The 144,179-nt window shown below is 40.8% G+C and overlaps 1 protein-coding gene across 2 annotated transcripts; it reads right to left on the bottom strand.

Moving 5' to 3' along the window:
* Positions 1 to 62,977: 62,977 nt before the first annotated feature.
* Positions 62,978 to 119,961, bottom strand: LOC128663958 (uncharacterized). Of its 2 annotated transcripts, none has more exons than XM_053718569.1 (3): positions 119,894 to 119,961; positions 87,740 to 88,251; positions 62,978 to 64,106 (listed from the first exon to the last, which is right to left on the bottom strand). In XM_053718569.1, the coding sequence occupies exons 2-3, from the start codon at positions 88,115 to 88,117 to the stop codon at positions 63,855 to 63,857; spliced, it is 630 nt and encodes a 209-aa protein (XP_053574544.1). In that variant the 5' UTR covers positions 88,118 to 88,251; positions 119,894 to 119,961; the 3' UTR covers positions 62,978 to 63,854. The 2 variants fall into 2 exon arrangements, with proteins under 2 accessions (XP_053574544.1, XP_053574543.1); XM_053718568.1 differs by lacking the exon at positions 119,894 to 119,961 and adding an exon at positions 113,769 to 113,837.
* Positions 119,962 to 144,179: the final 24,218 nt, after the last annotated feature.

Here is a 144,179-nt window from a genome sequence, read left to right as displayed (position 1 = left end):
AATTTTAATAAAACATGACAAACTAGAGCTCACCAAACTAGACACTGAAATAGAGGAATACAACACTCAGTTGTCAAAATTTGAAGAAAAATTTGATTACAAAGCAAAATATGAAAAATATCAACATGAGCTAGACAAATTAGAAATGGAAGTAGTAGCGAATAAAAAACAGAAACTCCAAAGAGACATTGAAGATTTCCAAAATCAGAGAATATATCGTTGGCGCAGCAACCATACATCTAGACATAGATCCAACAGATATATAGTACAGCAATCTGACAGTAGTGCTGAGAGTGAATCTGATATATCTGACAATGAAGTAGAGATAGGTAATCCTAACCAACACACCAATCAGAGAGGCAATAGCACTGACAATGTCTCTCAATCCACCAGACCCAAGACACATAGTGCAGCACAGTCACTAAATACATCTTCCTCTTCTTTTTTAGCCCAAACCCCACACAATCCAACTCCTCCTACATCGCAGACCAATCACACAATACCCAATTCACGGGGGAACAAAAGGAAATTTACTGGTCCAACACGTCAATCCACCAGGAGGAGGGAACTGAGTCCCTTCTCCAAAATCAGGATGACAAACTAAGGGTCATCAATCTATCAGATCACACACTGAATCAAGATCATATAGATGTACTATCCAAGGGATTATCTTTTTGTCCAGTTAATTCTCTCAATAAGTTTGAATTAATAAAAGACATACATTTATTTTCACGCAAGCTGATGCTGAAAAAAATATATGCCTATAATCCCAATGTATTAGACGCAGGAGATCTAAGTACAGTTGAACTATTAGAACAACTCAGTGATGAGAATATGATTAACACCAATGATGTTACCCCACCTGATTCTAGTACATGGAAATCCACACTGAAACCTAAATCCAAATATGTTCCCTGTATGTCAAATTCGCCTGAAATTCAGGTATTCTGTAAAATGGTCTGTAATCAAATTGAACAATTGCCAGTTATTCGAAAGAATCACAATCTGACAACATCAGAATTTAAAGCTCTGAATGAGATTGAATCTTGGAAAGATATCACTATAAAACCGTCCGACAAGGGTGGGAATGTGGTATTGTGGCCATCTAAAATGTATATAGACGAAGCCTCTAGACAGCTATCTAATTCTACTTGCTACAAACAATTAATCTTTAATCCTCAAAGCTCATATTTGACACAATATAATAACTTAGTCAAACAAGCCTGGACAGATAATATCATTACAAACACTGAGAAAAAGTACTTAACCATAGATCATCCTAAAGTCGCTACATTATATTTCTTACCAAAGGTGCACAAGAACTCCCAAATACCCCCTGGCAGACCTATCGTTTCTGGGAACGAAAACCTAACAGAAAATGCCAGCAGATATGTCGATCAAAGACTAAGAGAGTACCTAACTACATTACCTTCATACGTCCGTGATACTATGGAGGTACTACAAATACTACAAAATATACAGCTTTCTGATGACATGTGGCTTGTCACTGCAGATGTGGAGTCACTCTACACAAATATTAGACACACAGATGGAATAGCAGCCATCAAGTATTTTCTGTCATCTAATACAAATGACAATGAAGATCACAATAATTTTGTAATCCAACTACTGCATTTTGTTTTAACACACAATTTTTTTACCTTCAACGATAGGTACTACTTACAGACGGAGGGTACCGCAATGGGTACGGCCTGCGCTCCTACATATGCCAACCTGTTCTTGGGGCATTGGGAGCTCTTTAATGTTTTTTCGACTGAATTACAACATCATACTGATCATATCCCGCTATGGATAAGATATATAGATGATGTCTTATTCAAATGGCAAGGAACATCTCAGGAATTAGATCAATTTATGACCAAAATAAATATGAATAACAAAAACATCAAATTAACATACTCAGCCGATCAACACAAAATTTCCTTTCTGGATATAACTATATTCAAGAAAGAAGATGGTTACATTAACACCACTATTTACCGAAAAGAAACAGCGACTAACACTCTATTACATAGATCTAGCGCTCATCCACCATGCACCCTTAAGGCTATCCCCTTTGGGGAATTTCTGCGCCTAAGACGTAACTGTTCCAGTACTGATATATATCTTACAGAAAGTAAAACTCTAATGGACAGACTTATGGCACGAGGCTATAGCAAAAAAGCAGTCAAACGAGCCAAATATAAGGCCCTGAATATCTATAGAGAAAATTTACTCATTCCCAAGGTCAAAAATACTAGTGAGTCTAATCCAAGACTAATCACCACATACAACCCACAAATGCCAGAAATAACTAAAATAATCAACCAACACTGGAAAATTCTGCAAAATGATCCTTCTCTGAAAGAAAATATCGGTGACAGAATCTCAATTGGGTACAAAAGACCCACAAATCTCAGGGATAGACTCGTCTCTAGCCATTATGTAAGAGCTTTCAAGAAAAAGGACACTGACCCAGGGATGTATCCCTGTGGGACCTGCTCCGCATGCCCATACGTAATGAAGTCTAAAACCATTCAAGATAAAGATGGTCATTTATATAATCTAGCCTCCCATTTCTCCTGCAGAACTATTGCGGTTGTATATGCTCTCTTTTGCCAATGCAAAATGATCTATGTTGGCATGACAACCCGGGAGATCAGGGTACGTATCCTTGAACACGCTAACAACATAAAAAATGCCAATAAGGATGAAGCTCGTGGCAAAAAGCTAACATCAGTCGCAAAACACTTTCAAATACATCACAAGTGTTCCACTAGCAATCTGAAATATATGGTCATTCAAAAAGCCTCATTAGGAATACGAGGAGGCAATCTGGAGAAAACACTACTCAAACTTGAATGCAAATGGATCTACCGTCTAAATTCTGTAAAACCGAATGGCATGAATGATTTCAATAATTATTTTGTATATTTGTAAGTGAAATAATGTATCACTTATATCAATAATTGTCTTGTCCTATCACTTATTATAATTCATGGCTCACTCCACGACTCACTCTCATTGATCAAAAATTCATCACACTACCCAAATTCTAAGGTTATTATACTTTGACCTGTTTATTTAATTCACAACATTGTATACACGTCAACCTATACACTCTGTATAAGCAAAACCCATCTAGTCAATATATATACACTGAATTAGGTATGTCTCACATTTGTCCCCCTTTTTTGGTCACTCTCAATATGCAATATTATTTTTTAGCACGCAAGAGCACTCCGTACACACCTAACTTTTTATTTTTTATTTTCACTTTTATATTTATTTTTATCACAATACTTCACTTATTAATGATAAAGTGATCTGACCAGTAATTTTTATACAAAATTAGCATCCGCAGCAATGAGAACAATCATGCCTTAACAAAATCCAGCATATTATTCATTTTCAGCACATTGAAAAACAGAATTTATGTTTACCTGATAAATTACTTTCTCCAACGGTGTGTCCGGTCCACGGCGTCATCCTTACTTGTGGGATATTCTCTTCCCCAACAGGAAATGGCAAAGAGCCCAGCAAAGCTGGTCACATGATCCCTCCTAGGCTCCGCCTACCCCAGTCATTCGACCGACGTTAAGGAGGAATATTTGCATAGGAGAAACCATATGTTACCGTGGTGACTGTAGTTAAAGAAAATAAATTATCAGACCTGATTAAAAAAACCAGGGCGGGCCGTGGACCGGACACACCGTTGGAGAAAGTAATTTATCAGGTAAACATAAATTCTGTTTTCTCCAACATAGGTGTGTCCGGTCCACGGCGTCATCCTTACTTGTGGGAACCAATACCAAAGCTTTAGGACACGGATGAAGGGAGGGAGCAAATCAGGTCACCTAAATGGAAGGCACCACGGCTTGCAAAACCTTTCTCCCAAAAATAGCCTCAGAAGAAGCAAAAGTATCAAATTTGTAAAATTTAGAAAAAGTGTGCAGTGAAGACCAAGTCGCTGCCTTACATATCTGATCAACAGAAGCCTCGTTCTTGAAGGCCCATGTGGAAGCCACAGCCCTAGTGGAGTGAGCTGTGATTCTTTCAGGAGGCTGCCGTCCGGCAGTCTCATAAGCCAATCGGATAATGCTTTTAATCCAGAAGGAGAGAGAGGTAGAAGTTGCTTTTTGACCTCTCCGTTTACCAGAATAAACAACAAACAAAGACAAAGTTTGTCTGAAATCCTTAGTAGCTGCTAAGTAAAATTTGAGAGCACGAACTACATCCAAGTTGTGCAACAAACGTTCCTTCTTTGAAACTGGATTAGGACACAAAGAAGGCACAACTATCTCCTGGTTAATGTTTTTGTTAGAAACAACTTTTGGAAGAAAACCAGGTTTAGTACGCAAAACCACCTTATCTGCATGGAACACCAGATAAGGAGAAGAACACTGCAGAACAGATAATTCTGAAACTCTTCTAGCAGAAGAAATTGCAACCAAAAACAAAACTTTCCAAGATAATAACTTAATATCAACGGAATGTAAGGGTTCAAACGGAACCCCCTGAAGAACTGAAAGAACTAGGTTGAGACTCCAAGGAGGAGTCCAAATTTTGTAAACAGGCTTGATTCTAACCAGAGCCTGAACAAAGGCTAGAACATCTGGCACAGCTGCCAGCTTTTTGTGAAGTAACACAGACAAGGCAGAAATCTGTCCCATCAAGGAACTTGCAGATAATCCTTTTTCCAATCCTTCTCGAAGGAAGGATAGACTCTTAGGAATCTTAACCTTGTCCCAAGGGAATCCTGCAGATTCACACCAACAGATATACCAAATTATGTGGTAATTTTTCTGGTTACAGGCTTTCAGGCCTGAACAAGAGTATTAATAACAGAATCTGAGAACCCTCGCTTTGATAAGATCAAGCGTTCAATCTCCAAGCAGTCAGCTGGAGTGGGTCGAACGGACCTAGAACAAGAAGGTCTCGTCTCAAAGGTAGCTTCCATAGTGGAGCCGATGACATATTCACCAGATCTGCATACCAAGTCCTGCGTGGCCACGCAGGAGCTATCAAAATCACCGACGCCCTCTCCTGATTGATCCTGGCTACCAGCCTGGGGATGAGAGGAAACGGCGGGAACACATAAGCTAGTTTGAAGGTCCAAGGTGCTACTAGTGCATCCACTAGAGCCGCCTTGGGATCCCTGGATCTGTACCCGTAGTAAGGAACTCTGAAGTTCTGACGAGAGGCCATCAGATCCATGTCTGGAATGCCCCACGGTTGAGTGACTTGGGCAAAGATTTCCGGATGGAGTTCCCACTCCCCCGGATGCAATGTCTGACGACTCAGAAAATCCGCTTCCCAATTTTCCACTCCTGGGATGTGGATAGCAGACAGGTGGCAGGAGTGAGACTCCGCCCATAGAATGATTTTGGTCACTTCTTCCATCGCTAGGGAACTCCTTGTTCCCCCCTGATGGTTGATGTATGAACTTGGCCCTCGCTAGCTGAGGCCAAGCTTTGAGAGCATTGAATATCGCTCTCAGTTCCAGAATATTTATCGGTAGAAGAGATTCTACCCGAGACCAAAGACCCTGAGCTTTCAGGGATCCCCAGACCGCGCCCCAGCCCATCAGACTGGCGTCGGTCGTGACAATGACCCACTCTGGTCTGCGGAAGGTCATCCCTTGTGACAGGTTGTCCAGGGACAGCCACCAACGGAATGAGTCTCTGGTCCTCTGATTTTCTTGTATCTTCGGAGACAAGTCTGAATAGTCCCCATTCCACTGACTGAGCATGAACAGTTGTAATGGTCTTAGATGAATGCGCACAAAAGGAACTATGTCCATTGCCGCTACCATCAAACCTATCACTTCCATGCACTGCGCTATGGAAGGAAGAGGAACGGAATGAAGTATCCGACAAGAGTCTAGAAGTTTTGTTTTTCTGGTTTCTGTCAGAAAAATCCTCATTTCTAAGGAGTCTATTATAGTTCCCAAGAAGGGAACCCTCGTTGACGGAGATAGAGAACTCTTTTCCACGTTCACTTTCCATCCGTGAGATCTGAGAAAGGCCAGGACAATGTCCGTGTGAGCCTTTACTTGAGGAAGGGACGACGCTCGAATCAGAATGTCGTCCAAGTAAGGTACTACAGCAATGCCCCTTGGTCTTAGCACCGCCAGAAGGGACCCTAGTACCTATGAGAAAATCCTAGGAGCAGTGGCTAATCCGAAAGAAAACGCCACGAACTGGAAATGCTTGTCCAGGAATGCAAACCTTAGGAACCGATGATGTTCCTTGTGGATAGGAATATGTAGATACGCATCCTTGAAATCCACCTTGGTCATGAATTGACCTTCCTGGATGGAAGGAAGAAGTGTTCGAATGGTTTCCATCTTGAACGATGGAACCTTGAGAAACTTGTTCAAGATCTTGAGATCTAAGATTGGTCTGAACGTTCCCTCTTTTTTGGGAACTATGAACAGATTGGAGTAGAACCCCATCCCTTGTTCTCCTAATGGAACAGGATGAATCACTCCCATTTTTAGCAAGTCTTCTACCCAATGTAAGAATGCCTGTCTTCTTATGTGGTCTGAAGACAACTGAGACCTGTGGAACCTCCCCCTTGGAGGAAGCCCCTTGAACTCCAGAGAATAACCTTGGGAGACTATTTCTAGCGCCCAAGGATCCAGAACATCTCTTGCCCAAGCCTGAGCGAAGAGAGAGAGTCTGCCCCCCACCAGATCCGGTCCCGGATTGGGGGCCCGCATTTCATGCTGTCTTGGTAGCAGTGGCAGGTTTCCTGGCCTGCTTTCCTTTGTTCCAGCCTTGCATAGGTCTCCAGGCTGGATTGGCTTGAGAAGTATTACCTTCCTGCTTAGAGGACGTAGCCCTTGGGGCTGATCCGTTTCTGCGAAAGGGACGAAACTTAGGTTTATTTTTGGTCTTGAAAAGACCTATCCTGAGGAAGGGCGTGGCCCTTGCCCCCAGTGATATCAGAGATAATCTCTTTCAAGTCAGGGCCAAAGAGTGTTTTCCCCTTGAAAGGAATGTCAAGCAATTTGTTCTTGGAAGACGCATCCGCTGCCCAAGATTTTAACCAAAGCGCTCTGCGCCACAATAGCAAACCCAGAATTTTTTCGCCGCTAACCTAGCCAATTGCAAGGTGGCGTCTAGGGTGAAAGAATTAGCCAATTTAAGAGCACGAATTCTGTCCATAATCTCCTCATAAGAAGAAGAATTACTAATAATCGCCTTTCCTAGCTCATCAAACTAGAAACACGCGGCTGCAGTGACAGGGACAATGCATGCAATTGGTTGTAGAAGGGAACCTTGCTGAACAAACATCTTTAGCAGACCTTCTAATTTTTTATCCATAGGATCTTGGAAAGCACAACTATCTTCTATGGGTATAGTGGCGCGCTTGTGTAGAGTAGAAACCGCCCCCTCGACCTTGGGGACTGTCTGCCATCAGTCCTTTCTGGGGTCGACTATAAGAAAACAATTTTATAAATATGGGGGGAGGTACTAAAGGTATACCGGGCCTGTCCCATTCTTTACTAACAATGTACGCCACCCGCTTGGATATAGGAAAAGCTTCGGGGGGCCCCGGGGCCTCTAAGAACTTTTCCATTTTACATAGTGGTTCTGGAATGACCAGATAATCACAATCATCCAAATTGGATAACACCTCCTTAAGCAGAGCGCGGAGATGTTCCAACTTAAATTTAAAAGTAATCACATCAGGTTCAGCTTGTTGAGAAATGTTTCCTGAATCTGAAATTTCTCCCTCAGACAAAACCTCCCTGGCCCCCTCAGACTGGTGTAGGGGCCCTTCAGAAACCATATCATCAGCGTTCTCATGCTCTACAGAATTTTCTAAAACAGAGCAGTCGCGCTTTCGCTGATAAGTGGGCATATTGGCTAAAATGTTTTTGATAGAATTATCCATTACAGCCGTTAAATGTTGCATAGTAAGGAGTATTGGCGCACTAGATGTACTAGGGGCCTCCTGTATGGGCAAGACTGGTGTAGACGAAGGAGGGGATGATGCAGTACCATGCTTACTCCCCTCACTTGAGGAATCATCTTGGGCATCATTTTTACTAAATTTTTTTATGACATAAAATACATATAGTTAAATGAGAAGGAACCTTGGTTTCCCCACAGTCAGAACACAATCTATCTGGTAGTTCAGACATGTTAAACAGGCATAAACTTGATAACAAAGCACAAAAAACGTTTTAAAATAAAACCGTTACTGTCACTTTAAATTTTAAACTAAACACACTTTATTACTGCAATTGCGAAAAAGTATGAAGGAATTGTTCAAAATTCACCAAAATTTCACCACAGTGTCTTAAAGCCTTAAAAGTATTGCACACCAAATTTGGAAGCTTTAAACCTTAAAATAACGGAACCGGAGCCGTTTTTATATTTAACCCCTTTACAGTCCCTGGAATCTGCTTTGCTGAGACCCAACCAAGCCCAAAGGGGAATACGATACCAAATGATGCCTTCAGAAAGACTTTTCTATGTATCAGAGCTCCACACACATGCAGCTGCATGCCATGCTGTCCTCAAAAACAAGTGCGCCATACCGGCGCGAAAATGAGGCTCTGACTATGATTAGGGAAAGCCCCTAAAGAATAAGGTGTCTAAAACAGTGCCTGCCGATATAATCATATCAAAATACCCAGAATAAATGATTCCTCAAGGCTAAATATGTCTTAATAATGAATCGATTTAGCCCAGAAAAAGTCTACAGTCTTAATAAGCCCTTGTGAAGCCCTTATTTACTATCTTAATAAACATGGCTTACCGGATCCCATAGGGAAAATGACAGCTTCCAGCATTACATCGTCTTGTTAGAATGTGTCATACCTCAAGCAGTAAGAGACTGCACACTGTTCCCCCAACTGAAGTTAATTGCTCTCAACAGTCCTGTGTGGAACAGCCATGGATTTTAGTTACGGTGCTAAAATCATTTTCCTCATACAAACAGAAATCTTCATCTCTTTTCTGTTTCTGAGTAAATAGTACATACCAGCACTATTTTAAAATAACAAACTCTTGATTGAATAATAAAAACTACAGTTAAACACTAAAAAACTCTAAGCCATCTCCGTGGAGATGTTGCCTGTACAACGGCAAAGAGAATGACTGGGGTAGGCGGAGCCTAGGAGGGATCATGTGACCAGCTTTGCTGGGCTCTTTGCCATTTCCTGTTGGGGAAGAGAATATCCCACAAGTAAGGATGACGCCGTGGACCGGACACACCTATGTTGGAGAAATATACCTAAGTATGAAAGCAACATGGACTAAAGGCTATCTCTCACACATATGCTCTAAAAAGAGGTATCCTATCATATTTGTGCTTTAAATAATACTGACATCTCCAAAAATCATCCTTGGCATCTGTGTACTTTTCAATAAACAGTGTCACCTTTCACGTAACTCTTCCTTTTAGAATCTGACATAGGAAGAATTAAGTGTATAAGCAGTTTATCCATAAGATACTGAATGAATGGTTGTCGCGTAGATAAATCTTATCCTTTCACATTACCCACACAAGCAAACAGCTAAAATAAAATAAAATCTAACCGTTTATAATACACGATCAGACTTGCCAATGACTACCCCACGCTTTAGATCGATGTGTCAGATATTAAGCTAAGTCCAACAGCGTAACATATGTTAAATGTGAACATCCAATGAGACTGTTACCACATAAGCAAATATAAACAAACACGCCCACTCTAGACGTAACACTGATGTTAGCCTATAAGCAGCTCACTCATATAGACTGAATAAATGACACTGAGCAGATCTATCATACCCCTCAATATTAACGACTGCAGCAAGCTGCTGACTAATACTAAAAGGGGTAAGACGGAACACCGACTCACATTATTAAGCACTTATATGTACTAATCACTTTATCTGGGTGTGAATAAAACGGACAGCAACTTTGCTAAACAGCAGTCTCCAGGTACAACGTTTATGTGAAAGGGATACATTAACACGATCTATCTACCTACGATAACCGGTCATATCTGATAAGGGACTGCGTTATACTTCCCATCGATATGCCTGACATTTAGCTAAACATATTAGCGTAACATATGGTCGATGTAATCACCCAATGAGATCTGTCCAACAATTGTCAATATAAACAAAAACGCCCATTCCAGACGTAGCGTGACGTTTAGAATCACTACCTCTCATTGTATCCTATCAGCAGTCACTTTGGTGACTGACATTCATATGAGCCAATCAAAATGTAACTTTGGCAATTATGGAACATCCACTCAAACATCGGAGGAGAGTCTTAATGACTCATAAATATAGCATTTTGCAGCAGCTCCACACCCCTCTGAGGAAGCGTTTTTTGTGAAACGTACGTCAGGGGTCCTCTGGGATAAGCTTTGTCTTTCCCTTTTATTTTAACTTGCTCACCTTCGTTGGTCTGGTACAATGCAGCTTTAATAATTTGTAAAAACTTAAATTTAAACTAGCCCTCGGATTGTAAGGGCTTAGCTTATAACTACAATTTTTGCTGCTAGATACCTTTGATACTGATTTCAGATTAATTTAAAAATCTCAGCTCAACCTAGGTGGAGTGTTTTTAATTTTTAGCTTCTGCTAAATGTATGTGTGGTTAAATTTTGATTTAATAAACTTTAGTGTATGAATGGAGAAAAACATTTTTTCTAAATAAAAACTATTCAGCTCTGATTCTGCAAGGGCATTGGTGGAAATTTTCCTCACAGATTTAAGTTACCTACTCTTACTTGTAAGTCTATTTACAATTATTTATTAGTTGTATCTTGCCCTTAACTCCAAATCTGTGGCAGGAGGTATCAGTGGTTAGGAGATTATAAAACTCAAATTGGGCTATTTGCCCTTAACCACTGAATCTCTTGTATATAATATACTCTGCCCTACCCCCACCCTCTCTCACTTTAAATTGTTCCAAACAAGGAGAATATACCCAGACTCTTACTCTGGGTTTAGCCTTTTTCTAGGGGGTTTTACACTAATTATGAATATTCAAGGCGATATAGCTAATCGCCAGCAAAAAAGGTTACAGGAACTAAATTCATTGTTCAATACAACCAATAGTGATAACATACAAATTAATGAAGAAGAGTTGAATAATGTACTGTGCAAACTACATCAGACTTTACATAAGCAGTCTAAAAGGTGGTGGAACTGGCACTTTTTCGAAAAATATGCCGAAAAAAACCTAATACCTAGGGGTTTAAGAATGAAAGTGTTCCCTGCTTTCACTTTAAACAATGAAGATCTAGTAAAACAATGGGAAACTGCATTAACTGAATGTTCGCTTAAATTAATCCAAATTTTAATAAAACATGACAAACTAGAGCTCACCAAACTAGACACTGAAATAGAGGAATACAACACTCAGTTGTCAAAATTTGAAGAAAAATTTGATTACAAAGCAAAATATGAAAAATATCAACATGAGCTAGACAAATTAGAAATGGAAGTAGTAGCGAATAAAAAACAGAAACTCCAAAGAGACATTGAAGATTTCCAAAATCAGAGAATATATCGTTGGCGCAGCAACCATACATCTAGACATAGATCCAACAGATATATAGTACAGCAATCTGACAGTAGTGCTGAGAGTGAATCTGATATATCTGACAATGAAGTAGAGATAGGTAATCCTAACCAACACACCAATCAGAGAGGCAATAGCACTGACAATGTCTCTCAATCCACCAGACCCAAGACACATAGTGCAGCACAGTCACTAAATACATCTTCCTCTTCTTTTTTAGCCCAAACCCCACACAATCCAACTCCTCCTACATCGCAGACCAATCACACAATACCCAATTCACGGGGGAACAAAAGGAAATTTACTGGTCCAACACGTCAATCCACCAGGAGGAGGGAACTGAGTCCCTTCTCCAAAATCAGGATGACAAACTAAGGGTCATCAATCTATCAGATCACACACTGAATCAAGATCATATAGATGTACTATCCAAGGGATTATCTTTTTGTCCAGTTAATTCTCTCAATAAGTTTGAATTAATAAAAGACATACATTTATTTTCACGCAAGCTGATGCTGAAAAAAATATATGCCTATAATCCCAATGTATTAGACGCAGGAGATCTAAGTACAGTTGAACTATTAGAACAACTCAGTGATGAGAATATGATTAACACCAATGATGTTACCCCACCTGATTCTAGTACATGGAAATCCACACTGAAACCTAAATCCAAATATGTTCCCTGTATGTCAAATTCGCCTGAAATTCAGGTATTCTGTAAAATGGTCTGTAATCAAATTGAACAATTGCCAGTTATTCGAAAGAATCACAATCTGACAACATCAGAATTTAAAGCTCTGAATGAGATTGAATCTTGGAAAGATATCACTATAAAACCGTCCGACAAGGGTGGGAATGTGGTATTGTGGCCATCTAAAATGTATATAGACGAAGCCTCTAGACAGCTATCTAATTCTACTTGCTACAAACAATTAATCTTTAATCCTCAAAGCTCATATTTGACACAATATAATAACTTAGTCAAACAAGCCTGGACAGATAATATCATTACAAACACTGAGAAAAAGTACTTAACCATAGATCATCCTAAAGTCGCTACATTATATTTCTTACCAAAGGTGCACAAGAACTCCCAAATACCCCCTGGCAGACCTATCGTTTCTGGGAACGAAAACCTAACAGAAAATGCCAGCAGATATGTCGATCAAAGACTAAGAGAGTACCTAACTACATTACCTTCATACGTCCGTGATACTATGGAGGTACTACAAATACTACAAAATATACAGCTTTCTGATGACATGTGGCTTGTCACTGCAGATGTGGAGTCACTCTACACAAATATTAGACACACAGATGGAATAGCAGCCATCAAGTATTTTCTGTCATCTAATACAAATGACAATGAAGATCACAATAATTTTGTAATCCAACTACTGCATTTTGTTTTAACACACAATTTTTTTACCTTCAACGATAGGTACTACTTACAGACGCAGGGTACCGCAATGGGTACGGCCTGCGCTCCTACATATGCCAACCTGTTCTTGGGGCATTGGGAGCTCTTGAATGTTTTTTCGACTGAATTACAACATCATACTGATCATATCCCGCTATGGATAAGATATATAGATGATGTCTTATTCATATGGCAAGGAACATCTCAGGAATTAGATCAATTTATGACCAAAATAAATATGAATAACAAAAACATCAAATTAACATACTCAGCCGATCAACACAAAATTTCCTTTCTGGATATAACTATATTCAAGAAAGAAGATGGTTACATTAACACCACTATTTACCGAAAAGAAACAGCGACTAACACTCTATTACATAGATCTAGCGCTCATCCACCATGCACCCTTAAGGCTATCCCCTTTGGGGAATTTCTGCGCCTAAGACGTAACTGTTCCAGTACTGATATATATCTTACAGAAAGTAAAACTCTAATGGACAGACTTATGGCACGAGGCTATAGCAAAAAAGCAGTCAAACGAGCCAAATATAAGGCCCTGAATATCTATAGAGAAAATTTACTCATTCCCAAGGTCAAAAATACTAGTGAGTCTAATCCAAGACTAATCACCACATACAACCCACAAATGCCAGAAATAACTAAAATAATCAACCAACACTGGAAAATTCTGCAAAATGATCCTTCTCTGAAAGAAAATATCAGTGACAGAATCTCAATTGGGTACAAAAGACCCACAAATCTCAGGGATAGACTCGTCTCTAGCCATTATGTAAGAGCTTTCAAGAAAAAGGACACTGACCCAGGGATGTATCCCTGTGGGACCTGCTCCGCATGCCCATACGTAATGAAGTCTAAAACCATTCAAGATAAAGATGGTCATTTATATAATCTAGCCTCCCATTTCTCCTGCAGAACTATTGCGGTTGTATATGCTCTCTTTTGCCAATGCAAAATGATCTATGTTGGCATGACAACCCGGGAGATCAGGGTACGTATCCTTGAACACGCTAACAACATAAAAAATGCCAATAAGGATGAAGCTCGTGGCAAAAAGCTAACATCAGTCGCAAAACACTTTCAAATACATCACAAGTGTTCCACTAGCAATCTGAAATATATGGTCATTCAAAAAGCCTCATTAGGAATACGAGGAGGCAATCTGGAGAAAACACTACTCAAACTTGAATGCAAATGGATCTACCGTCTAAATTCTGTAAAACCGAATGGCATGAATGATTTCAATAATTATTTTGTATATTTGTAAGTGAAATAATGTATCACTTATATCAATAATTGTCTTGTCCTATCACTTATTATAATTCATGGCTCACTCCACGACTCACTCTCATTGATCAAAAATTCATCACACTACCCAAATTCTAAGGTTATTATACTTTGACCTGTTTATTTAATTCACAACATTGTATACACGTCAACCTATACACTCTGTATAAGCAAAACCCATCTAGTCAATATATATACACTGAATTAGGTATGTCTCACATTTGTCCCCCTTTTTTGGTCACTCTCAATATGCAATATTATTTTTTAGCACGCAAGAGCACTCCGTACACACCTAACTTTTTATTTTTTATTTTCACTTTTATATTTATTTTTATCACAATACTTCACTTATTAATGATAAAGTGATCTGACCAGTAATTTTTATACAAAATTAGCATCCGCAGCAATGAGAACAATCATGCCTTAACAAAATCCAGCATATTATTCATTTTCAGCACATTGAAAATATACCTAAGTATGAAAGCAACATGGACTAAAGGCTATCTCTCACACATATGCTCTAAAAAGAGGTATCCTATCATATTTGTGCTTTAAATAATACTGACATCTCCAAAAATCATCCTTGGCATCTGTGTACTTTTCAATAAACAGTGTCACCTTTCACGTAACTCTTCCTTTTAGAATCTGACATAGGAAGAATTAAGTGTATAAGCAGTTTATCCATAAGATACTGAATGAATGGTTGTCGCGTAGATAAATCTTATCCTTTCACATTACCCACACAAGCAAACAGCTAAAATAAAATAAAATCTAACCGTTTATAATACACGATCAGACTTGCCAATGACTACCCCACGCTTTAGATCGATGTGTCAGATATTAAGCTAAGTCCAACAGCGTAACATATGTTAAATGTGAACATCCAATGAGACTGTTACCACATAAGCAAATATAAACAAACACGCCCACTCTAGACGTAACACTGATGTTAGCCTATAAGCAGCTCACTCATATAGACTGAATAAATGACACTGAGCAGATCTATCATACCCCTCAATATTAACGACTGCAGCAAGCTGCTGACTAATACTAAAAGGGGTAAGACGGAACACCGACTCACATTATTAAGCACTTATATGTACTAATCACTTTATCTGGGTGTGAATAAAACGGACAGCAACTTTGCTAAACAGCAGTCTCCAGGTACAACGTTTATGTGAAAGGGATACATTAACACGATCTATCTACCTACGATAACCGGTCATATCTGATAAGGGACTGCGTTATACTTCCCATCGATATGCCTGACATTTAGCTAAACATATTAGCGTAACATATGGTCGATGTAATCACCCAATGAGATCTGTCCAACAATTGTCAATATAAACAAAAACGCCCATTCCAGACGTAGCGTGACGTTTAGAATCACTACCTCTCATTGTATCCTATCAGCAGTCACTTTGGTGACTGACATTCATATGAGCCAATCAAAATGTAACTTTGGCAATTATGGAACATCCACTCAAACATCGGAGGAGAGTCTTAATGACTCATAAATATAGCATTTTGCAGCAGCTCCACACCCCTCTGAGGAAGCGTTTTTTGTGAAACGTACGTCAGGGGTCCTCTGGGATAAGCTTTGTCTTTCCCTTTTATTTTAACTTGCTCACCTTCGTTGGTCTGGTACAATGCAGCTTTAATAATTTGTAAAAACTTAAATTTAAACTAGCCCTCGGATTGTAAGGGCTTAGCTTATAACTACAATTTTTGCTGCTAGATACCTTTGATACTGATTTCAGATTAATTTAAAAATCTCAGCTCAACCTAGGTGGAGTGTTTTTAATTTTTAGCTTCTGCTAAATGTATGTGTGGTTAAATTTTGATTTAATAAACTTTAGTGTATGAATGGAGAAAAACATTTTTTCTAAATAAAAACTATTCAGCTCTGATTCTGCAAGGGCATTGGTGGAAATTTTCCTCACAGATTTAAGTTACCTACTCTTACTTGTAAGTCTATTTACAATTATTTATTAGTTGTATCTTGCCCTTAACTCCAAATCTGTGGCAGGAGGTATCAGTGGTTAGGAGATTATAAAACTCAAATTGGGCTATTTGCCCTTAACCACTGAATCTCTTGTATATAATATACTCTGCCCTACCCCCACCCTCTCTCACTTTAAATATACAGATATACCTAGAATATAAACTCGGCCTTAAAACTGGGTTACCAAGTACTCTATATCAGTGATATCATACAAGCTAAGTATCATACAATCAACAGAGAGTGTGCTTTTAACTCTCTCCAGGGTAGCATACACACACAATTTATGCTGTCTTTTTTATAAATAAAACTAATAAAGGTTATATTTTAATTTGATGACACAAATTCTTTTTCAATCATAAGTTCCAGTAATCTACCGAATTAATTACTACAATTCATTGTTCACAGTGCAATAAAAGCATTTCTTTAAGACTATCAGGTTTATTTAGCCTGTATAGTCCAGTTTTGTTAATTGAAAAATAAATCTTATCTTTCTTTTCTCCCTTCTTTCCCTCTTTTCTTCCCTTTTTTTTTTGTGGAACTTCCCTAATCACAAAAGTAACCACACAAAAAAAAAAAAAAGTTATTACCCTCTCTCCCTCTCCCCACCCCCCCTCCCCCCTGAGCCCCCCCCCATCCACCCGCCCTCCACATATTTCCATGATTATTCTATTTAATTTAGCCAATGTATAGGTAATACTTCTGCTGCAATTAATTCAATAAATGGAGCTGTATCTCTAAGTGGCTCTGTAAATTGTATTTGTTGCTCTATTGGCCATGAACAGATATACTTCTTCCATTTCTTGAAAAATTTTATAAATGTATTTCGGGCATCTACTCTCAGGTTTTGTCTTTCAATAATCATCTGTAGCTTTATGTTGTTAACTAGTTCACTTAAACTGGGAGCTTGCTTATTTTTCCATTTCTTAAATATTACATTGCGTGCAAGTAGAATCACAATATTCAGTAATTGCCTGTCCCCCACTTTCTCCTTATGGCACAGAAAAAATATTGCTATGGAGTCTAATACCACCTTGTCACCAAGATATTTATTAACCCAGAATTGTACCTTTAACCAGTACTGTTGTACCTTGGGGCAACTCCAAAGGCAATGTAATATATTAGCCCTATCTTCACTGCATTTATGCCATACATTTTGTTGTGTCGTTACCCATTTACTCATTCTTTCCGGTGTTAAGTAATAGTTATTTATTAACTTGCGTTGTGATTCTCTCAGATTAACCCTGTCTGTGGTCTCTTCTGCTCTTTTAATACTACTTGTTATGTCCTCTTCTTGTATATTACCAAAATATTTCATAAATTGGTGTTTCAGTTTATTTATATGTTGTTGTCCTATATTTTTCAGTATCTGCTGGTACCAGTATGATATTGATCTAAAGCCTGCCTTATATATTTTTAGACCTGCATCCGTAAACTCTTGCCCCCAATCCGTACCATGTTCACTATTTTTTGTTTCTATGTAGTGGCGAGTTTGTAGGTATGCATAAAAATTCTTCGCCGGGAGTCTATGTTCTATTGCTAAATTTTCATATGTTTTAATCCCGGTGTTATCCGACATCTTAAGTTGCACAAATTCTTTAATACCTTTTTCCTGCCATTCCTGGAATACTATATTCTGAAGCCCTGGTTGAAAATCCACGCATCCGATTATTGGTAATATTTTAGAGACCTGATAATTTTGTCCTAAAATTTTACAATACTTCTGCCATGCCAACACTACATTTGAACATGTTAGTAAATTGCTGATATTACTTGGTAACTTCTTGTGTGGGCAGTGTAGTATGGCTTTTAAATTGAATGGTTTAACCATTTCTGCTTCAAGCTTATAATATGTGACATAGTTTGATTCTGTGAGCCAATCAAGGGCAAACTTTACTAGGGTAACAATGTTGTAATATTTAATACTTGGTAAGGCAAATCCCCCTACTTGCTTATTTTGTATTAATTTTTCCGTTGAGATACGCCCTTTCTTTTTCCCCCAAATAAACCTTCCACATGCCCTGTTATATTTATCCAGATCCTTTTTCAAAATAAAAAATGGGAAGATTTTGCATCAAAAACAATATTTTTGGAAAGATGATTGTTTTTAACAGCATGACCCTAGCGGATAGGGATAGATAGTACATGTTCCATTTGTCTAGATCTAGTTGTATATTATCAAAAATATCTCTGTAATTTAACTGGTACCATTCTCTGGGGTCCCTACTTATTCTAATTCCCAAATAATTAATATAATTAACTTCCTTGAAGATGCAATTTCGACTATATCTGTTTTTTTTCACCCACATAAGTTCTGATTTATTAGGATTAATTTTGTATCCTGTAAAGGAACTAAAATTGCCTATAATTCCCAGCACCAAAGGGATACTATTAACAGTATCTTTTAAAAACAATAATATGTAATCGGCATATAAAGATATCGTCATTTTTTGGTTACCTATTTCTACTGCTTGTACTTTCTGCCTGATGTAAATTGCTAGGGGCTCCAGCGCTAAGTCAAACAACAAGGGTGATAGTGGGCACCCCTGTCGTGTACCCTTTCCGAGCGTTATATACTGTGATAATTCCCCATTTACTAATAATTGTGATCTTGGTTTGTTGTATATTGACTCTATCAGCTGTATGATATTTCCTGAAAACCCAAAATTTTCCAGGGCTGAAAACAGATGGTCCCATACGATGGAGTCAAAGGCCTTTTCGGCATCAATTGTAATGACTGCAAGATCCCCAACTCCATCGCATGCGACCCGCTGTCCCCCCTCCTTACCAGTATAATTGTAGTAATCTAGCATTGTTAGGACTCTGCGCATATTTCGTATTGCGTTTCTCCCTGGTATGAAACCTGCCTGATCGGGGTGTATTAGTTCCCCTATAATTATTTTTAATCTCTCTGCAATAACCGCCGTTAAAATCTTGTAATCTTGGTTTAACAGTGAGATTGGATGATATGAGGCTAGGTCCTCTGGATCTTTACCTTTCTTGTGGATTAACGTAATAACTGAATCTGCAAAGTATTGCGAGTTCATCTCTTTGTTCATATAATATTCATTATATAGCTTGATAAGTGTCGGGGTCACTAATTCTATTGTTGACTTATAGAACTCTGCAGGAAGACCATCTGGCCCTGCCGCTTTCCCTACCTTGAGTTTTTTAATAATTTTTACAACTTCTGTCTCTGTAATTGGTGTATTTATTTTAAGCAGTGCTTCTCTTGTTATTTGGGGTAACTTAATCCCTTGCCAAAATTTCTCTTTCTCCTCCTGATTTATCTGCTGTTTGGAATAGAGATTTGAATAATATGTATAAAATGCCTGCCTTATTTCTGAAGAGGAGTTTAACACTCTGTCCCCTGTTCTGATTGTTGTTATTATATTCTTTTTACTGCGAAATTTGATTAACTTAGCAAGATGTTTAGCATTTATACCTTGTTGTCCTTGATAGACCGCCCTTGCTTTTAAGTCTTCTCTAACCCATTTTTCTTTAAGAAAGTTATCTCGCTCCGTTTTTTTAGATATATAACTGCCCCATGTATCTTCATTTGGGTTTCCTTTATACTGCTCAAATGCATTTCTGAGCTGGTTAGCCAGTTGCATCTCCCTAGCCTTATATTTGCGGGTCAACAACACCATATGCGCCTTGACCTCCCCTCTAAGGACAGCCTTGCCTGCCTCCCACAGAATTTCCGTTCTATTCATATATTCCTTATTATTCGTGAGATATTCTTGCCACGTTTTCTGCAGCCAATTTACAAAATGTGGGTTGTTATACATAAACCCTGGGTAATGGAATGTGTTTTTATTTTTGCCGGGTCTAGATGTGGTTGAAATCTTGAGTGAGATTATTGCATGATCTGACAATATTATATCTGCTATATTTGTTTCTAATTCTAATTTGAGTAATTGTTCTTCTACTAGGAACATGTCAATACGTGAGAAGTTTCTGTGTGCCTTGGATTCACATGTGAATGTTCGTTCGTCCGGATGTTGCAGCCGCCAAATGTCATTTATTTTTAGTGTCTTAACAAAATGTCTCAGATACTTTGCTTCCCTGTAATTTGCCTGTTTACTTCTGATTTTAAATTTATCAATATCAGGGTGTAATGTCATGTTCATATCCCCAGCAATTATCAGATTTTGTCCCAGATATGGTGTTACTTTTTGTTTTATCTTTTGCCAGAAACCCTTGTCTAGACCATTAGGGCCGTATATATTACATATGGTCCATATCTCATTCCCTGACTTAATTTGTGCAATCAAATATCTCCCATCCGGATCTACTTCTTGCTTTAATATACTGTAACTCAGATTTTTATTAAAGAGTATCGCTACCCCCCTTTTGCGTTTGTTACACGGTGTAGCAATTATCTCCGTAATCCAATTTGTCTTTAATTTCTCTATCTCTGGTCTTTTCAGGTGTAATTCCTGCAGGCATATGATGTCAGGTTTACCTTTTTTAAGCATTTCACAACGTCTACTGTTAACCATTTTGAAGTCTTGGACCATCGCAATTTATCGAGTACATTGAGAACATGCTTGGTGTCCCTCACATATGAATGCAATGAAATGAAGAGTGGCTGCAAAATATGGTCCAGCCACTCAGACAGGTTGCCCAAGAGGGAGTCCACTCCACTCACAATTGGGCGTCCCTGCACATTCTCAAGGGACTTATGTGTTTTAGGTAAATGGTGAAACAAGGGAGTTTTTGGATGTTCAACAAATAAAATATCGACCGTAGCCCTGTCTAAACTCCCTTGTTCCAAACCACCATCCAACAGATGTTTAAGTTCAGTCTGATATTGTGGTGTGGGGTCCCCCTTCAGCACCATATAATCCTCTGATTTCTGAAGCTGTCTTAAACCCTCTTTGACATATTGGATGTGATCCATAACAACCATTCCGCCTTTTCCATTACCAGATCAGTGTTGTCTCTCAGTGTAATTACTGCTTCCTTTCAGGGATTGAAAGATTATGTTTGTATTTAGTTTTATTATCTTTCAAAATAACCAAATCCTTCTCCACCCTGTTATAAAAAAAGTTGGCATCCGACTTCCGGAGGCGGAGACTGCAGAATCACTGCTGAATGCATGCTCCATGTCCAACGGAGCATGTAACAACAACCGCTGCGCACTAGTCCTTGCCGAGTGAGACACTGTCCCAGGCCGGACACAAGACCCAGGATCGGGCGATAGCGCAAGAAGTCATACAGCGGCAAAAGACCGGTTAGCCGCGGTCGCAGCCTAACACAAGGAGCCAGACACAGGAAGTGGGGCATCTTGCCACAACACTCGCAGACCGGAAAAGAGGTGTAAGGCCCAGACGGCGCGAATGTGTGTTGGGATACACCGAAGCAGTACCGGGGACCCCGGTAAGAGAAGTGAAGGATCTGAGGAGCGGTAACAAGCAAAAGGGTGGCTACACTTGAGCTAGCTAACCAAAAATTCTGCTTGGAGGAAACCTGTTGGAGTACAAAGATAAGCCGCACAGCAGCCGGAGGGAGTCAGCTGAACACAAGACAAGCTGCACAGTATCCAAGAGGGACAGCGGATATTGGTCAAGCCAAGCGCAAGTACTAAGGGGGCAAAGATAAAGATAAATGTATGTGAACTCTAGAGCGGGCAGCTATTTAGCAATAACCAAGACAAAGAAGAAAGAGGGTTGTATAAAGACTAAAGGGGTGCAAATAAAACATAACACAATACGGATTTAAGATAGTCCAAATAAGGCTATTGCACACCCGAATCAAGTGACACCACAAGAGCAATATACTTAAGAGTCCTGGGAAAAAAATTCTCTACGAGTGGTGACTATTAAGGGAAAACCCTTCTTTAAGATATAAGCTTAGCTGCCTTGAAAGTAATAACTACTGCATTCTCTTATTATTAAAGCCCCATCTTGGTATTAAAATCAGGACTACCTTGAGATCCATTTAAGGGGAGTGGAAAGGAACAACATATAACCCTTAAAACTTAAATAAGGATATAAGAAACAGTTTGTATTAAGAACTGGGATTCAACTGAGGAGGAGAGATTATCTCTGTCCCTACTGCAAAGGACATTTAAATAATAATATAAAAAGGGACAGTAGAGATAAAGTGGAACTATATCGAATTCCTTTAAAGATTATGTCATAAAAGACAAGGACTGAAAGAGTAACGAACTCTGTAATAATAACGGGATATTTAATGAACAGTATGTTATATTCAGTGTCATCATTCTAAAAGTTAACAGTTAAAAGGAGGAAGGGAATTATCCTTGTAGGGGTGGCTGAATATATAAACCCGACACTGGGCTGAAAGTTTTATGTGATAAGATAATTAAGTAGGCATATGTGATGTGAAGCTTTAAATTGTTTTGGTTTAGGATTGTTTTTTGTGTTGTTTTTTTTTGTTTTCTCTTTTTGCACGTTAGTGAGATCAAGCACACTTTAGTGATCAGATGTATCCACACTAATTTGAACACGAAAATTGTATTGTGACACAAAAGCTTAACTCAATTCAGAGTTGACTAAAATAAATAGAGCTCTTCATAGAAGAGCAGTAGGTGAAGGGTTTAATCACACCCCAATAGGGGACTTACACTAAGTCGGGGTTGAACACGTAGTAATATTTCTCCAACATAGGTGTGTCCGGTCCACGGCGTCATCCTTACTTGTGGGATATTCTCTTCCCCAACAGGAAATGGCAAAGAGCCCAGCAAAGCTGGTCACATGATCCCTCCTAGGCTCCGCCTACCCCAGTCATTCTCTTTGCCGTTGTACAGGCAACATCTCCACGGAGATGGCTTAGAGTTTTTTAGTGTTTAACTGTAGTTTTTATTATTCAATCAAGAGTTTGTTATTTTAAAATAGTGCTGGTATGTACTATTTACTCTGAAACAGAAAAGAGATGAAGATTTCTGTTTGTATGAGGAAAATGATTTTAGCAACCGTTACTAAAATCCATGGCTGTTCCACACAGGACTGTTGAGAGGAATTAACTTCAGTTGGGGGAACAGTGAGCAGTCTTTTGCTGCTTGAGGTATGACACATTCTAACAAGACGATGTAATGCTGGAAGCTGTCATTTTCCCTATGGGATCCGGTAAGCCATTTTTATTCAGACAGTAAATAAGGGCTTCACAAGGGCTTATTAAGACTGTAGACATTTTCTGGGCTAAATCGATCATATTTACACATATTTAGCCTTGAGGAATCATTTAATCTGGGTATTTTTTGTAAAATAATATCGGCAGGCACTGTTTTAGACACCTTATTCTATAGGGGCTTTCCCTAATCATAGTCAGAGCCTCATTTTCGCGCCGGTATGGCGCACTTGTTTTTGAGAACAGCATGACATGCAGCTGCATGTGTGTGGAGCTCTGATACATAGAAAAGTCTTTCTGAAGGCATCATTTGGTATCGTATTCCCCTTTGGGCTTGGTTGGGTCTCAGCAAAGCAGATTCCAGGGACTGTAAAGGGGTTAAATATAAAAACGGCTCCGGTTCCGTTATTTTAAGGGTTAAAGCTTCAATTTGGTGTGCAATACTTTTAAGGCTTTAAGACACTGTGGTGAAATTTTGGTGAATTTTGAACAATTCCTTCATACTTTTTCGCAATTGCAGTAATAAAGTGTGTTCAGTTTAAAATTTAAAGTGACAGTAACGGTTTTATTTTAAAACGTTTTTTTGTGCTTTGTTATCAAGTTTATGCCTGTTTAACATGTCTGAACTACCAGATAGATTGTGTTCTGACTGTGGGGAAGCCAAGGTTCCTTCTCATTTAAATAGATGTGATTTATGTCATAAAGAATTTAGTAAAATGATGCCCAAGATGATTCCTCAAGTGAGGGGAGTAAGCATGGTACTGCATCATCCCCTCCTTCGTCTACACCAGTCTTGCCCATACAGGAGGCCCCTAGTACATCTAGCGCGCCAATACTCCTTACTATGCAACAATTAACGGCTGTAATGGATAATTCTATCAAAAACATTTTAGCCAATATGCCCACTTATCAGCGAAAGCGCGACTGCTCTGTTTTAGAAAATACTGAAGAGCATGAGGACGCTGATGATATTGTTTCTGAAGGGCCCCTACACCAGTCTGAGGGGGCCAGGGAGGTTTTGTCTGAGGGAGAAATTTCAGATTCAGGAAAAATTTCTCAACAAGCTGAACCTGATGTGATTACTTTTAAATTTAAGTTGGAACATCTCCGCGCTCTGCTTAAGGAGGTGTTATCCAATTTGGATGATTGTGATTATCTGGTCATTCCAGAAACACTATGTAAAATGGACAAGTTCCTAGAGGCCCCGGGGCCCCCCGAAGCTTTCCTATACCCAAGCGGGTGGCGTACATTGTTAATAAAGAATGGGACAGGCCCGGTATACCTTTCGTACCTCCCCCCATATTTAAAAATTGTTTCCTATAGTCGACCCCAGTAAGGACTTATGGCAGACAGTCCCCAAGGTCGAGGGGGCGGTTTCTACTCTAAACAAGCGCACCACTATACCCATAGAAGATAGTTGTGCTTTCCAAGATCCTATGGATAAAAAATTAGAAGGTTTGCTAAAAAAGATGTTTGTTCAGCAAGGTTACCTTCTACAACCAATTGCATGCATTGTCCCTGTCACTACAGCCGCGTGTTTCTGGTTCGATGAGCTAGAAAAGGCGATTATTAGTAATTCTTCTTCTTATGAGGAGATTATGGACAGAATTCGTGCTCTTAAATTGGCTAATTCTTTCACCCTAGACGCCACCTTGCAATTGGCTAGGTTAGCGGCGAAAAATTCTGGGTTTGCTATTGTGGCGCGCAGAGCGCTTTGGTTAAAATCTTGGTCAGCGGATGCGTCTTCCAAGAACAAATTGCTTGACATTCCTTTCAAGGGGAAAACACTGTTTGGCCCTGACTTGAAAGAGATTATCTCTGATATCACTGGGGGCAAGGGCCACGCCCTTCCTCAGGATAGGTCTTTCAAGGCCAAAAATAAACCTAATTTTCGTCCCTTTCGCAGAAACGGACCAGCCCCAAGTGCTACGTCCTCTAAGCAGGAGGGTAATACTTCTCAAGCCAATCCAGCCTGGAGACCAATGCAAGGCTGGAACAAAGGAAAGCAGGCCAAGAAACCTGCCACTGCTCCCAAGACAGCATGAGATGCGGGCCCCCGATCCGGGACCGGATTTGGTGGGGGGCAGACTCTCTCTCTTCACTCAGGCTTGGGCAAGAGATGTTATGGATCCTTGGGCGCTAGAAATAGTCTCCCAAGGTTATCTTCTGGAAATGATTCATCCTGTTCCATTAAAAGAACGAGGGATGGGGTTCTACTCCAATCTGTTCGTAGTTCCCAAAAAAGAGGGAACGTTCAGACCAATCTTAGATCTCAAGATCCTAAACAAGTTTCTCAAGGTTCCATCGTCCAAAATGGAAACCATTCGAACAATCCTTCCATCCAGGAAGGTCAATTCTTGACCACGGTGGATTTAAAGGATGCGTATCTACATATTCCTGTCCACAAGGAACATCATCGGTTCCTAAGGTTCGCATTCCTGGACAAGCATTACCAGTTCGTGGCGCTTCCTTTCGGATTAGCCACTGCTCCAAGGATTTTCACAAAGGTACTAGGGTCCCTTCTGGCGGTGCTAAGACCAAGGGGCATTGCTGTAGTACCTTACTTGGACGACATTCTGATTCAAGCGTCGTCCCTTCCTCAAGCAAAGGCTCACACGGACATTGTCCTGGCCTTTCTCAGATCTCGCGGATGGAAAGTGAACGTGGAAAAGAGTTCTCTATCTCCGTCGACAAGAGTTCCCTTCTTGGGAACAATAATAGACTCCTTAGAAATGAGGATTTTTCTGACAGAGACCAGAAAAACAAAACTTCTAAACTCTTGTCGGATACTTCATTCCGTTCCTCTTCCTTCCATAGCGCAGTGCATGGAAGTGATAGGTTTGATGGTAGCGGCAATGGACATAGTTCCTTTTGCGCGCATTCATCTAAGACCATTACAACTGTGTATGCTCAGTCAGTGGAATGGGGACTATACAGACTTGTCTCCGAAGATACAAGTAAATCAGAGGACCAGAGACTCACTCCGTTGGTGGCTGTCCATGGACAACCTGTCACAAGGGGTGACCTCCCGCAGACCAGAGTGGGTCATTGTCACGACCGACGCCAGTCTGATGGGCTGGGGCGCGGTCTGGGGATCCCTGAAAGCTCAGGGTCTTTGGTCTCGGGAAGAATCTCTTCTACCGATAAATATTCTGGAACTGAGAGCGATATTCAATGCTCTCAAGGCTTGGCCTCAGCTAGCGAGGGCCAAGTTCATACGGTTTCAATCAGACAACATGACGACTGTTGCGTACATCAACCATCAGGGGGGAACAAGGAGTTCCCTGGCGATGGAAGAAGTGACCAAAATCATTCAATGGGCGGAGACTCGCTCCTGCCACCTGTCTGCAATCCACATCCCAGGAGTGGAAAATTGGGAAGCGGATTTTCTGAGTCGTCAGACATTGCATCCGGGGGAGTGGGAACTCCATCCGGAAATCTTTGCCCAAATCACTCAACTGTGGGGCATTCCAGACATGGATCTGATGGCCTCTCGTCAGAACTTCAAGGTTCCTTGCTATGGGTCCAGATCCAGGGATCCCAAGGCGACTCTAGTAGATGCACTAGTAGCACCTTGGACCTTCAAACTAGCTTATGTATTCCCGCCGTTTCCTCTCATCCCCAGGCTGGTAGCCAGGATCAATCAGGAGAGGGCGTCGGTGATCTTGATAGCTCCTGCGTGGCCACGCAGGACTTGGTATGCAGATCTGGTGAATATGTCATCGGCTCCACCATGGAAGCTACCTTTGAGACGAGACCTTCTTGTTCAAGGTCCGTTCGAACATCCGAATCTGGTCCCACTCCAGCTGACTGCTTGGAGATTGAACGCTTGATCTTATCAAAGCGAGGGTTCTCAGATTCTGTTATTGATAGAATCAAGCCTGTTTACAAACCTTTGACTCCTCCTTGGAGTCTCAACTTAGTTCTTTCAGTTCTTCAGGGGGTTCCGTTTGAACCCTTACATTCCGTTGATATTAAGTTATTATCTTGGAAAGTTTTGTTTTTGGTTGCAATTTCTTCTGCTAGAAGAGTTTCAGAATTATCTGCTCTGCAGTGTTCTCCTCCTTATCTGGTGTTCCATGCAGATAAGGTGGTTTTACGTACTAAACCTGGTTTTCTTCCAAAAGTTGTTTCTAACAAAAACATTAACCAGGAGATAGTCGTGCCTTCTCTGTGTCCGAAACCAGTTTCGAAGAAGGAACGTTTGTTGCACAATTTGGATGTTGTTCGCGCTCTAAAATTCTATTTAGATGCTACAAAGGATTTTAGACAAACATCTTCCTTGTTTGTTGTTTATTCTGGTAAAAGGAGAGGTCAAAAAGCAACTTCTACCTCTCTCTCTTTTTGGATTAAAAGCATCATCAGATTGGCTTACGAGACTGCCGGACGGCAGCCTCCTGAAAGGATCACAGCTCCTTCCACTAGGGCTGTGGCTTCCACATGGGCCTTCAAGAACGAGGCTTCTGTTGATCAGATATGTAGGGCAGCGACTTGGTCTTCACTGCACACTTTTACCAAATTTTACAAGTTTGATACTTTTGCTTCTTCTGAGGCTATTTTTGGGAGAAAGGTTTTGCAAGCCGTGGTGCCTTCCATTTAGGTGACCTGATTTGCTCCCTCCCTTCATCCGTGTCCTAAAGCTTTGGTATTGGTTCCCACAAGTAAGGATGACGCCGTGGACCGGACACACCTATGTTGGAGAAAACAGAATTTATGTTTACCTGATAAATTACTTTCTCCAACGGTGTGTCCGGTCCACGGCCCGCCCTGGTTTTTTAATCAGGTCTGATAATTTATTTTCTTTAACTACAGTCACCACGGTATCATATGGTTTCTCCTATGCAAATATTCCTCCTTAACGTCGGTCGAATGACTGGGGTAGGCGGAGCCTAGGAGGGATCATGTGACCAGCTTTGCTGGGCTCTTTGCCATTTCCTGTTGGGGAAGAGAATATCCCACAAGTAAGGATGACGCCGTGGACCGGACACACCGTTGGAGAAAGTAATTTATCAGGTAAACATAAATTCTGTTATTAAAAGACACTGCATTCCCAACTCTCTAACTTACCTGGGAATAGAACTAGCCACCTCCATGGAGCAAACCTTTAAATTAAATTACCTGCCAATCCAAAATACGATAATAAGAGATTTATCCTCATGGCTCTCCAAAAAACTTTCTTGGATGGGCAAAATAAATGTCCTAAAAATGAACATTTTTCCCAGAATCCTATACATAATGCAAACATTACCAATCCCTCTCCCTAAAAATTATATCCCTAATATCCAGAGAGCCTTCAGCAACTTTGTTTGGCGCAGACGACCCCCAAGGATAAATAGTAAAATTATGCAAACCCCAAGAACTCAGGGAGGATTGGGAATCCCCAATCTTACAAAGTACCGCCAGGCAATCTTTCTACAAAGAATCACAGACTGGTGCATCCATCATGAACATAAAAGGTGGGTCCAGCTAGAACACTCCATGTCCAGCGCAGACCACCTTGGCGGGCTGTGTTGGAGATTAGATCACCCAAAGCCTATACAGGTATCCACCTCACCAATCATAGTAGAAACACTCAGAACATGGGACACTATTATAGCCTCACATGCCTTCGTCTCATCTAGACCTTCTCCTCTTACTTCAATCGTGAACAATGGAGAACTGATCCTTGGGAAACAGCCCGCCAGGGAAAATCCCAATCCATACTATAAAGACATCCCGATCCACTTTCTAGTGTCCAACGAAAAAATCCTACCCCAAACAGACCTAATAGACAAGGGATATACCATCTTCCAAAACTGGTACATATACACCCGGGTACATCACTTCGTCATGACTCACAAACACTCCAACAACATGGTTAGGCCCCTGACCAACTTTGAACGCCTGTGCGTACAAACCCCCCCGCTATCGCATACTCTTTCCTCGATATACCATATATTAACATACAATCCCCCCGGCTATATACCCCCCTTCCTAGAAAGATGGGAAGAAGAATTGGGGATAGTAATATTGCCGCAAACAAGCGCCATGATCTTCCAAAATGTTACGAAGACGTCAATCTCACTCTCCATGCAAGAGATTAATTTAAAAATAATACATAGGTGGTACCTTTCCCCGATTAAGCTAAACCGTCTTTACCGCAAAAACTCTAAATGTTGCTGGAGATGTGGCCATGGTTCTGGAAACTTAGCCCATATGTGGTGGTGGTGTAATGTAGTTCAAATTTACTGGAGACAAATTATCGGGGAAATAGAAAACATACTCCAGACCCAATTTCCATTAGACCCCGTAATTTGGCTATTGAGTAAACCCCCAAAAATCAAACTTAAGCATGAACTCAAACTTTTTTACATAATGACCAATAGCGTGAGATACCTATTAGCCAGAAATTGGAGATCCAAGGAGATCCCCACTCTGCAACTCTGGATTAACAGAGTCACTGAATTTCTTGACCTGGAGGAATTTCATTACATTAAATTCGCCAAAATGGATGTTTATGCAGAAATGTCCTCCCTTTGGGAGCAATATCTAAAAAAGCAAAGTACAAGCCTTCCCGAGTAACACACAGCAGGCTCAACCAAGTAACTCCAATATATTAGGGTGAACACACTAATTTTACACTAAACCTTCAGGATCAAAAGACCACAAATATCACAAACAACATAGGTTGACAGGCGTCCCCCTACCTATTACCCCTTCTCCTTCCCCCTCCTTTTCCTCTTCTTTCTCTAACTAATTATCTTTCTATTCACGACAGTTAATTGTTTAAGGTAAACAGATGTATAACTGTTTAGGTAAAATCCAACTGAGTATGTATACTAATATAGGAAGCTGCGACTTCCACTATGTACAACTTCTTGAAATTAATAAATATCAGTTGAAAAAAAAAAAAAAAAAAAAAGACACTGCATTCGCTGGATAAGCACATAGAGTAAGAATTTGCAAAAAAGTGCACCTAGAGTAAGAGGTCAGAATAGAGGGCCCCATCTATAGATTTGATTTTTGAGCCTGTGTAGGTAGGCACAAGCTATTCACTTTATAGCACACTCACTTTTAGGAGTAGTTAATTCACATCACAGACAATACAATGGAAAATACAATGGAAAAATACATGAAATCTAGATCACCAATCATGCCCCCCAAAACAAAGGACAAAAAACAGACCAATAAAAGTGGTGAACCCACAGCAGAAACAACACTAGATGAGTCACATATAAACACTGCAGAATCCCAGCAATTAATACAACAAATCTCCGATATAATGCTGCCACAGTTCAATAACATTAAGCAAGAAATTACTAACCTCTCTAATGAGATCAGACAGTACGCCAATAGACTTACAGAGGCTGAAACCCGCATATCCACAATGGAAGACCAAGTGTATAATATGGATCAAACTGTAGCTACACAGAGTAAACAGATAGACTTCTTACAAAATAAGTTAGAAGATCTCGAGGATAGAACCCGTAGAAACAATATTAAGGTTATTGGTCTACCCGAGGTCAATGAATATAAGGATTTGTTGTTTTTTGCATCTAACACACTCCCTCAGTATTTAGGGTTTCCCCCCGAAAAGTTGCCTATTAAAATTGAAAGAGCCCACAGGATAGGGTCTAGAAGAACAGAGCAGGGACAACAAAGACCCAGACCAATTATGATAAAAGTGCTAGACTTTCAAGATAAAGTCAGTATGTTACGTCAATTCCGTAAGAAACAAGAATTAATTATAGAGCAAAGCAGAATCCTACTGTTTCAAGACTTCTCGGCAGAAACAAGCAGAAAGAGAAGGGAGATGGCCCCGTTCTGCACAAAACTAATCAAAGCAAAATGGGCAGCTAGGATGGTATACCCAGCTAAAATATGTATCGAAAGTAATGGTAAAATAAAGAATCTGCTTACGGTGAGAGAAGCTCAAGCCTTCTGTAAAGAACAAGGCATTGATTAAATAGCCGTGTCTGTAAAGTTTAGAAAGGTAAATATTAGATGATTAGACCAGAATTTATTTTTTATGTTGCGATGGGAGTTTTTAAGTTTGGTTGGGGGGTGGGGGTCTTCATATTCAGCTTATGAGAGCATTTTATATAGTACTAAAGAGAAAAATCCAGAAGCACGACAAATTAAAATCTAGAAAGAATGGCAAATAATATTAAATTTCTATCTTGGAATGTAGGTGGCATAATGTCACCAATAAAAAGGAAAATGACTTTAAAGCAACTAGGCCATATGAAAGCGAATATAGTATTTCTGCAAGAAACCCACCTCAATCAAAATGAAATAATAAAATTGAAAAGTAAATGGGTGGGGGAGGTACTAGCTACACCTTACTGTGGAAGGAAGAAAGGAGTAGCAATACTCTTTAATAAAAATGTGTCATACAAAGTCATAACTCAAGAAGCAGATGAGCAAGCTAGATACCTTATAACAGAGATACAAATAAATGGATTAAATTTGGTACTTTGTAACATCTATGGGCCAAATAAATTAGAAAATGAATTTTGGGATGATCTAAACAATAAACTCATCAAGTATATAGGCAAGAATATAATTGTAGGAGGCGACTTCAACTTAACACCATCGCCAATAATAGATAGAATGAGATGCAGTAATACTAGGGAAACCAAAAGAGAAGTCAAAATCTTTAACGGATTCTGTAGAGCTCTTAAATTACGAGATATATGGAGGATTCAGAATCCTGATTTACAATCATTTACCTGCGCCTCTAAGACACATAGTACTTTCTCGAGGATAGATATTTTTTTAATATCAGATAATCTAATGGGATTAGACTCTTGTACGGAGATTAAAGAGATTGTTATATCAGACCACGCAATTATATCCCTTGAACTGCAAAATGCAGTTGGGATAAAATCCAGTATTAATAGATTTATTTTTCCCAGATTCATGATGGAAAGTATACATTTTAGAAACCATGTCTGTGAGAAACTCAAAGAGTATCAACATTTCAATAAAACATACTTGGGCAAATGGGAGATATACTGGGAAGCAGCTAAGGCATTCCTAAGGGGCATTATTAAGGCATATATATGCAAAAAGAAAAAAAAGACCAAGAAAGAAACATACAGCTATCAAACCAACTTAAGAATAGCTATAGAGCATATATAAGGAACCCTAGCTCTAGATTATGGAAAAATTACGTAACTAGCAAACAGGAAAGGGATGCGTTTTTGAAACAGAGTGCAATCCAGCAAGACAAGAAAGTTAGGGCTCTATATGGAGGGTACTATGGAAGATCAGCCAAATTTTTGGCCAGACTTATCAAAACTAATAAACAAAAAAATTATATTCCCGCAATCAAGATAGGCTCAAAGAGAGTGACTACCAATAAAGAAATTAAACAAGTAATATATGAATATTTCCACCAACTATATACAAGTAGCGAGGTTGATATAGAAAATAAAAAAACATTTTGGGAGAAATTAGTTATAACCAAACTAACAGAGGAAGATAATGAATGTTTAAATCAAGCTATAACAGAAAAGAAAGTAGTGGACATTATAAATCCAAAACAAATAAAGCACCAGGTCCAGACATGCTACCGGCAGAGTTCTATCAAATGATGCCGAAAGAGTTAGCACCAATACTCACGAGCCTATATCATAGCTACTTTATGAAAGGAGAAATGAATTCTAAATATTTTGCGACATCCTCTATAACTCTAATCAGAAAGAAAGATAGGGACCCAGAAGACCCTGCATCATACCGTCCAATTTCATTATTAAATAATGACTATAAAATACTAACAAATATTATTGCGAATAGAATCAAAAGGGTTATGAAGAAATTAATACACCCGGACCAAGCAGGGTTCATGGAAGGACGAAATCCTGCAAAGAATACACGTAGAATATTTACAATGATTAATTATTGTAGACAGAGATGGGACCAAGATACAAGGGGAAGAGAAACAGATATCGCGGTTCTCTCAGTCGACGCCGAAAAGGCTTTTGACTGTATAACATGGGACCACCTTTTTACAGTACTAGATAAATTCGGGATAAATGGTAATTTAAGGACACTAATAAAATTAATATACAAGGATCCCATCTCCAATATCATAGTAGACGATGAATTAACCCCAAATATCCATCTAAAAAGGGGAACGAGGCAGGGTTGCCCGCTGTCACCACTGTTATTTAACCTTGCTATAGAGCCATTAGCTATTATGTTAAGGCAAGAATTAGAGGGTGTCAATATACAACAACACAAAGTGGTGCTATCATTGTTTGCAGACGACTTATTAATTTTCCTTAAAGATACGAAGCAGAGTATTAAGCAATTCCTAACGATAGTTAATAAATTCAGTTCCTTCTCGGGATATAAGATCAATATAAGCAAATCAGAAATCATGTGGATATCTGACTCAAAATATAAAAGAGGAGAATGCCCATTTAGGGAAGTGGAATGTATGAAATATCTGGGTATCTTCTTAACTAAGAACCCTAGACAATGGTACAGCAGAAACATCACGTCATGTTTAGATAAATGTACAACAGATTGTAAAAAATGGATAGCCCTTCCTATTTCAATGTCAGCTAGAATAATGTTGATAAAAACAATTATTTTTCCACGTATATGCTATGTAATGCAAAATACACCTTTAATCATTAAGCAAAAAGATATCGTAAAGTTTAATAGAATGTGTGCCTTACTGATATGGCAAGGGAAAAAAAGTAGATGCTCAAATGAAATATTGCCAAAGCGGGCAGGTGGATTAGCGCTCCCAAATTTAAGGATATACAATCTGGCAACTTTAGCCAAATATGCTATAGATTGGATAAAAGAAGATAATTATGTAACATACGGCCAATTAGATAGGGCTATATGTGAACCCTATTCCTTGAAAGCACTACTGCATTGTGAATATACGAAAATCCCAAAAGAAATAGTTAAACTTACGGTAATTAGTAATGTGATAAGTGCATGGCATAAATTTGGTAAAACACTGGGAAGGAATACAAGAGTTTCACGCTATCTACCAATCATGGGAAACCCTAATTTTAAACCAGGATGCATAAGAGAAAGTATATTTAAAAAATGGGGAGAACAAGGTTTGAGTTATGTGATACAACTCCAAGATAAAGTATTAAATACGTGTAAAACATTTGAAACACTATGTAGAGAATATAATCTATCGAAAAAAGGATTCTACGCATACCTACAAATTAGGCATCTATTTTTTGACTTACAAAATAAATATGGAGCTGACTGGAGCTTGGGAGAACTAGAGGAAGTAATCAACTCACTGGCTCAAAAAAATACACAGTTAGCAAGATATACAACTTATATATGACTTATAATACTGAGATACATGTGCAAAGAATACATGGGAAGTGGATTAGAACATTTAGGAATCTTACACTTCTAGAGGTCTCCTCTAGTCTAAAGAGGATCATTGAAGCCACTAATATAACTTCTTGGAGAGAAGCACATTTTAAAATAATAAACCAGCTATACATTACACCTAGTAGATTGGCATATTGGTTCAAAAATGACTCTATAGTATGTGCTAAATGTGGTTCAAGATTAGCAGATTTGGAGCACTGTTTATGGGCATGCCCAAAAATTAAACAGTTCTGGTTAAAAATACAATACTGGTTAAATACGATTCTTGAACCAAGGTGCCAACTTAGCAGTAAACAAATTATATTCCTGCATGGAACGCAGGGCCAGTTGAGTAATATGAAATTGATTAATACAGCAATTTTACAAGGACGTATATTGATATTAGCTAAGTGGAAATCTCCCCAGGGGCCAAGCATTGTAAAATTCAAAGCAGAAATGATAAATCAGGCGATAATGGAACAATACAATATAAAGATAAAATCACAGAGAACGTTTAAAATGTATCTATATAAATGGTTAAAGGTAATTGAAGCACAACCAGAGATAGTACAAGCACAGATTATCACTCCACTCTTAAAATCAAACTTAATACGACAATGGATAATTGACGGTAGATTGCCGGCTTCATGGAGAGTATTGCTATAGATTATTTAAAATATAAGGGGAAAATATGTGAAGACCCTAACCCTCTCAACACCTGGCCGATAAGGGACACACAGACGAGTCAACTATGTACCCTCTGGGCCAAATAAGATAGGTTAAAAATTCCTTATGTAAGGAGAATTTATTTTATATAAAAAAGCCAGGTTAAGGAACACAAGGTCAGAGATTCCAGGTCTGTGGGGATTGCCCTAGGTTTTTTTTATGTTGTTTTTTTTTTTTTGGTTTCTTTCTTTATAGTTTCTTGTTTTTCTTTTGTTTTCTGACGAATGTACATTATTATGTTGTATTCACGCAGGAAGATATCCTGCTTAAGCAACTATGTCTTGTTTATTTCTACATTGTACATATACAGGGAAAAAAAAAAAAAAAAAAAAAAAAAAGTTATATTGTGTCTCACTCAACTCTGTGATGAAGGTTTACCACATTACCCACTATTTTGGCTATGAAGCTCCATATATATAACTTTCTTGCATAAGAAAAAAGTGAGAGGAAGAATTATACTGCTACTAAGTACAGTATCGACATACTGTATCTTACAGTAGAAATAAGCAAGAAGAACCAATTTACATGCTATTAATATGCTATCAATATAACGTTCTACAGAGGTAGAAATAATTGATTAAGTCTTTGTAATGCTACTAATTGCCATACTGATATATCATTTACAGTAGAAATAAGCAAGAGGAAGCATCTTACATGTTATGTATATGCTATTAATATATAGTTCTGCAGCGTTGTAGAAATAAGTGATTAAGTCTTAATAATGCCTCTAATCACCATACTGATATATTCTTTTATAGCAGAAATGAGCAAGAGGAAGCATCTGACATGCTATTTATATGCTATTAACTTTCACCAAAACTCTTACTAATAGAATTACATGGCTACTAACAACTCCCATGCTCTTTCTTGAGGGAAACAATCCATTGAGAGAATTAAAATCCAGAAACTTCAGCAGAGCACCACTCTTTGCCTACCTCCTTGTAGACGAGGCAAAGAATTACTGGCAGGGTAGGGGAAGTGGGAGGGATATTTCAATGTTCTGTTTGGGGTGTCATTGCCTCCTTTTGGTGGTCAGGTGAAGTATTCTCCATAGTTTACGAATGTTTTTTTGGACCATCACTGCCATTAGAAGGAATTCTTTTTAAAGTTGTTTAATATCCATAAACAATAAAGAAAAATGTTTACAGCCTTCTTTGCTCATATTTACCAAGGGTGTCAATATTAGAGTAGGTCACTGTATATATCTATACCTATATATATATATATATATATATATATATCTAAACCTCTCTCTCTCTCTCTCTCTCTATATATATATATATATATATATATATACACATACACACACAAACACAACATGGGATCGGGTTTGCATGCAAATAAGGATGTTAGTTTTTCCCCCACTTTTCAGGCTCCATTGAAGTCTATGGGGGAATATGTTAACACAATCACAATATTCATACTTTGGCTTTTGGCGCTTGTCGGGTTAGCACTCTTGCAAAAAATGTTTACTTTCAACTTGTAAAACGTGTGCAAAAAGCCTCAGTCTAGCAAAGTTAATGCGTGAACAGGAGAGCAAACTACTGCTCCACTCGTAACATATCCCTAAGTTACTATCTTGGAATGTGTTATTTCTTCTGAACCTCTATTTTCCCTGATTTGTTCTTTCCTACCTTTCTTTGCTATTTATCTTTGATTTGACTATATGTAAGACTGGCATACCAGTGAGGTGGGAGGGTTGAAGTACTCTTGAAAGTTTTGGTAACCTTTGCCTCCTCCTTGTGGCCAGGAGTTAAATCTGATGCGTAATGGATTGTGGACTCTCATCACCTTGAAAGAAATGAATGAGGTAAGCATAAATTTTGTTTTTATTGCCTGATATATATCTGTCCCTAATTGTTCTCAGCAATAGACAGAAATAAATAGAAAACTGGTTGTATCAATTGCTTTATATAAACTAAACCTTTACACTTATACAGGTATCTTCATTATTTTAGCAACTAATATAATTGTAAAAATACATCTACATTACAATACATTATTCTAAGGCTAGATATACAAATGTTATACAACCTAATGCAACATTAACCCTTTCACTTCTAAGCCTTTTTTACACCCCAAGTGCTGAGCTCATTTTGAGCTTTTTTGGCTACCTACATTTAAAACCTATTGTCAAAATTCAACAAGTAACCCACACAAATTATGTATTGTTTTTTTCAGCAAGCCCAGCAGATTCAAAATATGCTATTATTATATTTATAATTCATGGCATATGAGATGGCTGTGGCAAAAACTGTAAAAAATATGTATAATTATTGCATAGATTTTAGCAACATGTGAAATAGAGACCCATACAGGCTTTTGGGGGTTATAATATAGATTAGAGAGGCCCAGAAATAAAACCATTTTTTTTGCAATGTGTTCATTGTTACTACAGTGATCACCTAAATATAGACAAAATCCATATATTTTTTAAGAGAGGGACTTTTTAATAGAAAGAAAAAAAAATGTATGCTTAACTGATAAATCATTTTCTTTCCTGGCATGGATAGTCCATGACTCAATTCTAATTACTAGTGGGAATTCAACTCCTGGCCACCAGGAGGAGGCAAAGCAGAGCTGTTAAGTATCACTCCTAATTTCCATAAACCCCCAGTCATTCAGCTGAAGGAATATGGAAAGAGAAGACGACACAAGGGTATAGATGTGCCTGAGGTTTATACAAAAAAATGCAGTTTTAACTTAAATTAAGGGCGGATTGTGGACTCTCCATGTCAGGAAAGAAAATAATTCATCAGGTAAGCATACATTTTGTTTTCTTTCCAATGTCATGGAGAGTCCACAAATATATTCTAATTACTAGTAAGAACCAATACCCAAGCTAGAGGACACAGAATGGAAGGGTGGGAGAACAAAACAGGCAGACCTTAACAGAAGGCACCACCGCTTGAAGAACTTTCCTTCCAAAAGAAGCCTCAGCCGAGGCAAAAGTATCAAACTTGTAGAATTTGGAAAAGGTATGCAAAGAGGACCAAGTGGTTGCCTTGGAGATTTGCTCCACAGAAGCTTCACTTTTGAAAGCCCAGGAAGAAGAGACAGTCCCTTGTGGAATGAGCCGTAATTCTCTCAGGAGGCTGTTGTCGGGCTGTCTCATCAGATAACCGGATAACACTTCTCAACCAGAGAGAAAGAGTCGAAGAAGTAGCCTTCTGACCCTTATGCTTACCAAGGAAAACAACTAACAGGGCTGTAGAGTGCCGAAAGTCTTTAGTTGCTTGTAAATAACATTTTAGCGCACGCATAACGTCGTTCCTTCTGAGAAGGTGGATTAAGACAGAATGAAGGAAAAACAATTTTCTGATTGATGTTGCGATCTGATACTACTTTGGGAAGAAATACCAACTTAGTACGAAGGACCGCCTTATCTGCATGAAAAATAAGGCAAAGGGAATCACACTGCAGAGTCGAAAGCTCGGAAACTCTGCGAGTAGAAGAAATAGCAAGGAGAAACAAAACTTTCCAAGATAACAACTTAATATCAACCAAATGCATAGGCTCAAACAAAGCCTGCTGCAGAACTTTAAGAACAAGGTTAAGGCTCCAAGGAGGAGCAACAGGTTTAAACACAGGCCTAATTCTGACCAAGGCCTGAACAAAAGATTGAAAATCTGGCAGATCTGCCAGATGTTTGTGCAAAAGAATAGACAAGTGCAAAAATCTGACCCTTCAGAGTACTGACTGACAAACCTTTCTCCAGGCCATCCTGAAGAAAAGACAAAATGCGGGGAACCCTCACCGACTCCAAGAGAAAGCCTTCGATTCATACCAATAAAGGTATTTATGCCATACCTTATGGTAAATCTTGTGAGTAACAGGTTCACAAGCCTGAAGCATGGTACCAATGACTTTCTCAGAAAAACCATGCCTAGCCAAGACTAGGAGTTCAATCTCCAAGCAGTCAGCTTCAGAAAATCTAGATTTGGGTGGAGAAAGGGACCCTGAAGTAAAAGGTCCTTCCTCAAAGGCAACCTCCAATGGGGAAGAGATGACATCTTCCCCAGATCCGCAAACCAGATCCTGCGAGGCCAGCCAGGGGCAATTAGAATCACCTACATCCTTTCCTGTTTGATATGAGCAAAAACTCGAGGAAGGAGAACAAACAGAGAAAACAGGTACGCTAGATCGAAGTCCCAATGAACCGCCAGAGCGTCTTGATCTTGACCCATACCTTGAAAGCTTGTCGTTTAGATGAGATGACATCAGATCCAACTCCGGAGCCCCCCGCCAGAGGGTTATCCTTGTGAATACTTCCGGATGGAGAGCCCACTCCCCAGGATGAAAGGTCTGCCTGCTCAGAAAATATGTTTCCCACTTGTCTACCCCTGGGATGTGGATGGCAGAGAGGAGATAATCGTGAGACTCTGCCCACTGGAGAATGCGAGTCACCTCCTTCATAGCTAAGGAACTCAGAGTTCTTCCCTGGTGGATGAGATACGCCACCGAGGTGATGTTGTGCGAATGGAACCTGATAAACCACACCAAACACAATTGAGGCCAAGCTGTTAGGGCATTTAAGATTGCTCTCAACTCTAGGCTATTTATTGGGAGAGAAGACTCCTCTTGAGTCCAAAGACCCTGAGCCTTTAAAGAACCCCAAGCTGCTCCCCAGCCCAACAGGCTGGCATCTGTGGTCACAATCACCCAGGATGGTCTCAGGAAGCATGTTCTGAGAGATCCACCAGGATAGAGAGTCTCTCGTTAAGGTGTCTAGAACTATCCTCTGAGAGAGATCCGAATGGTCTCCGTTCCATTGTTTGAGCATGCATAACTGTAGAGGTCTCAGATGGAAAGCAACCATTAGACCAATTATTTCCATACACTGAGCCACTAATGGACGGATAGAGAACTGAAGTGAAAGACAAGAAGCAAGAATTTGGGATTTTCTAGCATCTGTCAGGAAAATCTTCATGGACAGAGAGTCTATGGTCGCTCCCAAAAAGCATACCCTGGTGTCTGGCACCAGGTAACTCTTTTCCAGATTTATTTTCCACCCATGGGAAAGAAGAATAGACAACAGAGAGTCTTATGGGATTTTGCTAAATAAAAAGATGGCGCCTGAACCAGGATGTCGTCCAGGTATGGCACCACCGCTATCCCCTAAGATCTGACCACTGCCAAAGGGCCCTTAAGACCTTTGTAAAGATCAGAGGAGTCATGGCAAGGCCAAAGGGAAGGGCAACAAATTGGAAGTGTTTGTCTAGAAAGGCAAACCGCAAGAATTGGTGATGTTCCCTGTGAATAGGAACATGAAGATACGCGTCCTTCAGGTCTATGGTAGTCATAAACTGACCCTCCTGAACTAAGGGTAGAATGGAACATATAGTCACCATTTTGAAGGACTTAGAGGAAGGTTTCTTGGCTTGTTTTCCCTTATTCCAAGGTTGACGGGACCTCCATGAAGTCCTGGATTGCTCCAACTTGGAAGAAGAGGAGGAAGACTTTTGTCCTTTGAAGTTGCGAAAGGAACGAAAATTAGAATTCTGGCGACCCTTAGGTCTAGCCTTCTTGTCGTGAGGTAGGAAAGATCCCTTTCCACCAGTAACTTCAGAAATGATCTCGGCCAGACCAGGATCAAATAAAGTCTTGCCCTTAAAAGGTTAAGACAGAAGTTTGGACTTGGATGTTACATCCGCAGACCAAGATTTTAGCCACAGAGCTCTGCAAGCTAGAACCGCAAAGCTAGAAATTTTGGCTTGCATGCTGGTATCACAGATAAACATATTAGCCAGCTTTAGAGCCTTGATCTTCCCCTGGATCTCCTCTATGGTAGTCTCCTCTGAAATTAGGTTGGACAAGGAGTCGCACCAATAAGGGGCTGCACCCACAACCATAGCAATACTTGCAACTGGTTGCCATTGTAAACCCTGATGAATATACATCTTTCTTAAGTAAGCTTCCAGCTTCTTATCCATAGGGTCCTTGAAAGAGGAACTAGCCTCAAAAAGGATAGTTGTTCTTTTGGCTAGAGTGAATATAGCGCCCTCTACCTTATGCACGGTGCGCCACGAGTCATGCACAGAGTCAGCAACAGGAAAAATCTTCTTAAAAACAGGGGACGGGGAAAAAGGGATCCCCGGTTTCTCCCATTTCTGAGCTATAATGTCCGACATACAATCTGGAACCGGAAATACCTCTATAGATGTAGGTATGACATCAAACACTCTGTTACGTTTATTAGACTTCTTAGCAGTCTCAGCGACAGTAGAGTGGGTGTCCTCCAAAGTAGCTAGGACCTCTTTCAAGAGTAAACGGAGGTGCTCCAGCTTAAATAGAAAATTAACCTCCTCTAGATCTGCTGTACTAGCAACAGCAGTCTCAGAGTCTACGATCTCGCCCTCAGAAGCCACTGAGGAATAATCCTCTTCAGATAACTGAGAGAGGCTGACTAACGCCGACTTAGCGGAGTCAGAACTCTTTGTATGAGATTTGTTCTTAGATTTCCTCTCTTACCAGCTTTAGGAAAGACTGATAAGCTGTATTGATTCCCAGAAGCAATAATCTAATAAGGAAATTATTCAATAATAAAATGACATTTTTTTGAGGCAGAAATAAAAGCCCTTTAATATTTTAAACAAGCTTAAGTAACTCCTATTAGCACCACTATACCTCAGCCCTGCTGAGGACTTACCACTCCGTTGGAAAACCCACTCCGGAGAGAAACCCACTAGCTTAGACTAGTATTAGACTCTGCCACTATCAGTTCTAGACTCTTAGTAGATAGAGAGACTGAATCCTAGATCGGAAGAAACTACTCTCACATCCCCTCCGCTCTTTAAGCCGTCCAAAATAAAAGTCGATGCGGATGAGCGGAGTATGGTCACATGACTGCAACTGAAAGGAAAATGTCTTCTGCGCCACATGTAAAAGCGTGCAAACTATAATGCGCTGTGGCTAAAGTGAATCAAGCAGTACCTTTACACTGACTTATAAACAGGATCCCAATGATTAAATAAAAAATAAACATACCCCTATCGTATACATCCTATAATAGGGCAAAAATAAGAGCCCTAGAGCTCTCTAATACCTCTCAAAGCCAGCCTCATCAGAAGTAACTGAACTGCAGTTACTTTAACCCCCTAGCAGTCACAGTACCCTACATAAACGGTCCTTTGATTATCACCTCATCAAAGATAAACTTGTCCCATGAAAGTCCACTGAGGATTAACCCCCATAGTGATGAAACCTTCTGACCTAGAAGGGAAAGCACTTACCTGTGGATGCAGCTGTAGGACAGAAATAGCTTCTTAGGTGTGACAGAAAGAACCAACTTCTGACAGGGACCTGTAGACAAAGAAAAACAGAGTAACCAACCCTGGTTTTCTCTAAAAGGGTAGCATTGATGTTAGAAGTTAAGCAAAGACCACCTCACCGTCTTCTAACTGCTAAAAGCCACCATTACTCTTACTAAAGAGAATTACATGGACACATCATAGCCCCAATCCTTGCTTGCAGGGAAAACAGAATTTATGCTTACCTGATAAATTACTTTCTCCAACGGTGTGTCCGGTCCACGGCGTCATCCTTACTTGTGGGATATTCTCTTCCCCAACAGGAAATGGCAGAGAGTCCCAGCAAAGCTGGTCACATGATCCCTCCTAGGCTCCGCCCACCCCAGTCATTCGACCGACGGACAGGAGGAAATATATATAGGAGAAACCATATGATACCGTGGTGACTGTAGTTAGAGAAAATAATTCATCAGACCTGATTAAAAAACCAGGGCGGGCCGTGGACCGGACACACCGTTGGAGAAAGTAATTTATCAGGTAAGCATAAATTCTGTTTTCTCCAACATTGGTGTGTCCGGTCCACGGCGTCATCCTTACTTGTGGGAACCAATACCAAAGCTTTAGGACACGGATGAAGGGAGGGAGCAAATCAGGTCACCTAAATGGAAGGCACCACGGCTTGTAAAACCTTTCTCCCAAAAATAGCCTCCAAAGAAGCAAAAGTATCAAATTTGTAAAATTTGGCAAAAGTGTGCAGTGAAGACCAAGTCGCTGCCTTACATATCTGGTCAACAGAAGCCTCGTTCTTGAAGGCCCATGTGGAAGCCACAGCCCTAGTGGAGTGAGCTGTGATTCTTTCAGGAGGCTGCCGTCCGGCAGTCTCATAAGCCAATCGGATAATGCTTTTAAGCCAAAAGGAAAGAGAGGTAGAAGTCGCTTTTTGACCTCTCCTTTTACCAGAATAAACAACAAACAAGGAAGATGTTTGTCTGAAATCTTTAGTAGCCTCTAAATAGAATTTTAGAGCACGGACTACGTCCAAATTGTGTAACAAACGTTCCTTCTTTGAAACTGGATTCGGACACAAAGAAGGTACAACTATCTCCTGGTTAATATTTTTGTTGGAAACAACTTTCGGAAGAAAACCAGGCTTAGTACGCAAAACCACCTTATCTGCATGGAACACCAGATAGGGCGGAGAACACTGCAGAGCAGATAACTCTGAAACTCTTCTAGCAGAAGAAATTGCAACCAAAAACAAAACTTTCCAAGATAATAACTTAATATCTACGGAATGTAAGGGTTCAAACGGAACCCCTTGAAGAACTGAAAGAACTAGATTTAGACTCCAGGGAGGAGTCAAAGGTTTGTAAACAGGCTTGATCCTAACCAGAGCCTGAACAAATGCTTGAACATCTGGCACAGCTGCCAGTCTTTTGTGAAGTAAAACAGATAAAGCAGAGATCTGTCCCTTCAGAGAACTTGCAGATAATCCTTTCTCCAAACCTTCTTGTAGAAAGGATAGAATCTTAGGAATTTTTATCTTGTTCCATGGGAATCCTTTAGATTCACACCAACAGATATATTTTTTCCATATTTTATGGTACATTTTTCTAGTTACAGGCTTTCTAGCCTGAATCAGAGTATCTATTACAGAATCTGAAAACCCACGCTTTGATAAAATCAAGCGTTCAATCTCCAAGCCGTCAGTTGGAGGGAAACCAGATTCGGATGTTCGAATGGACCCTGAACAAGAAGGTCCTGTCTCAAAGGTAGCTTCCATGGTGGAGCCGATGACATATTCACCAGGTCTGCATACCAAGTCCTGCGTGGCCACGCAGGAGCTATCAAGATCACCGAGGCCCTCTCCTGATTGATCCTGGCTACCAGCCTGGGGATGAGAGGAAACGGTGGGAATACATAAGCTAGGTTGAAGGTCCAAGGTGCTACTAGTGCATCTACTAGGGTCGCCTTGGGATCCCTGGATCTGGACCCGTAGCAAGGAACCTTGAAGTTCTGACGAGACGCCATCAGATCCATGTCTGGAATGCCCCATAATTGAGTTATTTGGGCAAAGATTTCCGGATGGAGTTCCCACTCCCCCGGATGGAATGTCTGACGACTCAGAAAATCTGCTTCCCAATTTTCCACTCCTGGGATGTGGATCGCAGACAAGTGGCAGGAGTGATCCTCCGCCCATTGAATTATCTTGGTCACTTCTTTCATCGCCAGGGAAGTCCTTGTTCCCCCCTGATGATTGATATATGCAACGGTCGTCATGTTGTCTGACTGAAACCTTATGAATTTGGCCTTTGCTAGTTGAGGCCAAGCTCTGAGAGCATTGAATATCGCTCTCAGTTCCAGAATGTTTATCGGGAGAAGAGACTCTTCCCGAAACCATAGACCCTGAGCTTTCAGGGATTCCCAGACCGCGCCCCAGCCCACTAGGCTGGCGTCGGTCGTGACAATGACCCACTCTGGTCTGCGGAAGCTCATTCCCTGTGACAGATTGTCCAGGGTCAGCCACCAACGGAGTGAATCTCTGGTTTTTTGATCTACTTGAATCGTCGGAGACAAGTCTGTATAATCCCCATTCCACTGTCTGAGCATGCACAGTTGTAATGGTCTTAGATGAATTCGTGCAAAAGGAACTATGTCCATTGTTGCAACCATCAATCCTATTACTTCCATGCACTGCGCTATGGAAGGACGAGGAACAGAATGAAGTACTTGACAAGAGCTTAGAAGTTTTGATTTTCTGACCTCTGTCAGAAAAATCCTCATTTCTAAGGAATCTATTATTGTTCCCAAGAAGGGAACTCTTGTTGAAGGGGACAGAGAACTTTTTTCTTTGTTCACCTTCCATCTGTGAGATCTGAGAAAGGCTAGGACGATGTCCGTATGAGCCTTTGCTTTTGACAGGGACGACGCTTGAATCAGGATGTCGTCCAAGTAAGGTACTACTGCAATGCCCCTTGGTCTTAGAACCGCTAGAAGGGACCCTAGTACCTTTGTGAAAATCCTTGGAGCAGTGGCTAATCCAAATGGAAGTGCCACAAACTGGTAATGCTTGTCCAGAAAAGCGAACCTTAGGAACTGATGATGTTCCTTGTGGATAGGAATATGTAGGTACGCATCCTTTAAATCCACGGTAGTCATAAATTGATTTTCCTGGATAGTAGGTAGGATCGTTCGAATAGTTTCCATTTTGAACGATGGTACCCTGAGAAATTTGTTTAGGATCTTTAGATCCAAAATTGGTCTGAATGTTCCCTCTTTTTTGGGAACTATGAACAGATTGGAATAAAATCCCCCTCCTTGTTCTCTTATTGGAACTGGATGTATCACTCCCATCTTTAACAGGTCTTCTACACAATGTAAGAATGCCTGTCTCTTTATTTGGTTTGAAGATAATTGAGACCTGTGGAACCTTCCCTTGGGGGTAGTTCCTTGAATTCCAGGAGATAACCTTGAGAAACTATTTCTAGCTCCCAAGGATCCTGAACATCTCTTGCCCAAGCCTGAGCAAAGAGAGAAAGTCTGCCCCCCACTAGATCCGGTCCCGGATCGGGGGCTATCCCTTCATGCTGTTTTGGTAGCAGTGGTAGGCTTCTTGGCCTGCTTACCCTTGTTCCAGCCTTGCATTGGTTTCCAGGCTGGTTTGGGTTGTGAAGTATTACCCTCTTGCTTAGAGGATACAGAATTAGAGACTGGTCCGTTTCTGCGAAAGGGACGAAAAACATAATTTATGCTTACCTGATAAATTCCTTTCTTCTGTTGTGCGATCAGTCCACGGGTCATCATTACTTCTGGGATATAACTCCTCCCCAACAGGAAATGCAAGAGGATTCACCCAGCAGAGCTGATATAGCTCCTCCCCTCTACGTCAGTCCCAGTCATTCGACCAAGAATCAACGAGAAAGGAGTAACCAAGGGTGAAGTGGTGACTGGAGTATAATTTAAAAAATATTTACCTGCCTTAAAAAACAGGGCGGGCCGTGGACTGATCGCACAACAGAAGAAAGGAATTTATCAGGTAAGCATAAATTATGTTTTCTTCTGTTATGTGCGATCAGTCCACGGGTCATCATTACTTCTGGGATACCAATACCAAAGCAAAAGTACACGGATGACGGGAGGGATAGGCAGGCTCATTATATAGAAGGAACCACTGCCTGAAGAACCTTTCTCCCAAAAATAGCCTCCGAAGAAGCAAAAGTGTCAAATTTGTAAAATTTGGAAAAAGTATGAAGCGAAGACCAAGTTGCAGCCTTGCAAATCTGTTCAACAGAGGCCTCATTCTTAAAGGCCCAAGTGGAAGCCACAGCTCTAGTGGAGTGAGCTGTAATTCTTTCAGGAGGCTGCTGTCCAGCAGTCTCATAGGCTAAACGTATTATGCTACGAAGCCAGAAAGAGAGAGAGGTAGCAGAAGCTTTTTGACCTCTCCTCTGTCCAGAATAAACGACAAACAAGGAAGAAGTTTGGCGAAAATTTTTAGTTGCCTGCAAGTAGAACTTGAGGGCACGAACTACATCCAGATTGTGTAGAAGACGCTCCTTCTTTGAAGAAGGATTTGGACACAAGGATGGAACAACAATCTCTTGATTGATATTCCTGTTAGTAACTACCTTAGGTAAGAACCCAGGTTTAGTACGCAGAACTACCTTGTCTGAGTGAAAGATCAGATAAGGAGAATCACAATGTAGGGCTGATAACTCAGAGACTCTTCGAGCCGAGGAAATAGCCATTAAAAATAGAACTTTCCACGATAACAATTTTATATCAATGGAATGAAGGGGTTCAAATGGAACACCTTGTAAAACGTTAAGAACTAAGTTTAAACTCCATGGCGGAGCAACGGCTTTAAACACAGGCTTGATCCTAGCTAAAGCTTGACAAAAAGCCTGGACGTCTGGATTTTCTGACAGACGCCTGTGCAACAAGATGGACAGAGCTGAAATCTGTCCCTTTAATGAACTAGCCGATAAACCCTTTTCTAGACCTTCTTGTAGAAAGGACAATATCCTAGGGATCCTAACCTTACTCCAGGAGTAACGTTTGGATTCGCACCAGTATAGGTATTTGCGCCATATTTTATGGTAAATCTTTCTGGTAACAGGCTTCCTAGCCTGGATCAGGGTATCAATAACCGACTCAGAAAAACCACGCTTTGATAAAATCAAGCGTTCAATTTCCAAGCAGTCAGTTTCAGAGAAGTTAGATTTTGATGTTTGAATGGACCCTGTATCAGAAGGTCCTGTCTCAGAGGTAGAGACCAAGGCGGACAGGATGACATGTCCACTAGATCTGCATACCAAGTCCTGCGTGGCCATGCAGGCGCTATTAGAATCACAGATGCTCTCTCTTGTTTGATTTTCGCAATCAATCGAGGAAGCAGCGGGAAGGGTGGAAACACATAAGCCATCCCGAAGTTCCAAGGTGCTGTCAAAGCATCTATCAGAACCGCTTCCGGATCCCTGGATCTGGACCCGTAGTGAGGAAGTTTGGCGTTCTGGCGAGACGCCATGAGATCTATCTCTGGTTTGCCCCAACGTCGAAGTATTTGGGCAAAAATCTCCGGATGAAGTTCCCACTCTCCCGGATGAAAAGTCTGGCGACTCAAGAAATCCGCCTCCCAGTTTTCCACTCCCGGGATGTGGATTGCTGACAGGTGGCAAGAGTGAGACTCTGCCCAGCGAATTATCTTTGATACTTCCATCATTGCTAGGGAGCTTCTTGTCCCTCCCTGATGGTTGATGTAAGCTACAGTCGTGATATTGTCCGACTGAAACCTGATGAACCCCTGAGTTGTTAATTGGGGCCAAGCTAGAAGGGCATTGAGAACTGCCCTCAATTCCAGAATGTTTATTGGAAGGAGACTCTCCTCCTGATTCCATAATCCCTGAGTCTTCAGAGAATTCCAGACAGCGCCCCAACCTAGTAGGCTGGCGTCTGTTGTTACGATTGTCCAGTCTGGCCTGCTGAATGGCATCCCCCTGGACAGGTGTGGCCGATAAAGCCACCATAGAAGAGAATTTCTGGTCTCTTGATTCAGATTCAGGGTAGGGGACAAATCTGAGTAATCCCCATTCCACTGACTTAGCATGCACAATTGCAGCGGTCTGAGGTGTAGGCGTGCAAAAGGTACTATGTCCATTGCCGCTACCATTAAGCCGATCACCTCCATGCATTGAGCCACTGACGGGTGTTGAATGGAATGAAGGACACGGCATGCATCCTGAAGCCTTGTTAACCTGTCTTCTGTCAGGTAAATCTTCATTTCTACAGAATCTATAAGAGTCCCCAAGAATGGAACTCTTGTGAGAGGAAAAAGAGAACTTTTCTTTTCGTTCACTTTCCATCCATGCGACCTTAGAAATGCCAGAACTAACTCTGTATGAGACTTGGCAGTTTGAAAGCTTGAAGCTTGTATTAGAATGTCGTCTAGGTACGGAGCTACCGAAATCCCTCGCGGTCTTAGTACCGCCAGAAGGGCGCCCAGAACCTTTGTGAAGATTCTTGGGGCCGTAGCCAATCCGAATGGAAGAGCTACAAACTGGTAGTGCCTGTCTAGGAAGGCAAACCGTAGATACCGTTGATGATCTTTGTGAATCGGTATGTGAAGGTAAGCATCTTTTAAATCCACTGTGGTCATGTACTGACCCTTTTGGATCATAGGTAAGATTGTCCGAATAGTTTCCATTTTGAACGATGGAACTCTTAGGAATTTGTTTAGAATCTTTAAATCTAAGATTGGCCTGAAAGTTCCCTCTTTTTTGGGAACCACAAACAGGTTTGAGTAGAAACCTTGTCCTTGTTCCGACCGCGGAACTGGATGGATCACTCCCATTAATAACAGATCTTGTACACAGCGTAGAAACGCTTCTTTCTTTATCTGGTTTGTTGACAACCTTGACAGATGAAATCTCCCTTTTGGGGGAGATAATTTGAAGTCTAGAAGGTATCCCTGAGATATGATCTCCAGCGCCCAGGGATCCTGAACATCTCTTGCCCAGGCCTGAGCGAAGAGAGAAAGTCTGCCCCCCACTAGATCCGGTCCCGGATCGGGGGCTCTCGGTTCATGCTGTCTTTGGGGCAGCAGCAGGTTTCCTGGTCTGTTTGCCCTTATTCCAGGACTGGTTAGGTTTCCAGCCTTGTCTGTAACGAGCAACAGCTCCTTCCTGTTTTGGTGCAGTGGAGGTTGACGCTGCTCCAGGTTTGAAATTCCGAAAGGAACGAAAATTAGACTGTCTAGCCTTAGCTTTGGCTTTGTCTTGAGGTAGGGCGTGGCCCTTACCTCCTGTAATGTCAGCGATAATTTCTTTCAACCCGGGCCCAAATAAAGACTGCCCCTTGAAAGGTATATTAAGTAATTTAGACTTAGAAGTAACATCAGCTGACCAGGATTTTAGCCACAGTGCTCTACGTGCCTGTATGGCGAATCCAGAGTTCTTAGCCGTAAGTTTAGTTAAATGTACTACGGCCTCCGAAATGAATGAATTGGCTAGTTTAAGGACTCTAAGCCTGTCCATAATGTCGTCTAGCGTAGACGAACTAAGGTTCTCTTCCAGAGACTCAATCCAAAATGCTGCCGCAGCCGTAATCGGCGCGATACATGCAAGGGGTTGCAATATAAAACCTTGTTGAACAAACATTTTCTTAAGGTAACCCTCTAATTTTTTATCCATTGGATCTGAAAAAGCACAGCTATCCTCCACCGGGATAGTGGTACGCTTAGCTAAAGTAGAAACTGCTCCCTCCACCTTAGGGACCGTTTGCCATAAGTCCCGAGTAGTGGCGTCTATTGGAAACATCTTTCTAAATATTGGAGGGGGTGAGAACGGCACACCGGGTCTATCCCACTCCTTAGTAACAATTTCAGTTAATCTCTTAGGTATAGGAAAAACGTCAGTACTCGCCGGTACCGCAAAGTATTTATCCAACCTACACATTTTCTCTGGTATTGCAACGGTGTTACAATCATTGAGAGCTGCTAAGACCTCCCCTAGTAATGCACGGAGGTTCTCCAATTTAAATTTAAAATTTGAAATATCTGAATCCAATCTGTTTGGATCAGAACCGTCACCCACAGAATGAAGCTCTCCGTCCTCATGCTCTGCAAGCTGTGACGCAGTATCAGACATGGCCCTAGTATTGTCAGCGCACTCTGTTCTCACCCCAGAGTGATCACGCTTGCCTCTTAGTTCTGGTAATTTAGACAAAACTTCAGTCATAACAGTAGCCATATCATGTAATGTTATCTGTAATGGCCGCCCAGATGTATTAGGCGCCATAATATCACTCACCTCCCGGGCGGGAGATGCAGGTACTGCCGCGTGAGGCGAGTTAGTCGGCATAACTCTTCCCTCGCAGTTTGGTGAAATTTGTTCACATTGTACAAATTGACTTTTATTTAAAGTAGCATCAATACAGTTAGTACATAAATTTCTATTGGGCTCCACCTTGGCATTGGAACAAATGACACAGATATTCTCTGAGTCAGACATGTTTAACACACTAGCAATAACTTGCAACCTGGTTATAATCTTTTTTAGCAAAAACGTACTGTGCCTCAAAGAGGTACTTTAACGATTAAATGACAGTTGAGATAATGAACTGAAACAGTTATAGCATCAAGTTTAAAATAACACAACTTTTAGCAAAGGTTTGTTCCCATTAGTAAATAACTAAATTTGACATAAAAAATTATAGAGTAACGTTTTTATTCACAGTCAATAAAAATTCTCACAGCTCTGCTGAGAGAATGTACCTCCCTTCAAAGAAGTTTGAAGACCCCTGAGATCTGTCAGTGAACCGGATCATGCAGGAAATATAATAGTAGCTGACTGGAATTTTTTGATGCGTAGCAAAAGAGCGCCAAAACGGCCCCTCCCTCTCACACACAGCAGTGAGGAGAAACGAAACTGTCACAATTTAAAGCAGACAACTGCCAAGTGGAAAATAATGCCCAAACATTTATTTACTCAGTACCTCAGCAATGTAAACGATTCTACATTCCAGCAAAAACGTTTAACATGACAATATTTATTAAAAGGATTAGTGACCTTTAACAGAGTAGTTCCGGTGAAAAACCATTCCCAGAATACTGAAGTGTATACATACATGTCATTATAACGGTATAGCAGGATTTTTTCATCAATTCCATTCAGAAAATAAAAACTGCTACATACCTCAATGCAGATTCATCTGCCCGCTGTCCCCTGATCTGAAGTCTTTACCTCCCTCAGATGGCCGAGAACAGCAATATGATCTTAACTACTCCGGTTAAAATCATAGTAATAAACTCTGGTAGATTCTTCTTCAAACTCTGCCAGAGAAGTAATAACACGCTCCGGTGCTATTGTAAAATAACAAACTTTTGATTGAAGTCATAAAAACTAAGTATAATCACCATAGTCCTCTCACACATCCTATCTAGTCGTTGGGTGCAAGAGAATGACTGGGACTGACGTAGAGGGGAGGAGCTATATCAGCTCTGCTGGGTGAATCCTCTTGCATTTCCTGTTGGGGAGGAGTTATATCCCAGAAGTAATGATGACCCGTGGACTGATCGCACATAACAGAAGAAATTAGGCTTATTATTAGCCTTAAAAGACCTATCCTGTGGGAGGGCGTGGCCCTTTCCCCCAGTGATGTCTGAAATAATCTCTTTCAAATCAGGTCCAAATAATGTTTTACCTTTGAAAGGAATGTTAAGCAATTTTGTCTTGGAAGACACATCCGCTGACCAAGACTTTAGCCAAAGCACTCTGCGCGCCACGACAGCAAACCCTGAATTTTTCGCCGCTAATCTAGCTAATTGCAAAGCGGCATCTAAAACAAAAGAGTTAGCCAATTTAAGTGCTTGAACTCTGTCCATAACCTCCTCATACGAAGATTCTTTACTGAGCGATTTTTCTAGTTCCTCGAACCAGAAAAACGCTGCCGTAGTGACAGGAACAATGCATGAAATTGGTTGTAGAAGGTAACCTTGCTGTACAAAAATCTTTTTAAGCAAACCCTCTAATTTCTTATCCATAGGATCTTTGAAAGCACAACTATCTTCGATAGGAATAGTAGTGCGTTTGAGTAGAAACCGCCCCCTCGACCTTGGGGACTGTCTGCCATAAGTCCTTTCTGGGGTCGACTATAGGAAATAATTTCTTAAATATAGGGGGGGAACAAAAGGTATGCCGGGCCTTTCCCACTCTTTATTTACTATGTCCGCCACCCGCTTGGGTATAGGAAAAGCGTCGGGGGGCACCGGAACCTCTAGGAACTTGTCCATCTTACATAATTTCTCTGGAATGACCAAATTGTCACAATCATCCAGAGTAGATAACACCTCCTTAAGCAGTGCGCGGAGATGTTCTAATTTAAATTTAAATGTCACAACATCAGGTTCAGCTTGATGAGAAATTTTTCCTAAATCTGAAATTTCTCCATCAGACAAAACCTCCCTCATGGCCCCTTGAGATTGGTGTGAGGGTATGTCAGAACAGTTATCATCAGCGTCCTCTTGCTCTTCAGTGTTTAAAACAGAGCAATCGCGCTTTCTCTGATAAGTAGGCATTTTGGATAAAAGATTTGCTATGGAGTTATCCATTACAGCCGTTAATTGTTGCATGGTAATAAGTATTGGCGCACTAGATGTACTAGGGGCCTCCTGTGTGGGTATAACTGGTGTAGACACTGTAGGGGATGATGAAGTATCATGTTTACTCCCCTCATTTGAGGAATCATCTTGGGCAATATCATTATCTGTTGCATTACTGTCCTTACTTTGTTTGGACACTATGGCACAATTATCACATAAATTTAAATGGGGAGACACATTGGCTTTCATACATATAGAACATAGCTTATCTGATGGTACAGACATGTTAAACAGGCTTAAACTTGTCAACAAAGCACAAAAAACGTTTTAAAATAAAACCGTTACTGTCACTTTAAATTTCAAACTGAAAACACTTTATTACTGAATATGTGAAAAAGTATGAAGGAATTGTTCAAAATTCACCAAAATTTCACCAGTGTCTTAAAGCATTAAAAGTATTGCACACCAAATTTCAGAGCTTTAACCCTTAAATTAACGGAACCGGAGCCGTTTTTACATTTAACCCCTATACAGTCCTAGAATGAGGCTCTGTCTATAACTAGAAAGGCCCCCATCTGAAAAAGGTGTCCAACACAGTGCCTGCCGTTTTTCTAAACGTTCCCCAAGATTATAATACCAATAATTAGTTAGAATCTGCATAATATGCCTAGTAAAGCAATTGTTTTAGCCCAGAAAAATGTCTACCAGTTTTTAAGCCCTTTTTGAAGCCCTTTATTCTTTTATGTTTAACTAAGAAAATGGCTTACCGGTCCCCATGAGGGGAAATGACAGCCTTCCAGCATTACATGGTCTTGTTAGAAATATGGCTAGTCATACCTTAAGCAGAAAAGACTGCTAACTGTTTCCCCCAACTGAAGTTACTTCATCTCAACAGTCCTGTGTGGAAACAGCAATCGATTTTAGTTACTGTCTGCTAAAATCATCTTCCTCTTACAAACAGAAATCTTCATCCTTTTCTGTTTCAGAGTAAATAGTACATACCAGCACTATTTTAAAATAACAAACACTTGATAGAAGAATAAAACTACATTTAAACACCAAAAAACTCTTAACCATCTCCGTGGAGATGTTGCCTGTGCAACGGCAAAGAGAATGACTGGGGTGGGCGGAGCCTAGGAGGGATCATGTGACCAGCTTTGCTGGGACTCTTTGCCATTTCCTGTTGGGGAAGAGAATATCCCACAAGTAAGGATGACGCCGTGGACCGGACACACCAATGTTGGAGAAAAACAAAATTTATGCTTACCTGATAAATTCATTTCTCCTGTAGTGTGGTCAGTCCACGGGTCATCATTACTTCTGGGATATTATCTCCTCCCCTACAGGAAGTGCAAGAGGATTCACCCAGCAGAGCTGCTATATAGCTCCTCCCCTCTACGTCACCTCCAGTCATTCGACCAAAGGACCAACGAGAAAGGAGAAGCCCAAGGGTGTAGTGGTGACTGGAGTATAATCCAAAAAAATTTCTAGCCTGCCGTAAAAAACAGGGCGGGCCGTGGACTGACCACACTACAGGAGAAATGAATTTATCAGGTAAGCATAAATTTTGTTTTCTCCTGTTAAGTGTGGTCAGTCCACGGGTCATCATTACTTCTGGGATACCAATACCAAAGCAAAAGTACACGGATGACGGGAGGGACAGGCAGGCTCTTTATACGGAGGGAACCACTGCCTGCAGAACCTTTCTCCCAAAAACAGCCTCCGAAGAAGCAAAAGTGTCAAATTTGTAAAATTTGGAAAAAGTATGAAGAGAAGACCAAGTTGCAGCCTTGCAAATCTGTTCAACAGAAGCCTCATTCTTAAAGGCCCAAGTGGAAGCCACAGCTCTAGTAGAATGAGCTGTAATTCTTTCAGGAGGCTGCTGTCCAGCAGTCTCATAGGCTAATCGTATTATGCTACGAAGCCAAAAAGAGAGAGAGGTAGCCGAAGCTTTTTGACCTCTCCTCTGACCAGAATAAACGACAAACAGGGAAGACGTTTGACGAAAATCCTTAGTTGCCTGTAGATAAAATTTCAGGGCACGGACTACATCTAGATTGTGTAGCAGACGTTCCTTCTTCGAGGAAGGATTAGGACACAAAGATGGAACAACAATCTCTTGATTGATATTCCTGTTAGTGACCACCTTAGGTAGGAACCCAGGTTGAGTACGCAGAACTACCTTGTCTGAATGAAAAATCAGATAAGGAGAATCACAATGTAAGGCAGATAACTCAGAGACTCTTCGAGCCGAGGAAATAGCCATTAAAAACAGAACTTTCCAAGATAACAACTTGATATCAATGGAATGAAGGGGTTCAAACGGAACACCCTGTAAAACATTAAGCACTAAGTTCAAACTCCATGGCGGAGCAACAGTTTTAAACACAGGCTTGATCCTAGCTAAAGCCTGACAAAAAGCTTGAACGTCCGGAACTTCTGACAGACGTTTGTGTAAAAGAATGGACAGAGCTGAAATCTGTCCCTTTAAAGAACTAGCGGATAACCCCTTTTCTAAACCTTCTTGTAGAAAAGACAATATCCTTGGAATCCTAACCTTACTCCATGAGTAACTCTTGGATTCGCACCAATATAAGTATTTACGCCATATTTTATGGTAAATCCTTCTGGTAACAGGCTTCCTAGCCTGTATTAAGGTATCAATAACTGGCTCAGAAAACCCACGTTTTGATAAAATCAAGCGTTCAATTTCCAAGCAGTCAGCTTCAGAGAAGTTAGATTTTGATGTTTGAATGGACCCTGGATCAGAAGGTCCTGTTTCAGAGGTAGAGACCAAGGCGGACAGGATGACATGTCCACTAGATCTGCATACCAAGTCCTGCGTGGCCATGCAGGTGCTATTAGAATCACTGATGCTCTCTCCTGTTTGATTCTGGCAATCAATCGAGGAAGCATCGGGAAGGGTGGAAACACATAAGCCATCCCGAAGGTCCAAGGTGCTGTCAAAGCATCTATCAGAACCGCTCCCGGATCCCTGGATCTGGACCCGTAGCGAGGAAGCTTGGCGTTCTGACGAGACGCCATGAGATCTATCTCTGGTTTGCCCCAACGTCTTAGTATCTGGGCAAAGACCTCCGGATGAAGTTCCCACTCCCCCGGATGAAAAGTCTGACGACTTAAGAAATCCGCCTCCCAGTTCTCCACTCCCGGGATGTGGATTGCAGACAGGTGGCAAGAGTGAGACTCTGCCCAGCGAATTATCTTTGATACTTCCATCATTGCTAGGGAGCTTCTTGTCCCTCCCTGATGGTTGATGTAAGCTACAGTCGTGATGTTGTCCGACTGAAACCTGATGAACCCCCGAGTTGTTAACTGGGGCCAAGCCAGAAGGGCATTGAGAACTGCTCTCAATTCCAGAATGTTTATTGGAAGGAGACTCTCCTCCTGATTCCATAGTCCCTGAGCCTTCAGAGAATTCCAGACAGCGCCCCAACCTAGTAGGCTGGCGTCTGTTGTTACAATTGTCCAGTCTGGCCTGCTGAATGGCATCCCCCTGGACAGGTGTGGCCGATAAAGCCACCATAGAAGAGAATTTCTGGTCTCTTGATTCAGATTCAGAGTGGGGGACAAATCTGAGTAATCCCCATTCCACTGACTTAGCATGCACAATTGCAGTGGTCAGAGATGTAGGCGTGCAAAAGGTACTACGTCCATTGCCGCTACCATTAAGCCGATCACCTCCATGCATTGAGCTATCTATCTATCTTGTGAGTGGAAAGAGAGAGTGGAAAGAGAGAACTCTTCTTTTCGTTCACCTTCCATCCATGCGACCTTAGAAATGCCAGTACTAACTCTGTATGAGACTTGGCAGTTTGAAAGCTTGAAGCTTGTATCAGAATGTCGTCTAGGTACGGAGCTACCGAAATTCCTTGCGGTCTTAGTACCGCCAGAAGAGTACCCAGAACCTTTGTGAAGATTCTTGGAGCCGTAGCCAGTCCGAATGGAAGAGCTACAAACTGGTAATGCCTGTCTAGAAAGGCAAACCTTAGATACCGGTAATGATTTCTGTGAATCGGTATGTGAAGGTAAGCATCCTTTAAATCGACTGTGGTCATGTACTGACCCTCTTGGATCATGGGCAAAATTGTTCGAATCGTTTCCATCTTGAACGATGGAACTCTTAGGAATTTGTTTAGGATCTTTAAATCCAAGATTGGCCTGAAAGTTCCCTCTTTTTTGGGAACTACAAACAGATTTGAGTAAAACCCTTGTCCTTGTTCCGACCGCGGAACTGGATGGATCACTCCCATTAATAAAAGATCTTGTACGCAGCGTAGGAACGCTTCTTTCTTTATTTGGTTTGTTGATAACCTTGACAGATGAAATCTCCCTCTTGGGGGAGAGGATTTGAAGTCCAGAAGGTATCCCTGAGATATGATCTCTAACGCCCAGGGATCCTGAACATCTCTTGCCCAAGCCTGGGCGAAGAGAGAAAGTCTGCCCCCTACTAGATCCGGTCCCGGATCGGGGGCCCTCGATTCATGCTGTCTTAGGGGCAGCAGCAGGTTTCCTGGCCTGCTTGCCCTTGTTCCAGGACTGGTTAGGTTTCCAGCCTTGTCTGTAGCGAGCAACAGCTCCTTCCTGTTTTGGTGCAGAGGAAGTTGATGCTGTTCCTGCTTTGAAATTACGAAAGGAACGAAAATTAGACTGTCTAGCCCTAGGTTTGGCTTTGTCCTGAGGCAAGGCATGGCCTTTACCTCCTGTAATGTCAGCGATAATCTCTTTCAACCCGGGCCCGAATAAGGTTTGCCCTTTGAAAGGTATATTAAGCAATTTAGATTTAGAAGTAACATCAGCTGACCAGGATTTTAGCCACAGTGCTCTGCGTGCCTGAATGGCAAATCCGGAATTCTTAGCCGTAAGTTTAGTTAAATGTACTACGGCATCAGAAATAAATGAGTTAGCTAACTTAAGGGCTTTAAGTTTGTCTGTAATCTCGTCTAGTGTAGATGATTGAAGTGTCTCTTCCAGAGACTCAAACCAAAATGCTGCTGCAGCCGTGACAGGCGCAATACATGCAAGAGGTTGCAATATAAAACCTTGTTGAACAAACATTTTCTTAAGGTAACCCTCTAATTTTTTATCCATTGGATCTGAAAAGGCACAGCTATCCTCCACCGGGATAGTGGTACGCTTAGCTAAAGTAGAAACTGCTCCCTCCACCTTAGGGACCGTTTGCCATAAGTCCCGTGTGGTGGCGTCTATTGGAAACATTTTTCTAAATATCGGAGGGGGTGAGAACGGCACACCGGGCCTATCCCACTCCTTAGTAACAATTTCAGTAAGTCTCTTAGGTATAGGAAAAACATCAGTACTCGCCGGTACCGCAAAATATTTATCCAACCTACACATTTTCTCTGGTATTGCAACTGTGTTACAATCATTCAGAGCCGCTAACACCTCCCCTAGTAATACACGGAGGTTTTCCAGCTTAAATTTAAAATTTGAAATATCTGAATCCAATCTATTTGGATCAGAACCGTCACCCACAGAATGAAGTTCTCCGTCCTCATGTTCTGCCGCCTGTGACGCAGTGTCTGACATGGCCCTAATATTATCAGCGCACTCTGTTCTCACCCCAGAGTGATCACGCTTGCCTCTAAGTTCTGGTAATTTAGCCAAAACTTCAGTCATAACAGTAGCCATATCCTGTAATGTGATTTGAAATGGCCGCCCAGATGTACTCGGCGCTACAATATCACGCACCTCCCGAGCGGGAGATGCAGGTACTGACACGTGAGGCGAGTTAGTCGGCATAACTCTCCCCTCGTTGTCTGGTGAAATATGTTCAATTTGTACAGATTGACTTTTATTTAAAGTAGCATCAATACAGTTAGTACATAAGCTTCTATTGGGCTCCACTTTGGCATTAGCACATATAGCACATGTATCTTCCTCTGAATCAGACATGTTTAACACACTAGCAATTAACTAGCAACTTGGAAATGCTTTTTCAAGTAATTTACAATAATATGAAAACGAACTGTGCCTATAAGAAGCACAGAAAAAATTATGACAGTTGAAAATAATTAAGTTATAGCATCAATCTTTGTCAGAAATATACAATTTTAGCAAAGGATTGTTCCCATTAGCAAAGGATAACTAACCCAGGCAGTAGAAAAAATACACAAATAAACGTTTTTTATCACAGTCAACTACAATCTTCACAGCTCTGCTGTGATGATTACCTCCCTCAAAAAAAGGCTTTGGAGATCCCTGAGTTCTGTAGAGATGAACCGGATCATGCAGGAAGAAAATGAACCTCTGACTGAGTTTTTTGATGCGTAGTAAAAGCGCCAAAAATGGCCCCTCCCCCTCACACATAACAGTGAGAGATCAGTGAACTGCTTTAATTTAAACAAAACTATTGCCAAGTGGAAAAAATAGTGCCCAAAACATTTTTTCACCCAGTACCTCAGAGAAATAAACGTTTTTACATGCCAGCAAAAAAACGTTTAACCTCAATAAATTAATTGTTATTTAAAACCTATTGCAAGTCCCTGCAAATTAGGTTAAGTCTATGCATACAGTATAAATCCAGTGAAGAACCATTCCCCAGAATACTGAAGTGTAAAATATACATACATGAAAGCCTGATACCAGCTACATCTACTGCATTTAAGGCTGAGATTACATTATAACGGTATGGCAGGATTTTCTCATCAATTCCATGTCAGAAAATAACAAACTGCTACATACCTCTTTGCAGATTAATCTGCCCGCTGTCCCCTGATCTGAAGTTTACCTCTCCTCAGATGGCCGAGAAACAGCAATATGATCTTAACTACTCCGGCTAAAATCATAGAAAAAACTCAGGTAGATTCTTCTTCAAATTCTACCAGAGAATGAATAACACACTCCGGTGCTATTATAAAATAACAAACTTTTGATTGAAGGTAATAAACTAATTAAATCACCACAGTCCTCTCACACATCCTATCTATTCGTTGGGTGCAAGAGAATGACTGGAGGTGACGTAGAAGGGAGGAGCTATATAGCAGCTCTGCTGGGTGAATCCTCTTGCACTTCCTGTAGGGGAGGAGATAATATCCCAGAAGTAATGATGACCCGTGGACTGACCACACTTAACAGGAGAAAGTACCCATTAAAGGATTAAATATCTTCAGACACCATCTTCGCACATCCTCCCGATGTATAAGGCAAAGAATGACTGGGGGTTAATGGGAAGTAGGAGTAATACTTAACAGCTCTGCTGGGGTGTTCTTTGCCTCCTCCTGATGGCCAGGAGTTGAATTCTCACTAGTAATTAGAATGGATTTGTGGACTTTCCATGCCATTGGAAAGAAAACAACTTTATTAGGGGTCTCTAAACATACTAGTTTTTTATTGTGCATATAAACCCCTGTGTGTTTTGCTTTCACTTTAGTTCTAAATTATCTTTATTTTACTTTTCCACTGTTTGAAAGAGCATGTGATTCTCTTTCATATGAGGTGTCTTGGTGGTTTGTAGCGGTTATGGAAGCTGAGATTGAGGGGTTTGAAAAACCTCCCCCATCCAGCTCGCTAGCAGCTACACTGAGCTTCCTGGCTCAGCCCCTTTGTGATATCACCAGGATTCCCATGAAGCCTGGGAGTGCCACCCCTTTAGACTACCAATGGATCCTCGGCCTGTAGTGCAGGGGATCACCGAAAACAGCATTTTAACGGTGATCCCCCTTCAAGATGAAAAGTCATACGCCTGCAGGCTACGATGTGAAGCAAAATAATATATATTTTTTAAATGATAAATGTATCTTATTAGACGATGAATACACACACACATATATATATATATATATACACATATACACACACACACGCACACTGGCCAAAAGTCACACCTTTATCAGCTTGCTGGACATCCCATTCCAAAATAATGGGTCAGACTCGTCAAACCATGTCTTCATGGACCTCGCTTTGTGCACAGTCATGCTGTATCAGAAAAAATAGCCTTCCCCAAACTGTTGGAAGCACCCAAATGTCTAAAAAAATGTTTTTATCCTGTAGCCAGATCTGCCCAAAGGGCAGGATGATTGTCACCCACTCCGAACTTGTGCTTAGGGAAACCCCACAATGTCAGGGGTGAGGGTATGAGAATGTGCAATGTACATTTAGCTTATGAAGAAATGTTCATGGTAACAGGAGGTGTAATATATAGTGTTATCCTTTATAAAGGACACACTGAATGTTGGGATAAGGGTGGGCCATACAGGGGAAGAGAGGGGGTTAGTCTGAGGGACACCACAATTTGTCTTGTCCAGGGCCCCCACAAATGCTAAGGGTGGCCCTGTCTTTAATATTAGATGACCCTTCACTGGAACTAAGGGGCCTAGCCTAACCCTGAAAAATAGTCTCTCCTCTACCAAACTTTACAGTAGAAATCAGGCATTTTGGTAGGTAGCATTCTCCACACATTTACCACATCTAGATTCTGCACTCTTACTGCCATATACCGATCCAGAGTTCAGTGGTGGCGTGTTACACTTTTGGTAGATTTTCTGACCCAACCACTCAAAGTCAAGGATCACTCCAGGTTCCTGGAAGAGATTTTGTTTATTGACCAATACACCTAATGATCAAAAAGGGAGAATTGTGCACACATCAAATTCTGAGGCAGGGCAATTCCTGCACTCAGTTATATACAGGTTTCATCATTAAAGGGACAGTCAACAATTGTACACAGAGAGGGCCCCATTACAGCTTTCAGAGTATGTACTTTTCTTTTGGAGCAATGATCAAGTAAAAGCAGTATGGGGAATATCTGTGCTAATATTCATGTAAGCTCCTGAAAAATCATACTAGCCTACATATATACCATTGGTTAGATTAGGGTGAGTATTGGCTATATGTACTCTGATGGTCATTGTACTGGCGTTTGCCAGTCATTTCAACCTTATGGAGATCAGTTCCATTAAGAACATCAGCCTGGAATAGGATGCCTAATTGCCTATATAAGGTATGCCATGACCCACAGTTCAATGCTCCAAACTGCAAATGCAACAAGAATCACATTCAGGACTGTGTACATGGTACAGGTGACCAGGATAAACAGTTGTCTTCAGCCCATGGAGCCACCTGAACAATGAGGAATACAAAATATACATAAATTGTTAGCATTATTACACTAACATTATAACAATGCCTAGCCTTTTTGTCAGCAGAATAAAGCACAGATTGGCTACTCCAAATAAGCCAAATGGTGGGTGGAGTTTGGCTATTAAACAACAATTGCAATAAAAATGATGTTAATTTGTTTTTAAAAAAAAGACGACAGTTATGTTATTCTATAGCAACATAACAGAAATGTCTTTTGATTATAAAGTGTTTACTGTCCCTTTTAGCACTAATAGCAGTTACCTAGCAAAATAACTTCCTTATGCACTTTAGTAACAGTATTACGCAGTAAAGGATACACACTAGTAGTAGCAGTTTCCTGGTTGAAGTAACCTACCAGTTGATTAACAATCCAAGCATTACTTAACCCTTTAACTGCTGAGCCATTTGCACCCTTTTTTCTGAGTTCCTTTGCAGTATTTAAAAGCTCACATTTAAGCCCAACTATACTATAACCCAGACATTTATTTTTTTACCAGAAGACGTAGCAGATTCAATCTACACCATTATTTTGTTTGTAATGTGACATAAGAAACCAGCAGCAAAACCTGTGAGGGGAAAAAAATATTTTTTAATTACAATTTTAATAAACAACGTTATAAACAGTAGTACATGATTTCCCCCCCCTAAACTATAGTAAAACAAAGGGGTTATCATATGAATAAGAGCCTTTCTGTATAATTAGGTAACTTTAATCTGCACATAGGGGCTCAAATGAGCCTCTATTTAAACAGATGGCCATCTATTCATGCCATTAAAATTTTAAAATTAAATGAAAATATGCCCTTTACTGTAATGCGCATGTGCTTCTTAGTTGCACGTTCATTTTTTTGGGCATGTGCTCTAGGAAAAAAAAGGGATTGCCTGCTTATGTCACTAAGTACCAAGACTCAATAGTAAGCAGCGATTGTTACAAACAGTGCAGCACTTCATAATTTGCAAAAGTAAGAGTAATATATATGAAATACTAGTGTATTGCGCTATTGCTATTGTACTGCCATTGCAAATGTAGCCACCAATAAGCAAGCGCTATCCAGGGTTCTGAACCAAAAATGGGCCAGCTCCAAAGTTTTACATTGCAACTTTTCATATAAAGATTGCAAGAGAATGAAGAAAAATTGATAATAGGAGTAAATTAGAAAGTTGCTTCAAATTACATGCTCTATCTGAATCATGAAATTAAAACATTTGGGTTTAGTATCCCTTTAAAGTGCAGGGGGGCTGCAATGAGTTCCAAAAGCGTCATCCACACTTAAAGAGTTAAAGAAGCAAAATAAGTCAGTAACAAGAATACAAATACAAAATGCATGGGTAGCACTCAGGCCAATTATCAGCCAATCTACTGCCGCTTTACTATGAAATTTCTCAACAAGTCATTCACATATTGCTCCAACAGTAAGGGATAAGGAATAATACTCCTCTACACACTTAGTCTATGCCCTTTGGTTTCTCAGTAACTGGATCAGTCTCTGGAGGTGCAAGCTTGCAATTAGACATGTAGATCCACGATTTGATTTCAGCAACTTTTACAGCTCTGTTGGTGGTACGTAGTACTTTAAAAGGTCCTTTCCACTTCGGCTCTAGAGCAGCCTTTCGAGAAAAACTTTTCACCATCACCAGGTCACCAGCAGCGATGGCATGCAATGGCACTTTGTCACTCTGGGGCTGCACAGCTTTCTCCTGCAGATGAAAAGAGTTGATGTAAGATGCCTGTAATATTTCCTGATAGCATCATCACAAATACTGGGCTCCTTGCATGTATTGTGAGCAATAGTAAGACTAGTATTCATTAAGGAGCACTTAGGGCGACAATATATTTTTACAGATGGGAGTGAATCACATAATGGTTAGACATCAGGCCATTTCTTTGTTATTTTTTTGTAAGTGCCAAAATAGTTATAAAGACGTTATTATTATATACAGTCTATGTCCTTCCTTTCTCTCACATTTGTATTATTTCCTTTTTGATTCCCTTTGAGCTGCTTGGGCACAAAATAATCTCTATTATTGTAACATTGTACTTTCTTCTCACATTCCTATCGCCACCTTTATTATTGCTTTTAGGAATCACCTGCAACTTTCTCCTGAGCCCTTAATCTGACTAAAATAACAACATAGGTAGAAAACCCTTTATACAAGCTCTTTGGGCCTAGAAAAGGTTTGGATTTCGGAATAGTTTAGGATTTTGGAATATTTGCATCTGCAAAATGTGAGCTTTTAGAGAGGGGATTGGAACCAAATGAAAACAACAATATCATGTCATAGGCCATATTTACGTGTAATTATACAGCTTATACATGTAACCTAAGGTAGTTTATATTATTTGTAATACCTTTGCATACATAGTACCCTCAGAAAGATAGTGCAGTACTGTAATCAGAAAGGCAATATTTATTGTTTTAAATAAATATAGACTATTGTTTGCATTTTAGAACACAAAACCAAAGACACAAAGATTATAATTTACAGGCAGGAAAAAATTGAAATTTTTGATTAAAAAAAAATAATAAAAAAAATATTATTTTAAAAGTTTGGATTTTGGAATTCTGGATTTGTACCAATATCAGTATCAATACATTTCAATCATAAATCAGCAGCTCTCTTTAAAGTGATTGTAAACAATATAGATGCAACTTCAAGTACATAGTTTTATAAGGTTATTAATAACATTATTTTTTTAAATAATTTATTGTTTTTAAAACAAAGCAATATTAAAATCTGTCTGTCATTACCTTCTCTCTGCCCCCTTTTATTTTCCTGTCTTCACTTGTGTGACGTGTAGACCCGGAGTAGGGAAATAAAACAAATGTGGGTGTAGGGAATCAAGATAATTAACATCAGCAACATGCACACTCCCAAGCCAGTTATCAATCATGCATCCTGTAAATCTCTGGCTACATTTTCCAAGTAAACAGTGAATCACAACTGCATACTTGGATGAAGCATGTGAATAAAAACACAGAGCAAGCAGTCAATCCCCTATAAAATAACAAGCAGTATTATTAGTATGCACAAGCATAGTGACGTCAGGCCTAAAACTATGATTAGCTGATGGCTTCTGACCAGGAGAACGCAGGTGCGCATGCATTATTTGCCGATGTTGGCGTCGCATTGAAGAAAGCGAGTCACATGACAACGATTGTGATTGGCTGGAATAGGGAAACATTAGAAAAAATAAATAGAATAGACTAGCAAGAGGGGTTGGCGGGGGATTGCAATGCTGGTGACTGAGTAAAGGTGACAAATTTAGTAAAAACGTTAATTCTGGACAAAATTGGTAAGTGGATTGACATAATTTAAACATTCTCTTCAAGTTAAGAAAAACATATCTTTCCGAGTTTACCATCACTTTAAAGAAATATTTGTATATCAGTAAACCCCAATTTTTAAGGTTGTCACTACGTTATGTGTAGAGTTGCGGGTTCTGTTGGCGCTCTACAAATAAATTATAAAATTATTGTCAGGTATGACATCATCAGTTTCATGAGGGGGTAGTAAACCATCATCAAAATTATTCACAGAAGGGAAAGTGGTGTTCAGTTATTTGCAGTATTACAATTTCCTGCAAGAGAGTTGTTAGGGACTCAAGTTTTTTTTTATTAATTCCTCTTTCTATGTGTCATTTGCATCAAATACTGAATCTACTACACCAGTGCTTTCCAAACTGTGTGTCATGACACGTTAGTGTGTCGGAAGCAGTGTGTAGGTATGTCCCTGCTTCAGCACAAATTTTTTATAATTTAAATTTTTGGGGGGTTTCCGACTTTCCGCCTGCCTGCTACGCATATATGGTTGACACGTTATTGATACCTAGTGGGTCACAGATCATCTTAACTTAGCAGCAGCTCAGGAACTGAAACTATTCCCATTGGCGGCACATTGGCTCCTGACTGCACGTGTAGTCTCCTCAATCGGCTTGTGACTGCATGTGTAGTCAGTGAGTGGGACAACAGTGTGTTTGCAGCGTGGGCAGTAGTCAGTCAGACTCGCAGAGCTCGAGGGCGGCAGCTTAAACACTGAGCTGAAGTCAGTGGGGTTTTTTTCCAGCTAGCTCCCAGTAGTGCATTGCTGCTCCTGCTCTTGATATATGGATAGGAAGTGGAAGCTTAAAAATGCCAGTATCTTTAATATTCCACCAAATATTCAGAAACTGTGTTCATCCCATCAACCTCATACAGCCCATTAAAATAGTAAGAAGCTATTGGTGGTGGTAAACTTTTTTTTAATTCTTGCACATATTTACATACTGTTACTTTCGTTATTATATAATTTATGTGTGTGTCCGTATCTCTTAAAACAAGTTAGTTTAACCTCCTGTTTGCTAGTACAACCGATTTACTGTGTTGCAAAGGTCTTAAAAAGTGTGTCACCAACATGAAACGTTTGGAAACCTTTATCACTGTTGATAGTTAAGCAATTTTTTTCCCCTACATATAGTCATTATCAATTTCACCTTTAATAAGGGCAATAGATCTAATTTTGTATATTACTTTGGACTTTGAATGTCTAATATTAATGTTAAAGGGGCAGTAAAGTCCAAATTAAACTTTTATGATTCAGATAGGGCATGTCATTTTAAACAACTTTACAATTTACCTTTATCATCAAATTTGCTTTGTTTCATTTGGTATTCTTAATTGAAGAATAGGTAGGCTCATATGCTAATTTCAAAGCCCTTGAAGGCCACCTCTTATCTGAATACAATGTGTCACAGCTAGAAGGCGTTAGTTCATGTGTGCCATATAGATAGCATTGTGCTCATGCCCATGGAGTTATTTAAGAGTCAGCACTAACTGCAAGTCTGTCAAAAGATCTGAGATAAGGAGACAGTCTGCAGAAGCTTAGATACAAGGTAATCAAAGAGGTAAAAAGTATATTAATATAACAGTGTTTGTGGTGTTTAGTGTCCCTTTAAGAGAATCCTAAATGCTTTGTCAATAGTCACTACATGCCTTTTGGAAAATAAATCATTAGGAATCCATGCATTTGAAAACAAGGATTAAAAAAAAGACAATGGTCTCTTAAGCTTAAAGTAGTTTACTACTCATGGAGCTATTGTTTCATCCTGTGCCTGCAGCTGTCTTCAAAGTTCTTCTCTTATTTTTACCCCTCACAATTATCAGTTAGTGAAGCTTTGCATCTTCACACTGGGAACGCCATCTTGGAGCTTATATTTGTTCCGTAACTTTGAAACTGCAAAAATGTAACGCTTCTGCTCTCAATTATGTGAGATAAAGTACAAGGTACAGTTGTTAAAAAGCAACACAGATCTGTGAAAGTGCACTGCTTCTGTCACATGATGCTACAATGCGCAAGCTACAAGATGGCAGTATAAAACTATAATAGCTATAGTATAAAATGCAGAGCTTTACCGGCTGGATTCTGTAATGTGTTAGAGCGGCTTTAAATAGAGCTATAGGTACAGGAGGATGAGTAGTAACCTCCCTACTGTAGTTGTACCCAGCTGTTTAATGTTCCTTTAAAACAACATGAATGAACATTTAGGGAACAATTTATTATAGTGCAAGCGGACATGATCCGCTGTAGCGAATCTAGTCCACTGCACATCGATAAATGCCGACATTGCACAAGCATTTCTAGTGAAATACTTGTGCGATGCCACCCCCTGCACATTCGTGGCCAATCGGCCGCTAGCAGTGGGTGTCACCCCCTGCCTCAGAGGTGGCGGACGAGTCTTATGACCGCTGCTTCTAAACTTTCGCTTCAGGCGGATCTGAAACAGAGTGAGTCGGAAGCAGCATCCGCTGCTTCATAAATCGAACCCCTAAAATGTGAATGCCATAAATACCTTTCAACCTATTTCCGACACTAGTAGTACAAAAAATAAATCTTTAAAAAAAATATCAAAATTACTTCAAAACTACTAAAAACAAAAGCAACTTAATTTTTAAATTTTTCCTAGTCAAATCATATAATATTTTTAACTCTGTTTAACCAGATATTTTCAAACAAACAATTTAGTATACAGTATTTTGTTTAAGTTGTAAAATGCAATTATCCTTTAAGTTGTTTCACATCTCGGTGGAAACAGACATTCATGAAGTGATAATGGTTTAACATAATAGATATAATGTACAATAATATTTGTACCCCAACAATGGGCTAGAATACAAGTTGCGTGCTATAGTGAGTCTCGCAATAAGCAATATCACAACTGCGTATCACAAGATGAAAGTAAACGCGTTCGCTCGAGTGCAAACAGAATTTGCGCTTGCCAGGTTAGTGCAACTGAAAACCTGGCGTGAAGGGTAAGGGATTTAAAAATATAAATAAAATAAAAAGTGCTCAAAACACTACATAAATACATTAAAATAAAGTGTTACACCCATATATAAAGTTTATAAAAAATATTCATATAACTATTAATACTTTTAAGAGTAATATGGTAAATGAAAAGGTATTTGACTGGAAAGGTCTATAATGTATATTTATATATAAATATATATACTGTATATATATGTTTAAATATGTGTATGGGTGTATATATATATATATATATATATATATATATATGCAACTGATAACAGAGTATAGAAACTTGAGCGACTGGGTCTGAAGTAGGAACCAAAGGGAAGCTGTGTCGGCGCCTCTCCCGACACAAACCTGAGTCTGCAGACCGGGCTGCTCGCCACTCAGGTATATATAACAAGGAGGATTTCCCTAATGCACAATTCTCAGACCGATAAAAATGTCCATTGAACCTGGCACTACACAAGCACTCAGGATAATATGTAACAAATCATACCTTTATTGTTGGTGTTACAAACAAACACTCGGCAAGCATATGCGTAGTGACTACCAGGAGACAAAGGTATTAGTGGAGTGTGACGTCATCTGACACGTTTCACGCCCTTCTGGCGCTTTGTCAAAGATATTTCGGACAGATCAGATGTAGCGCAGGTTTTTTCAAAAGTTCCAGAAGGATTCGAAGGGGGGGGGGGGGAAGCAATATAAAAGGGAAAGGGATTCTAAAAGAAATCCCCTTACAACAACGACAACCCCCCAGGAGGGGCAGATCAAAAACCAAGTACCATTGAATTCAGTGATCAATCTATCCTCGCGTCCACTAGGTGCTATTGAAACAAAAGTTTTGAATTATGGCCTGAGTTTTGTGCCAGCAGACACATTTAATTTGTTTCAAACTTTAGTGGACGTGAACAAATTGATCAGGAATTTAACGGTCAAGAAGTATTTTGCTAGAGGTGGTGCAGGAAGTAATGATAAGAGTTACGATAATACTGAAGACAGTAACAAATCCCTTTCAAACAAAACATTCACATTTCAAGAGGCATGTGATTTGGAGGCACTGGAAAATCTGTATTTTGAAAATGACAATAATGAAACACAATTACACTAGTACAGTATCCAGTGGCTCTTTGTTTTCGAGTGCCTCCAAATTTTATCCTATACATATAAGAGGAAATGTTCTCGAACAGTTTCAGAAAAGAGTAGAGAGAGATCTAAATAATCTAGCCTATGTTGTCAGACAAAAAGACATCCAAACTTAAGAGAAGAAACTTTAGCCCTCAAAAATCTCAAAGAGGATAAAACTTTGGTCACGAGATCAGCAGACAAGGGTGGGTCTGTGATTGTCATGGACAAAGGCTTCTTTGTTCAAGAGGCACTACGACAGCTATCAGACCCTTCCCAGTATGTACCTCTGTCAAATGATCCCACAGTGAGATTTAAGCGTGATTTATTGCACATTATTGATGATGGAAAGGAGGCAGGTTTCCTCGATGAGAAAACAAGTGAATTTTTGATAGTAGATTCTCCAGTGATGCCTGTTTTTAACTTCCTGCCAAAGGTGCACAAGTCCTTAACAGATGTTAAGGGCCGTCTCATCATCAGCGGCATTGGCTCTATATTGGAGCCAATGTCACAATGGTTAGATTCAATCTTACAGCCATTGGTGTCCAATTTGTCTAGTTATGTGAGAGACACGAAGCAACTCTTGATTGAGCTTGAATCCATCTCTTGGCAAGACAGTTTTGGTTGGCTTTCTATAGATGTAACTTCTTTATATTCATCTATACCTCATGACAAAGGTCTAGAAGAAAACAGAATTTATGTTTACCTGATAAATTTCTTTCTCCAACGGTGTGTCCGGTCCACGGCGTCATCCTTACTTGTGGGATATTCTCTTCCCCAACAGGAAATGGCAAAGAGCCCAGCAAAGCTGGTCACATGATCCCTCCTAGGCTCCGCCTACCCCAGTCATTCGACCGACGTTAAGGAGGAATAATAGCATAGGAGAAACCATATGGTACCGTGGTGACTGTAGTTAAAGAAAATAAATTATCAGACCTGATTAAAAAAACCAGGGCGGGCCGTGGACCGGACACACCGTTGGAGAAAGAAATTTATCAGGTAAACATAAATTCTGTTTTCTCCAACATAGGTGTGTCCGGTCCACGGCGTCATCCTTACTTGTGGGAACCAATACCAAAGCTTTAGGACACGGATGAAGGGAGGGAGCAAATCAGGTCACCTAAATGGAAGGCACCACGGCTTGCAAAACCTTTCTCCCAAAAATAGCCTCAGAAGAAGCAAAAGTATCAAACTTGTAAAATTTGGTAAAAGTGTGCAGTGAAGACCAAGTCGCTGCCCTACATATCTGATCAACAGAAGCCTCGTTCTTGAAGGCCCATGTGGAAGCCACAGCCCTAGTGGAATGAGCCGTGATTCTTTCGGGAGGCTGCCGTCCGGCAGTCTCGTAAGCCAATCTGATGATGCTTTTAATCCAAAAAGAGAGAGAGGTAGAAGTTGCTTTTTGACCTCTCCTTTTACCTGAATAAACAACAAACAGGGAAGATGTTTGTCTAAAATCCTTTGTAGCATCTAAATAGAATTTTAGAGCGCGAACAACATCCAAATTGTGCAACAAGCGTTCCTTCTTTGAAACTGGTTTCGGACACAGAGAAGGTACGATAATCTCCTGGTTAATGTTTTTGTTAGAAACAACTTTTGGAAGAAAACCAGGTTTAGTACGTAAAACCACCTTATCTGCATGGAACACCAGATAAGGAGGAGAACACTGCAGAGCAGATAATTCTGAAACTCTTCTAGCAGAAGAAATTGCAACTAAAAACAAAACTTTCCAAGATAATAACTTAATATCAACGGAATGTAAGGGTTCAAACGGAACCCCCTGAAGAACTGAAAGAACTAAATTGAGACTCCAAGGAGGAGTCAAAGGTTTGTAAACAGGCTTGATTCTAACCAGAGCCTGAACAAAGGCTTGAACATCTGGCACAGCTGCCAGTTTTTTGTGAAGTAACACCGACAAGGCAGAAATCTGTCCCTTCAGGGAACTTGCCGATAATCCTTTTTCCAATCCTTCTTGAAGGAAGGATAGAATCCTAGGAATCTTAACCTTGTCCCAAGGGAATCCTTTAGATTCACACCAACAGATATATTTTTTCCAAATTTTGTGGTAAATCTTTCTAGTTACAGGCTTTCTGGCCTGAACAAGAGTATCGATAACAGAATCTGAGAAACCTCGCTTCGATAAAATCAAGCGTTCAATCTCCAAGCAGTCAGCTGGAGTGAAACCAGATTCGGATGTTCGAACGGACCCTGAACAAGAAGGTCTCGTCTCAAAGGTAGCTTCCAAGGTGGAGCCGATGACATATTCACCAGATCTGCATACCAAGTCCTGCGTGGCCACGCAGGAGCTATCAAGATCACCGACGCCCTCTCCTGATTGATCCTGGCTACCAGCCTGGGGATGAGAGGAAACGGCGGGAACACATAAGCTAGTTTGAAGGTCCAAGGTGCTACTAGTGCATCCACTAGAGCCGCCTTGGGATCCCTGGATCTGGACCCGTAGCAAGGAACTTTGAAGTTCTGACGAGAGGCCATCAGATCCATGTCTGGAATGCCCCAAAGTTGAGTGACTTGGGCAAAGATTTCCGGATGGAGTTCCCACTCCCCCGGATGCAATGTCTGACGACTCAGAAAATCCGCTTCCCAATTTTCCACTCCCGGGATGTGGATAGCAGACAGGTGGCAGGAGTGAGACTCCGCCCATAGAATGATCTTGGTCACTTCTTCCATCGCTAGGGAACTCCTTGTTCCCCCCTGATGGTTGATGTACGCAACAGTCGTCATGTTGTCTGATTGAAACCGTATGAACTTGGTCCTCGCTAGCTGAGGCCAAGCCTTGAGAGCATTGAATATCGCTCTCAGTTCCAGAATATTTATCGGTAGAAGAGATTCTTCCCGAGACCAAAGACCCTGAGCTTTCAGGGATCCCCAGACCGCGCCCCAGCCCATCAGACTGGCGTCGGTCGTGACAATGACCCACTCTGGTCTGTGGAATGTCATCCCTCGTGACAGGTTGTCCAGGGACAGCCACCAACGGAGTGAGTCTCTGGTCCTCTGATTTACTTGTATCCTTGGAGACAAGTCTGTATAGTCCCCATTCCACTGACTGAGCATGCACAGTTGTAACGGTCTTAGATGAATGCGCGCAAAAGGAACTATGTCCATTGCCGCTACCATCAACCCGATCACTTCCATGCACTGAGCTACGGAAGGAAGAGGAACGGAATGAAGTATTCGACAAGAGTCCAGGAGCTTTGTCTTTCTGGCCTCTGTTAGAAAAATCCTCATTTCTGAGGAGTCTATAATTGTTCCCAAGAAGGGAACCCTTGTTGACGGGGATAGAGAACTCTTTTCCACGTTCACCTTCCAGCCGTGCGATCTGAGAAAGGCCAGGACGATGTCCGTGTGAGCCTGTGCTCGAGGGAGGGACGACGCTTGAATCAGAATGTCGTCCAGGTAAGGTACTACTGCAATGCCCCTTGGTCTTAGCACAGCTAGAAGGGACCCTAGTACCTTTGTGAAAATCCTTGGAGCAGTGGCTAATCCGAAAGGAAGCGCCACGAACTGGTAATGTTTGTCCAAGAATGCAAACCTTAGGAACCGATGATGTTCCTTGTGGATAGGAATATGTAGATACGCATCCTTTAAATCCACCGTGGTCATGAATTGACCTTCCTGGATGGAAGGAAGGATAGATCGAATGGTTTCCATCTTGAAAGATGGGACCTTGAGAAATTTGTTTAAGATCTTGAGATCTAGGATTGGTCTGAATGTTCCCTCTTTTTTGGGAACTATGAACAGATTGGAGTAGAACCCCATCCCTTGTTCTCTCAATGGAACAGGATGAATCACTCCCATTTTTAACAGGTCTTCTACGCAAAGTAAGAACGCCTGTCTTTTTATGTGGTCTGAAGACAACTGAGACCTGTGGAACCTTCCCCTTGGGGGAAGTCCCTTGAATTCCAGAAGATAACCCTGGGAGACTATTTCTAGCGCCCAAGGATCCAGAACATCTCTTGCCCAAGCCTGAGCGAAGAGAGAGAGTCTGCCCCCCACCAGATCCGGTCCCGGATCGGGGGCCGATATTTCATGCTGTCTTGGTAGCAGTGGCAGGTTTCTTTGCCTGCTTTCCCTTGTTCCAGCCTTGCATTGGTCTCCAAGCTGGCTTGGCCTGAGAAGTATTACCTTCTTGCTTAGAGGACGTAGCACCTTGGGCTGGTCCGTTTTTACGAAAGGGACGAAAATTAGGTCTATTTTTTGCCTTGAAAGGCCGATCCTGAGGAAGGGCATGGCCCTTACCCCCAGTGATATCAGAGATAATCTCTTTCAAGTCAGGACCAAACAGCGTTTTCCCCTTGAAAGGAATGTTTAGTAGCTTGTTCTTGGAAGACGCATCAGCCGACCAAGATTTCAACCAAAGCGCTCTGCGCGCCACAATAGCAAACCCAGAATTCTTAGCCGCTAACTTAGCCAATTGCAAAGAGGCGTCTAGAGTGAAAGAATTAGCCAATTTGAGAGTATTGACTCTGTCCATAATCTCCTCATAAGGAGGCGAGTCACTATCGAGCACCTTAATCAGTTCATCAAACCAGAAATATGCGGTTGTAGTGACAGGGACAATGCATGAAATGGGTTGTAGAAGGTAACCCTGCTGAACAAACATCTTTTTAAGCAAACCTTCTAATTTTTTATCCATAGGATCTTTGAAAGCACAACTATCCTCTATGGGAATAGTGGTGCGTTTGTTTAAAGTAGAAACCGCTCCCTCGACCTTGGGGACTGACTGCCATAAGTCCTTTCTGGGGTCGACCATAGGAAACAATTTTTTAAATATGGGGGGAGGGACGAAAGGAATACCGGGCCTTTCCCATTCTTTATTAACAATGTCCGCCACCCGCTTGGGTATAGGAAAAGCTTCTGGGAGCCCCGGCACCTCTAGGAACTTGTCCATTTTACATAGTTTCTCTGGGATGACCAAATTTTCACAATCATCCAGAGTGGATAATACCTCCTTAAGCAAAATGCGGAGATGTTCCAATTTAAATTTAAAAGTAATCACATCAGATTCAGCCTGCTGAGAAATATTCCCTAAATCAGTAATTTCTCCCTCAGACAAAACCTCCCTGGCCCCCTCAGATTGGGTTAGGGGCCCTTCAGAGATATTAATATCAGCGTCGTCATGCTCTTCAGTAACTAAAACAGAGCATCCACGCTTACGCTGACAAGGGTTCATTTTGGCTAAAATGTTTTTGACAGAATTATCCATTACAGCCGTTAATTGTTGCATAGTAAGGAGTATTGGGGCGCTAGATGTACTAGGGGCCTCCTGAGTGGGCAAGACTCGTGTAGACGAAGGAGGGAATGATGCAGTACCATGCTTACTCCCCTCACTTGAGGAATCATCTTGGGCATCATTGTCATTATCACATAAATCACATTTATTTAAATGAATAGGAATTCTGGCTTCCCCGCATTCAGAACACAGTCTATCTGGTAGTTCAGACATGTTAAACAGGCATAAACTTGATAAGAAAGTACAAAAAACGTTTTTAAATAAAACCGTTACTGTCACTTTAAATTTTAAACTGAACACACTTTATTACTGCAATTGCGAAAAAACATGAAGGAATTGTTCAAAATTCACCAAACTTTCACCACAGTGTCTTAAAGCCTTGAAAATATTGCACACCAAATTTGGAAGCTTTAACCCTTAAAATAACGGAACCGGAGCCGTTTTAAGCTTTAACCCCTTTACAGTCCCTGGTATCTGCTTTGCTGAGACCCAACCAAACCCAAGGGGAATACGATACCAAATGATGCTTTCAGAAGTCTTTTATAAGTATCAGAGCTCCTCTCACATGCGACTGCATGCCATGCCTCTCAAAAACAAGTGCGCAACACCGGCGCGAAAATGAGACTCTGCCTATGCTTTGGGAAAGCCCCTAAAGAATAAGGTGTCTAAAACAGTGCCTGCCGATATTATTATATCAAAATACCCAGAATAAATGATTCCTCAAGGCTAAATAAGAGTTAATATCAATCGATTTAGCCCAAAAAATGTCTACAGTCTAAATAAGCCCTTGTGAAGCCCTTATTTACAATCGTAATAAACATGGCTTACCGGATCCCATAGGGAAAATGACAGCTTCCAGCATTACATCGTCTTGTTAGAATGTGTCATACCTCAAGCAGCAAGGACTGCAAACTGTTCCCCCAACTGAAGTTAATGCTCTCAACAGTCCTGTGTGGAACAGCCATGGATTTTAGTTACGGTTGCTAAAATCATTTTCCTCATACAAACAGAATTCTTCATCTCTTTTCTGTTTCTGAGTAAATAGTACGTACCAGCACTATTTGAAAATAACAAACTCTTGATTGAATAATGAAAAACTACAGTTAAACACTAAAAAACTCTAAGCCATCTCCGTGGAGATGTTGCCTGTACAACGGCAAAGAGAATGACTGGGGTAGGCGGAGCCTAGGAGGGATCATGTGACCAGCTTTGCTGGGCTCTTTGCCATTTCCTGTTGGGGAAGAGAATATCCCACAAGTAAGGATGACGCCGTGGACCGGACACACCTATGTTGGAGAAATATCATTTTTTCTGAAAAGGATGACTGAGTATAGTCCCCAGTTTTGTTGCTATATCCTAAGAGTTACAGAGTTTTTACCAACTCATAATTTTTTCATGTTTGAGGGAAACCACTACCTCCAGAGATGTGGGACAGCAACGGGGGCTAAATTTGCCCCCTCCTATGCCAACCTGTTCATGTCCCACATCTATGGAGGTAGTGGACCCTGGAAAGCAAAGATTAAATACTATAGAAGATACATAGATGATCTTCTGATCATCTGGGAAGGCAGCGAATCAGAAGCCAAGGACTTCCTAATGTATCTTAATAATCCGGCAGGGATTAAATTAACTCATGAGTTTAATGTCACACAACTCAATTATTTGGATGTAACACTTATGAGCAAAGAAAGTAAAGTGTTCACAGTGTTTAGGAAGCCTATTTCTGGAAACACACTGCTCCACGCGAAAAGTAATCACCCAAAAAGGGTATTTTGCTCTGTAACAAAAGGGCAGTTCATACGTTTAAGACGTAATTGCACCACACAAGAGGAATTTGATAAACAAGCTTTAGATTTAGAGGACCGCTTATGTCAAAGAGGTTATAAAAGAAAGGAAGTGTCTATTGCTAGATTGGATATAGCCAAAAAAAGCAGGTCTCAATTTCTAAAGTCTGATAAACCTGTAAAACAGGATGTATTTGAAGGTGTTTCCTTTATCACTAGATATAGTAACCAGTACCATCAGGTCTGTAATATTATACAGGAGCATTTCCGTATGTTATCATCTGATGATGATCTTAGTGACATTGTCTCCAAGGGATGTAGGTATGCCTTTAAAAAAGGAAAAACATTGGCTAACATCTTAGCTCCCACACAGTTAAGCTCTACAAAACCTGATCAATCATCATGGCTAAGATTTAAAGGAGTCTTTAAATGTAGCTACACGTCATGTATAGCTTATGGGTATCTCCAGTGTGGGGAAGGTTTTTCAAACTCAGTAACCGGTGAACATTTCAGACATTATTTATGCCTGAACTGTAGAGCCATCTATGTGGTTTACTTGCTGACCTGTGCACAATGTGGAGTTCAATACACAGGACTTACATCTAGAGAAACACGAGACAGAATTCGTGAACATGTAAACAATATCAAAGCAGGAAAATTGACAACACCATTAGTGCAGCATTTTAAAATGAAACATAATAAAAATGCAGAAACACTGAGGTGGACTATCATTGAACAGGTGACATGTAGGGCAAGAGGTGGAGATAGGGATAAATTCTAGCTAAAAGGGAGGCCTTTTGGATACACAGACTAAAGACAAGAATCCCCACAGGATTAAATTCAGAGTTTGATATAATCCATTTTTGGGAGTAAAATGTGTATGTCAGTGTGTCCAAAGGTAACTCCAAAGCTGGGTTTGAAGCCCAGTACATTTTGTAGTTCTTCAGTTTTTAAATGACAATATCATTCAATATTATAGTAAGGGACATATTTATAGAAGTAACTATTAACCAGATTAGAGTAGGTTAAACTTTAGAGAGCATCATAGATGAATTGGCAGATTTTGCTATTATGACAAAAAAGTTTATAAGTCTAAAAATACTCTCCTCAGGTTTAAAGCCTTTTTGTTTGTCCTTACTAATAGTTCATTTGTAAATAAGCAATTGCATAACTTCTGAATTACTTATTACATATTCAGTAATGATGTCTGTTTCTAATAAGTGTGTAATAGCTGAATATAAAGGTGTGTTTTGAGAATACGCCCAGGATAATTCTTTTATCCAATCACAATTTAGCACAGTGTATTTAAAGGTAGATTGGGATTATGAGCATTATGCTACGATTACGGCTAGTTAGGCTGAAACGCGTCAGCGATAAGCTCTTTGGGTGTATTCCTCACACACCACAATGTCCTTTTTGTTGTGAACATTGCTTCCCGAGGGAAGTTTCTGTGACCTGCAATAAAAGTTTTAACAAGTACCCTGGTGCAGCTCATCACATTATTTCATGGCTAAGAATAACTTGTTATCAAGACTAGCTTTAATTATGTATATACAAATGCATAAAAGCATAGCGTATGAAATACATAAATAATTGAGCAGAGAGGAAATAGAACCGCAGTGAATAAACACTTCAAATCTCACAGCGTATGATATGATGTTATAGAAATAGTGACGGCAGATCACAGCTCAAACTGCACACTAGGTCGTGATTTGCAAAAGTTGGAAACTTGCATGCATCAATTGGGGTTATACTCTTATTCAGAGACAGTCTTATTGCCTTAGTAAGGTAAACGCAAACCAGACAGCACACTAAATCTTGAGCATATTGTTTAAAAGTATTATTTCACTTATCTGAAGCGAGTTTCAGCGTTCATGTAGCGTTTAAACTTCCACTGTGCATAACCTCAGTATGACACATCGAATGGGGGAGTGGCCCAACTACCACATCTTTCCTGATTTGCTATAGACATCCAAGTCCGTTCCTAATTAGCCAGCAAACATTCCCTTTATAATAAAAACACAGAAACAGCATTGGGTGAAATAGGCCACAGCCCACATTTATTAAATTAGATTTAAATGAAGTTAAAACCTTAAAGAACTGTACTTCACTTCACAAAGGTGCTTGTCCCGAACCACATCACGTGCCTTCCACTGGCGCTCCGCCAGGCACGCCCCAACCATAACCTCTCCCCATACATGAGGATGTACCCAATCAAATAATTACTTAAACTTTAAAGCTAGCACCCCGCCAAAGCTGCGACAGCCAATAAAACAGGGCGGGAGGGAGGGCAGCTTCTTCTCCACAGCTAACTGCTCCCGCAATGATTTGAAACTAGGCCAGTAGAGTAGAAGTGTCCTATTGAGCCGTTGCTTAAAGTGAGGTCACTAGCCCCTCCCTTCAATTACTTTCGTCCGGGGCTCCATTGACCTCACACTTAGGCATTCCCTTTATAATAAAAACACAGAAACAGGATTGGGTGAAAAAGGCCGCAGCCCACATTTATTAAATTAAATTTAAATGAAGTTAAAACCTTAAAGAACTGTACTAAAGGTGCTTGCCCCGAACCACATCACGTGCCTTCCACTGGCGCTCCGCCAGGTATGCACCAACCATAACCTCTCCCCATACATGAGGAGGTACCCACTCAAATAATTACTTAAAAACTTTAAGGCTAGCACCCCACCACTACTTGAATTGCCTTCGAGCATAAACCCAAAGGGTTAAGGCCTTCTTCACCCCCTCGCTGAGATTGAAGTTAAACAGGTGGAGCCCAATCTCATTGAGGTGCACACCATCCTTCAGAAAAAAAGCATTTACCAAACTCCCCTTCAAACTCCACATGACAAATCCCAAAGCCACCCATTTTAGACACAAAACTAGTAACCATTCTATTAACTTTCTTCCTTGAAGAATCCAACCTCTTCACATCCCAAGCTGATCTCAATGAAAGTCGACACTCAATGTCGGACCACACCACTATAGTATGAGGGAACAATTTTTTTTAACCTACTCACATCCCATTTGATCCTATTAATTAACTCTTTTTGGGCCATAAAACCAAGATCATTACCCCCAGCATGAATTATCAAAATATCAGGAGGGCGAAATAACCTAGCCTTACCTATGACTTGACCTAAAACTTGATCCCACCTCATACCCCGCACCCCCAACCATTTAATACACACTTGATCAGCAGAACAATTGAGCTGAGTCCCTGAAACTTTCACTGTAGCTGCTTTCCTTGCCCAATATATGTAGGAATGGCCCACAATCCAACAGTGGAGCGGACCTGTTAAAACAAGATACTATAACACTAAACCTGGCCTAATGTATGACTTAAAACAAGCAGATCTCCCAATCCTCTTGACCGCCTCATCATTCAAACCCAAACTCCATGCTTCAGTTGCCACACCAATTCTGAAAGAATGACAACCAAACTCTCTCCCATTCACACCAATCACAAAGCATTTTTCATAACTGCTTCAAACTGAAAACGAGATAGAGATGACCCATCCATATGCAACAAAAATGGGCCACTAACCTCACCTACCCGAACCGCCAGGAACTCCTTAACCGCCGTAACAGGGCAGCACACCCCCCCCAATCTCCCTCAAGCTAATCCAAGAACCCTTGCCCAACTGATCTGTCTTGGACTTCCTCAACCACAAAATCACTTCATGAGAATTAACAACCCCATCTTGAAAACTTAAACCACCCCTATCCCACCGATTCGCAGCCACCAACTCAGAGATCCTAAAAGCTCCAAAAAATGCTAAAACAAAAGCAACCTGAAATAATAATGCCTCATAGCGCGAAAGACAAACTTCTGGGAGAACTAAAACTAACCTCTCTAGAATCGAGAAAACCAAGGGGCACCTCCTATCCACCGGCACAATGCCCCGAACTATTCCTCTAACAGCCATACGAATACTAAAATTTTTAGTCAAGTCAACCAACCCCAACAATTTAAACAAAATAGAGCAGCCATATAACGCTGAACAATAGCTCTCAACATCTTACTACTCCTCCATTCCTCAATCCAATTCAATAATAAAATAACTTCATTAAACCCTTCAGCCACAGAATTTAGTCTATCCAACCACTGAGCCCAAACTGCCACATAAGCCCTCCATGTACCTGGAGCTACAGCTCCCCTTGCCAACCTCAAAACCCGAGGAAGCCCAGATGCCACATATCTTCCGCTTCTGGTGCAGCGTCCCAAAATCGTTGCCATTGAAAACAAGAAAGAGCGTCAGCCCCCACATTCTCCTTCCCAGGAACGTGAACAGCCCTAAAATACACATTATGCTTCAGACATTCGAAAACAAACATTCTGAGCAAGCCAACAACCGGTTTAGAGCTGGATGACAAACGGTTAATAGCAAAAACCACACCCAAATTGTCAGAATGGAAGACCACCTTCCTATTCTCAAATTCATAGCCCTAAACTTTAACCGCTACTACCAAAGGAAATAACTCCAAAAAGACTAAATTCTTTGTAAGCCTAGAAACAGCCCACTCCTTAGGCCATGGGCCTGCACACCACTTGCGACCAAATAAGGCGCCAAAACAATGAGCCCCTGAAGCATCAGTAAACAGATGAAGCTCCCTGTTTTGAACCTCAGCCGCCTGAATCAACGGCCTTCTGTTGAAATTCTCCAAAAATGACCTCCAAACTCTTAAATCCTCTTTTATATCTGAAGACAAACGAATCCTGAAATAAGGGACCTTCACTCCCACAGTAGGCAACCACAACCTCCTACAAAATAATCTACCAACTGGGATAATCTTACAGGCAAAATTCAATTTACCAACTAAAGACTGAATTTCTCTTAACGACAACTTCTTCCTTGAAAGGGCATAATCAATAGAGTGAACCAAGTTCACAAGAGAGACTGCACTCCAATGACACTGAATCAATGAAAATGCCCAAAAAATTAATAATGGAAGAAAGACCCTCTGTCTTATCAGCCGCAACAGGAATACCAAAATCCTCAGCTACTGCAAAAAAAGAAACCATAAGGACTTAACCGTTTTCTTGACCCACCGGCCCCACAAACAGAAAATCATCTAAATAATGTATGACCGACGACAGCCCCGAAATTCGCTTGACTACCCACTCCACAAAACAGCTGAATTTCTCAAAGAACAAGAAATAGAGCAGCCCATAGGCAGGCATAAGTCCACAAAAAAAGGAACCCTCGAAACAACAACCCAACAAATGACGACATGAAGGATGCACGGGAAGAAGCCTAAAAGCAGATTCAATATCCACCTTAGCCAACACGGCGCCATGACCCGCATTCCTAACCAGATCCAATGCCTTATCAAATGAAGCGTATCGAACTGCCGATACCTCAGGATCAATTCCATCATTAACCGAAACTCCTTTCGGAAAAGACAAATGATGAATCAATTTGAAATGATTCGGATTCTTCTTAGGTACAACACCTAAAGGAGATACCCTTAAATTCTCAAAAGGAGGGACCAGAAAGGGACCTGCCATCCTTCCCAACAAAACCTCTTTCTGAATTTTATCAGCCACCACCGAAGGAAAATCCATAGCCGATTTCAAGTTACCCGAAAATTTCAACTGAACATTCTCCATAAACGGAATACGAAAACCAGAACTAAAACCACACAACAAAAGTTCTGCATCCTCCGCCTTACCCCTCCGTCTACCGTACAATTTTAACCATGGCGCCATCCTTTCTACTCTCACCGGTATCTTGGCCCGGAATAACTCCCACCCCTTTTGCAAAAGATTTGGCCTTTCTAAAACACTTGGAACCCGAATGGGATCCACCATAGAAAGAGCATTCATGCTTGTATTTGCAAGTTGAGCCGCACTTGCATGCACCTTCGCTGAATTGAAAATAGAGCCCTTTTCTAAGGGCCACTGCTGAAGTTCCGGGGGAAGGACCGCTGCTCCCACCCCTCAACCCCCGAAAGGGCTGCCCAGACCGTAAAGGAGTCATCAGCTCCAACCAAATCCCCATGCCCCTATCATCCCATCTTTTTTCTGGGCGAACCGCCATACGCTGGCGGAACTGCTCATCATACTTCCACCATGCAAGACCACCATAAGTACGGCAGGCACTCGCAACCTCATCCAAATAGCAAAACAAGGAAGAACACAACTCTGGGTTCTTCTCACCAACAACACTAGCCAGGATACAAAAAGCTTTTGACCAATTAGACAGGGTTTTCTGTAATTTCCTAAACCTTTTCTTACGCTCTTCCTCCTCTTTTTTTGCCGAATCACCTTTAGTATCGTCTTTAATATAAAAAAACTGGTCCACCGGTAATAGGGAAAATATTTCAACAAACTCCCGGCTCCAAATTTTTTCCTTAACTTCTTTTGACAAACGAATTCCCAATGGACCTACCGAGCATAAACACAGGCGCCTAAAAGCCTGATCAGAAACCTTGACCACCGGAACACTAACACACAAATTACCAGACAACGAACCAGACCGATCCAAGGACTCCGAGACAGGAATCATGCTCTGAGATACCCATGCACCTACAGGGCCCGACAAACCACAAACACTACTCTACTGACCGCCCTCCAGCTGAGCCACCAAGTCCTTCAATCCTTTCAACACAGACTCAGAACTAACATTCCCCGCAACACTCTCCTTAGATAAAAGACACGACCCAATGCTCTTACCTGTATTAATAGGAACCTGCGCAGCCTCCCTCGCAGTTACCGTTTCACTCCTGGACTCCAGATGTACTGCCTCTGTACCATGACTCGTGTCCCTTCCACTCTCTTTATAGCCTCTTCTCTCAGGGGATCTAGACCTACTGGTTCTCCCCCTTTCCCCCGTCTGCCTATCCAGTGTTCCCCAAACTGACGACTCTGTTGCTTCATGTCTCCTGTGATAGGCCAAAGGCGAACGGGATCTCACACGCCGCCGTGAAACTGGTATCCTGCTCCTGCTCTCTCACCTCTCTGTGCCGTACCTGAGACTGAGAGAATGCGTAACCCCTGTTAACATTAGCAGCTGAACTATCCCTCTTATAACCTTTTACAGAATCAGACCTACCCAAAATATCCTTAGGCTTAGACTCAACCCTGCACCTAACACCCGAGTCCCTAACCCCACTACCCTCACTTTCGGGAACCAAAGCCTTTAACAACTGCGTTAAAGCAGCCATATCTCCTACCTGGTCCGCTGACACTGGTTCAGAAACTGAAGGATGAGGCTCCTCCTCTTCTGCAAAGTCACTATAATGCTCTTCCAGCCACAATGAATCACAATCATCTTGCACATGAGAAGCAACCTTGCCCATTCTTCCTTCTGCTGATAAAGAAACTGCTTGCTCAACATCTGTGGAAAAAGACACATTAGCATGCCTAAAGGCAACCCCCAAATTATCCCCACCACTACCACCTCTCATTCTACTAACGCTTCTACTCCCTCTTCTACCCGACCTACTCAAACTATGACTATCCCTAACACTCCTATTCTTCAATAGCATACCTGGACTAGCATCCCTAGACTCAGAATGTAACACACCAACTTCATAACTATGATTAGAAACTCTCTGAAGTGAATGAGATGAGGCCAAAACTTTAGGTTTAAGACCTGTAGAAAAACAAGCCTCCGGTGACTGGAAAATACTATCCCCAATGGACCTGGAGGCCGAAGACTGGTCCATATTACCCACAAACTCCTCACCCAAATGATAAGGGGCTCCCCTTACCGTGTCCCTCCTCCCCGTCTCTGCCATCACGCGGCCTACTGCCGTTCTCTGATCCTGACAAAATACCTCATTAAGGCCTACAAAGGCCGTGTCCTGCTCCAGCTTTGGCGCCAAATCCTGCAACTCTTCTTCAGGCTGTTCCTCCATTGACCCCATAGCCTCCTCAGCCCCTTCCGGCTCCACTCCCGCAACGTCTCTGCAACCTGCAAAAGAAAATAAAGTACCCGCACGACATGCCTCCACCGGCGCCTGCAACTGGTCCTGCAAGCTGCTGTTGCTGGTCCGCCGACTACTGCCACCTCTTCAGACACGATGCAGCCCTTCACCGCCCGTTGGATGTGCTGTCCTCCTGCACCGGGAGCCTTCACCGACCTCCGCTTCCTGCTGCCGGACTCCCGCCTGAAGGACTGAGTCTTTCTGGCGTGCGGGACCTACGAACCGGCCTGGAACCGCCAACAGGAGCACCGCCGCCCGCTGTCACAGCACCTTCAGCGATGTCGTCCTCTCCGCCACCAGCCAGCTGCCTCTGAATCCAGTCGACTCCCTTGGACTGCAACAGCTCCTTCACCGAATCCAGGACGGCTTGAAAATCCTCCATGGTAAATAGCGCAGCTGCTTCTCCACAGCGAACTGCTCCCGCGATGATTTGAAACTGAGCAACGGCTCAATAGGACACTCCTACTCTACTGGCCTAAAGTGAGGTCACTAGCCCCTCCCCTCAATTACTTTGTCCGGGGCTCCATATATCCATGCTAGATACAGTGTATCCGATCTTACCACAGATGTACCATGTAAAATAGATTACACATCCAAACATTCATAGTGTGTAAAGAGTCTTACCACAGATGTACCGTTCCTCTTTGACATATCTCATACTGCTCACTCTGATGCAGATCACCACTAGATCGAATATAAAGACAGTCTTGCAGATTCAAAAGTATAGCTCCACACAGCAATGTCTTGCTGGAAATACAGGCATAATGGCAAGCCGTCAAAGATAAAAAGTTGGTCAATCATGTAACTATAGTTCCCATTTAGGAAAACCTGGGAGATAGTCGACTTACTCCAAGGTATAAAGACACATACTGTAGGTGTCAAACACACAAGTGCCAACACACGTTTTACTATTAGCAAAACAAACCTAAGATATCTGATAATTTATTCACACATTACAACACATAATTCCTAGTGTAAATTATCAGATATCTTAGGTTTGTTTTGCTAATACAAGAAAGGGCAGTGATTCCAATGCATATATTGTATGTACTGACATGTTCCTTTAAGAAAGTGCAAGGAGGTGAGGTAGTAATTACCTAAATTGAACACCATCAGGTGCTATAAAAGGAGGAGGTCCAGAGAGGACTAACATGCCCTGACGAGCCCCTGTAACACATATTTACTGTGGGGGTGAAACGTGCGTTGGCACTTGTGTGTTTGACACCTATATGTCTTTATACCTTGGAGTAAGTCGACTATCTCCCAGAAATTCCTAAATGGGAACTATTGTTACATGATTGACCAGCTTTTTATCTTTGATGGCTTGCCATTATGCCTGTATTTCCAGCAAGAAATTGCTGTGTGGAGCTATACTTTTGAAGCTGCAAGGCTGTCTTTATATTCGATCTGGTGGTGATCTGCAGCAGAGTGAGCAGTATGAGATATGTCAAAGAGGAACGGTACATCTGTGGTAAGACTCTTTACACACTATGAATGTTTGGATGTGTAATCTATTTTACATGGTACATCTGTGGTAAGATCGGATACACTGTATCTAGCGTGGATATCTTTGTTACTTTAGTGTGAATGTTTGCTGGCTAATTAGGAACGGACTTGGATGTCTATAGCCAATCAGAAAAGATGTGGTAGTTGGGCCACTCCCCCACTCGATGTGTCATACTGAGGTTATGCACAGTGGAAGTTTAAACGCTACATGAACGCTGAAACTCGCTTCAAAGATAAGTGAAATAATACTTTTAAACAATCTGCTCAAGATTTACTGTGCTGTCTGGTTTGCGGTTACCTTACTAAGGCAATAAGACTGTCTCTGAATAAGAGTAAAACCCCAATTGATACATGCAAATTTCCAACTTTTGCAAATCACGGCCTAGTGTACAGTTTGGTCTGCGGTCACTATTTGGGAATGAGACTGTCTATAACATCATATAATACGCTGTGAGATTTGAAGTGTTTATTCACTGCGGTTCTATTTCCTCTCTGCTCAATTATTTATGTATTTCACACGCTATGCTTTTATGCATTTGTATATACATAATTAAAGCTAGTATTGATAACAAGTTATTCTTAGACATGGTTGTATGTTTATATACGGTACCAGAGCGATACAGGCCTGTGTCATAGATAACTGTTTTCGGTTCCCCTTGTGTATATGTATATATTTGTTTGTCTACAATGTTTTTGCTTTATGCAGTGCTGCAAGGCATTAATGAGCAAATACAAATTTTGATATGTTTAATAGTTAATTAAAACTGTTATATATAACCTCATATGTGTGCTGCTTTTTCTTTCCCTTTCTTTTTTAGGGGATTATTATAGGCCCTAAATTTTCTTTTCTTTTTGAATAATATATTTCAACTAAGAATACCAAGAGAACAAAGCAAATTTGGTGATTAAAAGTAAATTTGAAAGCTGTTTAAAATTACATGCCCTGTTTGAAACTCAAAAGTTTTTTTTTGGACTTGACTGTCCCTTTAAGCACACTCCATCTAATTATATGAGAAAAATAATTTAACGTGGTTGCATTACCCAAAGTCCTGGTTTTAATGCGCATTGGGTTTTGCTCGAAAACAAAAAATTACTTTCAACTTGTCATACGAGCACTAGCCCCCCCCCCTCGTTAAAAATGTACAATTAGCAATTAAAAATGTTACTTAAAGTACAATTAGAGGAAGATTATGCCAATTATGTAAATATGCAATTCACCACAAAGGCAAACCTAGAAAATTCGCAATTAGCAAAATAAAAACAATTATGGTGATAAATCAGTGTTTGTTATGACAGAATTAACAAGTGCTACTAATCAATTAGCAGTATTTGTACGCCCACTCGACAGGACTGTCTGGTTCACAAGTTAACAATTTTGCACAATACAATATCAATGAAGAAAATCTCAAGGATAGAGTTACCAATAATATTAGATGTTCACCCCTTACCTTGTTATTGTGAGGCTTGTGTACAGCATCTTGGCCACGGAAACCCATTTCACAAAGCTCTCGACGCACAGTTCTTGTGCTGATTTTGCTGCCAGAGGCAGTTTGGAATTCTGTAGTAAGTGATGCAAGAGATGAGAGGCGATTTTTTTCCACTACACGAGTCAGCACTCGTCGGCCTCGCTCTGTTATTTTGCGTGGTCTACCACTTCGTGGCTGGGCTGTTGTTGCTCCTACCCGCTTCCACTTCACAATAATAGCACTTACTGTTGACCGTGGCAGATCTAGTAAGACAGAAATTTCACGAACTGACTTGTTGCCAAGGTGGCATCCAATGACAGTACCACGTTTAAAGTCACTGAGTTCTTCAGTACGACCCATTGTACTGCCAATGTTGCCTATAGAGATTTCGTAGCTATGTGATGGATTTTATGCACCTGTTAGCAATTGGTGTGGCTCAAATAGCTAAAGTCAATTAGAAGGTGTTTCCACATACTTCTGGCCTTATAGTGTATCTAAGAAAGAAAAAAGCAAATAAAAAAATTATGCAACGTCTTTTAAAGTGATGGTAAATACTAGCATTTTTGAAATGCTAGGATTTACCAGTGCAACAAAAAAAGGGGACTTACAGGCTGCAGTGTTAGCCGCGCTGAGCGCCTCAGGCTGCCAACAGCAGAATGCTATTTTTCAGTGCTGTGATCTTAGACAATAGCATGCTGGCCCGCATGACTATTGGCTAAAAGGTGGAAACGTTACCTCATTGAAAAAATAGAGTTCTGCTGAGGGCAGACTGAGGAACTCAGAACGGCATACACTACAAGCAAATAAAGGAACTTTCAGCACAATTATTTTATACTTTATGACTGAACGTCCCCTTTGTTTGTTGCACTGGTAAATCCTAGCATTTCACAAACGCTAGAATTTACCATCATTTTAATTGTCAAGGAGATATATATTATATACACTCACCGGCCACTTTATTAGGTACACCTGTTCAATTGCTTAGTAACACAAATTGCTAATTAGCAATCACAGGGCAGCAACTCAATGCATTTAGGCATCTAGAAGTGGTGAAGATGACTTTCTGAAGTTCCAACCGAGCATCAGAATGGGGAAGAAAGTGGATGTAAGTGACTTTGAACGTGGCATGGTTGTTGGTGCCAGACCAACTGGTCTGACTATTTAAAAAACTGCTGATCTACTGGGATTTTCACGCACAACCATTTCTAGGGTTTACAGAGAATGGTCCGAATAAGAGAAAATATCCAGTGAGCGGCAGTTGTGTGGACGAAAATACATTGTTGATGTCAGAGTAGAATGGGCAGACTGGTTCGGGATGATAGAAAGGCAATGCTAAAATTTAGGAAAAGAGTGCTAAGATATGGTGTATCCAGCTGCAGCTCAGTTAATCCCCTCTGAAAGTAACTAATAGTAGCAATGTGAAAAAATATGAGGCAGCGCTCAAAGCAAGGATAAGATTCAAAATAAGGATGGTTCTATATTAAAAGATATATAAAAAAAAAGCTACTTAGCTAAATATATAAAACAGGTAGAGACATACCTACACACAATATTATAAAAGATCATTAATAAAAAGAATATAAGTGAGACAAGAGAAGGCCGATGAGAAATCTATAACAATTTAATAAGCAAAAACACAATTTATGCTTACCTGATAAATTTATTTCTCTTGTGGTGTATCCAGTCCACGGATCATCCATTACTTGTGGGATATTCTCATTCCCAACAGGAAGTTGCAAGAGGACAACCACAGCAGAGCTGTAATATAGCTCCTCCCCTAACTGTCATAGCCAGTCATTCGACCGAAAACAAGCCGAGAAAGGAGGAACCATAAGGTGTAGTGGTTACTGTAGTTTAAATTTAAAAATTACCTGCCTTAAAATGACAGGGCGGGCCGTGGACTGGATACACCACAAGAGAAATAAATTTATCAGGTAAGCATAAATTGTGTTTTCTCTTGTAAGGTGTATCCAGTCCACGGATCATCCATTACTTGTGGGATACCAATACCAAAGCTAAAGTACACGGATGAAGGGAGGGACAAGGCAGGAACTTAAATGGAAGGAACCACTGCCTGTAAAACCTTTCTCCCAAATATAGCCTCCGAAGAAGCAAAAGTATCAAATTTGTAAAATTTTGAAAAAGTATGAAGCGAAGACCAAGTCGCCGCCTTGCAAATCTGTTCAACAGAAGCCTCATTTTTAAAGGCCCAAGTGGAAGCCACAGCTCTAGTGGAATGAGCTGTAATCCTTTCAGGAGGCTGCTGTCCAGCAGTCTCATAGGCTAAGCGGATTAAGCTTCTTAGCCAAAAAGAAAAAGAGGTTGCCAAAGCCTTTTGACCTCTCCTCTGTCCAGAGTAGACAACAAAGCAGATGTTTGACGAAAATCTTTAGTAGCTTGTAAGTAAAACTTTAAAGCACAGACCACGTCCAGATTGTGTAACACAAGGATGGAACCACAATCTCTTGATTGATATTCTTGTTAGATACCACCTTAGGTAAGAACCCAGGTTTGGTACGCAGGACTACCTTATCCGTATGAAAAATCAGATAAGGAGAATCACATTGTAAGGCAGATAGCTCAGAGACTCTACGAGCCGAGGAAATAGCTAACAAAAAAAAAAAAAAAAAAGAACTTTCCAAGATAAAAGTTTGATATCTATGGAATGAAGAGGTTAAAACGGAACTCCTTGAAGAACCTTAAGAACCAAGTTTAAGCTCCATGGTGGAGCAACAGGTTTAAACACAGGCTTGATTCAAACTAAAGCCTGACAAAATGCCTGAACGTCTGGAACATCTGCCAGACGCTAGTGCAAAAGAATAGACAGAGCAAAAATCTGTCCCTTTAAGAAACTAGCTGACAATCCTTTTTCCAAACCTTCTTGGAGAAAAGATAAAATCCTAGGAATCCTGACCTTACTCCATGAGTAACCCTTGGATTCACACCAATAAAGATATCTACACCATACCTTATGGTAAATTTTCCTGGTGACAGGCTTTCGTGCCTGTATTAAGGTATCAATAACTGACTCGGAGAAGCCACGCTTTGATAAAATCAAGCATTCAATCTCCAGGCAGTCAGCCTCAGAGAAATTAGATTTGGATGGTTGAAAGGACCCTGAAGTAGAAGGTCCTGTCTCAGAGGCAGAGACCATGGTGGAAAGGATGACATGTCCACTAGATCTGCATACCAGGTCCTGCGTGGCCACGCAGGTGCTATCAGAATCACCGATGCTCTCTCCTGCTTGATCTTGGCAATCAGTCGAGGGAGCAGAGGAAACGGTGGAAACATAAGCCAGGTTGAAAGACCAGGGCGCTGCTAGAGTATCTATCAGTGTCGCCTTGGGATCCCTGGACCTGGATCCGTAACACGGAAGCTTGGCGTTCTGGCGAGACGCCATGAGATCCAGTTCTGGTTTTCCCCAACGGAGAATCAGTTGTGCAAATACCTCCGGATGGAGTTCCCACTGTCCCTGATGAAAAGTCTGACGACTTAGAAAATCCGCCTCCCAGTGCTCTACACCTGGGATATGGATAGCTGATAGGTGGCAAGAGTGAATCTCTGCCCAGTGAATTATTTTTGAAACTTCTAACATCTTTAGGGAACTTCTTGTTCCCCCTCGATGGTTGATGTAAGCTACAGTCGTGATGTTGACCGACTGAAATCTGATGTACCTCAGAGTTGCTAACTGAGGCCAAACCTGAAGAGCCTTGAATATCGCTCTTAGTTCCAGAATATTTATTGGAAGGAGAGACTCCTCCTGAGTCCACGATCCCTGAGCCTTCAGGGAGTTACAAACTGCACCCCAACCTAGAAGGCTGGCATTTGTTGTTACAATAGTCCAATCTGGCCTGCGAAGGTCATACCTTTGGACAGATGGACCCGAGATAGCCACCAGGGAAGAGGATACCTGGTCTCTTGGTCCAGATTCAGTTGAGGGGCCAAATCTGTGTAAACCCCGCTCCACTGACTGAGCCTGCATAGTTGCAGCGGTCTGAGATGTAAGCGTGCAAACGGCACTATGTCCATTGCCGCTACCATTAAGCCGATTACTTCCATACACTGAGCCACAAAAGGGCGCGGAATGGAATGAAGAACCCGACAGGAATTTAGAAGCTTTGATAACCTGGACTCCGTCAAGGTAAATTTTCATTTCTACAGAATCTATCAGAGTCCCTAGAAAGGAAACTCTTGTGAGTGGGGATAGAGAACACTTTTCCTCGTTCACTTTCCACCCATGCGACCTCAGAAATGCCAGTACTACGTCCGTATGAGACTTGGCAATTTGGAAGTTTGACGCCTGTATCAGGATGTCATCTAAATAAGGGGCTACTGCTATGCCCCGCGGCCTTAGGACCGCCAAAAGCGACCCTAGAACCTTTGTATAGATTCTTGGGGCTGTAGCTAATCCAAAGGGAAGAGCTACAACTGGTAATGCCTGTCTTGAAAGGCAAACCTGAGAAACCGATGATGATCTTTGTGTATTGGAATGTGAAGATAAGCATCCTTTAGATCCACTGTAGTCATATATTGATCCTCCTGGATCAGTGGTAGGACGGTACGAATAGTTTCCATCTTAAAATACGGAACTTTGAGGAATTTGTTTAAGATCTTTAGATCCAAAATCGGCCTGAAGGTTCCCTCTTTTTTGGGAACCACAAACAGATTTGAGTAAAAACCCTGTTCCTGTTCCTCCTTTGGAACTGGATGGATCACTCCCATAACTAGGAGGTCTCGTACACAGTGTAAGAATGCCTCACTCTTTATCTGGTTTGCAGATAATTGTGAAAGGTGAAATCTCCCTTTTGGGGGGGGGAAGCTTTGAAGTCCAGAAGATATCCCTGGGATATAATTTCCAACGTCCAGGGATCCTGAACATCTCTTGCCCACGCCTGGGCGAAGAGTGAAAGTCTGCCCCCTACTAGATCCGTTACCGGATAGGGGGTCGTTCCTTCATGCTGTCTTAGAGTCAGCAGCAGGCTTTTTGACCTGCTTACCTTTTTTCCAGGTCTGGTTTGGTCTCCAGACCGTCTTGGATTGAGCAAAAGTTCCCTCTTGTTTATTATTAGAGGAAGTTGATGACGCACCTGCCTTGAAGTTTCGAAAGGCACGAAAATTAGACTGTTTGGCCCTAGATTTGGACATGTCCTGAGGAAGGGCACAACCTTTTCCTCCCGTGATATCAGCAATAATCTCCTTCAAACCAGGCCCGAATAGGGTCTGCCCCTTGAAGGGAATGTTAAGTAGCTTAGATTTTAAAGTCACGACCAGCTGACCATGATTTAAGCCATAGCGCTCTGCGCGCCTGTATAGTAAAACCAGAATTCTTAGCCGTTAGTTTATTCAAATGAACAATGGCATCAGAAAATAAAATAATTGGCTTGCTTAAGTGCTCTAAGTTTGCCAAGTATGTCATCCAATGGATTCTCTACCTGTAAAGCCTCTTCCAGAGACTCAAACCAGTATGCCGCAGCAGCAGTGACAGGGGCAATGCATGCAATGGGCTGTAAGATAAAACCTTGTTGAATAAATATTTTCTTAAGGTAACCTTCTAATTTTTTATCCATTGGCTCTAAAAAAGCACAACTGTCCTCGACAGGGATAGTAGTACGCTTTGCTAGAGTAGAAACTGCTCCCTCCACCTTAGGGATAAGTCATGCCATTATGGATGCCATAAGTCCCGTGTGGTGGCGTCTATTGGAAAACATTTTTCTAAAAATAGGAGGGGAAGAGAACGGCACACCTGGTCTATCCCATTCCTTATTAATAATTTCTGTAAACCTTTTAGGTATTGGAAAAACATCAGTACACACCGGCACTGCAAAGCATTTATCCAGTCTACAAAATTTCTCTGGCACTGCAATGGTATCACAGTCATTCAGAGCAGCTAAAACCTCCCTAAGTAACACGCGGAGGTGTTCAAGCTTAAATTTAAATGTAGAAATATTAGAATCAGGTATCTTTCCTGAGTCATTAAGATCACCCACTGACTGAAGCTCTCCTTCCTCAGCTTCTGCATATTGTGAGGCAGTATCAGACATGGTTCTTAAAGCATCAGTATGCTCTGCATTTTACTGTTTCTAGTCAAAATTTAAGCCAGCCATGTGGAAAAAACTAGGCCCCAATAAAGTTTTATCACCAATGCATATATAAAAACGATTAAACATGCCAGCAAACGTTTATATTGCAATATCATAAGGGTATTACCCCTGGGAGTAAGCATGATACCAGTCGTTATTAAATCACTGTATTCAGGCTTAACTTACATTAATCCGGTATCAGCAGCATTTTCTAGTGTTTTCCATCTCTAGAAAAAATTATAACTGCACATACCTGATAGCAGAATAAACTGCACGCCATTCTCTCGCTGAAGTTACCTCATCTGTGTAGTCCCCTCAGACATATGTGAGAATAGCAATGGATCTTAGTTACAACCTGCTAAGATCATAGAAACCTCAGGCAGATTCTTCTTCTATTTACTGCCTGAGATAAAATAGCACAACTCCGGTACTATTTAAAAACAACAAACTTTTGATTGAAGAAAATAAACTAACTATATTTAACCACTCTCTCCTACAACATCCTAGCTTGTTGAGAGTTGCAAGAGAATGACTGGCTATGACAGTTAGGGGAGGAGCTATATTACAGCTCTGCTGTGGGTGTCCTCTTGCAACTTCCTGTTGGGAATGAGAATATCCCACAAGTAATGGATGATCCGTGGACTGGATACACCTTAAAAGAGAAATAGGTATACACTTAAAATGCTGTGTGACGTCTCCCATATAAACAATAAAAACTTAGAAAAAAACTATCACTTTAAATCCAAATTATATTGTCATCCCCCACTGATCAATGTTGCCTGGTCTGATGAGTCTTGATTTAAGCTCCAACATTCAGATGGTAGGGTCAGAATGTGGCATATAAAAATTGAAAGCATGGAGTCATCCTGCCTTGTATCAACGGTTCAGGCTGCTGCTGGTGGTGTAATGGTGTGGGGGATATTTTCTAGGCACACTTTGCCCCCCTTAGTACCAATTGAGCATAGTTTAAACAACACAGCCTACCCGAGTATTGTTGCTAACCATGTCCATCCCTTTATGACTACAGTGTACCCATCTTCTGAAGGTTACTTCCAGCAGGATAATGCACCATATCACAAAGCTCAAATAATCTCAAACTGGTTTCAACATGGCAATGAGTTCACTGTACTCCAACGGCCTCCACAGTCACCAGCTCTCAATCCAATAGAGCACCTTTGGGATGTGGTTGAATGGGACATTCGCATCATGGATGTGCAGCCGACAAATATGCAGCAACTGCGTGATACTATCATGTCAATATGGACAAAAATGTCTGAGTGCTTTCAGCACCTTGTTGAATCTATGCCACGAAGAATAAAGGCAGTTCTGAAGGAAAAAGGGTGTCCAACCTGGTACTAGCAAGGTGTACCTAATAAAGTGGCCAGTGAGTGTATATGGAAAATCTGAGTTTAGAATTAGCAATAACATTATAATGCACATATGTCCACTAAAGATGTTTTTTTCTTTTTATAGGAAATATAAAAAAATGTAAGTTTTAGTAATATTTTATGTAGCTCATTTATTAATATAGCACATTGTTATAAAATATTTTTACTGCATTTACTGCACCCCTGCATTTCTGTCAGATAATGCACCACTTCGCCCAAAAAATTGTTGCCATTACAAATGTTTAGGCATTCTCATGTTTATTTCTTTTGTTTGTATTAGTATGACACAAAAAAGTGGAGAAACCCCCCCACAAATCTGACACATTCCACGCAAAACTCAAAAAAATGTACGGGACAAAATTATTGTCACCTTCTCAAAAATGTAAGAAATAATTACATTCCAAGATTGTGATACTCCTGTAATTTGTAATTAAAAACTCACCTGTATCAATTAACAGGTGCTGACAATAAAGAAATCACTCCGGCAACCAGTTAAAATGGTGAAAAATTGACTCAACATTTCTGGTGTGTGTCTGTGTGCCACACTGAGCATGAAGAAAAGAAAGAGCAGCAAATAATTGTCTGAGGATTTGAGAACAAAAATTGTGGAAAAGCATGGACAATCTCAAGGTTACAAGACCAACTCCAGAGATCTTAATGTTCCTGTGTACACTGTGCACAACATTGTCAAGAAGTTTACAGCCCATGGCACTATAGCTAATCTCCCTGGACAAAAAGAGAAAAATTGATCAAAGATTGCAAGAAGGACTGTTCGAATGGTGGATAAAGAACATTGATCAACTTCCAGAAAAATTCAAGCTAACCTTCAGGCACAGGGTACAAATGTGTCAGCTCGCACTATACGTTGCCATCTGAATGAAAAGGGACGCTATGGTAGGAGACCCAGAAGGACCCCACTGCTGACACAGAAACATAAAAAAGCCAGATTGGAGTTTGCCATAACTTAAAAATCCTTTTCAGAGAATGTGCTGTGGACAGACGAAACAAAACTACAGCTTTTTGGTAAAGTCCATCATTCTACTGTTTTCAAAAAAATAAATTAGGCTTTTTAGGAAAAGAATACAGTCCCTACCGTCAAACATGGTGGAGGTTTACTGATGTTTTGGGGCTGCTTTAGGCACTGGATGTCTTGACTGTGTGCATGGCTTTATGAAATCTGAAGACTACCAAAGAATTATGTGGTGCAATGTAGGACCCAGTGTCAGAAAGTTCGGTCTCCGTCAGAGGTCATGGGTCTTACAGCAGGACAATGACCCAAAGCATAAGTCAAATAGCACCTAAAAATTGTTTAAGACAAAGTGCTGGAGAGTAATGAACTGGCCAGCATTGAGTCCAGATCTTAATCCAATAGAGCACCTGTGGAGAGATCTTAAAACAGCAGTTGGGAAAAGGAACCCTTCCAATCTGAGAGACCTGGAGCAGTTGGCGAAAGAAGAGTGGTCCAAAATTCCAGTAGAGGTGTAAGAAACTCATTGATGGTTACAGGAAGCGACTGAATTCAGTTATTTTTTCCAAGGGGTGTGCTACCAAATATTAAATTGCCAATAATTTAGTCCAATATATTTTTGGAGTTTTGCGTGAAATGGAATGCCTAAACATTTGTAATTGCAACAATTTTCTGGGTAAAGTGGTGTATTATCTGACAGAAATGCAGGGGTGCCAATATTTTTGGCCATGACTGTGTGTGTGTATGTGTATATTTCAATGCTCTATTGTGCTGTATCTACCCTTTCTATAACCTCCTAGGTTATTTTAAACCCTATTTGGGATTAATAAAAGAACTGTTTTTATTACTTTGAGCCTACGATGCTTTCTGTCCGTGAAAAACGTGTGTATATATATATATATATATATATATATATATATATATATATATATATATATATATATATATATATACATACACACAGTATATATATTCACTGCCCGGGTGACATTAAAAGGAAAGTAAACTTAAAAATAATGTTATATAATTCTGCACATAGTGCAGAATCTCTATAACATTATCTTAGCGGCAGCTTTCAAAATCAAAAGCTTTGAGAGATTTTAGCTATCAAACTTGCACTTACCTGGTCTCATCTCCATGCTCTTCTGATTGGGTCTTGGTTTTCAAAAGAGCTTCGAGGGCGCGCTATCTAATCACAGCGTGACTGATCATGCCATTGATCTTAATGTAGCTCATTTCCTCTCTGGTCTGGTAGTAAGCTACATTCAGTTCAATGGCGTTTCGCGGACACACTGTGATTAGATTTGAAAACCAAGACCCGATCAGAAGAGCCTAGAGAAGAGACCAGGTAAGTGCAAGTTTGATTGCAAAAATCTCTCAAAGCTTTTGATTTTGAAAGCTGCTGCTAAAATATTATATAATTCTGCACTATGTACAGAATTATAAAACTTTATTTTTTAAGTTTACTGTCCCTTTAATTTTTTGCTTGCTATTTAAAACTATGACTTTTGAAATTAGTTATAGAAAATTTGAGACATTGGGGCCAATTTATTAAAGAGCGGACGGACATGATACGATGTAGCGCATCATGTCCGCCGCACATTAATAAATGCCGACAGCATATGTTGTCTGCATTTATCATTGCACAAGCAGTTCTTGTGAACTGCTTGTGCAATGCCGCCCCCTGCAGATTTGCAGGGGGTGTCAATCAGCCCGATTGTATAGGATTGGACGGATTGATGTCCGCAGCCTCAGAGTAGGCAGACAAGTTATGGAGTAGCGGTCTTTAGACCGCTGCTTCATAACTGCAGTTTCCGGCGAGCCTAAAGGCTTGTGCGGAAACAGGGGCATCAAGCTCCATTCTGAGCTTGATTGGTCGGCCCCATTATCTCTTTTTGCAATTTTTTTTTAGCCATGACAAATATTTATGGGTATGGGCATCTTCAATAGACAAGAAGCAGCAAATTCCCCATGCCAGTTCGGATGTTTTATTCTCTTAACGACCGCAACGTACCCTGTATGTCGCCGATCGTTAAGGCTGTTTGTTTATAATAGCGCAAGTCTTGCCGCTGACTGTGAGACTGCGCTATGAGAAAAGCAATCCCGTTAGAAAGACCAGATGTACAGGGTACGTTGCCGTCGTTAAGGGGTTAATGAGTAATAACACATTTTTTATAATGCCCATTAAAACCTATGGGGACATACTTTTAAAGGGACAGTGCGCTGTATTTTTCTTCCCTTTAATGTGTTCAGAATGATCTATTTTACCTTAAATTGTTTACAAATAGATATTTTACTTTTATTTTGTCATTTAATATAGCGGATTTTGCCTGTTGTATCCCCCATGTCTACGCAAAGTGAAGTGAATCAAATGTGGATGTAAATGTTCAGATGATCCCCTGTTCACTCTTGTGTGAAGGATTCTTTCTTTCCGGTTTAGCAGCTGCTTTAAAGCTGTTTTTCAAAACAATGTAATACAGTGCTGCTATCTGAATGGAAGTCTGCAATGATATTAGCTGCAAACATAAACAATGTAATACAGTGCTGCATGGAAAAAAGGCTATCTGAATGGAAGTCTGCAATGATATTAGCTGCAAACATAAACAATGTAATACAGTGCTGCATGGAGAAAAGGCTATCTGAATGGAAGTCTGCAATGATATTAGCTGCATACATAAACAATGTAATACAGTGCTGCATGGAGAAAAGGCTATCTGAATGGAAGTCTGCAATGATATTAGCTGCATACATAAACAATGTAATACAGTGCTGCATGGAGAAAAGGCTATCTGAATGGAAGTCTGCAATGATATTAGCTGCATACATGGACTGCCTGATGTAAATATGCAGGAAATCCTTGACATGGCTTACCATATATACTTCCACTCTGCTTAGCCTGAGACACTATGGATGTAAGAAAATTACTGCTTATTTTGTGTGTGCATGTTCTGCAGTACTGTCAGTCATATATGTCCCTTTAATCTCTAGGCACAAGCTTTATCAAAGTAACATGGGATGGTTATTGAATACACCCACATATATGAGTCCCCTCATTTGAAAGACATAATTTGTCTGCCATTGTTGATGGACCCCCTCCTGCTATCCTGTTTCCCATTACTTTATTTTTGCTGGGTAGCATAGGACACAACCACAGCAGGCAACACTGCTACTTCCACATCCGTCCTGTCCTCTCTCTAAAAGTCAGCTCCCTGTGTTTAGCACAGGAGGCTATAAACACAAATGTGGACATAAAACAAAATATAATGCAGTTACTTAAAAATGGTGTCTGACAGCTGCCTGCACTTTCTAAAGATGAATGCACTAGGTTAGAAAAAGGTGTGCAAGGGAACAGTGATCTGCTTATAATAGCAGTAATACTGCCATTAATAGTGCTCTGAAATGGTATACATAGGGACATGAAACCCATTTTTTTTTCTTTCATGATTCAAATTGAGAATACAATTACAAGGAACCTTCCTATTTCCTTCTATTATCTAATGTGCCTTATTCTCTTAATATCCTTTGTTGAAGAAACAGCAATGCACATGGATGTGCCATTAACATGAGACATTTATGTGCAGCCACCAATCAGCAGCTCTTGAGCCTACCAAGGTGGGCTTTTCAACAAAGGATACCAAGAGAACTTAAAGGGACACTGAATCCAAATGTTTTCTTTCATCAATTTTTCTTTGTTCTCTTGCTATCTTTATTTGAAAAAGAATGCATCTAAGCTAAGAAGCCAGACAATTTTTAGTTCAGAACTCTGGACAGCACATTGTCTATTGGTGGGGGAATTTATCCACCAATCAGCAAGAACAACCAAGGTTGTTCACCAAAAATGGGCCGGCATCTAAATTTACATTCTTGCTTTTTAAATAAAGATACAAAGAGAATGAAGAAAATGTAATAATAGGACTAAAATAGAAAGTTGCTTAAAATTGCATGCTCTAGATGAATCATGAAAGAAACAATTTGGGTTCAGTGTCCCTTTAAGTAAAATAAGTAAATTGGAAAGTTGTCTTAAATAATATGCTCTATCTGAATCAGGAAAAAAAATTGGGTTTTATGTCCCGTTAGGCTGCATTTGCAGCTTATGATTCTTTGCAGAGCAAGCCCACATGAGTGCATGAGTGAGCTTAACCCCTTAATGACCAACGACGTGCAGGGTACGTCCTCCAAAAAAATGTCCTTAACGACCAAGGACGTACCCTGTACGTCGTTGGTCTTTGAAAGCAGTGGAAGCGATCCTGATCGCTTCCAGCTGCTTTCATGTTATTGCAGTGATGCCTCGATATAGAGGCATCCTGCAATAACTTTTTTAAGCAGTCCGATGCAGAGAGAGCCACTCTGTGGCCCTCTCTGCATCGGCTATTGGTGGCTATCATCGTTGGTGGGTGGGAGCGTGTCCAGGGAGGTGAGAAGGCAGCCATCAGTAGAGGAGGGGGGCGGGATCGCGTGTGGGTGCGCGTGCACGGGAGCGTGCGTGCGTGTGCACGGGAGCATGCGCGTGCGTGCACGGGTGAAACTGCCTGGCCAAAAGTTAAAGTGGAAGAGGCACAAGGTGGGACTCAGTGGGAGAGAGGGTGGGAATAAAAAATATTAATGATCTGGGAGAGGCTGGGGGGTTGGGTGTTAAGGGGGGTAAGCTACACTACAGAAAAACTTAAAAGAAACATTTGATTTCAAACTGGGTACTGGCAGACAGCTACCCAATATGGTGCACAATAAGGCAGAGGAGGGGGGTAGAGAGCTGTTTGGGGGGGGGGATCAGGGAGGTTGGGGCTAAGGGGGGGGGAGGGGTCCTACACAGCAGATTTTTTTTTTTTTTAAACAAAAACAAAACTTTTATTTTAGTACTGGCAGACTTTCTGCCAGTACTTAAGATGGCGGGGACAATTGTGGGGTGGGGGAGGGAAGAGAACTGTTTGGGAGGGATCAGGGGGTGTGATGTGTCAGTTAGGAGGCTGATCTCTACACTAAAGCTAAAATTAACCCTGCAAGCTCCCTATAAGCTACCTAATTAACCCCTTCACTGCTAGCCATAATATACGTGTGATGCGCAGCAGCATTTAGCTGCCTTCTAATTACCAAAAAGCAACGCCAAAGTTATATATGTCTGCTATTTCTGAACAAAGGGGATCCTAGAGAAGCATTTAAAACCATGTGTGCCATAATTGCACAAGCTGTTTGTAAATAATTTCAGTGAGAAACATAAAATTGTGAAAACTTTAGCGTTTTTTTCAATTTGATCGCATTTTGCGGTAAAATGGTGGCATGAAATATACCAAAATGTGCCTAGATCAATACTTGGGGTTGTCTACTGCACTACACTAAAGCTAAAATTAACCCTACAAGCTCCCTACATGCTCCCTAATTAACCCCTTCACTGCTGGGCATAATACACGTGTGGTGCACAGTGGCATTTAGCGGCCTTCTAATTACCAAAAAGCAACGCCAAAGCCATTTATGTCTGCTATTTCTGAACAAAGGGGATCCCAGAGAAGCATTTACAACCATTTATGCCATAATTGCACAAATTGTTTGTAAATAATTTCAGTGAGAAACCTAAAGTTTGTGAAAAAATTTGTGAAAAAGTGAAGGATTTTTTTTATTTGATGGCATTTGGCGGTGAAATGGTGGCATGAAATATACCAAAATGGGCCTAGATCAATACTTTGGGATGTCTTCTAAAAAAAAATATATACAAGTCAAGGGATATTCAGGGATTCCTGAAAGATATCAGTGTCCCAATGTAACTAGCGCTAATTTTGAAAAAAAGTGGTTTGGAAATAGCAAAGTGCTACTTGTATTTATGGCCCTATAACTTGCAAAAAAACGCAAACAACATGTAAAAATTGGGTATTTCTAAACTCAGGACAAAATTTAGAAACTATTTAGCATGGGTGTTTTTTGGTAGTTGTAGATGTGTAACAGATTTTGGGGATCAATGTTAGAAAAAGTGTGTTTTTACCATTTTTTTCCTCATATTTTATAAAAAATGTTATAGTAAATTATAAGATATGATGAAAATAATGGTATCTTTAGAAAGTCCATTTAATGGCGAGAAAAACGATATATAATATGTGTGGGTACAGTAAATAAGTAAGAGGAAAATTACAGCTAAACTCAAATACCGCAAAAATGTAAAAATAGCCTTGGTCCCAAACGGACAGAAAATGGAAAAGTGCTGTGGTCATTAAGGGGTTAAAGCCACAAATTTAAAGGGACATTCCATTCAAAATTTAAATGCACATAGATGAATTACATTTGTGAATAGACATATTTACAATATACATACATTGGCAAAAATGCTTCTAGTAACAGTTATCACTTTTTTAGTCTTAGCATTTTTCTCTGCATGTGAAGCATAGCTAAATATTCTCACTGCACCAGAATTTTAAATACTGCAGCTGCTTAGAAACCAACTTCCATGAATAAGAAACAGAATTTCACGAATAAGAAACAGCTTGAATAAGAAACCAACGTCCTTATCGTTTACACAGAGGCAAATTCCCTTTATACAACAACTGGATATACAAACTGGAAAAAAAGGGCATACGTTGGCACCAATACAAATATTACTATTTTGAATAGGTAACTGATATTTTCAAAGGGTTAAAGTGAAGGTAAAGTCAAAGTCCTTATTACAAATAATTAGAGAGATGATGTAAAATAAATATAAGTTTAATTCATCAATTTTTTATAAAACATAAATTAGCTGTGATATCTAATGTTTTTCTATTCTAATCGGCTTTCCGATAAACAACCCGTACATTTTTTTTTTTTTCTAAATTACTATCACGTGCCTCTTAGATCCAATTGATTTTCTGGCCGTTAGGCGGCCGTCAAATTTCGTCATAAACATCCTGGTTTACATGCGCATGCGTGACAATTTATCCTCCGCAATTTGCAAGCGCGCGTTCTCGTTTCGCGCATGCGCATTACAAATTTTGGGTTTTAGTCATTGAAGGAGCTGCCGGTCCATAAATGATGCGCATGCGCGGTTAATCCGTGCTCGATGTGCACGAGTATGCTAAACACGTATAGTGCGGGTGGGACCGCTCTATACGTCAGTGTGTCATAAACCAGGAAATGGAGCGTGGGAGGAGATTATTCAAGGAACGGTAGGAGAAATAAAGTTATAAATTGAACAAAATAGATCATTTTTTATTAATAAAAAACCTAGCGACTACATTTGGGTTAATAACAGCAACATAAAAACGATTGCTGGTTACAATAACTTTACCTTCACTTTAATGACCATTGAACCACTGATTTTACTATGAATATATACAGGGTAGATCCCTCTCCATGGTCCCCCTCTATGACATGCAATTGTTTTTAGCCTGGTCCAATTGTGTTTTAAGCACCAATGGAATTGTATGATGTTAGCAATTAACAAATTAAGTCATTACCAGATGATACAAGGCTCTCTAAGCAAATAATTTGTTTAAAATGCTAGTGCACTGAGCATACTTAAAGGGATACTAAACCCATTTTTTTTTCTTTCATGATTCAGATAGAGCATGCAATTTTAAGCAACTTTCTAATTTACTCCTATTATTTTTTCTTTCTTCTCTTGGTATCTTTATTTGAAAAGCAGGAATGAAAGCTTAGGAGCCCGCCTATTGCACCTGGGTACCGCTTGTTGATTGGTGAGTAGATGTAGCCACCAATCAGCAAGCGCTATCCAGGGTTCTAAACCAAAAATGGGCTGGCTCCTAAGCTTTCATTCCTGCTTTTCAAATAACGATACCAAGAGAAGGAAGAAAACGTGATAATAGGAGTAAATGAGAAAGTTGCTTAAAATTGCATGCTCTATTCGAATCATACAATAAAAAAAGTGGGTTTTGTATAGCTTTAACCCCTTAATGACCGGACCATTTTTCAATTTTCTTACCCTTAATGACAAAAGGCTATTTTTACATTTCTGCAGTGTTTGTGTTTAGCTGTAATTTTCCTCTTACTCATTTACTGTACCCACACATATAATATACAGTTTTTCTCGCCATTAAATGGACTTTCTAAAGATACCATTATTTTCATCATGTCTTATAATTTACTAAAAAAAAAAAAATATGAGGAAAAAATGGAAAAAAAAAACACACTTTTTCTAACTTTGACCCCCAAAATATGTTACACATCTACAATCACCAAAAAACACCCATGCTACATAGTTTCTAAATTTTGTCCTGAGTTTAGAAATACCCAATGTTTACACATTCTTTGCTTTTTTTTGCAATTTATGGGGCAATAAATAAGTAGCACTTCGCTATTTCCAAACCACTTTTTTTCAAAATTAGCACTAGTTACATTGGAACCCTGATATCTGTCAGGAATACCTGAATATCCCTTGACATGTATATATATTTTTTTAGAAGACAGCCCAAAGTATTGATCTAGGCCCATTTTGGTATATTTCAGGCCACCATTTCACCGCCAAATGCGATCAAAAAAAAAAAAAAAAAAGTTCACTTTTTCACAAAATTTGTCACAAACTTTAGGTTTCCCACTGAAATTATTTACAAACAGCTTCTGCAATTATGGCACAAATGGTTGTAAATGCTTATCTGGGATCCCCTTTTTTCAGAAATAGCAGACTTATATGGATTTGGGGTTGCTTTTTGGTAATTAGAAGGCCGCTAAATGCCGCTGCACACCACACGTGTTTTATGCCCAGGAGTGAAGGGGTTAATTAGGGAGCTTGTAGGGTTAATTTTAGCTTTAGTGTAGTGTAAAAGACAACCCCAAGTATTGATCTAGGCCCATTTTGGTATATTTTATGCCACCATTTCACCGCCAAATGCGAGCAAATAAAAAAAAAAACTTTACATTTTTCACAATTTTAGGTTTCTCACTGAAATTATTTACAAACAGCTTGTGCTATTATGGCAGAAATTGTTGTAAAACCTTCTCTGGGAACCCCTTTGTTCAGAAATAGCAGACTTATATGGCTTTGGCGCACCACACGTTAATTATGCCCAGCAGTGAAGGGGTTTAATTAGGGAGCTTGCAGGGTTAATTTTAGAGATCAGCCTCCCACCTGACACATCCCACCCCCTGATCCCTCCCAAACAGCTCTCTTCCCTCCCCCACCCCACAATTGTTCCCGCCATCTTAAGTACTGGCAGAAAGTCTGCCAGTACTAAATAAAAGAGTTTTTTTGTTTTTTTTTTAAATAAAAATAATAAAATATTTTAGCTGTGATGGACCCCTGCCTTAGCCCCAACCTCCCTGATCCCCCCTCCAGCTCTCTAACCCTCTCCCCTACCTAATTACCGCCATCTTGGGTACTGGCAGCTGTCTGCCAGTACCCAGTTTGGCCCCAAAAAGTATTTTTATTTTATTTTTAACTTAAAAAGTATTTCTGTAGTGTAGCAGCAACCCCCAAAATACCCCCACACCCTCCCAGATCCTTTTATATTTAAAACAATTTTTTTACGGGGGCGGAGTCGGCCGACGAAGAACATGGCCGCAGAATAAGATAGCTCCGGAGCTCTGAAACCGGGTGGCGGGTCCCCCGGGCAGTATCAAACACTAATTTACTGCCATTAGGAGGCATCATCTATCCGACCACCTTGGGAGCCTAACATGGGTGAAAAACCCCCACATCAACACAATTTTGTGAGAACGCCGACCCCGAGGCCTAAGCATCGCGCAGGAGCATGGTGACGCAGCTACAACACATACTAGGCAGCAGCGGTGAGAACAATTAGCAGCAAGCGGACCAAAGCAACCCACTCTGAATGTAAAAGGGACCAGAAAGGAGCTGGACATCGATGCCGCTGATTGCCTACACCTACAGCTGACCGCAAGTATACATTTAATGCACACGACAGGGGCTCACAAGGGACATTACAAGCAGAGACTGACCTAGCACTTAGGCCCCCCCTGAAACACGAGATATCAATCTACATAAGCCTCTACAAACTGCACTCCTGGCAGGCCCTCAATATTATTTCAGCCTAACATGGAAACCCCCGAGGGGGGATAATGCTAAAACCGGCCTCCATGCCAGAAAAGCCGCAGGGACAGTAACTATATTTATAAACAATCAGCCTGTCCTTATTTAAAACGGTCAAAGAATTCCTCCGGACGACACCTATACAAATTAGATGCAGCCCACACTCATCATTGGGTGACAGTGGAACATTTAACAGCAGCAAATACATAGAACATTCTGAGGTTACACAAACTTTTCCCTTCTCATAATCACGAGGGCGCGGAATCCGCAGCCGAGATACCTCTAAATAAAAGACCAACATGGCATCACGCAACAAGCATAAAGCTGAAAAGTCAAATAAACCAGCTATGTCTGCAAATACCAAGCTAAATGCTTTTTTCAAACCCCAAGAAGGGCTAACATCCTCAAACACAAACATGCTTACTGAAGACAGCGCAGATGGCTTGGAAGAAAACTCACAATGGGGCGACACTCAAAACACCCCACTCACAAAAGCTGACTTGGACAACCTTCCCACCAAGAAGGATCTTACCTTTTTCATGTCACAGGTTAACCAAGCGATTAAGGAAGGTTTAGCAGGGGTAAAGAAAGAAATTACTGCTTTAGGAAATAGAGTGATGTTGCTAGAAGAACAAGTAGAAGAAACGACTAAAACCTCAGATAACCTAGAAGAAGCTGTTCAACAACAGAATACAGCGATAGTACGGCTGCAGGAACAAATGGAGGACCTCGACAATCGAGGTAGGCGACAGAACCTCAGAATCAGAGGTGTCCCGGAACAGATACTTCAAGCACAAATAGCCTCATACCTACAAAACTTATTTAAATACTTGCTGGATCTGAATACAGGCGAAACTATTGTTCTGGACAGAGCACATAGGGCCTTGAGAGCACGGCCTTCCGCAACAGCTCCTCCAAGGGACATTGTCTTGTGCTGTCATAAATTTACAGACAAAGAGAGAATTTTGCAGGCAGCGAGAAAGAAATCACCGATCATTTTTGGGGAAGACAGTATACAGATATATGCAGACCTTAGCAGCCTCACATTGGCGAAACGAAAAGAAGCACGGTACCTAACTCTGCATTTAACCGACCTTGGCATCCCATATAGATGGGGCTTCCCTTTTTCTATCAAAGTCACAAAGGACGACAAGATCTATACATATAGGAGCCCTGAGGACATAGAGAGCTTCTGCAAGCAATTGGAAATATCGCAACCATCCCTTCCATCTTTAAAAGCCCCAGACCGGGGTAATAAAACTCAGACTAACCTCCCACAGAGGCCACAACGCCCAGAATGGACAACAGTCCCGAAAAAAAGGAGAAACACCCCCTCTGGCTCCTTGATTGGAGACGGAGAAGAAGATATAACATGAATTGCTGCATGACATATACAGAGTCTTTCTTCTTAGGTGACTCGAGGCCAAGTGCTGACTGCTAGCCTCATAGGCTTCACCAGATATGTTAGGTTTGATCAACAGTTAATATATTGAAATAGTTATTATAAACTGCCTTCACTGTAATTGAATGATTTGAGGGGTTTATTTGAAAGAGTTGAAATGTTCCATTAGTTGAATTACCTCCAATTTCCCCATCCCGGCTCGGGGTCCCGCCCCGGAAACAGAGCTGGCCAAACTTGGTTCTTCATCCCCCTTTACTACTACTATTGTTACTTTGGCCAGCTGCTCTTCTCCCTCCCTTCTATTCCCTCCTCGCCCCTTCCCCCTTCCTCCCTTTCCTCCCCGACCCTTCCCTCCATCCACCTTCAGCTTCTCCCCCTTTCCCTCCACTTCCTTCTCTTGCTTCCCATAGTCCCCCGACTTCCAGTAGATATGGGTTTATACCCCTTATTTGCACTATTGAGATGTATCAAGATTTTGTTAAAAGATTTGTATTATTACAGTTATGTTAATTTTTCTTTTGTTTTTCCTCTCATGTCTGTCACTTCTGCTCCACTTAAAAGGGTAAAGTCACCTTATCCGACCTTCTTCCTTTCTGTCCTTTACTACAAGCCAGGTCATCCTGATGCAGCCGCTTTGACAACTACCACTGCTGAATACCTACATGGGGTAAGAGCTTTTACATATACTCGACACACTCACAAATGACTGACAACACATTGACGCTTATTTCACAAAATGTGAAGGGACTAAACTCTCCCACAAAACGCTCAATAGCACTGCGATGCTTTGCTAAACACAAAGACTCGATTATCTTTATTCAGGAAACCCACTTCAAAGAGCAGGCGGAACCTAGATTCCTCTCCAAGTCACATCCAGAGGTTTATTTTAACTCCCTACCAGGTAAAAAAGCAAATGGTGTGGGGATTCTGCTACACAAGAATATTCATTTTAAACTAACGAAAAAAGTAACAGATGATGAGGGTAGAATTCTGATACTAATAGGGACACTATTTAACAACCCGGTGACCTTAGCAAATGTATATGCTCCCAATAATCATAAGGCGAAATTCTTCAACCAACTTAGCAAACTAATAAATGATAATAAGAAGGGGACTTTAATCTTGGGTGGGGATTTGAATGTAACATTGGACCCCACGTTAGATTCCTCCTCTGGGAAGACACCCTCCTTAGCCCGACCCCCAAACGCGATTTATAATTGCCTGTCACAGCTAGGCCTGATAGATGTCTGGCGAATACAGCATAGTTCACAAAGAAACTACACGTTTTATTCTCACCCCTGGGCAGTCTACACGAGAATAGATTACCTCTTAATTGAGAGACACCACCTAGCTCTAGCCACAGAATCCGATATTCAGCCAACTGCCTGGTCAGATCACTCCCAGATAAGCATCAATCTGAAATGGCCCAATCATCCTATCACCCCCTTCATATGGAGATTAGACAGCTCGCTCCTCAACGATCCAGCAACCAAAGAGACCCTGACTAAGACATTACGGGAATATTTCCAAATAAATGCTACACCTGATATGAAACCTAAACTGGTATGGGAAGCCCATAAGGCTGTTATGAGGGGAGAATGCATCAAACAATTGTCATTTAGGAGGAAGACATATAATGAGAAAGTACACACTTTGACAGGGCAACTAGGGAATTTAGAACTCCAACACAAAAATGCACCATCAGATACTATGATATACACCATGTTAACCAAAACCAGACAGGATCTAAATCATATTTTAAGGAAGGAAGCACAAAGAAAAGCTCTAAATATTAGGAAGCTATATGCTTACGAAGGAAACCGATCAGGCCCTCTCCTCGCTAAACTCTTACAAGCCCAACGCGCTAGATCCCAAGTGGAAAAGCTAGTGACCACAGACAAACAACACTTACATGATAGCAAACAAATAGCAGACTATTTTAGTAAATTCTATTCTAAGCTATACAATTTAGACAGCATAGACACGTTGGAACACTTGAAAGACATGCAGGAATATATAAAAGCCGCAGACCTTCCGGCCTTAGATCAAACACAAAAGGAAGCTTTGGAAGCTCCCATATCATTAACAGAAGTTGTTAGAGCCATTACCAATTTACCCACAGGAAAGAGCCCAGGTCCCGACGGCTTTACCAACGCATACTACAAATCCTTTAAAGGTATTCTAGCTCCACACCTATTGCACTTATTCAACACCTTAGACGAAAACCCTACTCTCTCTAGGGATATGCTGATGGCACATATTTCGGTCATACCAAAACCCAACAAAGACCCCACCGACCCGGGTAGTTACAGGCCTATATCCCTCTTAAATTCGGACGTCAAGATTCTGGGCAAGATTTTGGCCACACGAATTAATGGAATACTTAGCTCCCTCATACATACGGATCAGGTGGGTTTTGTCCCTGGGAGGGAAGCCAGGGACAACACAATTTGGGCGGTTACCTTGTCCTCTTATGCCAAACGTTATAACATCCCTTCAGTCCTTATAGGGACAGATGCCGAAAAGGCATTCGATCGCATTAATTGGACCTTTCTAAAAGAAACTTTACATTCCCAAGGATTCGGCCCCAAAATGATACAACGTATACTTAGTTTATATTCCCAACCTACAGCTAGAGTCAAAGCCAATGGAATGCTTTCAGATCCCTTTGACATAAAAAATGGGACGAGACAGGGCTGCCCCTTATCCCCCATACTGTTTATCCTGACTATGGAAGTCCTTGCAGCTAACATCAGGCAGAACGAAGAGATTAAAGGAATCCCAATAGGACCTCATAGCTTTAAAGTAGCGATGTACGCAGACGACATCTTATTTTCACTAGCAGATCCCCTCACCAGTATACCTGAAGTGCTGCGACAAATAGACACCTTTGGTAAATTCTCCAACTTCCTAGTTAACAAACATAAATCAGAAATTTTAAACATATCACTCCCTACTTCCAACTTTCGCTCCATCAGTGAGATATGCCCATTAAAACTACAAGAAAAATCTTTAAAATATCTGGGGGTAAATATCTCCCCAAACATGGCACAACTATTCGACGAAAACTACCTGACACTTTCTCGCAAACTACAAGTAGACCTCAATACATGGTCATCTAAACCAATTACATGGTGGGGGAGAACTCAATGTGTTAAAATGACAGTCTTGCCCAGGGTCTTGTACGTATTCCAAACCCTCCCAATCCCAGTCCCCAAATGGTATGTAGTGCATATACAAAAACTTATCAATCTATTTATTTGGGGGAAAATTAAGCCGAGGGTGAATAGGGAAAACCTATATAGAACACAGGATAGGGGAGGATTAGGCTTACCTTGTATACAAGATTATCTAGACGCAGTAACGTTGCAGAGAGTAATAGATTGGCACAGGTCGGCTGATACTAAAGCGTGGGTAGCAATAGATTCACACATCCTCAAAACCCCTGAGGTAGGAGCCCTTTGTTGGGTCCCTAAAGAACTCAGACCACCCCAGTGTACAGAGCTTACCATACACCGTAGAACATTTGAATCTTGGGATTTAATCACCACAAGGAGAAAACATATCTCGGGAGTTCGTTCTCCACTATTCCCAATCCCGAGAAATGCAGAACTAATAGGGGGATTGGATAAAGGTCAAAGGAGATTGACGGGCTGGGGGTATACTAGTCCATTAAATGAATTTGTTACACGGGGGAAGCTCAAAAAGAAAGAAGATTTGAATGACATACTAGGAGGTAGTTATTCAGGATGGTTAAAATATTCCCAGTTAGCTCACTTTGTACATACATCACCCCATAGACAGGACTACCTGAGGGAGCTAACCCCATTTGAGAGCCACTGCATCACTAAAGGAACAGCAAGACATTCACTGTCTTTAGCAAAGAAAATGATCCAAGGAAAACATGCACAACAACTCCCTTCATACACATATCACTGGCATACAGAAATTCGCACTGAGTTACAGATAGAAGATTGGCAATACATTTTCATGCGAACAGGGAAAGCCTCAACCTCCCCCCAAGCCCTAGAACTCAACTACAAGGTCTTATCACGTTGGTACCTCACCCCGGAGAGGTTACAATCTATCTACCCTGAAAGCTCAGGGAAATGCTGGCGAGGGTGTGAGGGGAGAGGCACCTACCTACATATGTGGTGGAGTTGCCCCAAGGTACAACCCCTGTGGAGCGCAGTGGAAAGTTATCTTAGACCACTACTGGGGAATGACATCTCTTTGTCGCCTAGAATTGCGCTACTGAATGACCTGCCGAAACTACCATGCAAATTAAGACTGACTATACTCCAAATGAGCATGACAGGAGCCAAATCGCTCATAGCCTTACACTGGAAGACCCCCTACTCACCGACATTGACAAACTGGATAGACAAAGTAACTGACCTCCTAAACATGGAGGAATATGGCTACACTAAGAGGGGGAAAGCACACATTCTAGCAGACATAAAATTCCTATGGGAGGGTGGTAGACGAGATGGCGCCCCAACTGCATCCACGGAAACTTAGCTCCTAGGCCCCCAGGGGGGGCACTTCAACAAGACTTTCTTTAGAAGGACTAAAGAACGAAAGGACAGATTGACAACCACACTTTTAAAATCTCTTTTGAAGACGTACTTCCTCGAGACATATAATATAGCGGAAGACAGATATTTTCTTTTTCCCCTTTTCTTTTCTTCTTTTTTCTTTTACTTTCTTTCTTCTTCTGTTTGTTTTATGTGCAAGCTTAAGTTGTTTACAAACTGTTATTATCTTTAAGATTCAATTCTCTTTTTTGTGATTCAAAGTATAAGAGTAAGTTAACATAGACCAGTTATCAATCCCCGGTGTGAAACTTTGGACTTTGAGACATTTACAAGAACCCGGGTTATAGTTAGCTCAAAACCAATAATGTCAATGCCATGTATATAATATATGTCTACCATAGATAAGAATATCATTCGAAATGCATTGTACAATCTTGTTTTGAATCAATAAAACAGTTTTCAAAAAAAAAAAACAAAAAAAAAAAAAAAAACAATTTTTTTACCTTTTAATCCCTTTCTGCCCTCATTCATTGGTGTCAGTGTGGCTAATGCGCGCACGTGCACCCTCACACTGGCACCATCGCCACCGGTGCAGAGAGGGCCACAGAGTGGCTCTCTCTGCATCGGAGGCTTGTAAAGTGGTATTGCAGGATGCCTCCATATCGAGGCATCACTGCAATACCCTCAGAGCTGCTGGAAGCATTTGTGATCGCTTCCAGCACTCTGTTAGACAACTGACGTACCAGGTACGTCCATTGTCATTAACTGTTAGTTTTTGCATGACGTACCTGGTACGTCAGTTGTCATTAAGGGGTTAAATACAATCTTGAAACAACTATAGCTTTTATTAGAAGGATTTTTGCTAATTCGTGTATATTGCAAAAATGTTTCAATTCAAAAGTGAAATGCACCCATGTAAATTCAAATTCTGGTTGGAATGCCTGCTTCTTTTGCCTTTCTGCCACTTCAGAAGTGGCTTAATCAATCATACCAGATTGTTCAGGGTGACTGGCATGCCCTGCTCTTGCACAATTGGTAGCATGAGAAACTTGGTCAAAATTGCACACAAAAATTACCTCCTATACCACATTTCCATCGCTGCTATCTTAAAGGGACACAGAACCCAAAATTTTTCTTTTGTAATTCAGAAAGAGCATGCAATTTTAAGCAACTTTCTAATTTGCTCCTATTATCAATTTTTCTTCGTCCTCTTGCTATCTTTATTTGAAAAATAAGACATCTAAGCTTTTTTTGGGTTCAGTACTCTGGACAGCACTTTTTTATTGGTGGATGAATTTATCCACCAATCAGCAAGGACAACCCAGGTTGTTCACCAAAAATGGACCGGCATCTAAACTTACATTCTTGCATTTCAAATAAAGATACCAAGAGAATGAAGAAAATTTTATAATAGAAGTAAATTAGAAAGTTGCTTAAAATTTCATGCTCAATCTGAATCACGAAAGAAAACTTTTGGTTACAGTGTCCCTTTAAGGGGGAAAAAGTGTGTGGAAATAATCCTTGCATTATGTTGGGAAATGAGAAAAATGGAGCTTACAGAAACCCAATTCTTGTTTGATACTCGCAACAGAATAATGTTAGCAAGACGTTCTGATATGAATCTTCGCACTGCACCGCTATAATAAAGTGCATTCTATTTTAAATGACTTACACGACATCCTTATGATCAGCGCTTGGTCGCTGCCTATGAATGGGGGACGTACAGAGTCACAACAAAAAACATAATTTATGTAAGAACTTACCTGATAAATTCATTTCTTTCATATTAACAAGAGTCCATGAGCTAGTGACGTATGGGATATACATTCCTACCAGGAGGGGCAAAGTTTCCCAAACCTTAAAATGCCTATAAATACACCCCTCACCACACCCACAAATCAGTTTAACGAATAGCCAAGAAGTGGGGTGATAAGAAAAAGTGCGAAGCATATAAAATAAGGAATTGGAATAATTGTGCTTTATACAAAAAAATCATAACCACCACAAAAAAGGGTGGGCCTCATGGACTCTTGTTAATATGAAAGAAATGAATTTATCAGGTAAGTTCTTACATAAATTATGTTTTCTTTCATGTAATTAACAAGAGTCCATGAGCTAGTGACGTATGGGATAATGACTACCCAAGATGTGGATCTTTCCACACAAGAGTCACTAGAGAGGGAGGGATAAAATAAAGACAGCCAATTCCTGCTGAAAATAATCCACACCCAAAATAAAGTTTAACAAAAAACATAAGCAGAAGATTCAAACTGAAACCGCTGCCTGAAGAACTTTTCTACCAAAAACTGCTTCAGAAGAAGAAAATACATCAAAATGGTAGAATTTAGTAAAAGTATGCAAAGAAGACCAAGTTGCTGCTTTGCAGATCTGGTCAACCGAAGCTTCATTCCTAAACGCCCAGGAAGTAGATACTGACCTAGTAGAATGAGCTGTAAATCTTTGAGGCGGAGTTTTACCCGACTCAACATAGGCAAGATGAATTAAAGATTTCAACCAAGATGCCAAAGAAATGGCAGAAGCTTTCTGGCCTTTCCTAGAACCGGAAAAGATAACAAATAGACTAGAAGTCTTACGGAAAGATTTCGTAGCTTCAACATAATATTTCAAAGCTCTAACAACATCCAAAGAATGCAATGATTTCTCCTTAGAATTCTTAGGATTAGGACATAATGAAGGAACCACAATTTCTCTACTAATGTTGTTGGAATTCACAACTTTAGGTAAAAATTCAAAAGAAGTTCGCAACACCGCCTTATCCTGATGAAAAATCAGAAAAGGAGACTCACATGAAAGAGCAGATAATTCAGAAACTCTTCTAGCAGAAGAGATAGCCAAAAGGAACAAAACTTTCCAAGAAAGTAATTTAATGTCCAATGAATGCATAGGTTCAAACGGAGGAGCTTGAAGAGCTCCCAGAACCAAATTCAAACTCCAAGGAGGAGAAATTGACTTAATGACAGGTTTTATACGAACCAAAGCTTGTACAAAACAATGAATATCAGGAAGAATAGCAATCTTTCTGTGAAAAAGAACAGAAAGAGCAGAGATTTGTCCTTTCAAAGAACTTGCGGACAAACCCTTATCCAAACCATCCTGAAGAAATTGTAAAATTCTCGGTATTCTAAAAGAATGCCAAGAAAAATGATGAGAAAGACACCAAGAAATATAAGTCTTCCAGACTCTATAATATATCTCTCGAGATACAGATTTACGAGCCTGTAACATAGTATTAATCACGGAGTCAGAGAAACCTCTATGACCAAGAATCAAGCGTTCAATCTCCATACCTTTAAATTTAAGGATTTCAGATCCGGATGGAAAAAAGGACCTTGTGACAGAAGGTCTGGTCTTAACGGAAGAGTCCATGGCTGGCAAGATGCCATCCGGACAAGATCCGCATACCAAAACCTGTGAGACCATGCCGGAGCTATTAGCAGAACAAACGAGCATTCCCTCAGAATCTTGGAGATTACTCTTGGAAGAAGAACTAGAGGCGGAAAGATATAGGCAGGATGATACTTCCAAGGAAGTGATAATGCATCCACTGCCTCCGCCTGAGGATCCCGGGATCTGGACAGATACCTGGGAAGTTTCTTGTTTAGATGAGAGGCCATCAGATCTATCTCTGGGAGCCCCCACAATTGAACAATCTGAAGAAATACCTCTGGGTGAAGAGACCATTCGCCCGGATGCAACGTTTGGCGACTGAGATAATCCGCTTCCCAATTGTCTACACCTGGGATATGAACCGCAGAGATTAGACAGGAGCTGGATTCCGCCCAAACCAAAATTCGAGATACTTCTTTCATAGCCAGAGGACTGTGAGTCCCTCCTTGATGATTGATGTATGCCACAGTTGTGACATTGTCTGTCTGAAAACAAATGAACGATTCTCTCTTCAGAAGAGGCCAAAACTGAAGAGCTCTGAAAATTGCACGGAGTTCCAAAATATTGATCGGTAATCTCACCTCCTGAGATTCCCAAACTCCTTGTGCCGTCAGAGATCCCCACACAGCTCCCCAACCTGTGAGACTTGCATCTGTTGAAATTACAGTCCAGGTCGGAAGAACAAAAGAAGCCCCCTGAATTAAACGATGGTGATCTGTCCACCACGTTAGAGAGTGTCGAACAATCGGTTTTAAAGATATTAATTGAGATATCTTCGTGTAATCCCTGCACCATTGGTTCAGCATACAGAGCTGAAGAGGTCGCATGTGAAAACGAGCAAAGGGGATCGCGTCCGATGCAGCAGTCATAAGACCTAGAATTTCCATGCATAAGGCTACCGAAGGGAATGATTGTGACTGAAGGTTTCGACAAGCTGTAATCAATTTTAGACGTCTCTTGTCTGTTAAAGACAGAGTCATGGACACTGAATCTATCTGGAAACCCAGAAAGGTTACCCTTGTTTGAGGAATCAAAGAACTTTTTAGTAAATTGATCCTCCAACCATGATCTTGAAGAAACAACACAAGTCGATTCGTATGAGACTCTGCTAAATGTAAAGACGGAGCAAGTACCAAGATATCGTCCAAATAAGGAAATACCACAATACCCTGTTCTCTGATTACAGACAGAAGGGCACCGAGAATCTTTGTGAAAATTCTTGGAGCTGTAGCAAGGCCAAACGGTAGAGCCACAAATTGGTAATGCTTGTCTAGAAAAGAGAATCTCAGGAACTGATAATGATCTGGATGAATCGGAATATGCAGATATGCATCCTGTAAATCTATTGTGGACATATAATTCCCTTGCTGAACAAAAGGCAATATAGTCCTTACAGTTACCATCTTGAACGTTGGTATCCTTACATAGCGATTCAATAATTTTAGATCCAGAACTGGTCTGAAGGAATTCTCCTTCTTTGGTACAATGAAGAGATTTGAATAAAACCCCATCCCCTGTTCCGGAACTGGAACTGGCATAATTACTCCAGCCAACTCTAGATCTGAAACACAATTCAGAAATGCTTGAGCTTTCACTGGATTTACTGGGACATGGGAAAGAAAAAATCTCTTTGCAGGAGGTCTCATCTTGAAACCAATTCTGTACCCTTCTGAAACAATGTTCTGAATCCAAAGATTGTGAACAGAATTGATCCAAATTTCTTTGAAAAAACGTAACCTGCCCCCTACCAGCGGAACTGGAATGAGGGCCGTACCTTCATGTGAACTTAGAAGCAGGCTTTGCCTTTCTAGCAGGCTTGGATTTATTCCAGACTGGAGATGGTTTCCAAACTGAAACTGCTCCTGAGGACGAAGGATCAGGCTTTTGTTCTTTGTTGAAACGAAAGGATCGAAAACGATTGTTAGCCCTGTTTTTACCTTTAGACTTTTTATCCTGTGGTAAAAAAGTTCCTTTCCCACCAGTAACAGTTGAAATAATAGAATCCAACTGAGAACCAAATAATTTGTTTCCCTGGAAAGAAATGGAAAGTAGAGTTGATTTAGAAGCCATATCAGCATTCCAAGTCTTAAGCCATAAAGCTCTTCTGGCTAAGATAGCCAGAGACATAAATCTAACATCAACTCTAATAATATCAAAAATGGCATCACAGATGAAATTATTAGCATGCTGGAGAAGAATAATAATATCATGAGAATCACGATTTGTTACTTGTTGCGCTAGAGTTTCCAACCAAAAAGTTGAAGCTGCAGCAACATCAGCCAATGATATAGCAGGTCTAAGAAGATTACCTGAACATAGATAAGCTTTTCTTAGAAAAGATTCAATTTTTCTATCTAAAGGATCCTTAAACGAGGTACCATCTGATGTAGGAATGGTAGTACGTTTAGCAAGGGTAGAAATAGCCCCATCAACTTTAGGGATTTTGTCCCAAAATTCTAACCTGTCAGGCGGAACAGGATATAATTGCTTAAAACGTTTAGAAGGAGTAAATGAATTACCCAATCTATCCCATTCCTTAGCAATTACTGCAGAAATAGCATTAGGAACAGGAAAGACTTCTGGAATAACCGCAGGAGCTTTAAAAACCTTATCTAAACGTATAGAATTAGTATCAAGAGGACTAGAATCCTCTATTTCTAAAGCAATTAGTACTTCTTTAAGTAAAGAGCGAATAAATTCCATCTTAAATAAATATGAAGATTTATCAGCATCAATCTCTGAGACAGAATCCTCTGAACCAGAAGAGTCCAAAGAATCAGAATGATGGTGTTCATTTAAAAATTCATCTGTAGAAAGAGAAGATTTAAAAGACTTTTTACGTTTACTAGAAGGAGAAATAACAGACAAAGCCTTCTTTATGGATTCAGAAACAAAATCTCTTATGTTATCAGGAACATTCTGCACCTTAGATGTTGAGGGAACTGCAACAGGCAATGGTACATCACTAAAGGAAATATTATCTGCATTAACAAGTTTGTCATGACATTTAATACAAACAACAGCTGGAGGAATAGCTACCAAAAGTTTACAGCAGATACACTTAGCTTTGGTAGATCCAGCAGGCAGAGGTTTTCCTGTAGTATCTTCTGGCTCAGATGCAACGTGAGACATCTTGCAATATGTAAGAGAAAAAACAACATATAAAGCAAAATAGATCAAATTCCTTATAAGACAGTTTCAGGAATGGGAAAAAAATGCCAAACATCAAGCTTCTAGCAACCAGAAGCAAATGAAAAATGAGACTGAAATAATGTGGAGACAAAAGCGACGCCCATATTTTTTGGCGCCAAAAAAGACGCCCACATTATTTGGCGCCTAAATGCTTTTTGCGCCAAAAATGACGCAACATCCGGAACGCCGACATTTTTGGCGCAAAATAACGTCAAAAAATGACGCAACTTCCGGCGACACGTATGACGCCGGAAACGGAAATGAATTTTTGCGCCAAAAAAGTCCGCGCCAAAAATGACGCAATAAAATGAAGCATTTTCAGCCCCCGCGAGCCTAACAGCCCACAGGGAAAAAGTCAAATTTTTGAGGTAAGAAAAAATATGATAATTAAAGCATAATCCCAAATATGAAACTGACTGTCTGGAAATAAGGAAAGTTGAACATTCTGAGTCAAGGCAAATAAATGTTTGAATACATATATTTAGAACTTTATAAATAAAGTGCCCAACCATAGCTTAGAGTGTCACAGAAAATAAGACTTACTTACCCCAGGACACTCATCTACATGTTTGTAGAAAGCCAAACCAGTACTGAAACGAGAATCAGTAGAGGTAATGGTAAATATAAGAGTATATCGTCGATCTGAAAAGGGAGGTAAGAGATGAATCTCTACGACCGATAACAGAGAACCTTATGAAATAGACCCCGTAGAAGGAGATCACTGCATTCAATAGGCAATACTCTCCTCACATCCCTCTGACATTCACTGCACGCTGAGAGGAAAACCGGGCTCCAACTTGCTGCGGAGCGCATATCAACGTAGAATCTAGCACAAACTTACTTCACCACCTCCCTTGGAGGCAAAGTTTGTAAAACTGATTTGTGGGTGTGGTGAGGGGTGTATTTATAGGCATTTTAAGGTTTGGGAAACTTTGCCCCTCCTGGTAGGAATGTATATCCCATACGTCACTAGCTCATGGACTCTTGTTAATTACATGAAAGAAAATGGATTTAAGGCGGTGTGTTGTGAGAAACAGGGAAGACGGCTGAGGTTCTGCCACCGCTTACGCTACGGCACAACGCACCACCACAGCTCCGACCCTCTGAATCGCACAATCACACAGGTGTAAGTCCCCTTTCTCGCTCCGTGACTATATATTCACCCCGCCCCTACGGCGCCACACAACTATTACATACCAGCTAGCCTCTCCTCCAGGAAGTAGTTTAATCTTAGAAAGATTTGTGTTAGTTGTAGTTTCCATAATCTACACTATAAACGTACCCAAATAAACGTCAGGACAAAATGGTGGCGAATTGGACTTCAATTCCCGAAAGCCAACGCGGGACCATAAGCAGTGGCAAAAATATGGGCGTGCAGTGTTATCAGTGAGTGTAATCCGATTCCTAAATGAACTGTCAGTGAGTGTATAGTGTAAATTAGTATGTTTTCGAAATTTCGTGTGTGTGTTAGTATTAGAATGACAAAAAGTGGGCTGAACATAGGGAGATATGGTTATTTCACGCTAGGTTCACCTCAGCAAATAGCAATACAGGGAGGTGGAATTCATTATTACAACTCCACAAGTATTTCCTATGAATCGAGGCGTATACTGTAATTCCAGTCAAATTATGTATTAATTATTATAAACACAAGGATGACAAGGAAGTTGGTTTCTTATTTAAGCTGTTTTCTATTCATGAAATTCTGGTTCTTATTCATGGAAGTTGGTTTATTATTCAATTTTTTTGTCAGACTGCTTTAAACTGACTTTAAAATAAAAATATAGGTTTTATTTACATAATAATATGATTCATATAATGTAGTTACACAGAACGACAAGGAAGTTGGAAGCTGTTTCTTATTTGTGAAATTCTGTTTCTTATTCATGGAAGTTGGGTTCTTATTCAAATTTTTTGTCAGACTGCTTTAAATTGACTTTAAAATAAAAATATAGGTTTTATTTAATTAATACGGTAATATGATTCATATAATGTAGTTACACAGAGGTGGAATCCCTTTATACAACAATTGGATATACAAACTGGAAAAAAAGTATACTTTGGCACCAATACCAATATTACTATTTTGAATAATATTTTCAAAGGGTTAATAACCATTGGGCCACTGATTTCACTAAGAATATATACAGGGTAGATCCCCCTCTATGACATGCAATTGTTTTTAGCCTGGCCCAATGGTGTTTTGGGCACAGAAATTGATGCCAACACTGGCATTGGTGCTGTAATTACTATTTTTGAATAAGTAACAGATATTTTCAAAGGGTTAATAACCATTGGGCCACTGATTTCACTATGAATGTATACAGGGTAGATCCCACTCCATGACATGCACTTGTTTTTAGCCTGGCCCAATGGTGTTTTGGGCACAGAAATTGATGCCAACACTGGCATTGGTGCTGTAATTACTATTTTTGAATATGTAACAGATATTTTCAAAGGGTTAATAACCTTTGGGCCACTGATTTCACTATGAATGTATACAGGGTATATCCCACTCCATGACATGCAATTGTTTTTAGCCTGGCCCAATGGTGTTTTGGGCACAGAAATTGATGCCAACCCTGGCATATGTGCTTTAATTCTCATTTCTGTAGGAGTACCTTATATTTCCAAAGGGTTAATAACCATTGGGCCACTGATTTCACTATGAATATATACAGGGTAGAACCCCCTCCATGACATGCAATTGTTTTTAGCCTGGCCCAATGGTGTTTTGGGCACAGAAATTGATGCCAACACTGGCATTGGTGCTGTAATTACTATTTTTGAATATGTAACAGATATTTTCAAAGGGTTAATAACCTTTGGGCCACTGATTTCACTATGAATGTATACAGGGTATATCCCACTCCATGACATGCAATTGTTTTTAGCCTGGCCCAATGATGTTATGGGCACAGAAATCGATACCAACACTGGCATTGGTGCTGTAATGACCATTTTTGAATAAGTAATATATTTTCAATATTCATAGTGAAATCAGTGTCCCAATGGCCATTAACCCTTTCAAAATATATGTTACTTTAAAAAAAATGAGAATTAAAGCACCTATGCCAGGGTTGGCATCAATTTCTGTGCCCAAAACATTATTGGGCCAGGCTAAAAACAATTGCATGTCATGGAGGGGGATCTACCCTGTATATATAAAAAGTGAAATCAGTGGCCCAATGGTTATCAACCCTTTGAAAATATCTGTTACTTATTAAAAAATGGTAATTACAGAACCAATGCCAGTGTTGGCATCAATTTCTGTGTCCAAAACACAATTGGGCCAGGCTAAAAACAACTGCATGTCATGGAGAGGGATCTACCCTGTATATATTCATAGGGAAATCAGTGGCCCAATGGACAATAACCCTTTGAAAATATCAGTTACTTATTAAAAAATGGTAATTACAGAACCAATGCCAATGTTGGCATCAATTTCTGTGCCCAAAACACCATTGGGCCAGGCTAAAAACAATTGCATGTCATGGAGGGGGATCTACCCTGTATATATTCATAGTGAAATCAGTGGCACAATGGTTATTAACTCTTTGAAAATATGTTACTTATTCAAAAATGGTCATTACAGCACCAATGCCACTGTTGGCATCAATTTCTGTGCCTAAAACACAATTAAGCCAGGCTAAAAACAATTGCATGTCATGGAGGGGGATCTACCCTGTATATATTCATAGTGAAATCAGTGTCCCAATGGTTATTAACTCTTTGAAAATATGTTACTTATTCAAAAATGGTCATTACAGCACCAATGCCAGTGTTGGCATCAATTTCTGTGCCCAAAACACCATTGGGCCAGGCTAAAAACAATTGCATGTCATGGAGGGGGATCTACCCTGTATATATTCATAGTGAAATCAGTGGCCCAATGGTTATTAACCCTTTGAAAATATCAGTTACTTATTAAAAATGAGAATTAAAGCACCTATGCCAGGGTTTGCATCAATTGTTGTGCCCAAAACACCATTGGGCCAGGCTAAAAACATTTGCATGTCATGGAGGGGGATCTACCCTGTATATATTCATAGTGAAATCAGTGGCCCAATGGTTATTAACCCTTTGAAAATATCAGTTACTTATTAAAAATGAGAATTAAAGCACCTATGCCAGGGTTTGCATCAATTTCTGTGCCCAAAACACCATTGGGCCAGGCTAAAAACAATTGCATGTCATGGAGGGGGATCTACCCTGTATATATTCATAGTGAAATCAGTGGCCCAATGGTTATTAACCCTTTGAAAATATCAGCTACTTATTCAAAAATGATTATTAGAGCACTTATGCCAGGATTGGCATCAATTTCTGTGCCCAAAACACAATTGGGCCAGGCTAAAACAATTGCATGTCATGGAGGGGGATATACCCTTTATATATTCAAAATGGTAATTACAGAACCAATGCCAGTGTTGGCATCAATTTCTGTGCCCAAAACACCATTGGGCCAGGCTAAAAATAACTGCATGTCATGGAGAGGGATCTACCCTGTATATATTCATAGGGAAATCAGTGGCCCAATGGACATTAACCCTTTGAAAATTTCAGTTACTTATTAAAAAATGGTAATTACAGAACCAATGCTAGTGTTGGCATAAATTTCTGTGCCCAAAACACCATTGGGCCAGGTTAAAAACAATTGCATGTCATAGAGGGGGATCTACCCTGTATATATTCTTAGTGAAATCAGTGGCCCAATGGTTATTAACCCTTTGAAAATATTATTCAAAATAGTAATATTGATATTGGTGCCAACGTATACCCTTTTTTCCAGTTTGTATATCCAATTGTTGTATAAAGGGATTCCACCTCTGTGTAACTACATTATATGAATCATATTATTATTTAAATAAAAACTATATTTTTATTTTAAAGTCAATTTAAAGCAGTCTGAGAAAAAATTTGAATAAGAAACCAACTTCCATGAATAAGAAACAGAATTTCACGAATAAGAAACAGCTTGAATAAGATACCAACTTCCTTATCAATTACACAGAGGCAAATTCCCTTTATACAACAACTGGATATTCAAACTGGCAAAAAAGGGCATACGTTGGCACCAATACAAATATTACTATTTTGAATAGGTAACTGATATTTTCAAAGGGTTAATGACCATTGGACCACTGATTTCACTATAAATATATACAGGGTAGATCCCCCTCCATGGTCCCCCTCCATGACATGCAATTGTTTTTACCTGGCCCAATGGTGTTTTGGGCACAGATATTGATGCCAACCCTGGCATTGGTGCTCTAATTCTCATTTTGAATAAGTAACTGATATTTTTAATGAGTTAATAACCATTGGGGCACTGATTTCACTATGAATATATACAGAGTAGATCCCCCTCCATGACATGCAATTGTTTTTAGCCTGGCCCAATTGTGTTTTGGGCACAGAAATTGATGCCAACCCTGGCATAGGTGCTCTAATTCTCATTTTTGAATAGGTAACTGATATTTTCAAAGGGTTAATAACCATTGGGACACCAATTTCACTATGAATATATACAGAGTAGATCCCCCTCCATGACATGCAATTGTTTTTAGCCTGGCCCAATTGTGTTTTGGGCACAGAAATTGATGCCAACACTGGCATTGGCACTGTAATTACCGTTTTTGAATAAGTAACAAATATTTTCGAAGGGTTAATAACCATTGGGCCACTAATTTCACTATCAATATATACAGGGTAGATCACCCTCCATGACATGCAATTGTTTTTAGCCTGGCCCAGTGGTGTTTTGGGCACAGAAATTGATGCCAACACTGGCATTGGTGCTGTAATAACCATTTTTGAATCAGTAACATATTTTCAAAGAGTTAATAACTATTGGGCCACTGATTTCACTATTAATATATACAGGGTCTATCCCCCTCCATGACATGCAATTGTTTTTAGCCTGGCCCAATTGTGTTTTGGGCACATAAATTGATGCTAACACTGGCATTGGTGCTGTAATTACCATATTTGAATAAGTTACATATTTTCAAAGGGTTAATAACCATTGGGTCAGTGATTTCACTATGAATATATACAGGGTAGATGCCCTCCATGACATTCAATTGTTTTTAACCTGGCCCAATGGTGTTTTGGGCACAGAAATTGATGCCAATCCTGGCATAGGTGCTCTGATTCTCATTTTTGAATAAGTAACTGATATTTTCAAAGAGTTAATAACCATTGGGCCCCTGATTTCACTATATACACACACACACACACACACACACACATATATATATTATATATAATATATATATATATATATATATATATATATATATATATATATATATACAGGGTAGATTCTCCTCCATGACATGCAGTGGTTTTTAGCCTGGCCCAATTGTGTTTTGGGCACAGAAATTTATGCCAACCCTGGCATAGGTGCTCTAATTTTCATTTTTGAATAAGTAACTGATATTTTCAAAGGGTTAATAACCACTGGGCCACTGATTTGACTATGATTAACACATTTATTTTTTACTCATTAAAAATTACATTTTTCTGAACAAAATCATATTTTATGTAAAATTAAAATTTGCATTGTTGACATACACAGTAGTGATATACACAGTAGAAACTATTTAAGATACGCAGTATATATCGTAATAAAACTACAGTGCACGTGCAAAAAACACTGGGAAATTCATATTTTTAATATGAAACTCAAAGCGTTTTGTTTTCCGTAGCATTATTTTCCCCACCTCTGCTAATCAGCTGTAAAAGTGCATTCCATGAGCGAAGCTGACGTTTTTATGGGAGATCTGGTGTATTCCCTAAATATTTTGCTCAGAACTTGCAGTATTATCTCATAATCTGTAAAATGGCAAGATTGTGTCAAAATACGGCAAACACTTAGGGGCCGATTAATCATGCTTCGAATGCAGCAGTTTCCGCGTGAGCCTTCAGGCTCGCCGGAAACAAAAGTTGAGAAGCAGGGGTCGTAAGATCACCTCTGAGGTCATGATTGACACCCCCTGCAAGCGGCCAATTGGCTGCGAATGTGCAGGGGGCGGCATTGCACAAGCATTTCACACAAAATGCTTGTGTAATGATAAATGGTGACAGATTATGCTGTCGGCATTTATCGATGTCGGGCGGACGTGATCCGCTACAACAGATCATGTCCGCCCGACACTTGATAAGTCAGCCCCTTAGTCTAAACAAAAGAGATTGTAAAATACAATAGTCCGAAAAAATAATAATCTGATTTGTATTGGCTGTGGGATTTAAATTTTTTTTTTTTTTTTTTTTTAAATAATTTTTTATTGAGGGTTTTTTATAATGACAACATAAAAATATGACATATACATATTACAAAACATAGCAATGATTGTCTCAACAACAATATGACATTAAAAGAAAACATATAATAAATGCCAAAATACATCTGAAAACCTCCTTTTATGTTTTTTTATATTATAATGGGAGTAGCTATTATTCCAGGCCATTGTGCTAAAAGACGCTCTGAAGGAGCACTGTAGCTACTAGACAGACCCACTTTATTATGAACTTCTTGAGAAGCTAAATAACTAGTTAGTCATAGAATTGAATGCTTCTTCTTATTAAAGGGTCTAGATACCCAGAGCAAAATAAAGAGCAAGGGGGAAGTTGGGGAAATGTCAGCGGGTAAGCACTGCTATACAAATAATTTTTCTATGTAACAATAATATTAAGTACTTAAGTTATATGATGAAATTAATAAGAACAGCAATGTAAATAGCTATGGTCAACTACAATGGGGGGGGGGGTTTAATTTTTAAAGTGCGCAACCCTGCTGTCTGCTAACTTGGCTCAGCCCAGTGAACTTTCCTTTACCAGCGAGCTTCATTTCTTTCTATGAGAGACTTCTCACAATTGGCAGACATAGAGGTCAATTTATTAATGTGCGAGCGGACATGATACGATGTAGCGTATAATGTCTGCCACACATCAATAAATGCCGACAGCATACACACAACATTGGCTTAGCAGGGGTTAAATAACATACCGTAAAATAAAGCAGTTGTTTAAGAATTCTCTAATGAAATAGACAGTTGTAAACATTAATGGCATATGCACTTTTATTATGTAAATGCATTTATAAAAGAATGCATGAGTGATTGACTGAATAGTGTAAGAAAGGGTAGTGTGTGAAAGGTGAACGAGTTAAAGTACAAGGGAGGGGGGGTGTTTAAAAACATTGACGCTTGCAATGAAGTAGAAATTAGGCTGCCTTACAACAGTAAGAAGAAGGGTGACCTTGCAGACAGAAAGTCCAGTTTACGGTGCTTTATCACATGCTAGGCATAGGGACAGATTACTAGTGGAGCGCAAATATTTGTGCTTGCCGGGCTTACCGCTAGTATTACGAGTTAAAAGTAAACACAATCACATGAGCGCAAATGCGATTTACACTAGAATGATTACCGCATCCTCAGAGCTCTGGTTAACTGTTTTGTGAAACTAAAAAGTTGCACAAAACACATAAAAAATACATTACAAAGTACACTTACACTCAAAATAACACTTTCTTATAAAAATTATTTAAAAAAAACATTGCACAAAAATGTTTTAAGGGCTCAAAGATAAGAAGGATAAAAGTCCCAGGTTATCACAGTGGTAATGCTCAGCAGGTGAACCTCAGGGAAAAAACAAGAAGAAACACATATAGTGAAGTTCTGTGGTTAAAGGGACATAATACTCATATGATAAATCACTTGAAAGTGATGCAGTATAACTGTAAAAAGCTGAGAATCTCTATTTAAAAAAAGAAGATATTTTACCTCACAACTTCCTCAGCTCAGCAGAGTAAGTTCTGTATAAAAAAATATACTTCAGCTGTTGCTCAGCTGCAGGTAAAAAAAAAATGAAGAAATGAACAGCAGCCAATCAGCATCAGCAGTGCTGAGGTCATGGACTCTTTTACTGTGATCTTATGAGATTTCACTTAAAGGGACACTGTACCCCAATTTTTTCTTTCATGATTCAGATAGAGCATGCAATTTTAAGCATCTTTCTAATTTACTCCTATTGTCAAATTTTCTTTATTCACTTGGTATTTTTATTTGAAAAGCAAAAATTTAAGTTTAGATGCCGGCCCATTTTTGGTGAACAACCTGGGTTGTCCTTGCTGATTGGACAGGACCAATAAACAAGTGCTGTCCGTGGTTCTGAACCACAAATTGGCTGGCTCCTTAGCTTAGATGTTTTCTTTTTCAAATAAAGAAAGCAAGAGAACGAAGAAAAATTGATAATAGGAGTAAATTAGAAAGTTGCTTAAAATTGCTTGCTCTATATGAATCACAAAAGAAAAAATTTCGGTTCAGTGTCCCTTTAACTCTCATGAGATTTCATAGTAAACTTTCTTAAACTGAATAATGAAATAAGATGAGTGTGCACGTAAGCTCACTCCCTTAGCTGTCCCGGGACAGACATACTGATTTTCTGCTTAGAAGTCCTTTACAATGGGACGTGGCTACTGAGGAATTTTTTAGATAAAATATCTTTCTTTTTTACATAGAGATGTTCAGGTGTGTCAGGGTGCCAGGAATCAGACTGAGACGAGAAGTGCAAAAATAATCACACCTTTATTAATAGCAAAAAATAATAAAAAGTCCACAAGTCAAATAACAAGCCAGGAATCAAAACCAGAGCTGGTAGTCATACAAGCCGAGTCAGGAGCCAAAGCGAGTAGTCAGACAAGCCAGAATCAGGAACTAGGAGAACAGCAGAGTCAGGAACAAGCCAGGGATCAGGAACCAGGAGGGACGTCAGACAGCCAGGTAATACACAGGAGCTCTCACAAACAGGTCTGAGACAATGCAAGGGCAAAGCATACTGAACAAAGGCCCTTTAAATAATAAGTGATGACATCACAATTCTGAGACTGCATCCTGTCTCACATGGATGATGTAAACCAGTCTGGCCATAAAAGGAAGTGCAGGAAGTGAGCAGCATCTCCCAGAATGCACCAAAGTCAGCAAGAGAGGTGAGTAAAATGGCTGCCAGCAGCACATGGCAAACAAAACCCTGACAGTACCCTCCTTTCAACGACCCCTCCCCCACGGGAGGACAAAAGGCTTATTGGGGAGGGCGGAGCTTGGCCGCTTAGAGAGATGGCCGCATACTGAGACAGCTCCTAGGCCCATTCCACTAGCTCAGGCAATTACGGCCATTAAAACTAACAGAGACCCGCCACTTAGAGAGATACTGGCTTCTACAGCACCACACTAAGCTCGGAGAGTGCCGGCGCAGAGAGGATCAAGCTACCTACAGGCGCAACACTCGTGCCATAACGGAGGCCCATAATCCACAACAGGAGTTGCCGTGACACCTGCCGCATAAGCACCCAGCACGATCGCTGAACTGCCAAGCCAGCGGCACAGAAAGCGCACCCTCAACAACAAAGGCTGAGGAAAGGGATCCAAAAGAGGACTCGCTAAACCAAATGGATGTACGTCTTAGACAGGGCCCACCTTGGACGCATATACTGCATAACGCGCCCACGCGGGGACACAGCATAAGCCCACAGACTCTTTGCAGAGACAGACCTTCATAATTCAGCCTCATCCTGCACAAACACAACGTTAGGCATTGCAGACCAGGCATTGAGCCCCTTACAGCACGGCCGCAACACAATTCCCCCTAAGACTGAACAGACAACACGCAGTCATAAGCGCAGGAGCGTGTGTGCATGAAACACAGGGAGAAAGCAGGGCCTGCATATCATCTCATCCATTGCAGTACACAATGCCTGGGAAAAGAGCTAATAAGTCTGAGGTCCCACCTGGAACCAAAACAATGCAGCAATACCTAAGACAGACAGACACTCAGCCATTAACACCTATTGCAGGGCAAGATGATAGCACACATCCAGAACCATCTCCCTGTCTACAAGCCTGCCCTACCTCAGATTCCTCAAACTTAACAAAAGGAGACTTAAAACTGTTATGCACAAAAGAAGATATAAGAGAGATGATGACAGAAGTAAAGAGGTGGTATGGCGACATGAAAAAAGACATTTTAAAAGTAACAAAGAGAGTGTCAACCCTAGAAGAAAGTCATAACACAACATACAACGATATTCAACACCTATCAAAGATAGTATATGACCAAGACGCCACTATACACCATCTTGTAGAAAAAGTAGAGGATCTAGACAACGGGGAGGCGGAACAACCTCCGTATTAGGGGAATATCCGAAACAATACTCCCAGCAGCCTTAGAAGGATACCTGCAGGCACTATTTAGGACAGTTAAGGGAGACAATAACGCCCCTGAGATAGCAATTGAAAGAGCACATAGGGCGCTAAGGGCTAAACCACCCCCTAATGCCCCCCCCTCCAAGGGACGTAATACTCAAAGTACAGTCTTTTAAAGACAGGGAAGCGATCCTGAGATGTTCCAGACAGAAAACGAATCTCACACATGCAGGCGCATGAATACAGATTTTCGCAGACTTAAGCCCAGCCACCCTACAGAAAAGGAGAGAACTACAACATATAACATCAGCGCTGAGAGATCAGAACATCGCGTACAGATGGGGCTTCCCAGTGAGCATAATAGCCTCAAGAGGAGATGTCACAGCGGTTTACAAATGTGCAGAGTACAGATCGCAAATGGAAACACCTTCATGCTCACGCACAAACAGAGATCCACCACCAGTAGCAGCCGCAACAGGAGAAGGCACAGATCAACACCAAGGAGTAGCTGGCTCCTGGGAGCCAGATAAGGAAAATACTTAATAAGTGACCCGGGTAACACCCGGAGACGGGTCTCGCTTCTTACACATTGTGATACAGGTCGTATAAATGTGTATGATTTAAAAATGTTATTTTATATAGAGCAAGTTGGTATGGGATACTTCCCTCACTGTTTAGTTATCTATTGAAATTGCATTATTTGTCTGTGTTAGAAAACTAAGGCACCTGAGAGCAGTTTGTTTGCAAGTTGATATATTGTTTTTCACTTGACATAAGCACATTGCCCAATTACCACCACACAACATAAAATAACACTAACCACCTTGCATCTCAAGAAAGGCAAAAATGACTCAGACCAGAACGCTTTCAATGATCATGATCAACGCAAAGGGACTAAATAGCCCAGAGAAAAGGTCTATAGCGTTCGAACAATTACACAGAGACAAAGGGGACATAATATTCATCCAAGAGACACACTACAAAAAGGGGCGGGAGCCCAAATTTATTAGTAATAAATTTAGAACACACTATCTAGCATCAGGGGACTCCAAGAAGGGAGGGGTGGGAATTTTCCTCAGCAATCAAATAGAATTCCAACCAAAACAGATAGAAAAAGATCCAGATGGGAGGTATATAATAGTGATTAGGTCTTTTATATAATCAGATGGTCACACTTATCAGTGAATATCTCCCGAATCAGGACCAACACATCTTTATGAAAAAGCTAAGCCTCAAAATTTTGGAACACGGCAAGGGCACAATACTCCTTGTGGGAGACCTGAACATACCATTAGAACCTGACATTGACACATCCAGTGGCAGAACTAGCACACCGTCGAGAGTTATAAAAGCAATACACACCCAGCTCAGAATGCTAAGGTTACATGATATCTGGTGAGACAATAACCCGGAAGCCAAAGATTTCACATTCTATTCGCACCTCCACCAGGTATACACTAGAATAGATTACCTAATGACCGACCAGGTGGGACTTTCCAAGATAAAAGACTCTAGTATATTACCACTCACATGGTCCGATCACGCCCCAGTAAGGTGCATTATTGATTGGCCTAGCGCTCCGATTCTACCATTCCTATGGAAACTAGACGAACAAACATTAGACAATCCACTAACCAAAATGGACATTGACGCCACTCTGACACACTACTTTAGGGAGAATAAGCCCACAGACACCTTTAACGCAACAGTCTGGGAGGCCCATAAGTGTACAATCAGAGGGGAATTCATAAAGCACAAAGCTAGAAACAAAAGATCCAACAGACAATATGTCAATTCAACACTTGCGCAAATTAGATACTGGGAAGGGGAACACAAAAGAAACCCGGCCTCAGACATAGCTAAGAAATCACTACATCAAGCTAGAAATGACCTACAGAATCATCTCCTCAAACAACAACAGCTAATGTCCGCTACCCTGCAGCAGAAATATTTTGACAACAAGGACAAGATTGGCACCACATTAGCACGAACACTTAAACGCAGACAATTAAACACACACATATATGACATAATAGACGAGACAGGCACCACCTACAGAAACAGTGTAAAATTAGCAGAGACCATGAGGAGGTATTATGAAAAATTATATAACCTAGACAACCAAAGTAAACAGACAGACATTGACGAATACCTGGCCAACGTAGACCTCACCCATCTCTCGGAGGAGGCCTCAAAACACCTTGATACCCCAATCACAATAGAAGAAGTTAAAAACGCCATTAAAGCATGCCAAATGGGAAAAGCCCGGTCCCAGATGGGCTAGGAATAAAATATTATAAAACGTTCTTGCACCATATCCTGACCCCACTTACCTCACTATTCAACGCACTAGCCACAGAGGGAGGCTTCCCAAAACAGATGCTTTTGGCTTACATAACAGTGCTGCCAAAGCCAGGTAAAACCCCTGACAGACCCGAACACTTTAGGCCCATTTCGCTCCTAAATTCGGATATAAAAATCTATGCAAAGGTTCTAGCCACGAGAATTAATAAATATCTCCCGGAATTGGTACACCCGGACCAAACGGGATTCATACCGGGGAGGGAGGCAAGGGACAATACCCTAAAGGTCATGCAACTGGTCTCACATGCTCAAAACCAGGGGCTGCAGATGGTCTTAGTGCCCACTGATGCAGAAAAAGCATTCGACAGGGTCCATTGGCAGTTCCTAATGGGGACACTTACTGCCATGAAATTTAGTGATAACTTTATAGCCCAAATCTTTGCACTATACAGCCAGCCAGCGGCACAGGTCAAGGTCAACGGCCTGCTGTCCGACATGTTCACAATACAAAACGGAACAAGACAGGGCTGCCCCCTCTCCCCAATTCTATTCGTCTTGGTTATGGAGGTCCTGGCACAAAAGATAAGGCATAGCACGCACATCACAGGGATTGGTGTGGGGGAGATTGAGCATAAACTGGCGTTATATGCAGATGATGTTCTCCTAACTCTCACCAACGTAGATACATCACTGCCGAGAACATTAGAACTTTTTGAGGAATATGGGAAGGTGTCTTAACTTGCACCTAAATCTCAATAAATCGGAATACCTAAACATCACATATACACATGAGGACTTGCTCAGACTGTTACATGACTGCCCCCTAAAACAACAACAAAACAAGATGAAATACCTAGGAATTTACTTATCCCCAATTACAAGGCGCTAGAAGGAGAAATTATAGCAGACCTCTCCAGATGGCAGAACAAATTCATTTCCTGGCTGGGCCGGATCAATGTTATTAAGATGAATATCCTCCCAAGAATACTCTACGTCCTGCAAACCGCCCCAGTACCCCTGTCACCGGGTTTTATCAACAAGTTGCAATCACATATAGAACACTATATTTGGAGAGAAACTAGACTAAGAATCTCAAAACAAACACTATACTTGCCGAGAGAGGGAGGAGGGATGGGGGTGCCTAACCTCAATGAGTATAGGCGGGCCATCGCGCTCCAGAGATTACTAGACTGGAGTCACGGCGACCCAAACTAGGTTTGGGTCAGCCTGGACTGTGCTGTCTTGGACACTGACAACGCTGGCCTGCAGGCCTGGTTAGACGCAAAACAGAGACATAAGGCGGTAACAACATATCCTCTGCTGAGAGAGTTCTACAATACCTGGGATAAACTGATTAACACCACAGTAGGAATATCCTCTACCCACTCCCCACTAACACCCCTTCAGGATAATCCAGCACTACCCTGGAATAAAAAAAAAAAAAAACACCCAGAGTAGGGTACACCCCTTAGAGACAAAACACTACACTCACTACTAGACGGCAAAAACCTAAGAGCAATAGCCGAGCTACAGGAACTCCTAGGTGAAGGGAACATGAATTGGTTTGTGTACGCCAAACTGAAACATTTCATAGGAACACACAAACGCAGGGAGCTCCTGACCAGACCTCTGACAGTATTCGAAACATTATGCATACAACAAACACCTGTCAGACATGCTATTTCACTATTGTACAAGATGCTCTTACAGCCAGACAGACACACACTCCCAACTTACACAAAAATGTGGGAAAGGGAACTGGGTTCGGACATACCGGTCCAAGACTGGTGGAAGGCATTTGAAATCACAAAAAAAACATCAATCTCCACCAGAATTCAGGAATCAAGTTACAAATACTTGTCACGCTGGTACCTCACACCGAACAGATTGCAAAAAATTTATAAAACAGCTAATGGGAGGTGTTGGAGAGGTTGTGGAGGGGATGGCACACTGATGCACATTTGGTGGAGTTGCCCCAAGTTAGACTCATATTGGGTAGAGATATTAACACACATCACAAGAGTAGTAGGAAAAACAATCCAAAACGACCCAAAGTCACTTCTATACCTTGATCTCCCCAAGGTGGAGAATAAAGCCCTCAGGGCCTTGATGCTAATTATGCTAAACAGTGCAAAACTTCTAATTCCCCGCAAATGGAAATCACGAGACATCCCAGGGCTGGGGGAATGGAGGGAACAGGTAGACAGCCTATTACAGCTCGAAAGGTACCACCACATAAAAAATGAAACTTTAGAACTACACAAAAACATGATACTCGAATGGACACAATACAGAAACAGACTTACATAGGCGGGTGAAAGAACCCAGACGAGATGCATGAGTCACACGACAGGGGTTGGCTATCTGACCACACGCCCGAACATATAAACGCACCCCCATACACCCAAAACTTATAGGAACAATCATAAAGCCAATAAAGGGGAAGTCGGTGGAGACAGGGACAGGGTACACCATCAAAGGACGGAGAACAGACTTAGATCCACACCTAGCAATCAACATCCTCAACCTCCAAAACACATGTACCCCCATGCCTCATCACTGCTACCCTGACAATTATATTTATCTGTTTTATGCCTATAATATTAACATACGGGCTCAGTGCTTTTGTCAATATGTTGTTTAATGCTCAGACTGGCTTGTACTATCAATAGATCTCATCTCTGTAATCACCCTAATAAGACTCGGATGGAGGCCCTTGTGAGGCCCACAGCATTAGAGAGAGACACTTATAACCTGCCTAACGGAAGCCAAAAGTCTGGAACTTCAGCCATGATTCTCCTATTGCTCTCCCCCCCCCTCTTTTCCTTTTCCTGAAATTGTTTGGCATTGTTATGTTATCCCTGTGTGTTGTGTGCACTTAAAGTACAACTTGTAAGCTCTTTTTGGAATTCAATAAAGCTATTTTAAAAAATTAAAAAAAAAGTAAAGAAAAAAGGCTTATTGGGCAAACGGGCATGGAAGGCACGGAGGAGGGCGGGAGCATGAACATCAGAGGAGGGAACCCATGAATGCTCCTCTGGACCGTAGCCCCTCCAATGAACCAAATACTGTACACGGCCCCTGGACAAACGAGAGTCAATAATGCTGCTGACCTCATACTCCTCATGGTTGTCAACAAAGATAGGACGGGGATGAAGCAACACAGTGGTAAACCGATTAAAAAACCAATGGTTTCAAGAGGGAGACATGAAAAAAACTGGAGATGCGCATTGCAGGAGGAAGGTTAAGAGGGTAGGCCACAGGATTGACCCTCGGAGTATTCGAAAAGGACCAACATAACAGGAAGTCAGTTTATTGGAAGGCACATGAAGGTTCAAGTTGCGGGAGGAAAGCCAAACTCTCTCACCAACCTGCTAGGAAGGTGCAGGCAGACGCCTACGATCAGCCTGGAACTTTTGGCGCTGCATAGAACGATGAAGGCAATCCTGAATCTGCACCCACGTGGAACAGAGTTGCCGGAGATGCTCCTCCAAAGCCGGAATACCCTGAGACATGAATGAATCGGGCAACAAGGATGGTTGAAACCCATAATTCGCCATGAACGGGGATAACTTGGAGGAAGCATTAATAGCACTATTACGAGCAAACTCTGCCCAAGGTAACAGTTCAGACCAATTATTGTGGTGATCTGAGACATAGCAATGGAGGAACTGTTCCAGAGCTTGATTAGACCGTTCCGCAGCCCCATTGGATTGAGGGTGATATGCCGAGGAGAAGGAGAGCTGGATCCCCATTTGAGCACAAAAGGAACGCCAAAATCTGGAGACAAACTGGCTACCCTGGTCCGACACTATCTCCTTGGGTAACCCACGTAAACGGAAGACCTCACGGGCAAAAATTGAAGCAAGCTCCTGAGCGGTAGGCAACTTCTTCAAGGGAATGCAATGTGACATTTTAGAAAAACGGTCAACCACCATAAGGATAACAGTATTGCCATTGGAAACAGGGAGCTCGACAATGAAGTCCATGGAAAGATGTGTCCAAGGACGCTCACCATTAGTAATAGGTTGAAGAAGACCCACAGGAAGATGTCGAGGAGTCTTATTCCGTGCACAAACTGAGCAGGAGGCAACATACGCAGCAACATCAGAACGAAGAGCTGGCCACCAGAATTGTCGAGTGACAGACCAAATCATTTGGTTCTTGCCTGGGTGATCTGCGGCTTTAGGATAGTGGTAAGTGTGCAAAAGTTTAGTTCGAAGATTCTCAGGAACAAAACACTTACCACTAGGTTTCTAAGGAGGTGCATTGGTTTGTGCAGCCAGGATCTCCTCCCCCAAGGGAGAAGTCGAATTAGTACGTATGGTAGCCAAAATATGGTCAGGAGGTATAACTGGAGTAGGTACAGACTCCTCCTTGGACAGAGGTGAAAATTGTCGAGAGAGGGCATCAACCCTAACATTCTTACTACCAGGCAGGTAGGAGACCACATAATTAAACCGAGACAAAAATAGCGCCCATCTGGCCTGTCGGGGCGACAAACATTTTGCTTCAGATAGATAAGTTAAATTCTTGTGGTCAGTAAGAATGAGCACTGGCACGCTAGTACCCTCGAGAAGATGCCTCCATTCCTTGAGTGCCAAAATTATGGCCGGTAATTCCCTGTCGCCAATTTCATAATTGCACTCCGCTGGAGACAATTTCTTAGAGAAGAAACCACACGGATGCAAGGAACCGTCAGATGTAGGACATTGAGACAAGAGGGCACCTACTCCTGTCTCAGACGCATCGACCTCAAGAACTAAAGGCAGGACAGGGTTAGGATGAGCCAGAACTGGAGCGGCCTTAATGGCAGTAGGTGACCAATGGAGTGGATCATTCTCTTTACGGGTCATGTCTGTGATAGGTTTGACCAAGGAAGAAAAGTTTTTAATAAACTTTCTATAGTAATTGGCGAACCCAAAAAAACGTTGAATAGACCAAAGACCAACTGGGCGAGGCCACTGCAGAACTGCAGATAATTTGTCAGGATCCATGGAGAACCCTGCAACGGAGATAACATAACCTAGGAAGGTTACTTGAGTCTGATGGAACTCACATTTCTCAAGTTTACAAAACAGGCCGTTCTCACGTAGTCTCTGAAGAACCCGTGTAACATCAGAACGATGAGCCTCAAGTGTGGGTGAGTGTATGAGTATGTCGTCTAAGTACACCACAACACACTGTTGCAACATATCTCGTAGGACATCATTAATAAATTCCTGGAAAACAGCAGGAGCATTACATAGGCCAAAGGGCATTACAAGATACTCATAATGCCCGCTCCTGGTGTTAAATGCTGTTTTCCATTCGTGGAGGAGTCCACCCAGGAAAGGACAACCGTGACCAAAGGTTTCTCCTTTAGCGGTTCTGGGGACAAGGATAAACCACCTAAGGTCTGCCCCCGACAGGACCTTAGGTGTGAGCGTTTCCCGGCCATGTAGGACAAGACTTCAAAAGGTGGCCCTGTAACCCACAATAGAGGCAGAGCCCCTCCCTCCTCCTAAAGGCTTTCTCTGCCGCAGAGAGACATGTGAATCCCAACTGCATCGGCTCAGCAGCTCCTTGAAAGAAGGCCTCTCACTTAGTCTGATGTCAATTAGGATAAAAAAAGACACCAATGCCTCGAGATCTTCTGGTAAATCTCTGGCAGCAACTTCGTCTTTAATCGCATCAGAGAGCCAATGAAAGAAGGCAGCAACAAGGGCTTCATTGTTCCAGCCTACCTCTGCTGCAAGCGTACGGAACTCAATGGCATACTGAGCAACAGATCTTATACCTTGCTGAATGGACATGAGTCATTTAGCAGCAGAGGAGGAGCGAGCCGGGAACATCAAATACCCTTCGAAAGGAGGCCATTAATTCAGGGTAATTTGAAATCAGGTTTATTAGTCTCCCACAAGGGATTAGCCCAGGCAAGAGCTGTGTCAGAGAGTAACGAGATGAGAAATGCCACCTTAGCTCTGTCAGAGAGAAATGCCTGAGGTAACATCTCAAAGTAAATGCCCACCTGGTTCAAATACCCTCTGCACTGATTAGGATCGCCTCCATATCGCTGAGGTAGAGGTGCAGAACCAGACAAGCTCCTGGTAGGACTAGGTGCATCAGTGGAAACAGGAGCAGCCATAACTTGCGGGACACTTTGGTCCAAATGTGCAGTGCGAGTCAGCAGGGTTTGCAGGGCTAGTGCAAATTGATCCAAGCGGTGATCCTGGAAATTATGGCAGGTAAAGGTGGATTATTAGCACCATCAGGATTCATGGCCCTTGTGTAATGTCAGGGTGCCAGGAATCAGACTGAGACGAGAAGTACAAAAATAATCACACCTTTTATTAATAGCAAAAAATTATAAAAAAGTCCACAAGTCAAATAACAAGCCAGGAATCAAAACCAGAGCTGGTAGTCAGACAAGCCGAGTCAGGAGCCAAAGCGAGTAGTCAGACGAGCCGGAATCAGGAACTAGGAGAACAGCAGAGTCAGGAACAAGCCAGGGATCAGGAACCAGGAGGGACGTCAGACAGCCAGGTAATACAACACGCAAGGGCAAAGCATACTGAACAAAGGCCCTTTAAATAATAAGTGATGACATCACAATTCTGAGACTGCATCCTGTCTCACATGGATTATGTAAACCAGTCTGGTCATAAAAGGAAGTGCAGAAAGTGAGCAGCATCTCCCAGAATGCACCAAAGTCAGCAAGAGAGGTGAGTAAAATGGCTGCCAGCAGCACATGGCAAACAAGGCAGGAAAAAACCCTGACAGTGTGATATTTTCTAGTCAGCTTTTTACAGCTATGCTGCATCACTTTCAAGTGTTTCAACATGTGGATATCATGGCCCTTTAAGTGAAATTTACAACAGAACCTAGAAAAAGGTACTCACATTGTCTAGAGCTTCAAAATCAAGCTCTAGATATACAGGCACAGGAAGCTCCTATTAGGAGGCAAGGCAAAGATGGATGTTCCATCTCCAAAGGATGACTCAGAAGTGGTTAAAAAGTATAACAAATTTATAAAAAACAAGTCACAAGGCATATAATTAGACTGTCCCAATCATAGACTACTACAAGCAAAAGACTGTGTGTATCACAATGTCCAATGAATGCTCTGTTAGTCCGGTAAGGAACAAGGCTCCGCCCCTTTTGTAACATCACTACTCCAACGTACGTTTCACCAATCACAGCTTGGCTGAGGGAGTTCTAATGATGGTGACCTTGTGGGAGGAGGACAATCATTTCCCTAGATTGGAGCACTTGTTGATCTCTGCTTTTCAGAAAATGTCCCACAGTCACCCTGCACTTGATGTGACTGAGAAAGCCTGGCTCGTCGTGATAGTATTAGTTACCCACCCATATCCTACAGCGTTGGAGACATAGCTCTGCAGAAGGGTCTTCTATTGAAGGAGTCCACTTGAAAGCTCAAGTATTGCAAGCTGCCCTGTGTAGATTACAGACTCTCTCTGTCAGCTTGAAAGCTAATGGCCTAGTACATATGGATCCCATCACTAGCTCAGCACAGGGATCAACTTTGAATATCTTGCAGTTACAGGTGCTATTGCGCAGCAACAGGGTAACACATACCAGAACTCTCTTGCCGTTTTGCCCCTTCTTACCAAGTGCATTAACAAAAGGGACACATATGATAGACTTTTCCCCAGTCCTACTGTGCTTGGCATTATCTTTTGCAGCCTAGCCAATCTTAGTTCATATGTAATAGCAGTTGGAGTAAGAGTTAAATTTCCTTTTTGTAGTTCTGCCCCACACAAGTTTTGTAACCCTGGCAGATTCTTAACCTGGGCTGCTATAACTAATGTGAAAATACTATTACTGGGACTCAAGTTATTATACAATTTATCCATATGTTACATACATTTTGTTATTTTTGAAGATATTTTTTTATTCCCACTGATAATTCTTGTATTCTGTCTCGGGGTTAACTCATTTCATTATATACCCTATTAAGATGTTGAAATTATTCAGAAAACCACAAGGATGTTGCTCATGTAGAGATATAATAAGCCATAACATTATACTGTCATTATATTGATTTTACAGACAATAAGAAGTTTTTAATGGAGCTGATAAGCTTATCTGATAATTCGCCCAGTACATGGAGCATAAATACATTTTTCTAATTTCACCACTTTAGAAATTGTCTTACCATGTGAGGCTTCATGGGTTGGAGCCCTCCCCCCTCAATTTTTCTCCTAATCCTCCTGCCAGGCTTCATTATGTAGATAATGTGAGGATTTAGTGAAACTTAGTCTTGTCCATTTATAGTATATTTTACCTAAAAAGTCCATATCTAGACCTACTGTCGGAGGCCGGGGCAGTGGGACAGGAGGGTTCTTAGGTTATCACTCAAAAATAGGATCTTTGTTACTCAAGACTTATAGGTAACCTTAAGTAGGTTCCAGAACTCATACTTTTATCCCACTCCTATTACTCACTCCTTCCATTAAAGGGATAGTCTACACCTTAGTCATCTTAAAGTATTAAGTTTGAGCTGCAAATAGACTCCTACACCCATTTTATATCTTGTAGCAGTAACAGTAAAAAGTTATTTTAAAATGACTATTGTTTCTTGTCATTTTGAAATGGTTGCCAAGCTCTGCCCACTAATGACATCACAATCTGGGCTGCATTCATGGTTTCACTAGTTACAAAAGGCTCACTAATTGGATTCAACAGACTTTCAATGCTATTCAGCCGAGTGCATAGATGCAGCCCAGACAGTAAAAAATAACTATTTTTACTGTTACTGCTGCATGATATATTAAGGGTGCAGGAGGATATTTGCAGCTTAATCTAATGTAAGACTTTAAGATGACTAAGGCGTAGACTGACCCTTTAACTCGGATGAACCAGAGATATTTTATTCCAAACTTTAAAAAGATTGGCTTTCTTTCTGATAGTTAATTGTTTGATTGATCCCCTTCTAGAAAAAAGACATAGGCCAATAATTTTGTGTACTAAGCACTTGTTTAACCCCCTTGAGACATATAAGAGATTACGAGTTTTGCGATATGAGTAAAAAAGCATAGTTATGGCTCTTTTTCACTACCGCTGGTATTACGAGTCTTGCAGGTATATCTGTCCCTCACACTTTTTTGGCCGGAACGCAATGTAACTACCGCAGCTTTTAAAAAGTCCTTTTTCAATGGGACTTCCACAGCGCCGGTATTAAGAGTTTGCCTGTCTGGACAAAAAGTGAGCGGTACAGCCTATACCGTCAAGATCCATACCGTAAGCTTAAAGTCAGTAGTTATGGCTTTTATGTTGCAATGCCGTAACATAAAACCCATAACTAAAGTGCTAAAAAGTACACTAACACCCATAAACTACCTATTAACCCCTAAACCGAGGCCCTCCCACATCGCAAAAACACTAAAATAAAATTATTAACCCCTAATCTGCCGCTCCCGACATTGCCGCCACTATAATAAACATATTAACCCCTAAACCGCCACACTCCCGCGTCGAAAACACTAGTTAAATATTATTAACCCCTAATCTGCTGTCCCTAACATCGCTGCGACCTACATTACTGTTATTAACCCCTAATCTGCTGCCCCCAAAATCGCCGCCACTATACTAAAGTTATTAACCCCTAAACCTAACGTTAAGTCTAACCCTAACCCTAACACCCCTAACTTTTAATATAATTAAAATAAATCTAAATAAATATTACTATCATTAACTAAATAATTCTTATTTAAAACTAAATACTTACCTGTAAAATAAACCCTAAGCTAGCTACAATATAACTAATAGTTACATTGAGGCCTACTTATCAAGCCGTCAACTATGCTGCATTCGACGGCACCAATACGCTCGCCTGACATCGCCTAACATTGCGGCTGCGGACCTGAATACGCTCTCCTTATTTATTAAAAAAGCTGTCAAAAAGCTGCGCACCAAGTACGGGGCGATGAGCAGCGTACTGTTGTTTACTAACAGTCATCAATCTCACTGCTATTCAGCTTTGTCCCAGCTTTATTTATATCCTGTCACTAAACACCACCACTATACTAAAATGTTTAACCCCTATCCCGCCTCTCCCGGACCCCGCCACAACTAAATAAAGTTATTAACCCCTATCCCGCTGCTCCCGGAGCCCACCACAACGCTAATAATGTTATTAACCCCTATCCCTCCACTCCCGGAGCCCACCACAACTAAATAAATGTGTTAACCCCTAAACCCCTGGCCTCCCACATCACTACCACTTACTAAACCTATTAACACCTAAACCGCCAGCCCCTCACATCGCCATAAACTAAATTAACCTATTAACCCCTAAACCTAACAACCCGCTAACTGTACATTAAAATTACATCATCTCTATCTTATAATAAATTAAAACTTACCTTTAGAATTACAATAAACTATACTAAACTATTCATTAATCTACCCTTACTATTATACTAAAATTACATTAAACTATATTAAACTAATAATTAACTTACCTTAACTGTTATACTAAAATTACATTAAACTGTAAATTAAATTAACTATATTATATAGTTAAAAACCCAACCCTACTCAAATAATTTAATTCTACTATTAAAAATTACAAAGTTACAAAAAACTAACAACTAAGTTACACAAAATAACAAACACTAAGTTACACAAAATAACAAACACTAAGTTACGCAAAATAAAAAAACACTAAATTATCAAATATTTAAACTAATTACACCTAATCTAAGAGCCCTATGAAAATAAAAAAGTCCCCCCAAAATTAAAAAAAACCCTAGCCTACAATAAACCACCAATGGCCCTTAAAAGGGCCTTTTGCAGGGAATTTCCCCAAAGAAATCAGCTCTTTTACCGGTAAATAAAAATACAAATACCCCCCCCAACAGTAAAACCCACCACCCACACAACCAACCCCCCCCCCCCAAATAAAATTATTTCTAAAAAACCTAAGCTCCCCATTGCCCTGAAAAGGGCATTTGGATGGGCATTGCCCTTAAAAGGGCATTTAGCTCTTTTTCCGCCCAAAGTCCCTAATCTAAAGTTAAAACCCACCCAATAAACCCTTAAAAAAACACTAACCCCCGAAGATCCACTTACAGTTTTCTGAAGACCCGACATCCATCCTCAACGAAGCAGCAGAAGTCCTCAGCGAAGCCGGCAGAAGTTTTCATCCAAGCGGGCCGAAGTCTTCACCCAAGTCGGCTGATCCAAGCATTTGGGCACTGAAGACACCAGTTGGTTAAGTTTAGCAAGCTGAATTTTCCCCCATTCAACCATTAAGTATGTCTTCAGCTGGGCAACTGTACATGGCCTTCCCTGCCTTATTTTGCGCTTCAAAATTTGTGCTTTGGATAGTTTAATTAAGATCGATAAATATAAAAAATGTTATAATGTTACAAATTTGTACACATTTTCTGTGGAGAACACTATTATGGGTCCAAGAGTGGCCCTATTCTGTATATTATTTTTCCCCAGGCAATTCCCCCGAAATTAATGTTTTTCCCCAGACAATACCCCAGAAATTAATGTTCTACATACATTGACCCATGAGAGGCTATTATTCATTATGTGGGGGCAGCGTTATAGTTCAATGTATACATATTGCCTGGAGATAACAACAAGATTTACAATAAGACTAACAAGTTGGGATCCAAAAATGGTTCCCTACTTTTCTTTACCCTCTTAAGATCGGGAGTATCACAAAACTTGTTAGGGTCCAAGAGTGGCCCCTCTTTACCAGTTAGAAGGTTCTAATTTAGGGGCCGAACATTTACGGGCTGTAGCAATCATGTCCGCCCGACATCGCTAAATGCCGGCAGCATACACTTGTGCAATGCCGCCCCCTGCATATTTGCATACGAGTTAAGGAGCAGCGGTCTTAAGACCCCTGCTTCTTAACTCCTGTTTCTGGCAAGCCTGAAGGCTCGTGCGGAAACAGATGTATCTGGCCCTATTCAGGCCATGATAAATCGGCCCCTTAGTCTGAATATTAA

The sequence above is a fragment of the Bombina bombina genome, chromosome 6 (genome assembly GCF_027579735.1).
Source record: "Bombina bombina isolate aBomBom1 chromosome 6, aBomBom1.pri, whole genome shotgun sequence".
NCBI lineage: Eukaryota > Metazoa > Chordata > Amphibia > Anura > Bombinatoridae > Bombina > Bombina bombina.
This window is presented reverse-complemented; position numbering and strand designations above follow the sequence as displayed.

What these genes read in the sequence shown, in the direction of transcription:
- LOC128663958 (XM_053718569.1), bottom strand. Translation starts at nt 88,117, where the DNA reads ATGGGTCGTACTGAAGAACTCAGTGACTTTAAACGTGGTACTGTCATT. An exon ending in ACAAGCCTCACAATAACAAG is followed by an intron (nt 64,107 to 87,739) that starts GTAAGGGGTGAA and finishes TTTCATCTGCAG; the next exon opens with GAGAAAGCTGTGCAGCCCCA.